We start from the raw sequence: 142,590 nt of genomic DNA on the forward strand, positions 1-142,590 counted from the left end.
ATCCTGCAGACACGCCGCCACCCTGGCCGCTAGGGGCGCCACCGGTCATTTAGGGTGTGAGAATGGGCAGGGCCCTCCAAGCCCCCAGCGACAATCCAAGGCCCCCCGTGCCAAAACGCCTGGGCCCACGCTCCATCTCGCCAGAGCCCTCACCTCGGCCCGCCCCTCTGATCGCCGCACAGCCGGCGGTTTGGGCCTGCCGGCCTCCTTTGGGCTAACCATAAACCTAGGTCGGCCCCAGAGGAGCCCCTCCCAAGGGGCCTGGCGCCTCCACGCTGGGGATTGGGGACACCCGAACCCCACCGCCGGATGCACTCTGCCGCTCCTCACCACCCGGCCCGCTAGGGGTGCCGTCCTCATTCAGGGCGTTAGAACGGGCAGGGCCCCCCGGGCCCCCGGCGACCTTCGAAGGTCCCCCGCGACAAAACGCTTGGGGCCATGCTCCCGCTCGCCAGCGCCCTCACCTCGGCTAGCCCCTCCGCATGTGGCAGAGCCGGCGGATCGGGCCTGCCAGCCTCCTGGGGGCTAACCCGAACCCTAGGTCGGCCCCCAAGGGGCCCCTCCCAAGGGGCCTATCGCTGCAATGCCTGGGATTGGTGACCCCCGAGTTCCAGCGCCGGACGCACTGTGCCGCGCCGCCGCCACCCGGGCCGGTAGGAGAGCTGTCGGTCATTCAGGGCAGAACAACGGACAGGGCCCTCGGAGCCCCCAGCGCCTTTTGAAGGCCCTCCGCGCCAAAACCCTTGGGCCCACGCTCCCGCTCGCCAGCACCATCAATTCAGCCCACCCTCCGCTCCCTGCACAACCGGCAGATTGGGCCTGACGGTCCCCTGGGGGCTAAACCTAACCCTAGCTCGATCCCTCGAGGGGCCCCTCCCAAGGGGCCTGGTGCCGCAATGCCCGGGATTCCGGACCCACAAGCCCCAGCGCCAGACTCACCCTCCCGCCCCGCTGCCACCCGGGCCTCTAGGGGCACCGCCGGTCATCCAGGGCGGGAGAACGGGCAGGGTCCTCCAAGCCCCTGGTGACCTTCAAAGGCCCCCGCACCAAAACGCTTGGGCCCACGCTCCTGCTCTTCAGCGCCCTCACCTCGGCCTGCCCCTCCGCTCGCCACACAGCTGGCAGATCGGGCCTGCCGGCCTCCTGGGGGCTAACCCTAACCCTAGCTCACCCTCGGAGGGGCTCATCCCAAGGTGCCTGGAGCGGCAATGCCGGGCATTGGAGACCCACGAGCCACAGTGCTGGACTCACCGTGCTGCCCCGCCGCCACACAGGCCGCTAGTGGCACCACCGGTCATTCAGGGCGGGAGAACGGGAAGGGCCCTTGGAGCCCCCGGCCTCTTTCGAAGGCCCCCCGCGCCAGAAAGCTTGCGCCCACTCTCCCGGTAGCCAGTGCCCTCACCTCGGCCCGCCCCTCCGCTCGCCGCACAGCCGGCGGATAGGGCCCGCCAGCCTCCTGGGGGCTAACCCTATCCCTTCGTCGGCCCCCGAGAGGCCCCTCCCAACGGGCCTGGCACCGCAACACCTGGGTTTGCGGACCGCTAGCCCCAGCATCCGACTCACCATGCTCCCCCGCTGGCAACTGAGCCGCTAGGGGCACCGCCGGACATTCAGTGCGGGAGAACGGGCAGGGCTTCTTGACCCCCGGCGACCTTCGAAGGCCCCCCGCGCCAAAACTCATGGGCCTACGTTACCGCTCGCCAGCGCCCTCACCTCGGCCCTCCCCTCTGCTCACCGCACAGCCGGTGGATTGGGCCTGCGGCCTCCTGGGGGCTAACCATAACCCTAGGTCAGCCTCCGAGGGGCCCCTGCAAAGGGGCCTGGTGCCGCAACACCGGGGATTGGGAACCCCCCAACCCCAGCGACGGACTCACCCTGTCGCCCTGCTGCCACCCGGGCCCCAGGGGCGCCGCAGGTCATTCAGGGCGGGAAAACGGGCAGGGTCCTCCGATCCCCCGGCGACCTTCGAAGGCTTCCCGCGCCAAAACGCTTCGGCCAAGCTCCCGCTCGCCCGCGCCCTCACCTCGGCCCTCCCCTCCGCTCGCCGCACAGCTGGCACATCGGGCCTGCCGGCCTCCTGGGGGCTAACTGTAACCTTAGGTCGGCCCCCGAGGGGCCACTACCAAGGGTCTGCCCCCGCAACGCCGGGAATTGGGGACCCCCAAGCCCCAGTGCCGGGCTCACCCTGCCGCCCCGCCCCCCCCGGGCCGCTAGTAGCGCCGCTGGTCATTCAGGGCAGGAGGACGGGTTGGGCCCTCCGAACCCCTGATGACCTTCGAAGGCCCCCCGTGCCAAAACGCTTGAGTCCACATTCTTGCTCTCAAGCGCCCTCACCTGGGTCCACCCCTCCGCTCGCCTCACAGCCGGCGGATCTGGCCTGCTGGCCCCCTGGGGGCTAACAATAACCCTTGGTCGGCCCCCTAGAGCCCTTCCAAAGGGGCCTGGCGCCCCAACGCCGAGAATTGGGGACCCCCAAGCCCCACCGCCCAAGTCACCCTAACACCCCTCCTCCACCCGGGCCGCTAGGGGAGCCGCCGGTCATTCAGGGCAGAAGAACGTACAGGGCCCTCCAAGCCTCCAGCGACTTTCGAAGGACCCCCGCCCCAAAACGCCTGAGCCCACGCTCCCGCTCGCCAGCGGCCTCACCTCCGCCCGCCTCTCCGCTTGCCGCAGAGCTGGCGGATCGGGCTTCCGGCCTCCTGGGGGCTAAATCTAACCATAGGTCGGTCCCCTAGGGGCCCCAGCAAGGGGCCTAGAGCCGCAACACCGGGGATTGGAGAACCCCGAGCTCCAGCGCTGGACACAACCGGCTGCCCCGCTGCCACATGGGCCACTAGGGGCGCTGCCGGTCATTCAGGGCGGGACAAGGGGCAGGGCCCTCAGAGCCTCTGGCGACATTCGAAGGCCCCCCGCGCCAAAACGCTTGGGCCCACGCTCCTGCTCACAAGCGCCCTCACCTCGGCCTGCCCCTCTGCTCACCACACAGCCGGCGGATCGAGCCTGCCGGCCTCCTCGGAGCTAACCCTAACCCTAGGTGAGTCCCCGAGGGGCCCCTCCCAAGGGGCATGGCGCCAAAACGCCGGGGATTGGGAACCCCTGAGTCCCAGCGCCCGACTCACCCTACCGCCCCTCCTCCACCAGGGCTTTTAGGGGAGCCGCCCGTCATTCAGGGCGGGAGAACGGGCAGGGCCGTCCGAACCCCTGGCGACATTCGAAGGATCCCCGTGCCAAAATGACTGGGCCCACTCTCCAGATTGCCAGCGGCCTCACCTCCGACCACCCCTCCACTCACCGCAGAGCTGGCGGATCGGGCCTGCGGGCCTCCTGGGTGCTAACCCTTACCATATGTCGGCCCCCGAGGGGCCCCTAGCAAGGGGCCTGCAGTCGTAACACCGGGGATTGGGGACCCCTGAACCCCAGTGCCGGACTCACCCGGCCGCCCCGCTGCCACCTGCACCACTAGGAGCGCCACCGGTTATTCAGTGCGGGAGAACGGGCAGGGTCCTCCGATCCCCCCACGACCTTCGAAGGGCCCCCCGCACCAAAACACTTGACCCACGCTCCCGCTAGCCAGCGCCCTCACCTCGGCCTGCCCCTCTGCTCGCCGCACAGCCGTAGGATCGGGCCTGTCAGCCCCCTGGGTGTAACCCTAACCCTAGGTCTGTCCCCACGGGGCCCCTCCCAAGGGGCCTGGCATCGCAATGCTGGGGATTGGGGACCCCCGAGCACCAGTGCTGGACTCTCCCTGCCACCCCACCACCACCCAGTCCGCTAGGGGCACCGCCGGTCATTCAGTGCTGGAGAACAGGCAGGGCCCTCTGAGCCCCCGCGACCTTCGTAGGCCCCTCGCGCCAAAATGCTTGGGCCCACGCTCCCACTCGCCAGCGCCCTCTTCTCGGCCCGCCCCTCCACTCGATGAACAGCTAGCGGATCAGGCCTGCCTGTTTCCTGGGGGCTAACACTAACCCTAGGTCAGACCCCAAGGGGCCACTTCCAAAGGCCTGGTGCCACAACGCCGGGGATTGGTGACCCCCAAGCCTCAGCGCCAGAGTCACCCTTCCGCCCCACAGCTACCGGGCCAGTAGGGACGCCACCAGTCATTCAGAGCGGGAGAATGGGCAGGGCCCTCCGAGCCCCTGGAGACCTTTGAGGCCCCCCACGCCAAAACGCTTGGGCCCACGCTCCCGCTAGCAAGCGCCCTCACCTCGGTCCGCCCCCCCTCTCGCCGCACAGACAGCGGATTGGGCCTGCCAGCCTCCTGGGAACTAACCCTAACTCTAGGTCTGCTCACGAGGGGCCCCTCCCAAGGGGCCTGGCGATGCCAAGCCGGGGATTGGGGACCCTCAAGCCCCAGCGCATTACTTACCCTGCCGCCCTGCCACCACCCGGGCTGCTAGGGGCGCCACCGGTTATTTAGGGTGGGAGAACGGGCAGGGCCTTCCGAGCCCCCAGTGACCTTTGAAGGCCCCCCGTGACAAAACGCTTGGGCCTAGGCTCCTGCTCGCCAGCACCCTCTCCTCAGCCCGCCCCTCCGCTCGCCGCACAGCCGGCAGATCGGGACTGCCGGCCTCCTGGGGCTAACTCTAACCCTAGGTCGGCTCCCGAGGGGCCCATCCCAAGGGGCCTGGCGCCGCCACGCGGGTGATTGGGGACCCCCGAGCACCAGGGCTGAACTCACCCTGTCGCCCCGCTGCGACCCGGATCGCTAGGGGCACCGTCCTCATTCGGGGCTGGGGAACGGGCAGGGCCCTCTGAGCCCCCGGTGACCTTCGAAGGCCCAACACGCCAAAACGCTTGGGCTCACGCTCCCGCTCACCAGCGCCCTCACCTCGCCCCGCCCCTCCGTTCTCTGCACAGCCGGCGGATCGGGCCCCGGCCTCCTTTGGGTTAACCTCAACCCTAGGTCGGCTCCCGAGGGACCCCTCCCAAGGGGCCAGGCGCCGCCACGCCGGGGCATTTGGACCCCTGAGCCCTACTCCAGACTCACCCTGCCGCCCCGCCGCCACCCAGGACGCTAGGGGCGCCACCGGTCATTCAGGGAGGGAGTACGGGCAGGGCCCTCCGAGCCCCCGATGAACTTCGAAGGCCCCCTGAACCAAAACGCTTGGGCCTAAGCTCCCGCTCGCCAGCGCCCTCACCTCGGCTCACCCCTCCCCTCACCGCACAGCCGGCCAATCGGGCCTGCCGGCCTCCTTTGGGCTAACGATAACCCTAGCTCGGCTCCCGAGGGACCCCTCCCAAGGGGCCTGGCAATGCCACGCCGGGTATTGGGGACCCCCGAGCCCGAGCTCCGGACTCACCCTGCCTCCCCGCCGCCACCCTGGCTGCTAGGGAGCCGCCGGGCATTCAGGGCGGGAGAACTTGCTGGGCCCTCCGAGCCCCCGGTGAGCTTCGAAGGCCCCCCATGCCAAAACGCTTGGGCCCACGCTCCCGCTTGCCAGCGCATTGACGTCGGCCCACCCCTCCGCTCGCTGCACAGCTGGCGGATTGGGCCCGCCGGCCTCCTTTGGGCTAACACTCACCATATGTCGGCCCCCGAGGGACCCCTCCCAAGTGCCTGGAGCCACCGCGCCGGGGATCGGGGACCACTGAGCCCCAGCTCCAGACTCATCCTGCAGACACGCCGCCACCCTGGCCGCTAGGGGCGCCACCGGTCATTTAGGGTGTGAGAATGGGCAGGGCCCTCCAAGCCCCCAGCGACAATCCAAGGCCCCCCGTGCCAAAACGCCTGGGCCCACGCTCCATCTCGCCAGAGCCCTCACCTCGGCCCGCCCCTCTGATCGCCGCACAGCCGGCGGTTTGGGCCTGCCGGCCTCCTTTGGGCTAACCATAAACCTAGGTCGGCCCCAGAGGAGCCCCTCCCAAGGGGCCTGGCGCCTCCACGCTGGGGATTGGGGACACCCGAACCCCACCGCCGGATGCACTCTGCCGCTCCTCACCACCCGGCCCGCTAGGGGTGCCGTCCTCATTCAGGGCGTTAGAACGGGCAGGGCCCCCCGGGCCCCCGGCGACCTTCGAAGGTCCCCCGCGACAAAACGCTTGGGGCCATGCTCCCGCTCGCCAGCGCCCTCACCTCGGCTAGCCCCTCCGCATGTGGCAGAGCCGGCGGATCGGGCCTGCCAGCCTCCTGGGGGCTAACCCGAACCCTAGGTCGGCCCCCAAGGGGCCCCTCCCAAGGGGCCTATCGCTGCAATGCCTGGGATTGGTGACCCCCGAGTTCCAGCGCCGGACGCACTGTGCCGCGCCGCCGCCACCCGGGCCGGTAGGAGAGCTGTCGGTCATTCAGGGCAGAACAACGGACAGGGCCCTCGGAGCCCCCAGCGCCGTTTGAAGGCCCTCCGCGCCAAAACCCTTGGGCCCACGCTCCCGCTCGCCAGCACCATCACTTCAGCCCACCCTCCGCTCCCTGCACAACCGGTGGATTGGGCCTGACGGTCCCCTGGGGGCTAAACCTAACCCTAGCTCGATCCCTCGAGGGGCCCCTCCCAAGGGGCCTGGTGCCGCAATGCCCGGGATTCCGGACCCACAAGCCCCAGCGCCAGACTCACCCTCCCGCCCCGCTGCCACCCGGGCCTCTAGGGGCACCGCCGGTCATCCAGGGCGGGAGAACGGGCAGGGTCCTCCAAGCCCCTGGTGACCTTCAAAGGCCCCCGCACCAAAACGCTTGGGCCCACGCTCCTGCTCTTCAGCGCCCTCACCTCGGCCTGCCCCTCCGCTCGCCACACAGCTGGCAGATCGGGCCTGCCGGCCTCCTGGGGGCTAACCCTAACCCTAGCTCACCCTCGGAGGGGCTCATCCCAAGGTGCCTGGAGCGGCAATGCCGGGCATTGGAGACCCACGAGCCACAGTGCTGGACTCACCGTGCTGCCCCGCCGCCACACAGGCCGCTAGTGGCACCACCGGTCATTCAGGGCGGGAGAACGGGAAGGGCCCTTGGAGCCCCCGGCCTCTTTCGAAGGCCCCCCGCGCCAGAAAGCTTGCGCCCACTCTCCCGGTAGCCAGTGCCCTCACCTCGGCCCGCCCCTCCGCTCGCCGCACAGCCGGCGGATAGGGCCCGCCAGCCTCCTGGGGGCTAACCCTATCCCTTCGTCGGCCCCCGAGAGGCCCCTCCCAACGGGCCTGGCACCGCAACACCTGGGTTTGCGGACCGCTAGCCCCAGCATCCGACTCACCATGCTCCCCCGCTGGCAACTGAGCCGCTAGGGGCACCGCCGGACATTCAGTGCGGGAGAACGGGCAGGGCTTCTTGACCCCCGGCGACCTTCGAAGGCCCCCCGCGCCAAAACTCATGGGCCTACGTTACCGCTCGCCAGCGCCCTCACCTCGGCCCTCCCCTCTGCTCACCGCACAGCCGGTGGATTGGGCCTGCGGCCTCCTGGGGGCTAACCATAACCCTAGGTCAGCCTCCGAGGGGCCCCTGCAAAGGGGCCTGGTGCCGCAACACCGGGGATTGGGAACCCCCCAACCCCAGCGACGGACTCACCCTGTCGCCCTGCCGCCACCCGGGCCCCAGGGGCGCCGCAGGTCATTCAGGGCGGGAAAACGGGCAGGGTCCTCCGATCCCCCGGCGACCTTCGAAGGCTTCCCGCGCCAAAACGCTTCGGCCAAGCTCCCGCTCGCCCGCGCCCTCACCTCGGCCCTCCCCTCCGCTCGCCGCACAGCTGGCACATCGGGCCTGCCGGCCTCCTGGGGGCTAACTGTAACCTTAGGTCGGCCCCCGAGGGGCCACTACCAAGGGTCTGCCCCCGCAACGCCGGGAATTGGGGACCCCCAAGCCCCAGTGCCGGGCTCACCCTGCCGCCCCGCCCCCCCCGGGCCGCTAGTAGCGCCGCTGGTCATTCAGGGCAGGAGGACGGGTTGGGCCCTCCGAACCCCTGATGACCTTCGAAGGCCCCCCGTGCCAAAACGCTTGAGTCCACATTCTTGCTCTCAAGCGCCCTCACCTGGGTCCACCCCTCCGCTCGCCTCACAGCCGGCGGATCTGGCCTGCTGGCCCCCTGGGGGCTAACAATAACCCTTGGTCGGCCCCCTAGAGCCCTTCCAAAGGGGCCTGGCGCCCCAACGCCGAGAATTGGGGACCCCCAAGCCCCACCGCCCAAGTCACCCTAACACCCCTCCTCCACCCGGGCCGCTAGGGGAGCCGCCGGTCATTCAGGGCAGAAGAACGTACAGGGCCCTCCAAGCCTCCAGCGACTTTCGAAGGACCCCCGCCCCAAAACGCCTGAGCCCACGCTCCCGCTCGCCAGCGGCCTCACCTCCGCCCGCCTCTCCGCTTGCCGCAGAGCTGGCGGATCGGGCTTCCGGCCTCCTGGGGGCTAAATCTAACCATAGGTCGGTCCCCTAGGGGCCCCAGCAAGGGGCCTAGAGCCGCAACACCGGGGATTGGAGAACCCCGAGCTCCAGCGCTGGACACAACCGGCTGCCCCGCTGCCACATGGGCCACTAGGGGCGCTGCCGGTCATTCAGGGCGGGACAAGGGGCAGGGCCCTCAGAGCCTCTGGCGACATTCGAAGGCCCCCCGCGCCAAAACGCTTGGGCCCACGCTCCTGCTCACAAGCGCCCTCACCTCGGCCTGCCCCTCTGCTCACCACACAGCCGGCGGATCGAGCCTGCCGGCCTCCTCGGAGCTAACCCTAACCCTAGGTGAGTCCCCGAGGGGCCCCTCCCAAGGGGCATGGCGCCAAAACGCCGGGGATTGGGAACCCCTGAGTCCCAGCGCCCGACTCACCCTACCGCCCCTCCTCCACCAGGGCTTTTAGGGGAGCCGCCCGTCATTCAGGGCGGGAGAACGGGCAGGGCCGTCCGAACCCCTGGCGACATTCGAAGGATCCCCGTGCCAAAATGACTGGGCCCACTCTCCAGATTGCCAGCGGCCTCACCTCCGACCACCCCTCCACTCACCGCAGAGCTGGCGGATCGGGCCTGCGGGCCTCCTGGGTGCTAACCCTTACCATATGTCGGCCCCCGAGGGGCCCCTAGCAAGGGGCCTGCAGTCGTAACACCGGGGATTGGGGACCCCTGAACCCCAGTGCCGGACTCACCCGGCCGCCCCGCTGCCACCTGCACCACTAGGAGCGCCACCGGTTATTCAGTGCGGGAGAACGGGCAGGGTCCTCCGATCCCCCCACGACCTTCGAAGGGCCCCCCGCACCAAAACACTTGACCCACGCTCCCGCTAGCCAGCGCCCTCACCTCGGCCCGCCCCTCCGCTCGCCGCACAGCCGTAGGATCGGGCCTGTCAGCCCCCTGGGTGTAACCCTAACCCTAGGTCTGTCCCCACGGGGCCCCTCCCAAGGGGCCTGGCATCGCAATGCTGGGGATTGGGGACCCCCGAGCACCAGTGCTGGACTCTCCCTGCCACCCCACCACCACCCAGTCCGCTAGGGGCACCGCCGGTCATTCAGTGCTGGAGAACAGGCAGGGCCCTCTGAGCCCCCGCGACCTTCGTAGGCCCCTCGCGCCAAAATGCTTGGGCCCACGCTCCCACTCGCCAGCGCCCTCTTCTCGGCCCGCCCCTCCACTCGATGAACAGCTAGCGGATCAGGCCTGCCTGTTTCCTGGGGGCTAACACTAACCCTAGGTCAGACCCCAAGGGGCCACTTCCAAAGGCCTGGTGCCACAACGCCGGGGATTGGTGACCCCCAAGCCTCAGCGCCAGAGTCACCCTTCCGCCCCACAGCTACCGGGCCAGTAGGGACGCCACCAGTCATTCAGAGCGGGAGAATGGGCAGGGCCCTCCGAGCCCCTGGAGACCTTTGAGGCCCCCCACGCCAAAACGCTTGGGCCCACGCTCCCGCTAGCAAGCGCCCTCACCTCGGTCCGCCCCCCCTCTCGCCGCACAGACAGCGGATTGGGCCTGCCAGCCTCCTGGGAACTAACCCTAACTCTAGGTCTGCTCACGAGGGGCCCCTCCCAAGGGGCCTGGCGATGCCAAGCCGGGGATTGGGGACCCTCAAGCCCCAGCGCATTACTTACCCTGCCGCCCTGCCACCACCCGGGCTGCTAGGGGCGCCACCGGTTATTTAGGGTGGGAGAACGGGCAGGGCCCTCCGAGCCCCCAGTGACCTTTGAAGGCCCCCCGTGACAAAACGCTTGGGCCTAGGCTCCTGCTCGCCAGCACCCTCTCCTCAGCCCGCCCCTCCACTCGCCGCACAGCCGGCAGATCGGGACTGCCGGCCTCCTGGGGCTAACTCTAACCCTAGGTCGGCTCCCGAGGGGCCCATCCCAAGGGGCCTGGCGCCGCCACGCGGGTGATTGGGGACCCCCGAGCACCAGGGCTGAACTCACCCTGTCGCCCCCGCTGCGACCCGGATCGCTAGGGGCACCGTCCTCATTCGGGGCTGGGGAACGGGCAGGGCCCTCTGAGCCCCCGGTGACCTTCGAAGGCCCAACACGCCAAAACGCTTGGGCTCACGCTCCCGCTCACCAGCGCCCTCACCTCGCCCCGCCCCTCCGTTCTCTGCACAGCCGGCGGATCGGGCCCCGGCCTCCTTTGGGTAAACCTCAACCCTAGGTCGGCTCCCGAGGGACCCCTCCCAAGGGGCCAGGCGCCGCCACGCCGGGGCATTTGGACCCCTGAGCCCTACTCCAGACTCACCCTGCCGCCCCGCCGCCACCCAGGACGCTAGGGGCGCCACCGGTCATTCAGGGAGGGAGTACGGGCAGGGCCCTCCGAGCCCCCGATGAACTTCGAAGGCCCCCTGAACCAAAACGCTTGGGCCTAAGCTCCCGCTCGCCAGCGCCCTCACCTCGGCTCACCCCTCCCCTCACCGCACAGCCGGCCAATCGGGCCTGCCGGCCTCCTTTGGGCTAACGATAACCCTAGCTCGGCTCCCGAGGGACCCCTCCCAAGGGGCCTGGCAATGCCACGCCGGGTATTGGGGACCCCCGAGCCCGAGCTCCGGACTCACCCTGCCTCCCCGCCGCCACCCTGGCTGCTAGGGAGCCGCCGGGCATTCAGGGCGGGAGAACTTGCTGGGCCCTCCGAGCCCCCAGTGAGCTTCGAAGGCCCCCCATGCCAAAACGCTTGGGCCCACGCTCCCGCTTGCCAGCGCATTGACGTCGGCCCACCCCTCCGCTCGCTGCACAGCTGGCGGATTGGGCCCGCCGGCCTCCTTTGGGCTAACACTCACCATATGTCAGCCCCCGAGGGACCCCTCCCAAGTGCCTGGAGCCACCGCGCCGGGGATCGGGGACCACTGAGCCCCAGCTCCAGACTCATCCTGCAGACACGCCGCCACCCTGGCCGCTAGGGGCGCCACCGGTCATTTAGGGTGTGAGAATGGGCAGGGCCCTCCAAGCCCCCAGCGACAATCCAAGGCCCCCCGTGCCAAAACGCCTGGGCCCACGCTCCATCTCGCCAGAGCCCTCACCTCGGCCCGCCCCTCTGATCGCCGCACAGCCGGCGGTTTGGGCCTGCCGGCCTCCTTTGGGCTAACCATAAACCTAGGTCGGCCCCAGAGGAGCCCCTCCCAAGGGGCCTGGCGCCGCCACGCTGGGGATTGGGGACACCCGAACCCCACCGCCGGATGCACTCTGCCGCTCCTCACCACCCGGCCCGCTAGGGGTGCCGTCCTCATTCAGGGCGTTAGAACGGGCAGGGCCCCCCGGGCCCCCGGCGACCTTCGAAGGTCCCCCGCGACAAAACGCTTGGGGCCATGCTCCCGCTCGCCAGCGCCCTCACCTCGGCTAGCCCCTCCGCATGTGGCAGAGCCGGCGGATCGGGCCTGCCAGCCTCCTGGGGGCTAACCCGAACCCTAGGTCGGCCCCCAAGGGGCCCCTCCCAAGGGGCCTATCGCTGCAATGCCTGGGATTGGTGACCCCCGAGTTCCAGCGCCGGACGCACTGTGCCGCGCCGCCGCCACCCGGGCCGGTAGGAGAGCTGTCGGTCATTCAGGGCAGAACAACGGACAGGGCCCTCGGAGCCCCCAGCGCCGTTTGAAGGCCCTCCGCGCCAAAACCCTTGGGCCCACGCTCCCGCTCGCCAGCACCATCACTTCAGCCCACCCTCCGCTCCCTGCACAACCGGTGGATTGGGCCTGACGGTCCCCTGGGGGCTAAACCTAACCCTAGCTCGATCCCTCGAGGGGCCCCTCCCAAGGGGCCTGGTGCCGCAATGCCCGGGATTCCGGACCCACAAGCCCCAGCGCCAGACTCACCCTCCCGCCCCGCTGCCACCCGGGCCTCTAGGGGCACCGCCGGTCATCCAGGGCGGGAGAACGGGCAGGGTCCTCCAAGCCCCTGGTGACCTTCAAAGGCCCCCGCACCAAAACGCTTGGGCCCACGCTCCTGCTCTTCAGCGCCCTCACCTCGGCCTGCCCCTCCGCTCGCCACACAGCTGGCAGATCGGGCCTGCCGGCCTCCTGGGGGCTAACCCTAACCCTAGCTCACCCTCGGAGGGGCTCATCCCAAGGTGCCTGGAGCGGCAATGCCGGGCATTGGAGACCCACGAGCCACAGTGCTGGACTCACCGTGCTGCCCCGCCGCCACACAGGCCGCTAGTGGCACCACCGGTCATTCAGGGCGGGAGAACGGGAAGGGCCCTTGGAGCCCCCGGCCTCTTTCGAAGGCCCCCCGCGCCAGAAAGCTTGCGCCCACTCTCCCGGTAGCCAGTGCCCTCACCTCGGCCCGCCCCTCCGCTCGCCGCACAGCCGGCGGATAGGGCCCGCCAGCCTCCTGGGGGCTAACCCTATCCCTTCGTCGGCCCCCGAGAGGCCCCTCCCAACGGGCCTGGCACCGCAACACCTGGGTTTGCGGACCGCTAGCCCCAGCATCCGACTCACCATGCTCCCCCGCTGGCAACTGAGCCGCTAGGGGCACCGCCGGACATTCAGTGCGGGAGAACGGGCAGGGCTTCTTGACCCCCGGCGACCTTCGAAGGCCCCCCGCGCCAAAACTCATGGGCCTACGTTACCGCTCGCCAGCGCCCTCACCTCGGCCCTCCCCTCTGCTCACCGCACAGCCGGTGGATTGGGCCTGCGGCCTCCTGGGGGCTAACCATAACCCTAGGTCAGCCTCCGAGGGGCCCCTGCAAAGGGGCCTGGTGCCGCAACACCGGGGATTGGGAACCCCCCAACCCCAGCGACGGACTCACCCTGTCGCCCTGCTGCCACCCGGGCCCCAGGGGCGCCGCAGGTCATTCAGGGCGGGAAAACGGGCAGGGTCCTCCGATCCCCCGGCGACCTTCGAAGGCTTCCCGCGCCAAAACGCTTCGGCCAAGCTCCCGCTCGCCCGCGCCCTCACCTCGGCCCTCCCCTCCGCTCGCCGCACAGCTGGCACATCGGGCCTGCCGGCCTCCTGGGGGCTAACTGTAACCTTAGGTCGGCCCCCGAGGGGCCACTACCAAGGGTCTGCCCCCGCAACGCCGGGAATTGGGGACCCCCAAGCCCCAGTGCCGGGCTCACCCTGCCGCCCCGCCCCCCCCGGGCCGCTAGTAGCGCCGCTGGTCATTCAGGGCAGGAGGACGGGTTGGGCCCTCCGAACCCCTGATGACCTTCGAAGGCCCCCCGTGCCAAAACGCTTGAGTCCACATTCTTGCTCTCAAGCGCCCTCACCTGGGTCCACCCCTCCGCTCGCCTCACAGCCGGCGGATCTGGCCTGCTGGCCCCCTGGGGGCTAACAATAACCCTTGGTCGGCCCCCTAGAGCCCTTCCAAAGGGGCCTGGCGCCCCAACGCCGAGAATTGGGGACCCCCAAGCCCCACCGCCCAAGTCACCCTAACACCCCTCCTCCACCCGGGCCGCTAGGGGAGCCGCCGGTCATTCAGGGCAGAAGAACGTACAGGGCCCTCCAAGCCTCCAGCGACTTTCGAAGGACCCCCGCCCCAAAACGCCTGAGCCCACGCTCCCGCTCGCCAGCGGCCTCACCTCCGCCCGCCTCTCCGCTTGCCGCAGAGCTGGCGGATCGGGCTTCCGGCCTCCTGGGGGCTAAATCTAACCATAGGTCGGTCCCCTAGGGGCCCCAGCAAGGGGCCTAGAGCCGCAACACCGGGGATTGGAGAACCCCGAGCTCCAGCGCTGGACACAACCGGCTGCCCCGCTGCCACATGGGCCACTAGGGGCGCTGCCGGTCATTCAGGGCGGGACAAGGGGCAGGGCCCTCAGAGCCTCTGGCGACATTCGAAGGCCCCCCGCGCCAAAACGCTTGGGCCCACGCTCCTGCTCACAAGCGCCCTCACCTCGGCCTGCCCCTCTGCTCACCACACAGCCGGCGGATCGAGCCTGCCGGCCTCCTCGGAGCTAACCCTAACCCTAGGTGAGTCCCCGAGGGGCCCCTCCCAAGGGGCATGGCGCCAAAACGCCGGGGATTGGGAACCCCTGAGTCCCAGCGCCCGACTCACCCTACCGCCCCTCCTCCACCAGGGCTTTTAGGGGAGCCGCCCGTCATTCAGGGCGGGAGAACGGGCAGGGCCGTCCGAACCCCTGGCGACATTCGAAGGATCCCCGTGCCAAAATGACTGGGCCCACTCTCCAGATTGCCAGCGGCCTCACCTCCGACCACCCCTCCACTCACCGCAGAGCTGGCGGATCGGGCCTGCGGGCCTCCTGGGTGCTAACCCTTACCATATGTCGGCCCCCGAGGGGCCCCTAGCAAGGGGCCTGCAGTCGTAACACCGGGGATTGGGGACCCCTGAACCCCAGTGCCGGACTCACCCGGCCGCCCCGCTGCCACCTGCACCACTAGGAGCGCCACCGGTTATTCAGTGCGGGAGAACGGGCAGGGTCCTCCGATCCCCCCACGACCTTCGAAGGGCCCCCCGCACCAAAACACTTGACCCACGCTCCCGCTAGCCAGCGCCCTCACCTCGGCCCGCCCCTCCGCTCGCCGCACAGCCGTAGGATCGGGCCTGTCAGCCCCCTGGGTGTAACCCTAACCCTAGGTCTGTCCCCACGGGGCCCCTCCCAAGGGGCCTGGCATCGCAATGCTGGGGATTGGGGACCCCCGAGCACCAGTGCTGGACTCTCCCTGCCACCCCACCACCACCCAGTCCGCTAGGGGCACCGCCGGTCATTCAGTGCTGGAGAACAGGCAGGGCCCTCTGAGCCCCCGCGACCTTCGTAGGCCCCTCGCGCCAAAATGCTTGGGCCCACGCTCCCACTCGCCAGCGCCCTCTTCTCGGCCCGCCCCTCCACTCGATGAACAGCTAGCGGATCAGGCCTGCCTGTTTCCTGGGGGCTAACACTAACCCTAGGTCAGACCCCAAGGGGCCACTTCCAAAGGCCTGGTGCCACAACGCCGGGGATTGGTGACCCCCAAGCCTCAGCGCCAGAGTCACCCTTCCGCCCCACAGCTACCGGGCCAGTAGGGACGCCACCAGTCATTCAGAGCGGGAGAATGGGCAGGGCCCTCCGAGCCCCTGGAGACCTTTGAGGCCCCCCACGCCAAAACGCTTGGGCCCACGCTCCCGCTAGCAAGCGCCCTCACCTCGGTCCGCCCCCCCTCTCGCCGCACAGACAGCGGATTGGGCCTGCCAGCCTCCTGGGAACTAACCCTAACTCTAGGTCTGCTCACGAGGGGCCCCTCCCAAGGGGCCTGGCGATGCCAAGCCGGGGATTGGGGACCCTCAAGCCCCAGCGCATTACTTACCCTGCCGCCCTGCCACCACCCGGGCTGCTAGGGGCGCCACCGGTTATTTAGGGTGGGAGAACGGGCAGGGCCCTCCGAGCCCCCAGTGACCTTTGAAGGCCCCCCGTGACAAAACGCTTGGGCCTAGGCTCCTGCTCGCCAGCACCCTCTCCTCAGCCCGCCCCTCCGCTCGCCGCACAGCCGGCAGATCGGGACTGCCGGCCTCCTGGGGCTAACTCTAACCCTAGGTCGGCTCCCGAGGGGCCCATCCCAAGGGGCCTGGCGCCGCCACGCGGGTGATTGGGGACCCCCGAGCACCAGGGCTGAACTCACCCTGTCGCCCCGCTGCGACCCGGATCGCTAGGGGCACCGTCCTCATTCGGGGCTGGGGAACGGGCAGGGCCCTCTGAGCCCCCGGTGACCTTCGAAGGCCCAACACGCCAAAACGCTTGGGCTCACGCTCCCGCTCACCAGCGCCCTCACCTCGCCCCGCCCCTCCGTTCTCTGCACAGCCGGCGGATCGGGCCCCGGCCTCCTTTGGGTAAACCTCAACCCTAGGTCGGCTCCCGAGGGACCCCTCCCAAGGGGCCAGGCGCCGCCACGCCGGGGCATTTGGACCCCTGAGCCCTACTCCAGACTCACCCTGCCGCCCCGCCGCCACCCAGGACGCTAGGGGCGCCACCGGTCATTCAGGGAGGGAGTACGGGCAGGGCCCTCCGAGCCCCCGATGAACTTCGAAGGCCCCCTGAACCAAAACGCTTGGGCCTAAGCTCCCGCTCGCCAGCGCCCTCACCTCGGCTCACCCCTCCCCTCACCGCACAGCCGGCCAATCGGGCCTGCCGGCCTCCTTTGGGCTAACGATAACCCTAGCTCGGCTCCCGAGGGACCCCTCCCAAGGGGCCTGGCAATGCCACGCCGGGTATTGGGGACCCCCGAGCCCGAGCTCCGGACTCACCCTGCCTCCCCGCCGCCACCCTGGCTGCTAGGGAGCCGCCGGGCATTCAGGGCGGGAGAACTTGCTGGGCCCTCCGAGCCCCCGGTGAGCTTCGAAGGCCCCCCATGCCAAAACGCTTGGGCCCACGCTCCCGCTTGCCAGCGCATTGACGTCGGCCCACCCCTCCGCTCGCTGCACAGCTGGCGGATTGGGCCCGCCGGCCTCCTTTGGGCTAACACTCACCATATGTCAGCCCCCGAGGGACCCCTCCCAAGTGCCTGGAGCCACCGCGCCGGGGATCGGGGACCACTGAGCCCCAGCTCCAGACTCATCCTGCAGACACGCCGCCACCCTGGCCGCTAGGGGCGCCACCGGTCATTTAGGGTGTGAGAATGGGCAGGGCCCTCCAAGCCCCCAGCGACAATCCAAGGCCCCCCGTGCCAAAACGCCTGGGCCCACGCTCCATCTCGCCAGAGCCCTCACCTCGGCCCGCCCCTCTGATCGCCGCACAGCCGGCGGTTTGGGCCTGCCGGCCTCCTTTGGGCTAACCATAAACCTAGGTCGGCCCCAGAGGAGCCCCTCCCAAGGGGCCTGGCGCCGCCACGCTGGGGATTGGGGACACCCGAACCCCACCGCCGGATGCACTCTGCCGCTCCTCACCACCCGGCCCGCTAGGGGTGCCGTCCTCATTCAGGGCGTTAGAACGGGCAGGGCCCCCCGGGCCCCCGGCGACCTTCGAAGGTCCCCCGCGACAAAACGCTTGGGGCCATGCTCCCGCTCGCCAGCGCCCTCACCTCGGCTAGCCCCTCCGCATGTGGCAGAGCCGGCGGATCGGGCCTGCCAGCCTCCTGGGGGCTAACCCGAACCCTAGGTCGGCCCCCAAGGGGCCCCTCCCAAGGGGCCTATCGCTGCAATGCCTGGGATTGGTGACCCCCGAGTTCCAGCGCCGGACGCACTGTGCCGCGCCGCCGCCACCCGGGCCGGTAGGAGAGCTGTCGGTCATTCAGGGCAGAACAACGGACAGGGCCCTCGGAGCCCCCAGCGCCGTTTGAAGGCCCTCCGCGCCAAAACCCTTGGGCCCACGCTCCCGCTCGCCAGCACCATCACTTCAGCCCACCCTCCGCTCCCTGCACAACCGGTGGATTGGGCCTGACGGTCCCCTGGGGGCTAAACCTAACCCTAGCTCGATCCCTCGAGGGGCCCCTCCCAAGGGGCCTGGTGCCGCAATGCCCGGGATTCCGGACCCACAAGCCCCAGCGCCAGACTCACCCTCCCGCCCCGCTGCCACCCGGGCCTCTAGGGGCACCGCCGGTCATCCAGGGCGGGAGAACGGGCAGGGTCCTCCAAGCCCCTGGTGACCTTCAAAGGCCCCCGCACCAAAACGCTTGGGCCCACGCTCCTGCTCTTCAGCGCCCTCACCTCGGCCTGCCCCTCCGCTCGCCACACAGCTGGCAGATCGGGCCTGCCGGCCTCCTGGGGGCTAACCCTAACCCTAGCTCACCCTCGGAGGGGCTCATCCCAAGGTGCCTGGAGCGGCAATGCCGGGCATTGGAGACCCACGAGCCACAGTGCTGGACTCACCGTGCTGCCCCGCCGCCACACAGGCCGCTAGTGGCACCACCGGTCATTCAGGGCGGGAGAACGGGAAGGGCCCTTGGAGCCCCCGGCCTCTTTCGAAGGCCCCCCGCGCCAGAAAGCTTGCGCCCACTCTCCCGGTAGCCAGTGCCCTCACCTCGGCCCGCCCCTCCGCTCGCCGCACAGCCGGCGGATAGGGCCCGCCAGCCTCCTGGGGGCTAACCCTATCCCTTCGTCGGCCCCCGAGAGGCCCCTCCCAACGGGCCTGGCACCGCAACACCTGGGTTTGCGGACCGCTAGCCCCAGCATCCGACTCACCATGCTCCCCCGCTGGCAACTGAGCCGCTAGGGGCACCGCCGGACATTCAGTGCGGGAGAACGGGCAGGGCTTCTTGACCCCCGGCGACCTTCGAAGGCCCCCCGCGCCAAAACTCATGGGCCTACGTTACCGCTCGCCAGCGCCCTCACCTCGGCCCTCCCCTCTGCTCACCGCACAGCCGGTGGATTGGGCCTGCGGCCTCCTGGGGGCTAACCATAACCCTAGGTCAGCCTCCGAGGGGCCCCTGCAAAGGGGCCTGGTGCCGCAACACCGGGGATTGGGAACCCCCCAACCCCAGCGACGGACTCACCCTGTCGCCCTGCCGCCACCCGGGCCCCAGGGGCGCCGCAGGTCATTCAGGGCGGGAAAACGGGCAGGGTCCTCCGATCCCCCGGCGACCTTCGAAGGCTTCCCGCGCCAAAACGCTTCGGCCAAGCTCCCGCTCGCCCGCGCCCTCACCTCGGCCCTCCCCTCCGCTCGCCGCACAGCTGGCACATCGGGCCTGCCGGCCTCCTGGGGGCTAACTGTAACCTTAGGTCGGCCCCCGAGGGGCCACTACCAAGGGTCTGCCCCCGCAACGCCGGGAATTGGGGACCCCCAAGCCCCAGTGCCGGGCTCACCCTGCCGCCCCGCCCCCCCCGGGCCGCTAGTAGCGCCGCTGGTCATTCAGGGCAGGAGGACGGGTTGGGCCCTCCGAACCCCTGATGACCTTCGAAGGCCCCCCGTGCCAAAACGCTTGAGTCCACATTCTTGCTCTCAAGCGCCCTCACCTGGGTCCACCCCTCCGCTCGCCTCACAGCCGGCGGATCTGGCCTGCTGGCCCCCTGGGGGCTAACAATAACCCTTGGTCGGCCCCCTAGAGCCCTTCCAAAGGGGCCTGGCGCCCCAACGCCGAGAATTGGGGACCCCCAAGCCCCACCGCCCAAGTCACCCTAACACCCCTCCTCCACCCGGGCCGCTAGGGGAGCCGCCGGTCATTCAGGGCAGAAGAACGTACAGGGCCCTCCAAGCCTCCAGCGACTTTCGAAGGACCCCCGCCCCAAAACGCCTGAGCCCACGCTCCCGCTCGCCAGCGGCCTCACCTCCGCCCGCCTCTCCGCTTGCCGCAGAGCTGGCGGATCGGGCTTCCGGCCTCCTGGGGGCTAAATCTAACCATAGGTCGGTCCCCTAGGGGCCCCAGCAAGGGGCCTAGAGCCGCAACACCGGGGATTGGAGAACCCCGAGCTCCAGCGCTGGACACAACAGGCTGCCCCGCTGCCACATGGGCCACTAGGGGCGCTGCCGGTCATTCAGGGCGGGACAAGGGGCAGGGCCCTCAGAGCCTCTGGCGACATTCGAAGGCCCCCCGCGCCAAAACGCTTGGGCCCACGCTCCTGCTCACAAGCGCCCTCACCTCGGCCTGCCCCTCTGCTCACCACACAGCCGGCGGATCGAGCCTGCCGGCCTCCTCGGAGCTAACCCTAACCCTAGGTGAGTCCCCGAGGGGCCCCTCCCAAGGGGCATGGCGCCAAAACGCCGGGGATTGGGAACCCCTGAGTCCCAGCGCCCGACTCACCCTACCGCCCCTCCTCCACCAGGGCTTTTAGGGGAGCCGCCCGTCATTCAGGGCGGGAGAACGGGCAGGGCCGTCCGAACCCCTGGCGACATTCGAAGGATCCCCGTGCCAAAATGACTGGGCCCACTCTCCAGATTGCCAGCGGCCTCACCTCCGACCACCCCTCCACTCACCGCAGAGCTGGCGGATCGGGCCTGCGGGCCTCCTGGGTGCTAACCCTTACCATATGTCGGCCCCCGAGGGGCCCCTAGCAAGGGGCCTGCAGTCGTAACACCGGGGATTGGGGACCCCTGAACCCCAGTGCCGGACTCACCCGGCCGCCCCGCTGCCACCTGCACCACTAGGAGCGCCACCGGTTATTCAGTGCGGGAGAACGGGCAGGGTCCTCCGATCCCCCCACGACCTTCGAAGGGCCCCCCGCACCAAAACACTTGACCCACGCTCCCGCTAGCCAGCGCCCTCACCTCGGCCCGCCCCTCCGCTCGCCGCACAGCCGTAGGATCGGGCCTGTCAGCCCCCTGGGTGTAACCCTAACCCTAGGTCTGTCCCCACGGGGCCCCTCCCAAGGGGCCTGGCATCGCAATGCTGGGGATTGGGGACCCCCGAGCACCAGTGCTGGACTCTCCCTGCCACCCCACCACCACCCAGTCCGCTAGGGGCACCGCCGGTCATTCAGTGCTGGAGAACAGGCAGGGCCCTCTGAGCCCCCGCGACCTTCGTAGGCCCCTCGCGCCAAAATGCTTGGGCCCACGCTCCCACTCGCCAGCGCCCTCTTCTCGGCCCGCCCCTCCACTCGATGAACAGCTAGCGGATCAGGCCTGCCTGTTTCCTGGGGGCTAACACTAACCCTAGGTCAGACCCCAAGGGGCCACTTCCAAAGGCCTGGTGCCACAACGCCGGGGATTGGTGACCCCCAAGCCTCAGCGCCAGAGTCACCCTTCCGCCCCACAGCTACCGGGCCAGTAGGGACGCCACCAGTCATTCAGAGCGGGAGAATGGGCAGGGCCCTCCGAGCCCCTGGCGACCTTTGAGGCCCCCCACGCCAAAACGCTTGGGCCCACGCTCCCGCTAGCAAGCGCCCTCACCTCGGTCCGCCCCCCCTCTCGCCGCACAGACAGCGGATTGGGCCTGCCAGCCTCCTGGGAACTAACCCTAACTCTAGGTCTGCTCACGAGGGGCCCCTCCCAAGGGGCCTGGCGATGCCAAGCCGGGGATTGGGGACCCTCAAGCCCCAGCGCATTACTTACCCTGCCGCCCTGCCACCACCCGGGCTGCTAGGGGCGCCACCGGTTATTTAGGGTGGGAGAACGGGCAGGGCCCTCCGAGCCCCCGGTGACCTTTGAAGGCCCCCCGTGACAAAACGCTTGGGCCTAGGCTCCTGCTCGCCAGCACCCTCTCCTCAGCCCGCCCCTCCGCTCGCCGCACAGCCGGCAGATCGGGACTGCCGGCCTCCTGGGGCTAACTCTAACCCTAGGTCGGCTCCCGAGGGGCCCATCCCAAGGGGCCTGGCGCCGCCACGCGGGTGATTGGGGACCCCCGAGCACCAGGGCTGAACTCACCCTGTCGCCCCGCTGCGACCCGGATCGCTAGGGGCACCGTCCTCATTCGGGGCTGGGGAACGGGCAGGGCCCTCTGAGCCCCCGGTGACCTTCGAAGGCCCAACACGCCAAAACGCTTGGGCTCACGCTCCCGCTCACCAGCGCCCTCACCTCGCCCCGCCCCTCCGTTCTCTGCACAGCCGGCGGATCGGGCCCCGGCCTCCTTTGGGTTAACCTCAACCCTAGGTCGGCTCCCGAGGGACCCCTCCCAAGGGGCCAGGCGCCGCCACGCCGGGGCATTTGGACCCCTGAGCCCTACTCCAGACTCACCCTGCCGCCCCGCCGCCACCCAGGACGCTAGGGGCGCCACCGGTCATTCAGGGAGGGAGTACGGGCAGGGCCCTCCGAGCCCCCGATGAACTTCGAAGGCCCCCTGAACCAAAACGCTTGGGCCTAAGCTCCCGCTCGCCAGCGCCCTCACCTCGGCTCACCCCTCCCCTCACCGCACAGCCGGCCAATCGGGCCTGCCGGCCTCCTTTGGGCTAACGATAACCCTAGCTCGGCTCCCGAGGGACCCCTCCCAAGGGGCCTGGCAATGCCACGCCGGGTATTGGGGACCCCCGAGCCCGAGCTCCGGACTCACCCTGCCTCCCCGCCGCCACCCTGGCTGCTAGGGAGCCGCCGGGCATTCAGGGCGGGAGAACTTGCTGGGCCCTCCGAGCCCCCGGTGAGCTTCGAAGGCCCCCCATGCCAAAACGCTTGGGCCCACGCTCCCGCTTGCCAGCGCATTAACGTCGGCCCACCCCTCCGCTCGCTGCACAGCTGGCGGATTGGGCCCGCCGGCCTCCTTTGGGCTAACACTCACCATATGTCGGCCCCCGAGGGACCCCTCCCAAGTGCCTGGAGCCACCGCGCCGGGGATCGGGGACCACTGAGCCCCAGCTCCAGACTCATCCTGCAGACACGCCGCCACCCTGGCCGCTAGGGGCGCCACCGGTCATTTAGGGTGTGAGAATGGGCAGGGCCCTCCAAGCCCCCAGCGACAATCCAAGGCCCCCCGTGCCAAAACGCCTGGGCCCACGCTCCATCTCGCCAGAGCCCTCACCTCGGCCCGCCCCTCTGATCGCCGCACAGCCGGCGGTTTGGGCCTGCCGGCCTCCTTTGGGCTAACCATAAACCTAGGTCGGCCCCAGAGGAGCCCCTCCCAAGGGGCCTGGCGCCTCCACGCTGGGGATTGGGGACACCCGAACCCCACCGCCGGATGCACTCTGCCGCTCCTCACCACCCGGCCCGCTAGGGGTGCCGTCCTCATTCAGGGCGTTAGAACGGGCAGGGCCCCCCGGGCCCCCGGCGACCTTCGAAGGTCCCCCGCGACAAAACGCTTGGGGCCATGCTCCCGCTCGCCAGCGCCCTCACCTCGGCTAGCCCCTCCGCATGTGGCAGAGCCGGCGGATCGGGCCTGCCAGCCTCCTGGGGGCTAACCCGAACCCTAGGTCGGCCCCCAAGGGGCCCCTCCCAAGGGGCCTATCGCTGCAATGCCTGGGATTGGTGACCCCCGAGTTCCAGCGCCGGACGCACTGTGCCGCGCCGCCGCCACCCGGGCCGGTAGGAGAGCTGTCGGTCATTCAGGGCAGAACAACGGACAGGGCCCTCGGAGCCCCCAGCGCCGTTTGAAGGCCCTCCGCGCCAAAACCCTTGGGCCCACGCTCCCGCTCGCCAGCACCATCACTTCAGCCCACCCTCCGCTCCCTGCACAACCGGTGGATTGGGCCTGACGGTCCCCTGGGGGCTAAACCTAACCCTAGCTCGATCCCTCGAGGGGCCCCTCCCAAGGGGCCTGGTGCCGCAATGCCCGGGATTCCGGACCCACAAGCCCCAGCGCCAGACTCACCCTCCCGCCCCGCTGCCACCCGGGCCTCTAGGGGCACCGCCGGTCATCCAGGGCGGGAGAACGGGCAGGGTCCTCCAAGCCCCTGGTGACCTTCAAAGGCCCCCGCACCAAAACGCTTGGGCCCACGCTCCTGCTCTTCAGCGCCCTCACCTCGGCCTGCCCCTCCGCTCGCCACACAGCTGGCAGATCGGGCCTGCCGGCCTCCTGGGGGCTAACCCTAACCCTAGCTCACCCTCGGAGGGGCTCATCCCAAGGTGCCTGGAGCGGCAATGCCGGGCATTGGAGACCCACGAGCCACAGTGCTGGACTCACCGTGCTGCCCCGCCGCCACACAGGCCGCTAGTGGCACCACCGGTCATTCAGGGCGGGAGAACGGGAAGGGCCCTTGGAGCCCCCGGCCTCTTTCGAAGGCCCCCCGCGCCAGAAAGCTTGCGCCCACTCTCCCGGTAGCCAGTGCCCTCACCTCGGCCCGCCCCTCCGCTCGCCGCACAGCCGGCGGATAGGGCCCGCCAGCCTCCTGGGGGCTAACCCTATCCCTTCGTCGGCCCCCGAGAGGCCCCTCCCAACGGGCCTGGCACCACAACACCTGGGTTTGCGGACCGCTAGCCCCAGCATCCGACTCACCATGCTCCCCCGCTGGCAACTGAGCCGCTAGGGGCACCGCCGGACATTCAGTGCGGGAGAACGGGCAGGGCTTCTTGACCCCCGGCGACCTTCGAAGGCCCCCCGCGCCAAAACTCATGGGCCTACGTTACCGCTCGCCAGCGCCCTCACCTCGGCCCTCCCCTCTGCTCACCGCACAGCCGGTGGATTGGGCCTGCGGCCTCCTGGGGGCTAACCATAACCCTAGGTCAGCCTCCGAGGGGCCCCTGCAAAGGGGCCTGGTGCCGCAACACCGGGGATTGGGAACCCCCCAACCCCAGCGACGGACTCACCCTGTCGCCCTGCCGCCACCCGGGCCCCAGGGGCGCCGCAGGTCATTCAGGGCGGGAAAACGGGCAGGGTCCTCCGATCCCCCGGCGACCTTCGAAGGCTTCCCGCGCCAAAACGCTTCGGCCAAGCTCCCGCTCGCCCGCGCCCTCACCTCGGCCCTCCCCTCCGCTCGCCGCACAGCTGGCACATCGGGCCTGCCGGCCTCCTGGGGGCTAACTGTAACCTTAGGTCGGCCCCCGAGGGGCCACTACCAAGGGTCTGCCCCCGCAACGCCGGGAATTGGGGACCCCCAAGCCCCAGTGCCGGGCTCACCCTGCCGCCCCGCCCCCCCCGGGCCGCTAGTAGCGCCGCTGGTCATTCAGGGCAGGAGGACGGGTTGGGCCCTCCGAACCCCTGATGACCTTCGAAGGCCCCCCGTGCCAAAACGCTTGAGTCCACATTCTTGCTCTCAAGCGCCCTCACCTGGGTCCACCCCTCCGCTCGCCTCACAGCCGGCGGATCTGGCCTGCTGGCCCCCTGGGGGCTAACAATAACCCTTGGTCGGCCCCCTAGAGCCCTTCCAAAGGGGCCTGGCGCCCCAACGCCGAGAATTGGGGACCCCCAAGCCCCACCGCCCAAGTCACCCTAACACCCCTCCTCCACCCGGGCCGCTAGGGGAGCCGCCGGTCATTCAGGGCAGAAGAACGTACAGGGCCCTCCAAGCCTCCAGCGACTTTCGAAGGACCCCCGCCCCAAAACGCCTGAGCCCACGCTCCCGCTCGCCAGCGGCCTCACCTCCGCCCGCCTCTCCGCTTGCCGCAGAGCTGGCGGATCGGGCTTCCGGCCTCCTGGGGGCTAAATCTAACCATAGGTCGGTCCCCTAGGGGCCCCAGCAAGGGGCCTAGAGCCGCAACACCGGGGATTGGAGAACCCCGAGCTCCAGCGCTGGACACAACCGGCTGCCCCGCTGCCACATGGGCCACTAGGGGCGCTGCCGGTCATTCAGGGCGGGACAAGGGGCAGGGCCCTCAGAGCCTCTGGCGACATTCGAAGGCCCCCCGCGCCAAAACGCTTGGGCCCACGCTCCTGCTCACAAGCGCCCTCACCTCGGCCTGCCCCTCTGCTCACCACACAGCCGGCGGATCGAGCCTGCCGGCCTCCTCGGAGCTAACCCTAACCCTAGGTGAGTCCCCGAGGGGCCCCTCCCAAGGGGCATGGCGCCAAAACGCCGGGGATTGGGAACCCCTGAGTCCCAGCGCCCGACTCACCCTACCGCCCCTCCTCCACCAGGGCTTTTAGGGGAGCCGCCCGTCATTCAGGGCGGGAGAACGGGCAGGGCCGTCCGAACCCCTGGCGACATTCGAAGGATCCCCGTGCCAAAATGACTGGGCCCACTCTCCAGATTGCCAGCGGCCTCACCTCCGACCACCCCTCCACTCACCGCAGAGCTGGCGGATCGGGCCTGCGGGCCTCCTGGGTGCTAACCCTTACCATATGTCGGCCCCCGAGGGGCCCCTAGCAAGGGGCCTGCAGTCGTAACACCGGGGATTGGGGACCCCTGAACCCCAGTGCCGGACTCACCCGGCCGCCCCGCTGCCACCTGCACCACTAGGAGCGCCACCGGTTATTCAGTGCGGGAGAACGGGCAGGGTCCTCCGATCCCCCCACGACCTTCGAAGGGCCCCCCGCACCAAAACACTTGACCCACGCTCCCGCTAGCCAGCGCCCTCACCTCGGCCCGCCCCTCCGCTCGCCGCACAGCCGTAGGATCGGGCCTGTCAGCCCCCTGGGTGTAACCCTAACCCTAGGTCTGTCCCCACGGGGCCCCTCCCAAGGGGCCTGGCATCGCAATGCTGGGGATTGGGGACCCCCGAGCACCAGTGCTGGACTCTCCCTGCCACCCCACCACCACCCAGTCCGCTAGGGGCACCGCCGGTCATTCAGTGCTGGAGAACAGGCAGGGCCCTCTGAGCCCCCGCGACCTTCGTAGGCCCCTCGCGCCAAAATGCTTGGGCCCACGCTCCCACTCGCCAGCGCCCTCTTCTCGGCCCGCCCCTCCACTCGATGAACAGCTAGCGGATCAGGCCTGCCTGTTTCCTGGGGGCTAACACTAACCCTAGGTCAGACCCCAAGGGGCCACTTCCAAAGGCCTGGTGCCACAACGCCGGGGATTGGTGACCCCCAAGCCTCAGCGCCAGAGTCACCCTTCCGCCCCACAGCTACCGGGCCAGTAGGGACGCCACCAGTCATTCAGAGCGGGAGAATGGGCAGGGCCCTCCGAGCCCCTGGCGACCTTTGAGGCCCCCCACGCCAAAACGCTTGGGCCCACGCTCCCGCTAGCAAGCGCCCTCACCTCGGTCCGCCCCCCCTCTCGCCGCACAGACAGCGGATTGGGCCTGCCAGCCTCCTGGGAACTAACCCTAACTCTAGGTCTGCTCACGAGGGGCCCCTCCCAAGGGGCCTGGCGATGCCAAGCCGGGGATTGGGGACCCTCAAGCCCCAGCGCATTACTTACCCTGCCGCCCTGCCACCACCCGGGCTGCTAGGGGCGCCACCGGTTATTTAGGGTGGGAGAACGGGCAGGGCCCTCCGAGCCCCCGGTGACCTTTGAAGGCCCCCCGTGACAAAACGCTTGGGCCTAGGCTCCTGCTCGCCAGCACCCTCTCCTCAGCCCGCCCCTCCGCTCGCCGCACAGCCGGCAGATCGGGACTGCCGGCCTCCTGGGGCTAACTCTAACCCTAGGTCGGCTCCCGAGGGGCCCATCCCAAGGGGCCTGGCGCCGCCACGCGGGTGATTGGGGACCCCCGAGCACCAGGGCTGAACTCACCCTGTCGCCCCGCTGCGACCCGGATCGCTAGGGGCACCGTCCTCATTCGGGGCTGGGGAACGGGCAGGGCCCTCTGAGCCCCCGGTGACCTTCGAAGGCCCAACACGCCAAAACGCTTGGGCTCACGCTCCCGCTCACCAGCGCCCTCACCTCGCCCCGCCCCTCCGTTCTCTGCACAGCCGGCGGATCGGGCCCCGGCCTCCTTTGGGTTAACCTCAACCCTAGGTCGGCTCCCGAGGGACCCCTCCCAAGGGGCCAGGCGCCGCCACGCCGGGGCATTTGGACCCCTGAGCCCTACTCCAGACTCACCCTGCCGCCCCGCCGCCACCCAGGACGCTAGGGGCGCCACCGGTCATTCAGGGAGGGAGTACGGGCAGGGCCCTCCGAGCCCCCGATGAACTTCGAAGGCCCCCTGAACCAAAACGCTTGGGCCTAAGCTCCCGCTCGCCAGCGCCCTCACCTCGGCTCACCCCTCCCCTCACCGCACAGCCGGCCAATCGGGCCTGCCGGCCTCCTTTGGGCTAACGATAACCCTAGCTCGGCTCCCGAGGGACCCCTCCCAAGGGGCCTGGCAATGCCACGCCGGGTATTGGGGACCCCCGAGCCCGAGCTCCGGACTCACCCTGCCTCCCCGCCGCCACCCTGGCTGCTAGGGAGCCGCCGGGCATTCAGGGCGGGAGAACTTGCTGGGCCCTCCGAGCCCCCGGTGAGCTTCGAAGGCCCCCCATGCCAAAACGCTTGGGCCCACGCTCCCGCTTGCCAGCGCATTGACGTCGGCCCACCCCTCCGCTCGCTGCACAGCTGGCGGATTGGGCCCGCCGGCCTCCTTTGGGCTAACACTCACCATATGTCGGCCCCCGAGGGACCCCTCCCAAGTGCCTGGAGCCACCGCGCCGGGGATCGGGGACCACTGAGCCCCAGCTCCAGACTCATCCTGCAGACACGCCGCCACCCTGGCCGCTAGGGGCGCCACCGGTCATTTAGGGTGTGAGAATGGGCAGGGCCCTCCAAGCCCCCAGCGACAATCCAAGGCCCCCCGTGCCAAAACGCCTGGGCCCACGCTCCATCTCGCCAGAGCCCTCACCTCGGCCCGCCCCTCTGATCGCCGCACAGCCGGCGGTTTGGGCCTGCCGGCCTCCTTTGGGCTAACCATAAACCTAGGTCGGCCCCAGAGGAGCCCCTCCCAAGGGGCCTGGCGCCTCCACGCTGGGGATTGGGGACACCCGAACCCCACCGCCGGATGCACTCTGCCGCTCCTCACCACCCGGCCCGCTAGGGGTGCCGTCCTCATTCAGGGCGTTAGAACGGGCAGGGCCCCCCGGGCCCCCGGCGACCTTCGAAGGTCCCCCGCGACAAAACGCTTGGGGCCATGCTCCCGCTCGCCAGCGCCCTCACCTCGGCTAGCCCCTCCGCATGTGGCAGAGCCGGCGGATCGGGCCTGCCAGCCTCCTGGGGGCTAACCCGAACCCTAGGTCGGCCCCCAAGGGGCCCCTCCCAAGGGGCCTATCGCTGCAATGCCTGGGATTGGTGACCCCCGAGTTCCAGCGCCGGACGCACTGTGCCGCGCCGCCGCCACCCGGGCCGGTAGGAGAGCTGTCGGTCATTCAGGGCAGAACAACGGACAGGGCCCTCGGAGCCCCCAGCGCCGTTTGAAGGCCCTCCGCGCCAAAACCCTTGGGCCCACGCTCCCGCTCGCCAGCACCATCACTTCAGCCCACCCTCCGCTCCCTGCACAACCGGTGGATTGGGCCTGACGGTCCCCTGGGGGCTAAACCTGACCCTAGCTCGATCCCTCGAGGGGCCCCTCCCAAGGGGCCTGGTGCCGCAATGCCCGGGATTCCGGACCCACAAGCCCCAGCGCCAGACTCACCCTCCCGCCCCGCTGCCACCCGGGCCTCTAGGGGCACCGCCGGTCATCCAGGGCGGGAGAACGGGCAGGGTCCTCCAAGCCCCTGGTGACCTTCAAAGGCCCCCGCACCAAAACGCTTGGGCCCACGCTCCTGCTCTTCAGCGCCCTCACCTCGGCCTGCCCCTCCGCTCGCCACACAGCTGGCAGATCGGGCCTGCCGGCCTCCTGGGGGCTAACCCTAACCCTAGCTCACCCTCGGAGGGGCTCATCCCAAGGTGCCTGGAGCGGCAATGCCGGGCATTGGAGACCCACGAGCCACAGTGCTGGACTCACCGTGCTGCCCCGCCGCCACACAGGCCGCTAGTGGCACCACCGGTCATTCAGGGCGGGAGAACGGGAAGGGCCCTTGGAGCCCCCGGCCTCTTTCGAAGGCCCCCCGCGCCAGAAAGCTTGCGCCCACTCTCCCGGTAGCCAGTGCCCTCACCTCGGCCCGCCCCTCCGCTCGCCGCACAGCCGGCGGATAGGGCCCGCCAGCCTCCTGGGGGCTAACCCTATCCCTTCGTCGGCCCCCGAGAGGCCCCTCCCAACGGGCCTGGCACCGCAACACCTGGGTTTGCGGACCGCTAGCCCCAGCATCCGACTCACCATGCTCCCCCGCTGGCAACTGAGCCGCTAGGGGCACCGCCGGACATTCAGTGCGGGAGAACGGGCAGGGCTTCTTGACCCCCGGCGACCTTCGAAGGCCCCCCGCGCCAAAACTCATGGGCCTACGTTACCGCTCGCCAGCGCCCTCACCTCGGCCCTCCCCTCTGCTCACCGCACAGCCGGTGGATTGGGCCTGCGGCCTCCTGGGGGCTAACCATAACCCTAGGTCAGCCTCCGAGGGGCCCCTGCAAAGGGGCCTGGTGCCGCAACACCGGGGATTGGGAACCCCCCAACCCCAGCGACGGACTCACCCTGTCGCCCTGCCGCCACCCGGGCCCCAGGGGCGCCGCAGGTCATTCAGGGCGGGAAAACGGGCAGGGTCCTCCGATCCCCCGGCGACCTTCGAAGGCTTCCCGCGCCAAAACGCTTCGGCCAAGCTCCCGCTCGCCCGCGCCCTCACCTCGGCCCTCCCCTCCGCTCGCCGCACAGCTGGCACATCGGGCCTGCCGGCCTCCTGGGGGCTAACTGTAACCTTAGGTCGGCCCCCGAGGGGCCACTACCAAGGGTCTGCCCCCGCAACGCCGGGAATTGGGGACCCCCAAGCCCCAGTGCCGGGCTCACCCTGCCGCCCCGCCCCCCCCGGGCCGCTAGTAGCGCCGCTGGTCATTCAGGGCAGGAGGACGGGTTGGGCCCTCCGAACCCCTGATGACCTTCGAAGGCCCCCCGTGCCAAAACGCTTGAGTCCACATTCTTGCTCTCAAGCGCCCTCACCTGGGTCCACCCCTCCGCTCGCCTCACAGCCGGCGGATCTGGCCTGCTGGCCCCCTGGGGGCTAACAATAACCCTTGGTCGGCCCCCTAGAGCCCTTCCAAAGGGGCCTGGCGCCCCAACGCCGAGAATTGGGGACCCCCAAGCCCCACCGCCCAAGTCACCCTAACACCCCTCCTCCACCCGGGCCGCTAGGGGAGCCGCCGGTCATTCAGGGCAGAAGAACGTACAGGGCCCTCCAAGCCTCCAGCGACTTTCGAAGGACCCCCGCCCCAAAACGCCTGAGCCCACGCTCCCGCTCGCCAGCGGCCTCACCTCCGCCCGCCTCTCCGCTTGCCGCAGAGCTGGCGGATCGGGCTTCCGGCCTCCTGGGGGCTAAATCTAACCATAGGTCGGTCCCCTAGGGGCCCCAGCAAGGGGCCTAGAGCCGCAACACCGGGGATTGGAGAACCCCGAGCTCCAGCGCTGGACACAACCGGCTGCCCCGCTGCCACATGGGCCACTAGGGGCGCTGCCGGTCATTCAGGGCGGGACAAGGGGCAGGGCCCTCAGAGCCTCTGGCGACATTCGAAGGCCCCCCGCGCCAAAACGCTTGGGCCCACGCTCCTGCTCACAAGCGCCCTCACCTCGGCCTGCCCCTCTGCTCACCACACAGCCGGCGGATCGAGCCTGCCGGCCTCCTCGGAGCTAACCCTAACCCTAGGTGAGTCCCCGAGGGGCCCCTCCCAAGGGGCATGGCGCCAAAACGCCGGGGATTGGGAACCCCTGAGTCCCAGCGCCCGACTCACCCTACCGCCCCTCCTCCACCAGGGCTTTTAGGGGAGCCGCCCGTCATTCAGGGCGGGAGAACGGGCAGGGCCGTCCGAACCCCTGGCGACATTCGAAGGATCCCCGTGCCAAAATGACTGGGCCCACTCTCCAGATTGCCAGCGGCCTCACCTCCGACCACCCCTCCACTCACCGCAGAGCTGGCGGATCGGGCCTGCGGGCCTCCTGGGTGCTAACCCTTACCATATGTCGGCCCCCGAGGGGCCCCTAGCAAGGGGCCTGCAGTCGTAACACCGGGGATTGGGGACCCCTGAACCCCAGTGCCGGACTCACCCGGCCGCCCCGCTGCCACCTGCACCACTAGGAGCGCCACCGGTTATTCAGTGCGGGAGAACGGGCAGGGTCCTCCGATCCCCCCACGACCTTCGAAGGGCCCCCCGCACCAAAACACTTGACCCACGCTCCCGCTAGCCAGCGCCCTCACCTCGGCCCGCCCCTCCGCTCGCCGCACAGCCGTAGGATCGGGCCTGTCAGCCCCCTGGGTGTAACCCTAACCCTAGGTCTGTCCCCACGGGGCCCCTCCCAAGGGGCCTGGCATCGCAATGCTGGGGATTGGGGACCCCCGAGCACCAGTGCTGGACTCTCCCTGCCACCCCACCACCACCCAGTCCGCTAGGGGCACCGCCGGTCATTCAGTGCTGGAGAACAGGCAGGGCCCTCTGAGCCCCCGCGACCTTCGTAGGCCCCTCGCGCCAAAATGCTTGGGCCCACGCTCCCACTCGCCAGCGCCCTCTTCTCAGCCCGCCCCTCCACTCGATGAACAGCTAGCGGATCAGGCCTGCCTGTTTCCTGGGGGCTAACACTAACCCTAGGTCAGACCCCAAGGGGCCACTTCCAAAGGCCTGGTGCCACAACGCCGGGGATTGGTGACCCCCAAGCCTCAGCGCCAGAGTCACCCTTCCGCCCCACAGCTACCGGGCCAGTAGGGACGCCACCAGTCATTCAGAGCGGGAGAATGGGCAGGGCCCTCCGAGCCCCTGGCGACCTTTGAGGCCCCCCACGCCAAAACGCTTGGGCCCACGCTCCCGCTAGCAAGCGCCCTCACCTCGGTCCGCCCCCCCTCTCGCCGCACAGACAGCGGATTGGGCCTGCCAGCCTCCTGGGAACTAACCCTAACTCTAGGTCTGCTCACGAGGGGCCCCTCCCAAGGGGCCTGGCGATGCCAAGCCGGGGATTGGGGACCCTCAAGCCCCAGCGCATTACTTACCCTGCCGCCCTGCCACCACCCGGGCTGCTAGGGGCGCCACCGGTTATTTAGGGTGGGAGAACGGGCAGGGCCCTCCGAGCCCCCGGTGACCTTTGAAGGCCCCCCGTGACAAAACGCTTGGGCCTAGGCTCCTGCTCGCCAGCACCCTCTCCTCAGCCCGCCCCTCCGCTCGCCGCACAGCCGGCAGATCGGGACTGCCGGCCTCCTGGGGCTAACTCTAACCCTAGGTCGGCTCCCGAGGGGCCCATCCCAAGGGGCCTGGCGCCGCCACGCGGGTGATTGGGGACCCCCGAGCACCAGGGCTGAACTCACCCTGTCGCCCCGCTGCGACCCGGATCGCTAGGGGCACCGTCCTCATTCGGGGCTGGGGAACGGGCAGGGCCCTCTGAGCCCCCGGTGACCTTCGAAGGCCCAACACGCCAAAACGCTTGGGCTCACGCTCCCGCTCACCAGCGCCCTCACCTCGCCCCGCCCCTCCGTTCTCTGCACAGCCGGCGGATCGGGCCCCGGCCTCCTTTGGGTTAACCTCAACCCTAGGTCGGCTCCCGAGGGACCCCTCCCAAGGGGCCAGGCGCCGCCACGCCGGGGCATTTGGACCCCTGAGCCCTACTCCAGACTCACCCTGCCGCCCCGCCGCCACCCGGGACGCTAGGGGCGCCACCGGTCATTCAGGGAGGGAGTACGGGCAGGGCCCTCCGAGCCCCCGATGAACTTCGAAGGCCCCCTGAACCAAAACGCTTGGGCCTAAGCTCCCGCTCGCCAGCGCCCTCACCTCGGCTCACCCCTCCCCTCACCGCACAGCCGGCCAATCGGGCCTGCCGGCCTCCTTTGGGCTAACGATAACCCTAGCTCGGCTCCCGAGGGACCCCTCCCAAGGGGCCTGGCAATGCCACGCCGGGTATTGGGGACCCCCGAGCCCGAGCTCCGGACTCACCCTGCCTCCCCGCCGCCACCCTGGCTGCTAGGGAGCCGCCGGGCATTCAGGGCGGGAGAACTTGCTGGGCCCTCCGAGCCCCCGGTGAGCTTCGAAGGCCCCCCATGCCAAAACGCTTGGGCCCACGCTCCCGCTTGCCAGCGCATTGACGTCGGCCCACCCCTCCGCTCGCTGCACAGCTGGCGGATTGGGCCCGCCGGCCTCCTTTGGGCTAACACTCACCATATGTCGGCCCCCGAGGGACCCCTCCCAAGTGCCTGGAGCCACCGCGCCGGGGATCGGGGACCACTGAGCCCCAGCTCCAGACTCATCCTGCAGACACGCCGCCACCCTGGCCGCTAGGGGCGCCACCGGTCATTTAGGGTGTGAGAATGGGCAGGGCCCTCCAAGCCCCCAGCGACAATCCAAGGCCCCCCGTGCCAAAACGCCTGGGCCCACGCTCCATCTCGCCAGAGCCCTCACCTCGGCCCGCCCCTCTGATCGCCGCACAGCCGGCGGTTTGGGCCTGCCGGCCTCCTTTGGGCTAACCATAAACCTAGGTCGGCCCCAGAGGAGCCCCTCCCAAGGGGCCTGGCGCCTCCACGCTGGGGATTGGGGACACCCGAACCCCACCGCCGGATGCACTCTGCCGCTCCTCACCACCCGGCCCGCTAGGGGTGCCGTCCTCATTCAGGGCGTTAGAACGGGCAGGGCCCCCCGGGCCCCCGGCGACCTTCGAAGGTCCCCCGCGACAAAACGCTTGGGGCCATGCTCCCGCTCGCCAGCGCCCTCACCTCGGCTAGCCCCTCCGCATGTGGCAGAGCCGGCGGATCGGGCCTGCCAGCCTCCTGGGGGCTAACCCGAACCCTAGGTCGGCCCCCAAGGGGCCCCTCCCAAGGGGCCTATCGCTGCAATGCCTGGGATTGGTGACCCCCGAGTTCCAGCGCCGGACGCACTGTGCCGCGCCGCCGCCACCCGGGCCGGTAGGAGAGCTGTCGGTCATTCAGGGCAGAACAACGGACAGGGCCCTCGGAGCCCCCAGCGCCGTTTGAAGGCCCTCCGCGCCGAAACCCTTGGGCCCACGCTCCCGCTCGCCAGCACCATCACTTCAGCCCACCCTCCGCTCCCTGCACAACCGGTGGATTGGGCCTGACGGTCCCCTGGGGGCTAAACCTAACCCTAGCTCGATCCCTCGAGGGGCCCCTCCCAAGGGGCCTGGTGCCGCAATGCCCGGGATTCCGGACCCACAAGCCCCAGCGCCAGACTCACCCTCCCGCCCCGCTGCCACCCGGGCCTCTAGGGGCACCGCCGGTCATCCAGGGCGGGAGAACGGGCAGGGTCCTCCAAGCCCCTGGTGACCTTCAAAGGCCCCCGCACCAAAACGCTTGGGCCCACGCTCCTGCTCTTCAGCGCCCTCACCTCGGCCTGCCCCTCCGCTCGCCACACAGCTGGCAGATCGGGCCTGCCGGCCTCCTGGGGGCTAACCCTAACCCTAGCTCACCCTCGGAGGGGCTCATCCCAAGGTGCCTGGAGCGGCAATGCCGGGCATTGGAGACCCACGAGCCACAGTGCTGGACTCACCGTGCTGCCCCGCCGCCACACAGGCCGCTAGTGGCACCACCGGTCATTCAGGGCGGGAGAACGGGAAGGGCCCTTGGAGCCCCCGGCCTCTTTCGAAGGCCCCCCGCGCCAGAAAGCTTGCGCCCACTCTCCCGGTAGCCAGTGCCCTCACCTCGGCCCGCCCCTCCGCTCGCCGCACAGCCGGCGGATAGGGCCCGCCAGCCTCCTGGGGGCTAACCCTATCCCTTCGTCGGCCCCCGAGAGGCCCCTCCCAACGGGCCTGGCACCGCAACACCTGGGTTTGCGGACCGCTAGCCCCAGCATCCGACTCACCATGCTCCCCCGCTGGCAACTGAGCCGCTAGGGGCACCGCCGGACATTCAGTGCGGGAGAACGGGCAGGGCTTCTTGACCCCCGGCGACCTTCGAAGGCCCCCCGCGCCAAAACTCATGGGCCTACGTTACCGCTCGCCAGCGCCCTCACCTCGGCCCTCCCCTCTGCTCACCGCACAGCCGGTGGATTGGGCCTGCGGCCTCCTGGGGGCTAACCATAACCCTAGGTCAGCCTCCGAGGGGCCCCTGCAAAGGGGCCTGGTGCCGCAACACCGGGGATTGGGAACCCCCCAACCCCAGCGACGGACTCACCCTGTCGCCCTGCCGCCACCCGGGCCCCAGGGGCGCCGCAGGTCATTCAGGGCGGGAAAACGGGCAGGGTCCTCCGATCCCCCGGCGACCTTCGAAGGCTTCCCGCGCCAAAACGCTTCGGCCAAGCTCCCGCTCGCCCGCGCCCTCACCTCGGCCCTCCCCTCCGCTCGCCGCACAGCTGGCACATCGGGCCTGCCGGCCTCCTGGGGGCTAACTGTAACCTTAGGTCGGCCCCCGAGGGGCCACTACCAAGGGTCTGCCCCCGCAACGCCGGGAATTGGGGACCCCCAAGCCCCAGTGCCGGGCTCACCCTGCCGCCCCGCCCCCCCCGGGCCGCTAGTAGCGCCGCTGGTCATTCAGGGCAGGAGGACGGGTTGGGCCCTCCGAACCCCTGATGACCTTCGAAGGCCCCCCGTGCCAAAACGCTTGAGTCCACATTCTTGCTCTCAAGCGCCCTCACCTGGGTCCACCCCTCCGCTCGCCTCACAGCCGGCGGATCTGGCCTGCTGGCCCCCTGGGGGCTAACAATAACCCTTGGTCGGCCCCCTAGAGCCCTTCCAAAGGGGCCTGGCGCCCCAACGCCGAGAATTGGGGACCCCCAAGCCCCACCGCCCAAGTCACCCTAACACCCCTCCTCCACCCGGGCCGCTAGGGGAGCCGCCGGTCATTCAGGGCAGAAGAACGTACAGGGCCCTCCAAGCCTCCAGCGACTTTCGAAGGACCCCCGCCCCAAAACGCCTGAGCCCACGCTCCCGCTCGCCAGCGGCCTCACCTCCGCCCGCCTCTCCGCTTGCCGCAGAGCTGGCGGATCGGGCTTCCGGCCTCCTGGGGGCTAAATCTAACCATAGGTCGGTCCCCTAGGGGCCCCAGCAAGGGGCCTAGAGCCGCAACACCGGGGATTGGAGAACCCCGAGCTCCAGCGCTGGACACAACCGGCTGCCCCGCTGCCACATGGGCCACTAGGGGCGCTGCCGGTCATTCAGGGCGGGACAAGGGGCAGGGCCCTCAGAGCCTCTGGCGACATTCGAAGGCCCCCCCGCGCCAAAACGCTTGGGCCCACGCTCCTGCTCACAAGCGCCCTCACCTCGGCCTGCCCCTCTGCTCACCACACAGCCGGCGGATCGAGCCTGCCGGCCTCCTCGGAGCTAACCCTAACCCTAGGTGAGTCCCCGAGGGGCCCCTCCCAAGGGGCATGGCGCCAAAACGCCGGGGATTGGGAACCCCTGAGTCCCAGCGCCCGACTCACCCTACCGCCCCTCCTCCACCAGGGCTTTTAGGGGAGCCGCCCGTCATTCAGGGCGGGAGAACGGGCAGGGCCGTCCGAACCCCTGGCGACATTCGAAGGATCCCCGTGCCAAAATGACTGGGCCCACTCTCCAGATTGCCAGCGGCCTCACCTCCGACCACCCCTCCACTCACCGCAGAGCTGGCGGATCGGGCCTGCGGGCCTCCTGGGTGCTAACCCTTACCATATGTCGGCCCCCGAGGGGCCCCTAGCAAGGGGCCTGCAGTCGTAACACCGGGGATTGGGGACCCCTGAACCCCAGTGCCGGACTCACCCGGCCGCCCCGCTGCCACCTGCACCACTAGGAGCGCCACCGGTTATTCAGTGCGGGAGAACGGGCAGGGTCCTCCGATCCCCCCACGACCTTCGAAGGGCCCCCCGCACCAAAACACTTGACCCACGCTCCCGCTAGCCAGCGCCCTCACCTCGGCCCGCCCCTCCGCTCGCCGCACAGCTGTAGGATCGGGCCTGTCAGCCCCCTGGGTGTAACCCTAACCCTAGGTCTGTCCCCACGGGGCCCCTCCCAAGGGGCCTGGCATCGCAATGCTGGGGATTGGGGACCCCCGAGCACCAGTGCTGGACTCTCCCTGCCACCCCACCACCACCCAGTCCGCTAGGGGCACCGCCGGTCATTCAGTGCTGGAGAACAGGCAGGGCCCTCTGAGCCCCCGCGACCTTCGTAGGCCCCTCGCGCCAAAATGCTTGGGCCCACGCTCCCACTCGCCAGCGCCCTCTTCTCGGCCCGCCCCTCCACTCGATGAACAGCTAGCGGATCAGGCCTGCCTGTTTCCTGGGGGCTAACACTAACCCTAGGTCAGACCCCAAGGGGCCACTTCCAAAGGCCTGGTGCCACAACGCCGGGGATTGGTGACCCCCAAGCCTCAGCGCCAGAGTCACCCTTCCGCCCCACAGCTACCGGGCCAGTAGGGACGCCACCAGTCATTCAGAGCGGGAGAATGGGCAGGGCCCTCCGAGCCCCTGGCGACCTTTGAGGCCCCCCACGCCAAAACGCTTGGGCCCACGCTCCCGCTAGCAAGCGCCCTCACCTCGGTCCGCCCCCCCTCTCGCCGCACAGACAGCGGATTGGGCCTGCCAGCCTCCTGGGAACTAACCCTAACTCTAGGTCTGCTCACGAGGGGCCCCTCCCAAGGGGCCTGGCGATGCCAAGCCGGGGATTGGGGACCCTCAAGCCCCAGCGCATTACTTACCCTGCCGCCCTGCCACCACCCGGGCTGCTAGGGGCGCCACCGGTTATTTAGGGTGGGAGAACGGGCAGGGCCCTCCGAGCCCCCAGTGACCTTTGAAGGCCCCCCGTGACAAAACGCTTGGGCCTAGGCTCCTGCTCGCCAGCACCCTCTCCTCAGCCCGCCCCTCCGCTCGCCGCACAGCCGGCAGATCGGGACTGCCGGCCTCCTGGGGCTAACTCTAACCCTAGGTCGGCTCCCGAGGGGCCCATCCCAAGGGGCCTGGCGCCGCCACGCGGGTGATTGGGGACCCCCGAGCACCAGGGCTGAACTCACCCTGTCGCCCCGCTGCGACCCGGATCGCTAGGGGCACCGTCCTCATTCGGGGCTGGGGAACGGGCAGGGCCCTCTGAGCCCCCGGTGACCTTCGAAGGCCCAACACGCCAAAACGCTTGGGCTCACGCTCCCGCTCACCAGCGCCCTCACCTCGCCCCGCCCCTCCGTTCTCTGCACAGCCGGCGGATCGGGCCCCGGCCTCCTTTGGGTTAACCTCAACCCTAGGTCGGCTCCCGAGGGACCCCTCCCAAGGGGCCAGGCGCCGCCACGCCGGGGCATTTGGACCCCTGAGCCCTACTCCAGACTCACACTGCCGCCCCGCCGCCACCCAGGACGCTAGGGGCGCCACCGGTCATTCAGGGAGGGAGTACGGGCAGGGCCCTCCGAGCCCCCGATGAACTTCGAAGGCCCCCTGAACCAAAACGCTTGGGCCTAAGCTCCCGCTCGCCAGCGCCCTCACCTCGGCTCACCCCTCCCCTCACCGCACAGCCGGCCAATCGGGCCTGCCGGCCTCCTTTGGGCTAACGATAACCCTAGCTCGGCTCCCGAGGGACCCCTCCCAAGGGGCCTGGCAATGCCACGCCGGGTATTGGGGACCCCCGAGCCCGAGCTCCGGACTCACCCTGCCTCCCCGCCGCCACCCTGGCTGCTAGGGAGCCGCCGGGCATTCAGGGCGGGAGAACTTGCTGGGCCCTCCGAGCCCCCGGTGAGCTTCGAAGGCCCCCCATGCCAAAACGCTTGGGCCCACGCTCCCGCTTGCCAGCGCATTAACGTCGGCCCACCCCTCCGCTCGCTGCACAGCTGGCGGATTGGGCCCGCCGGCCTCCTTTGGGCTAACACTCACCATATGTCGGCCCCCGAGGGACCCCTCCCAAGTGCCTGGAGCCACCGCGCCGGGGATCGGGGACCACTGAGCCCCAGCTCCAGACTCATCCTGCAGACACGCCGCCACCCTGGCCGCTAGGGGCGCCACCGGTCATTTAGGGTGTGAGAATGGGCAGGGCCCTCCAAGCCCCCAGCGACAATCCAAGGCCCCCCGTGCCAAAACGCCTGGGCCCACGCTCCATCTCGCCAGAGCCCTCACCTCGGCCCGCCCCTCTGATCGCCGCACAGCCGGCGGTTTGGGCCTGCCGGCCTCCTTTGGGCTAACCATAAACCTAGGTCGGCCCCAGAGGAGCCCCTCCCAAGGGGCCTGGCGCCTCCACGCTGGGGATTGGGGACACCCGAACCCCACCGCCGGATGCACTCTGCCGCTCCTCACCACCCGGCCCGCTAGGGGTGCCGTCCTCATTCAGGGCGTTAGAACGGGCAGGGCCCCCCGGGCCCCCGGCGACCTTCGAAGGTCCCCCGCGACAAAACGCTTGGGGCCATGCTCCCGCTCGCCAGCGCCCTCACCTCGGCTAGCCCCTCCGCATGTGGCAGAGCCGGCGGATCGGGCCTGCCAGCCTCCTGGGGGCTAACCCGAACCCTAGGTCGGCCCCCAAGGGGCCCCTCCCAAGGGGCCTATCGCTGCAATGCCTGGGATTGGTGACCCCCGAGTTCCAGCGCCGGACGCACTGTGCCGCGCCGCCGCCACCCGGGCCGGTAGGAGAGCTGTCGGTCATTCAGGGCAGAACAACGGACAGGGCCCTCGGAGCCCCCAGCGCCGTTTGAAGGCCCTCCGCGCCGAAACCCTTGGGCCCACGCTCCCGCTCGCCAGCACCATCACTTCAGCCCACCCTCCGCTCCCTGCACAACCGGTGGATTGGGCCTGACGGTCCCCTGGGGGCTAAACCTAACCCTAGCTCGATCCCTCGAGGGGCCCCTCCCAAGGGGCCTGGTGCCGCAATGCCCGGGATTCCGGACCCACAAGCCCCAGCGCCAGACTCACCCTCCCGCCCCGCTGCCACCCGGGCCTCTAGGGGCACCGCCGGTCATCCAGGGCGGGAGAACGGGCAGGGTCCTCCAAGCCCCTGGTGACCTTCAAAGGCCCCCGCACCAAAACGCTTGGGCCCACGCTCCTGCTCTTCAGCGCCCTCACCTCGGCCTGCCCCTCCGCTCGCCACACAGCTGGCAGATCGGGCCTGCCGGCCTCCTGGGGGCTAACCCTAACCCTAGCTCACCCTCGGAGGGGCTCATCCCAAGGTGCCTGGAGCGGCAATGCCGGGCATTGGAGACCCACGAGCCACAGTGCTGGACTCACCGTGCTGCCCCGCCGCCACACAGGCCGCTAGTGGCACCACCGGTCATTCAGGGCGGGAGAACGGGAAGGGCCCTTGGAGCCCCCGGCCTCTTTCGAAGGCCCCCCGCGCCAGAAAGCTTGCGCCCACTCTCCCGGTAGCCAGTGCCCTCACCTCGGCCCGCCCCTCCGCTCGCCGCACAGCCGGCGGATAGGGCCCGCCAGCCTCCTGGGGGCTAACCCTATCCCTTCGTCGGCCCCCGAGAGGCCCCTCCCAACGGGCCTGGCACCGCAACACCTGGGTTTGCGGACCGCTAGCCCCAGCATCCGACTCACCATGCTCCCCCGCTGGCAACTGAGCCGCTAGGGGCACCGCCGGACATTCAGTGCGGGAGAACGGGCAGGGCTTCTTGACCCCCGGCGACCTTCGAAGGCCCCCCGCGCCAAAACTCATGGGCCTACGTTACCGCTCGCCAGCGCCCTCACCTCGGCCCTCCCCTCTGCTCACCGCACAGCCGGTGGATTGGGCCTGCGGCCTCCTGGGGGCTAACCATAACCCTAGGTCAGCCTCCGAGGGGCCCCTGCAAAGGGGCCTGGTGCCGCAACACCGGGGATTGGGAACCCCCCAACCCCAGCGACGGACTCACCCTGTCGCCCTGCCGCCACCCGGGCCCCAGGGGCGCCGCAGGTCATTCAGGGCGGGAAAACGGGCAGGGTCCTCCGATCCCCCGGCGACCTTCGAAGGCTTCCCGCGCCAAAACGCTTCGGCCAAGCTCCCGCTCGCCCGCGCCCTCACCTCGGCCCTCCCCTCCGCTCGCCGCACAGCTGGCACATCGGGCCTGCCGGCCTCCTGGGGGCTAACTGTAACCTTAGGTCGGCCCCCGAGGGGCCACTACCAAGGGTCTGCCCCCGCAACGCCGGGAATTGGGGACCCCCAAGCCCCAGTGCCGGGCTCACCCTGCCGCCCCGCCCCCCCCGGGCCGCTAGTAGCGCCGCTGGTCATTCAGGGCAGGAGGACGGGTTGGGCCCTCCGAACCCCTGATGACCTTCGAAGGCCCCCCGTGCCAAAACGCTTGAGTCCACATTCTTGCTCTCAAGCGCCCTCACCTGGGTCCACCCCTCCGCTCGCCTCACAGCCGGCGGATCTGGCCTGCTGGCCCCCTGGGGGCTAACAATAACCCTTGGTAGGCCCCCTAGAGCCCTTCCAAAGGGGCCTGGCGCCCCAACGCCGAGAATTGGGGACCCCCAAGCCCCACCGCCCAAGTCACCCTAACACCCCTCCTCCACCCGGGCCGCTAGGGGAGCCGCCGGTCATTCAGGGCAGAAGAACGTACAGGGCCCTCCAAGCCTCCAGCGACTTTCGAAGGACCCCCGCCCCAAAACGCCTGAGCCCACGCTCCCGCTCGCCAGCGGCCTCACCTCCGCCCGCCTCTCCGCTTGCCGCAGAGCTGGCGGATCGGGCTTCCGGCCTCCTGGGGGCTAAATCTAACCATAGGTCGGTCCCCTAGGGGCCCCAGCAAGGGGCCTAGAGCCGCAACACCGGGGATTGGAGAACCCCGAGCTCCAGCGCTGGACACAACCGGCTGCCCCGCTGCCACATGGGCCACTAGGGGCGCTGCCGGTCATTCAGGGCGGGACAAGGGGCAGGGCCCTCAGAGCCTCTGGCGACATTCGAAGGCCCCCCGCGCCAAAACGCTTGGGCCCACGCTCCTGCTCACAAGCGCCCTCACCTCGGCCTGCCCCTCTGCTCACCACACAGCCGGCGGATCGAGCCTGCCGGCCTCCTCGGAGCTAACCCTAACCCTAGGTGAGTCCCCGAGGGGCCCCTCCCAAGGGGCATGGCGCCAAAACGCCGGGGATTGGGAACCCCTGAGTCCCAGCGCCCGACTCACCCTACCGCCCCTCCTCCACCAGGGCTTTTAGGGGAGCCGCCCGTCATTCAGGGCGGGAGAACGGGCAGGGCCGTCCGAACCCCTGGCGACATTCGAAGGATCCCCGTGCCAAAATGACTGGGCCCACTCTCCAGATTGCCAGCGGCCTCACCTCCGACCACCCCTCCACTCACCGCAGAGCTGGCGGATCGGGCCTGCGGGCCTCCTGGGTGCTAACCCTTACCATATGTCGGCCCCCGAGGGGCCCCTAGCAAGGGGCCTGCAGTCGTAACACCGGGGATTGGGGACCCCTGAACCCCAGTGCCGGACTCACCCGGCCGCCCCGCTGCCACCTGCACCACTAGGAGCGCCACCGGTTATTCAGTGCGGGAGAACGGGCAGGGTCCTCCGATCCCCCCACGACCTTCGAAGGGCCCCCCGCACCAAAACACTTGACCCACGCTCCCGCTAGCCAGCGCCCTCACCTCGGCCCGCCCCTCCGCTCGCCGCACAGCCGTAGGATCGGGCCTGTCAGCCCCCTGGGTGTAACCCTAACCCTAGGTCTGTCCCCACGGGGCCCCTCCCAAGGGGCCTGGCATCGCAATGCTGGGGATTGGGGACCCCCGAGCACCAGTGCTGGACTCTCCCTGCCACCCCACCACCACCCAGTCCGCTAGGGGCACCGCCGGTCATTCAGTGCTGGAGAACAGGCAGGGCCCTCTGAGCCCCCGCGACCTTCGTAGGCCCCTCGCGCCAAAATGCTTGGGCCCACGCTCCCACTCGCCAGCGCCCTCTTCTCGGCCCGCCCCTCCACTCGATGAACAGCTAGCGGATCAGGCCTGCCTGTTTCCTGGGGGCTAACACTAACCCTAGGTCAGACCCCAAGGGGCCACTTCCAAAGGCCTGGTGCCACAACACCGGGGATTGGTGACCCCCAAGCCTCAGCGCCAGAGTCACCCTTCCGCCCCACAGCTACCGGGCCAGTAGGGACGCCACCAGTCATTCAGAGCGGGAGAATGGGCAGGGCCCTCCGAGCCCCTGGCGACCTTTGAGGCCCCCCACGCCAAAACGCTTGGGCCCACGCTCCCGCTAGCAAGCGCCCTCACCTCGGTCCGCCCCCCCTCTCGCCGCACAGACAGCGGATTGGGCCTGCCAGCCTCCTGGGAACTAACCCTAACTCTAGGTCTGCTCACGAGGGGCCCCTCCCAAGGGGCCTGGCGATGCCAAGCCGGGGATTGGGGACCCTCAAGCCCCAGCGCATTACTTACCCTGCCGCCTTGCCACCACCCGGGCTGCTAGGGGCGCCACCGGTTATTTAGGGTGGGAGAACGGGCAGGGCCCTCCGAGCCCCCAGTGACCTTTGAAGGCCCCCCGTGACAAAACGCTTGGGCCTAGGCTCCTGCTCGCCAGCACCCTCTCCTCAGCCCGCCCCTCCGCTCGCCGCACAGCCGGCAGATCGGGACTGCCGGCCTCCTGGGGCTAACTCTAACCCTAGGTCGGCTCCCGAGGGGCCCATCCCAAGGGGCCTGGCGCCGCCACGCGGGTGATTGGGGACCCCCGAGCACCAGGGCTGAACTCACCCTGTCGCCCCGCTGCGACCCGGATCGCTAGGGGCACCGTCCTCATTCGGGGCTGGGGAACGGGCAGGGCCCTCTGAGCCCCCGGTGACCTTCGAAGGCCCAACACGCCAAAACGCTTGGGCTCACGCTCCCGCTCACCAGCGCCCTCACCTCGCCCCGCCCCTCCGTTCTCTGCACAGCCGGCGGATCGGGCCCCGGCCTCCTTTGGGTTAACCTCAACCCTAGGTCGGCTCCCGAGGGACCCCTCCCAAGGGGCCAGGCGCCGCCACGCCGGGGCATTTGGACCCCTGAGCCCTACTCCAGACTCACCCTGCCGCCCCGCCGCCACCCAGGACGCTAGGGGCGCCACCGGTCATTCAGGGAGGGAGTACGGGCAGGGCCCTCCGAGCCCCCGATGAACTTCGAAGGCCCCCTGAACCAAAACGCTTGGGCCTAAGCTCCCGCTCGCCAGCGCCCTCACCTCGGCTCACCCCTCCCCTCACCGCACAGCCGGCCAATCGGGCCTGCCGGCCTCCTTTGGGCTAACGATAACCCTAGCTCGGCTCCCGAGGGACCCCTCCCAAGGGGCCTGGCAATGCCACGCCGGGTATTGGGGACCCCCGAGCCCGAGCTCCGGACTCACCCTGCCTCCCCGCCGCCACCCTGGCTGCTAGGGAGCCGCCGGGCATTCAGGGCGGGAGAACTTGCTGGGCCCTCCGAGCCCCCGGTGAGCTTCGAAGGCCCCCCACGCCAAAACGCTTGGGCCCACGCTCCCGCTAGCAAGCGCCCTCACCTCGGTCCGCCCCCCCTCTCGCCGCACAGACAGCGGATTGGGCCTGCCAGCCTCCTGGGAACTAACCCTAACTCTAGGTCTGCTCACGAGGGGCCCCTCCCAAGGGGCCTGGCGATGCCAAGCCGGGGATTGGGGACCCTCAAGCCCCAGCGCATTACTTACCCTGCCGCCCTGCCACCACCCGGGCTGCTAGGGGCGCCACCGGTTATTTAGGGTGGGAGAACGGGCAGGGCCCTCCGAGCCCCCAGTGACCTTTGAAGGCCCCCCGTGACAAAACGCTTGGGCCTAGGCTCCTGCTCGCCAGCACCCTCTCCTCAGCCCGCCCCTCCGCTCGCCGCACAGCCGGCAGATCGGGACTGCCGGCCTCCTGGGGCTAACTCTAACCCTAGGTCGGCTCCCGAGGGGCCCATCCCAAGGGGCCTGGCGCCGCCACGCGGGTGATTGGGGACCCCCGAGCACCAGGGCTGAACTCACCCTGTCGCCCCGCTGCGACCCGGATCGCTAGGGGCACCGTCCTCATTCGGGGCTGGGGAACGGGCAGGGCCCTCTGAGCCCCCGGTGACCTTCGAAGGCCCAACACGCCAAAACGCTTGGGCTCACGCTCCCGCTCACCAGCGCCCTCACCTCGCCCCGCCCCTCCGTTCTCTGCACAGCCGGTGGATCGGGCCCCGGCCTCCTTTGGGTTAACCTCAACCCTAGGTCGGCTCCCGAGGGACCCCTCCCAAGGGGCCAGGCGCCGCCACGCCGGGGCATTTGGACCCCTGAGCCCTACTCCAGACTCACCCTGCCGCCCCGCCGCCACCCAGGACGCTAGGGGCGCCACCGGTCATTCAGGGAGGGAGTACGGGCAGGGCCCTCCGAGCCCCCGATGAACTTCGAAGGCCCCCTGAACCAAAACGCTTGGGCCTAAGCTCCCGCTCGCCAGCGCCCTCACCTCGGCTCACCCCTCCCCTCACCGCACAGCCGGCCAATCGGGCCTGCCGGCCTCCTTTGGGCTAACGATAACCCTAGCTCGGCTCCCGAGGGACCCCTCCCAAGGGGCCTGGCAATGCCACGCCGGGTATTGGGGACCCCCGAGCCCGAGCTCCGGACTCACCCTGCCTCCCCGCCGCCACCCTGGCTGCTAGGGAGCCGCCGGGCATTCAGGGCGGGAGAACTTGCTGGGCCCTCCGAGCCCCCGGTGAGCTTCGAAGGCCCCCCATGCCAAAACGCTTGGGCCCACGCTCCCGCTTGCCAGCGCATTAACGTCGGCCCACCCCTCCGCTCGCTGCACAGCTGGCGGATTGGGCCCGCCGGCCTCCTTTGGGCTAACACTCACCATATGTCGGCCCCCGAGGGACCCCTCCCAAGTGCCTGGAGCCACCGCGCCGGGGATCGGGGACCACTGAGCCCCAGCTCCAGACTCATCCTGCAGACACGCCGCCACCCTGGCCGCTAGGGGCGCCACCGGTCATTTAGGGTGTGAGAATGGGCAGGGCCCTCCAAGCCCCCAGCGACAATCCAAGGCCCCCCGTGCCAAAACGCCTGGGCCCACGCTCCATCTCGCCAGAGCCCTCACCTCGGCCCGCCCCTCTGATCGCCGCACAGCCGGCGGTTTGGGCCTGCCGGCCTCCTTTGGGCTAACCATAAACCTAGGTCGGCCCCAGAGGAGCCCCTCCCAAGGGGCCTGGCGCCTCCACGCTGGGGATTGGGGACACCCGAACCCCACCGCCGGATGCACTCTGCCGCTCCTCACCACCCGGCCCGCTAGGGGTGCCGTCCTCATTCAGGGCGTTAGAACGGGCAGGGCCCCCCGGGCCCCCGGCGACCTTCGAAGGTCCCCCGCGACAAAACGCTTGGGGCCATGCTCCCGCTCGCCAGCGCCCTCACCTCGGCTAGCCCCTCCGCATGTGGCAGAGCCGGCGGATCGGGCCTGCCAGCCTCCTGGGGGCTAACCCGAACCCTAGGTCGGCCCCCAAGGGGCCCCTCCCAAGGGGCCTATCGCTGCAATGCCTGGGATTGGTGACCCCCGAGTTCCAGCGCCGGACGCACTGTGCCGCGCCGCCGCCACCCGGGCCGGTAGGAGAGCTGTCGGTCATTCAGGGCAGAACAACGGACAGGGCCCTCGGAGCCCCCAGCGCCGTTTGAAGGCCCTCCGCGCCGAAACCCTTGGGCCCACGCTCCCGCTCGCCAGCACCATCACTTCAGCCCACCCTCCGCTCCCTGCACAACCGGTGGATTGGGCCTGACGGTCCCCTGGGGGCTAAACCTAACCCTAGCTCGATCCCTCGAGGGGCCCCTCCCAAGGGGCCTGGTGCCGCAATGCCCGGGATTCCGGACCCACAAGCCCCAGCGCCAGACTCACCCTCCCGCCCCGCTGCCACCCGGGCCTCTAGGGGCACCGCCGGTCATCCAGGGCGGGAGAACGGGCAGGGTCCTCCAAGCCCCTGGTGACCTTCAAAGGCCCCCGCACCAAAACGCTTGGGCCCACGCTCCTGCTCTTCAGCGCCCTCACCTCGGCCTGCCCCTCCGCTCGCCACACAGCTGGCAGATCGGGCCTGCCGGCCTCCTGGGGGCTAACCCTAACCCTAGCTCACCCTCGGAGGGGCTCATCCCAAGGTGCCTGGAGCGGCAATGCCGGGCATTGGAGACCCACGAGCCACAGTGCTGGACTCACCGTGCTGCCCCGCCGCCACACAGGCCGCTAGTGGCACCACCGGTCATTCAGGGCGGGAGAACGGGAAGGGCCCTTGGAGCCCCCGGCCTCTTTCGAAGGCCCCCCGCGCCAGAAAGCTTGCGCCCACTCTCCCGGTAGCCAGTGCCCTCACCTCGGCCCGCCCCTCCGCTCGCCGCACAGCCGGCGGATAGGGCCCGCCAGCCTCCTGGGGGCTAACCCTATCCCTTCGTCGGCCCCCGAGAGGCCCCTCCCAACGGGCCTGGCACCGCAACACCTGGGTTTGCGGACCGCTAGCCCCAGCATCCGACTCACCATGCTCCCCCGCTGGCAACTGAGCCGCTAGGGGCACCGCCGGACATTCAGTGCGGGAGAACGGGCAGGGCTTCTTGACCCCCGGCGACCTTCGAAGGCCCCCCGCGCCAAAACTCATGGGCCTACGTTACCGCTCGCCAGCGCCCTCACCTCGGCCCTCCCCTCTGCTCACCGCACAGCCGGTGGATTGGGCCTGCGGCCTCCTGGGGGCTAACCATAACCCTAGGTCAGCCTCCGAGGGGCCCCTGCAAAGGGGCCTGGTGCCGCAACACCGGGGATTGGGAACCCCCCAACCCCAGCGACGGACTCACCCTGTCGCCCTGCCGCCACCCGGGCCCCAGGGGCGCCGCAGGTCATTCAGGGCGGGAAAACGGGCAGGGTCCTCCAATCCCCCGGCGACCTTCGAAGGCTTCCCGCGCCAAAACGCTTCGGCCAAGCTCCCGCTCGCCCGCGCCCTCACCTCGGCCCTCCCCTCCGCTCGCCGCACAGCTGGCACATCGGGCCTGCCGGCCTCCTGGGGGCTAACTGTAACCTTAGGTCGGCCCCCGAGGGGCCACTACCAAGGGTCTGCCCCCGCAACGCCGGGAATTGGGGACCCCCAAGCCCCAGTGCCGGGCTCACCCTGCCGCCCCGCCCCCCCCGGGCCGCTAGTAGCGCCGCTGGTCATTCAGGGCAGGAGGACGGGTTGGGCCCTCCGAACCCCTGATGACCTTCGAAGGCCCCCCGTGCCAAAACGCTTGAGTCCACATTCTTGCTCTCAAGCGCCCTCACCTGGGTCCACCCCTCCGCTCGCCTCACAGCCGGCGGATCTGGCCTGCTGGCCCCCTGGGGGCTAACAATAACCCTTGGTCGGCCCCCTAGAGCCCTTCCAAAGGGGCCTGGCGCCCCAACGCCGAGAATTGGGGACCCCCAAGCCCCACCGCCCAAGTCACCCTAACACCCCTCCTCCACCCGGGCCGCTAGGGGAGCCGCCGGTCATTCAGGGCAGAAGAACGTACAGGGCCCTCCAAGCCTCCAGCGACTTTCGAAGGACCCCCGCCCCAAAACGCCTGAGCCCACGCTCCCGCTCGCCAGCGGCCTCACCTCCGCCCGCCTCTCCGCTTGCCGCAGAGCTGGCGGATCGGGCTTCCGGCCTCCTGGGGGCTAAATCTAACCATAGGTCGGTCCCCTAGGGGCCCCAGCAAGGGGCCTAGAGCCGCAACACCGGGGATTGGAGAACCCCGAGCTCCAGCGCTGGACACAACCGGCTGCCCCGCTGCCACATGGGCCACTAGGGGCGCTGCCGGTCATTCAGGGCGGGACAAGGGGCAGGGCCCTCAGAGCCTCTGGCGACATTCGAAGGCCCCCCGCGCCAAAACGCTTGGGCCCACGCTCCTGCTCACAAGCGCCCTCACCTCGGCCTGCCCCTCTGCTCACCACACAGCCGGCGGATCGAGCCTGCCGGCCTCCTCGGAGCTAACCCTAACCCTAGGTGAGTCCCCGAGGGGCCCCTCCCAAGGGGCATGGCGCCAAAACGCCGGGGATTGGGAACCCCTGAGTCCCAGCGCCCGACTCACCCTACCGCCCCTCCTCCACCAGGGCTTTTAGGGGAGCCGCCCGTCATTCAGGGCGGGAGAACGGGCAGGGCCGTCCGAACCCCTGGCGACATTCGAAGGATCCCCGTGCCAAAATGACTGGGCCCACTCTCCAGATTGCCAGCGGCCTCACCTCCGACCACCCCTCCACTCACCGCAGAGCTGGCGGATCGGGCCTGCGGGCCTCCTGGGTGCTAACCCTTACCATATGTCGGCCCCCGAGGGGCCCCTAGCAAGGGGCCTGCAGTCGTAACACTGGGGATTGGGGACCCCTGAACCCCAGTGCCGGACTCACCCGGCCGCCCCGCTGCCACCTGCACCACTAGGAGCGCCACCGGTTATTCAGTGCGGGAGAACGGGCAGGGTCCTCCGATCCCCCCACGACCTTCGAAGGGCCCCCCGCACCAAAACACTTGACCCACGCTCCCGCTAGCCAGCGCCCTCACCTCGGCCCGCCCCTCCGCTCGCCGCACAGCCGTAGGATCGGGCCTGTCAGCCCCCTGGGTGTAACCCTAACCCTAGGTCTGTCCCCACGGGGCCCCTCCCAAGGGGCCTGGCATCGCAATGCTGGGGATTGGGGACCCCCGAGCACCAGTGCTGGACTCTCCCTGCCACCCCACCACCACCCAGTCCGCTAGGGGCACCGCCGGTCATTCAGTGCTGGAGAACAGGCAGGGCCCTCTGAGCCCCCGCGACCTTCGTAGGCCCCTCGCGCCAAAATGCTTGGGCCCACGCTCCCACTCGCCAGCGCCCTCTTCTCGGCCCGCCCCTCCACTCGATGAACAGCTAGCGGATCAGGCCTGCCTGTTTCCTGGGGGCTAACACTAACCCTAGGTCAGACCCCAAGGGGCCACTTCCAAAGGCCTGGTGCCACAACACCGGGGATTGGTGACCCCCAAGCCTCAGCGCCAGAGTCACCCTTCCGCCCCACAGCTACCGGGCCAGTAGGGACGCCACCAGTCATTCAGAGCGGGAGAATGGGCAGGGCCCTCCGAGCCCCTGGCGACCTTTGAGGCCCCCCATGCCAAAACGCTTGGGCCCACGCTCCCGCTAGCAAGCGCCCTCACCTCGGTCCGCCCCCCCTCTCGCCGCACAGACAGCGGATTGGGCCTGCCAGCCTCCTGGGAACTAACCCTAACTCTAGGTCTGCTCACGAGGGGCCCCTCCCAAGGGGCCTGGCGATGCCAAGCCGGGGATTGGGGACCCTCAAGCCCCAGCGCATTACTTACCCTGCCGCCCTGCCACCACCCGGGCTGCTAGGGGCGCCACCGGTTATTTAGGGTGGGAGAACGGGCAGGGCCCTCCGAGCCCCCAGTGACCTTTGAAGGCCCCCCGTGACAAAACGCTTGGGCCTAGGCTCCTGCTCGCCAGCACCCTCTCCTCAGCCCGCCCCTCCGCTCGCCGCACAGCCGGCAGATCGGGACTGCCGGCCTCCTGGGGCTAACTCTAACCCTAGGTCGGCTCCCGAGGGGCCCATCCCAAGGGGCCTGGCGCCGCCACGCGGGTGATTGGGGACCCCCGAGCACCAGGGCTGAACTCACCCTGTCGCCCCGCTGCGACCCGGATCGCTAGGGGCACCGTCCTCATTCGGGGCTGGGGAACGGGCAGGGCCCTCTGAGCCCCCGGTGACCTTCGAAGTCCCAACACGCCAAAACGCTTGGGCTCACGCTCCCGCTCACCAGCGCCCTCACCTCGCCCCGCCCCTCCGTTCTCTGCACAGCCGGCGGATCGGGCCCCGGCCTCCTTTGGGTTAACCTCAACCCTAGGTCGGCTCCCGAGGGACCCCTCCCAAGGGGCCAGGCGCCGCCACGCCGGGGCATTTGGACCCCTGAGCCCTACTCCAGACTCACCCTGCCGCCCCGCCGCCACCCAGGACGCTAGGGGCGCCACCGGTCATTCAGGGAGGGAGTACGGGCAGGGCCCTCCGAGCCCCCGATGAACTTCGAAGGCCCCCTGAACCAAAACGCTTGGGCCTAAGCTCCCGCTCGCCAGCGCCCTCACCTCGGCTCACCCCTCCCCTCACCGCACAGCCGGCCAATCGGGCCTGCCGGCCTCCTTTGGGCTAACGATAACCCTAGCTCGGCTCCCGAGGGACCCCTCCCAAGGGGCCTGGCAATGCCACGCCGGGTATTGGGGACCCCCGAGCCCGAGCTCCGGACTCACCCTGCCTCCCCGCCGCCACCCTGGCTGCTAGGGAGCCGCCGGGCATTCAGGGCGGGAGAACTTGCTGGGCCCTCCGAGCCCCCGGTGAGCTTCGAAGGCCCCCCATGCCAAAACGCTTGGGCCCACGCTCCCGCTTGCCAGCGCATTAACGTCGGCCCACCCCTCCGCTCGCTGCACAGCTGGCGGATTGGGCCCGCCGGCCTCCTTTGGGCTAACACTCACCATATGTCGGCCCCCGAGGGACCCCTCCCAAGTGCCTGGAGCCACCGCGCCGGGGATCGGGGACCACTGAGCCCCAGCTCCAGACTCATCCTGCAGACACGCCGCCACCCTGGCCGCTAGGGGCGCCACCGGTCATTTAGGGTGTGAGAATGGGCAGGGCCCTCCAAGCCCCCAGCGACAATCCAAGGCCCCCCGTGCCAAAACGCCTGGGCCCACGCTCCATCTCGCCAGAGCCCTCACCTCGGCCCGCCCCTCTGATCGCCGCACAGCCGGCGGTTTGGGCCTGCCGGCCTCCTTTGGGCTAACCATAAACCTAGGTCGGCCCCAGAGGAGCCCCTCCCAAGGGGCCTGGCGCCTCCACGCTGGGGATTGGGGACACCCGAACCCCACCGCCGGATGCACTCTGCCGCTCCTCACCACCCGGCCCGCTAGGGGTGCCGTCCTCATTCAGGGCGTTAGAACGGGCAGGGCCCCCCGGGCCCCCGGCGACCTTCGAAGGTCCCCCGCGACAAAACGCTTGGGGCCATGCTCCCGCTCGCCAGCGCCCTCACCTCGGCTAGCCCCTCCGCATGTGGCAGAGCCGGCGGATCGGGCCTGCCAGCCTCCTGGGGGCTAACCCGAACCCTAGGTCGGCCCCCAAGGGGCCCCTCCCAAGGGGCCTATCGCTGCAATGCCTGGGATTGGTGACCCCCGAGTTCCAGCGCCGGACGCACTGTGCCGCGCCGCCGCCACCCGGGCCGGTAGGAGAGCTGTCGGTCATTCAGGGCAGAACAACGGACAGGGCCCTCGGAGCCCCCAGCGCCGTTTGAAGGCCCTCCGCGCCAAAACCCTTGGGCCCACGCTCCCGCTCGCCAGCACCATCACTTCAGCCCACCCTCCGCTCCCTGCACAACCGGTGGATTGGGCCTGACGGTCCCCTGGGGGCTAAACCTAACCCTAGCTCGATCCCTCGAGGGGCCCCTCCCAAGGGGCCTGGTGCCGCAATGCCCGGGATTCCGGACCCACAAGCCCCAGCGCCAGACTCACCCTCCCGCCCCGCTGCCACCCGGGCCTCTAGGGGCACCGCCGGTCATCCAGGGCGGGAGAACGGGCAGGGTCCTCCAAGCCCCTGGTGACCTTCAAAGGCCCCCGCACCAAAACGCTTGGGCCCACGCTCCTGCTCTTCAGCGCCCTCACCTCGGCCTGCCCCTCCGCTCGCCACACAGCTGGCAGATCGGGCCTGCCGGCCTCCTGGGGGCTAACCCTAACCCTAGCTCACCCTCGGAGGGGCTCATCCCAAGGTGCCTGGAGCGGCAATGCCGGGCATTGGAGACCCACGAGCCACAGTGCTGGACTCACCGTGCTGCCCCGCCGCCACACAGGCCGCTAGTGGCACCACCGGTCATTCAGGGCGGGAGAACGGGAAGGGCCCTTGGAGCCCCCGGCCTCTTTCGAAGGCCCCCCGCGCCAGAAAGCTTGCGCCCACTCTCCCGGTAGCCAGTGCCCTCACCTCGGCCCGCCCCTCCGCTCGCCGCACAGCCGGCGGATAGGGCCCGCCAGCCTCCTGGGGGCTAACCCTATCCCTTCGTCGGCCCCCGAGAGGCCCCTCCCAACGGGCCTGGCACCACAACACCTGGGTTTGCGGACCGCTAGCCCCAGCATCCGACTCACCATGCTCCCCCGCTGGCAACTGAGCCGCTAGGGGCACCGCCGGACATTCAGTGCGGGAGAACGGGCAGGGCTTCTTGACCCCCGGCGACCTTCGAAGGCCCCCCGCGCCAAAACTCATGGGCCTACGTTACCGCTCGCCAGCGCCCTCACCTCGGCCCTCCCCTCTGCTCACCGCACAGCCGGTGGATTGGGCCTGCGGCCTCCTGGGGGCTAACCATAACCCTAGGTCAGCCTCCGAGGGGCCCCTGCAAAGGGGCCTGGTGCCGCAACACCGGGGATTGGGAACCCCCCAACCCCAGCGACGGACTCACCCTGTCGCCCTGCCGCCACCCGGGCCCCAGGGGCGCCGCAGGTCATTCAGGGCGGGAAAACGGGCAGGGTCCTCCGATCCCCCGGCGACCTTCGAAGGCTTCCCGCGCCAAAACGCTTCGGCCAAGCTCCCGCTCGCCCGCGCCCTCACCTCGGCCCTCCCCTCCGCTCGCCGCACAGCTGGCACATCGGGCCTGCCGGCCTCCTGGGGGCTAACTGTAACCTTAGGTCGGCCCCCGAGGGGCCACTACCAAGGGTCTGCCCCCGCAACGCCGGGAATTGGGGACCCCCAAGCCCCAGTGCCGGGCTCACCCTGCCGCCCCGCCCCCCCCGGGCCGCTAGTAGCGCCGCTGGTCATTCAGGGCAGGAGGACGGGTTGGGCCCTCCGAACCCCTGATGACCTTCGAAGGCCCCCCGTGCCAAAACGCTTGAGTCCACATTCTTGCTCTCAAGCGCCCTCACCTGGGTCCACCCCTCCGCTCGCCTCACAGCCGGCGGATCTGGCCTGCTGGCCCCCTGGGGGCTAACAATAACCCTTGGTCGGCCCCCTAGAGCCCTTCCAAAGGGGCCTGGCGCCCCAACGCCGAGAATTGGGGACCCCCAAGCCCCACCGCCCAAGTCACCCTAACACCCCTCCTCCACCCGGGCCGCTAGGGGAGCCGCCGGTCATTCAGGGCAGAAGAACGTACAGGGCCCTCCAAGCCTCCAGCGACTTTCGAAGGACCCCCGCCCCAAAACGCCTGAGCCCACGCTCCCGCTCGCCAGCGGCCTCACCTCCGCCCGCCTCTCCGCTTGCCGCAGAGCTGGCGGATCGGGCTTCCGGCCTCCTGGGGGCTAAATCTAACCATAGGTCGGTCCCCTAGGGGCCCCAGCAAGGGGCCTAGAGCCGCAACACCGGGGATTGGAGAACCCCGAGCTCCAGCGCTGGACACAACCGGCTGCCCCGCTGCCACATGGGCCACTAGGGGCGCTGCCGGTCATTCAGGGCGGGACAAGGGGCAGGGCCCTCAGAGCCTCTGGCGACATTCGAAGGCCCCCCGCGCCAAAACGCTTGGGCCCACGCTCCTGCTCACAAGCGCCCTCACCTCGGCCTGCCCCTCTGCTCACCACACAGCCGGCGGATCGAGCCTGCCGGCCTCCTCGGAGCTAACCCTAACCCTAGGTGAGTCCCCGAGGGGCCCCTCCCAAGGGGCATGGCGCCAAAACGCCGGGGATTGGGAACCCCTGAGTCCCAGCGCCCGACTCACCCTACCGCCCCTCCTCCACCAGGGCTTTTAGGGGAGCCGCCCGTCATTCAGGGCGGGAGAACGGGCAGGGCCGTCCGAACCCCTGGCGACATTCGAAGGATCCCCGTGCCAAAATGACTGGGCCCACTCTCCAGATTGCCAGCGGCCTCACCTCCGACCACCCCTCCACTCACCGCAGAGCTGGCGGATCGGGCCTGCGGGCCTCCTGGGTGCTAACCCTTACCATATGTCGGCCCCCGAGGGGCCCCTAGCAAGGGGCCTGCAGTCGTAACACCGGGGATTGGGGACCCCTGAACCCCAGTGCCGGACTCACCCGGCCGCCCCGCTGCCACCTGCACCACTAGGAGCGCCACCGGTTATTCAGTGCGGGAGAACGGGCAGGGTCCTCCGATCCCCCCACGACCTTCGAAGGGCCCCCCGCACCAAAACACTTGACCCACGCTCCCGCTAGCCAGCGCCCTCACCTCGGCCCGCCCCTCCGCTCGCCGCACAGCCGTAGGATCGGGCCTGTCAGCCCCCTGGGTGTAACCCTAACCCTAGGTCTGTCCCCACGGGGCCCCTCCCAAGGGGCCTGGCATCGCAATGCTGGGGATTGGGGACCCCCGAGCACCAGTGCTGGACTCTCCCTGCCACCCCACCACCACCCAGTCCGCTAGGGGCACCGCCGGTCATTCAGTGCTGGAGAACAGGCAGGGCCCTCTGAGCCCCCGCGACCTTCGTAGGCCCCTCGCGCCAAAATGCTTGGGCCCACGCTCCCACTCGCCAGCGCCCTCTTCTCGGCCCGCCCCTCCACTCGATGAACAGCTAGCGGATCAGGCCTGCCTGTTTCCTGGGGGCTAACACTAACCCTAGGTCAGACCCCAAGGGGCCACTTCCAAAGGCCTGGTGCCACAACACCGGGGATTGGTGACCCCCAAGCCTCAGCGCCAGAGTCACCCTTCCGCCCCACAGCTACCGGGCCAGTAGGGACGCCACCAGTCATTCAGAGCGGGAGAATGGGCAGGGCCCTCCGAGCCCCTGGCGACCTTTGAGGCCCCCCACGCCAAAACGCTTGGGCCCACGCTCCCGCTAGCAAGCGCCCTCACCTCGGTCCGCCCCCCCTCTCGCCGCACAGACAGCGGATTGGGCCTGCCAGCCTCCTGGGAACTAACCCTAACTCTAGGTCTGCTCACGAGGGGCCCCTCCCAAGGGGCCTGGCGATGCCAAGCCGGGGATTGGGGACCCTCAAGCCCCAGCGCATTACTTACCCTGCCGCCCTGCCACCACCCGGGCTGCTAGGGGCGCCACCGGTTATTTAGGGTGGGAGAACGGGCAGGGCCCTCCGAGCCCCCAGTGACCTTTGAAGGCCCCCCGTGACAAAACGCTTGGGCCTAGGCTCCTGCTCGCCAGCACCCTCTCCTCAGCCCGCCCCTCAGCTCGCCGCACAGCCGGCAGATCGGGACTGCCGGCCTCCTGGGGCTAACTCTAACCCTAGGTCGGCTCCCGAGGGGCCCATCCCAAGGGGCCTGGCGCCGCCACGCGGGTGATTGGGGACCCCCGAGCACCAGGGCTGAACTCACCCTGTCGCCCCGCTGCGACCCGGATCACTAGGGGCACCGTCCTCATTCGGGGCTGGGGAACGGGCAGGGCCCTCTGAGCCCCCGGTGACCTTCGAAGGCCCAACACGCCAAAACGCTTGGGCTCACGCTCCCGCTCACCAGCGCCCTCACCTCGCCCCGCCCCTCCGTTCTCTGCACAGCCGGCGGATCGGGCCCCGGCCTCCTTTGGGTTAACCTCAACCCTAGGTCGGCTCCCGAGGGACCCCTCCCAAGGGGCCAGGCGCCACCACGCCGGGGCATTTGGACCCCTGAGCCCTACTCCAGACTCACCCTGCCACCCCGCCGCCACCCAGGACGCTAGGGGCGCCACCGGTCATTCAGGGAGGGAGTACGGGCAGGGCCCTCCGAGCCCCCGATGAACTTCGAAGGCCCCCTGAACCAAAACGCTTGGGCCTAAGCTCCCGCTCGCCAGCGCCCTCACCTCGGCTCACCCCTCCCCTCACCGCACAGCCGGCCAATCGGGCCTGCCGGCCTCCTTTGGGCTAACGATAACCCTAGCTCGGCTCCCGAGGGACCCCTCCCAAGGGGCCTGGCAATGCCACGCCGGGTATTGGGGACCCCCGAGCCCGAGCTCCGGACTCACCCTGCCTCCCCGCCGCCACCCTGGCTGCTAGGGAGCCGCCGGGCATTCAGGGCGGGAGAACTTGCTGGGCCCTCCGAGCCCCCGGTGAGCTTCGAAGGCCCCCCATGCCAAAACGCTTGGGCCCACGCTCCCGCTTGCCAGCGCATTAACGTCGGCCCACCCCTCCGCTCGCTGCACAGCTGGCGGATTGGGCCCGCCGGCCTCCTTTGGGCTAACACTCACCATATGTCGGCCCCCGAGGGACCCCTCCCAAGTGCCTGGAGCCACCGCGCCGGGGATCGGGGACCACTGAGCCCCAGCTCCAGACTCATCCTGCAGACACGCCGCCACCCTGGCCGCTAGGGGCGCCACCGGTCATTTAGGGTGTGAGAATGGGCAGGGCCCTCCAAGCCCCCAGCGACAATCCAAGGCCCCCCGTGCCAAAACGCCTGGGCCCACGCTCCATCTCGCCAGAGCCCTCACCTCGGCCCGCCCCTCTGATCGCCGCACAGCCGGCGGTTTGGGCCTGCCGGCCTCCTTTGGGCTAACCATAAACCTAGGTCGGCCCCAGAGGAGCCCCTCCCAAGGGGCCTGGCGCCTCCACGCTGGGGATTGGGGACACCCGAACCCCACCGCCGGATGCACTCTGCCGCTCCTCACCACCCGGCCCGCTAGGGGTGCCGTCCTCATTCAGGGCGTTAGAACGGGCAGGGCCCCCCGGGCCCCCGGCGACCTTCGAAGGTCCCCCGCGACAAAACGCTTGGGGCCATGCTCCCGCTCGCCAGCGCCCTCACCTCGGCTAGCCCCTCCGCATGTGGCAGAGCCGGCGGATCGGGCCTGCCAGCCTCCTGGGGGCTAACCCGAACCCTAGGTCGGCCCCCAAGGGGCCCCTCCCAAGGGGCCTATCGCTGCAATGCCTGGGATTGGTGACCCCCGAGTTCCAGCGCCGGACGCACTGTGCCGCGCCGCCGCCACCCGGGCCGGTAGGAGAGCTGTCGGTCATTCAGGGCAGAACAACGGACAGGGCCCTCGGAGCCCCCAGCGCCGTTTGAAGGCCCTCCGCGCCAAAACCCTTGGGCCCACGCTCCCGCTCGCCAGCACCATCACTTCAGCCCACCCTCCGCTCCCTGCACAACCGGTGGATTGGGCCTGACGGTCCCCTGGGGGCTAAACCTAACCCTAGCTCGATCCCTCGAGGGGCCCCTCCCAAGGGGCCTGGTGCCGCAATGCCCGGGATTCCGGACCCACAAGCCCCAGCGCCAGACTCACCCTCCCGCCCCGCTGCCACCCGGGCCTCTAGGGGCACCGCCGGTCATCCAGGGCGGGAGAACGGGCAGGGTCCTCCAAGCCCCTGGTGACCTTCAAAGGCCCCCGCACCAAAACGCTTGGGCCCACGCTCCTGCTCTTCAGCGCCCTCACCTCGGCCTGCCCCTCCGCTCGCCACACAGCTGGCAGATCGGGCCTGCCGGCCTCCTGGGGGCTAACCCTAACCCTAGCTCACCCTCGGAGGGGCTCATCCCAAGGTGCCTGGAGCGGCAATGCCGGGCATTGGAGACCCACGAGCCACAGTGCTGGACTCACCGTGCTGCCCCGCCGCCACACAGGCCGCTAGTGGCACCACCGGTCATTCAGGGCGGGAGAACGGGAAGGGCCCTTGGAGCCCCCGGCCTCTTTCGAAGGCCCCCCGCGCCAGAAAGCTTGCGCCCACTCTCCCGGTAGCCAGTGCCCTCACCTCGGCCCGCCCCTCCGCTCGCCGCACAGCCGGCGGATAGGGCCCGCCAGCCTCCTGGGGGCTAACCCTATCCCTTCGTCGGCCCCCGAGAGGCCCCTCCCAACGGGCCTGGCACCACAACACCTGGGTTTGCGGACCGCTAGCCCCAGCATCCGACTCACCATGCTCCCCCGCTGGCAACTGAGCCGCTAGGGGCACCGCCGGACATTCAGTGCGGGAGAACGGGCAGGGCTTCTTGACCCCCGGCGACCTTCGAAGGCCCCCCGCGCCAAAACTCATGGGCCTACGTTACCGCTCGCCAGCGCCCTCACCTCGGCCCTCCCCTCTGCTCACCGCACAGCCGGTGGATTGGGCCTGCGGCCTCCTGGGGGCTAACCATAACCCTAGGTCAGCCTCCGAGGGGCCCCTGCAAAGGGGCCTGGTGCCGCAACACCGGGGATTGGGAACCCCCCAACCCCAGCGACGGACTCACCCTGTCGCCCTGCCGCCACCCGGGCCCCAGGGGCGCCGCAGGTCATTCAGGGCGGGAAAACGGGCAGGGTCCTCCGATCCCCCGGCGACCTTCGAAGGCTTCCCGCGCCAAAACGCTTCGGCCAAGCTCCCGCTCGCCCGCGCCCTCACCTCGGCCCTCCCCTCCGCTCGCCGCACAGCTGGCACATCGGGCCTGCCGGCCTCCTGGGGGCTAACTGTAACCTTAGGTCGGCCCCCGAGGGGCCACTACCAAGGGTCTGCCCCCGCAACGCCGGGAATTGGGGACCCCCAAGCCCCAGTGCCGGGCTCACCCTGCCGCCCCGCCCCCCCCGGGCCGCTAGTAGCGCCGCTGGTCATTCAGGGCAGGAGGACGGGTTGGGCCCTCCGAACCCCTGATGACCTTCGAAGGCCCCCCGTGCCAAAACGCTTGAGTCCACATTCTTGCTCTCAAGCGCCCTCACCTGGGTCCACCCCTCCGCTCGCCTCACAGCCGGCGGATCTGGCCTGCTGGCCCCCTGGGGGCTAACAATAACCCTTGGTCGGCCCCCTAGAGCCCTTCCAAAGGGGCCTGGCGCCCCAACGCCGAGAATTGGGGACCCCCAAGCCCCACCGCCCAAGTCACCCTAACACCCCTCCTCCACCCGGGCCGCTAGGGGAGCCGCCGGTCATTCAGGGCAGAAGAACGTACAGGGCCCTCCAAGCCTCCAGCGACTTTCGAAGGACCCCCGCCCCAAAACGCCTGAGCCCACGCTCCCGCTCGCCAGCGGCCTCACCTCCGCCCGCCTCTCCGCTTGCCGCAGAGCTGGCGGATCGGGCTTCCGGCCTCCTGGGGGCTAAATCTAACCATAGGTCGGTCCCCTAGGGGCCCCAGCAAGGGGCCTAGAGCCGCAACACCGGGGATTGGAGAACCCCGAGCTCCAGCGCTGGACACAACCGGCTGCCCCGCTGCCACATGGGCCACTAGGGGCGCTGCCGGTCATTCAGGGCGGGACAAGGGGCAGGGCCCTCAGAGCCTCTGGCGACATTCGAAGGCCCCCCGCGCCAAAACGCTTGGGCCCACGCTCCTGCTCACAAGCGCCCTCACCTCGGCCTGCCCCTCTGCTCACCACACAGCCGGCGGATCGAGCCTGCCGGCCTCCTCGGAGCTAACCCTAACCCTAGGTGAGTCCCCGAGGGGCCCCTCCCAAGGGGCATGGCGCCAAAACGCCGGGGATTGGGAACCCCTGAGTCCCAGCGCCCGACTCACCCTACCGCCCCTCCTCCACCAGGGCTTTTAGGGGAGCCGCCCGTCATTCAGGGCGGGAGAACGGGCAGGGCCGTCCGAACCCCTGGCGACATTCGAAGGATCCCCGTGCCAAAATGACTGGGCCCACTCTCCAGATTGCCAGCGGCCTCACCTCCGACCACCCCTCCACTCACCGCAGAGCTGGCGGATCGGGCCTGCGGGCCTCCTGGGTGCTAACCCTTACCATATGTCGGCCCCCGAGGGGCCCCTAGCAAGGGGCCTGCAGTCGTAACACCGGGGATTGGGGACCCCTGAACCCCAGTGCCGGACTCACCCGGCCGCCCCGCTGCCACCTGCACCACTAGGAGCGCCACCGGTTATTCAGTGCGGGAGAACGGGCAGGGTCCTCCGATCCCCCCACGACCTTCGAAGGGCCCCCCGCACCAAAACACTTGACCCACGCTCCCGCTAGCCAGCGCCCTCACCTCGGCCTGCCCCTCCGCTCGCCGCACAGCCGTAGGATCGGGCCTGTCAGCCCCCTGGGTGTAACCCTAACCCTAGGTCTGTCCCCACGGGGCCCCTCCCAAGGGGCCTGGCATCGCAATGCTGGGGATTGGGGACCCCCGAGCACCAGTGCTGGACTCTCCCTGCCACCCCACCACCACCCAGTCCGCTAGGGGCACCGCCGGTCATTCAGTGCTGGAGAACAGGCAGGGCCCTCTGAGCCCCCGCGACCTTCGTAGGCCCCTCGCGCCAAAATGCTTGGGCCCACGCTCCCACTCGCCAGCGCCCTCTTCTCGGCCCGCCCCTCCACTCGATGAACAGCTAGCGGATCAGGCCTGCCTGTTTCCTGGGGGCTAACACTAACCCTAGGTCAGACCCCAAGGGGCCACTTCCAAAGGCCTGGTGCCACAACACCGGGGATTGGTGACCCCCAAGCCTCAGCGCCAGAGTCACCCTTCCGCCCCACAGCTACCGGGCCAGTAGGGACGCCACCAGTCATTCAGAGCGGGAGAATGGGCAGGGCCCTCCGAGCCCCTGGCGACCTTTGAGGCCCCCCACGCCAAAACGCTTGGGCCCACGCTCCCGCTAGCAAGCGCCCTCACCTCGGTCCGCCCCCCCTCTCGCCGCACAGACAGCGGATTGGGCCTGCCAGCCTCCTGGGAACTAACCCTAACTCTAGGTCTGCTCACGAGGGGCCCCTCCCAAGGGGCCTGGCGATGCCAAGCCGGGGATTGGGGACCCTCAAGCCCCAGCGCATTACTTACCCTGCCGCCCTGCCACCACCCGGGCTGCTAGGGGCGCCACCGGTTATTTAGGGTGGGAGAACGGGCAGGGCCCTCCGAGCCCCCAGTGACCTTTGAAGGCCCCCCGTGACAAAACGCTTGGGCCTAGGCTCCTGCTCGCCAGCACCCTCTCCTCAGCCCGCCCCTCAGCTCGCCGCACAGCCGGCAGATCGGGACTGCCGGCCTCCTGGGGCTAACTCTAACCCTAGGTCGGCTCCCGAGGGGCCCATCCCAAGGGGCCTGGCGCCGCCACGCGGGTGATTGGGGACCCCCGAGCACCAGGGCTGAACTCACCCTGTCGCCCCGCTGCGACCCGGATCGCTAGGGGCACCGTCCTCATTCGGGGCTGGGGAACGGGCAGGGCCCTCTGAGCCCCCGGTGACCTTCGAAGGCCCAACACGCCAAAACGCTTGGGCTCACGCTCCCGCTCACCAGCGCCCTCACCTCGCCCCGCCCCTCCGTTCTCTGCACAGCCGGCGGATCGGGCCCCGGCCTCCTTTGGGTTAACCTCAACCCTAGGTCGGCTCCCGAGGGACCCCTCCCAAGGGGCCAGGCGCCGCCACGCCGGGGCATTTGGACCCCTGAGCCCTACTCCAGACTCACCCTGCCGCCCCGCCGCCACCCAGGACGCTAGGGGCGCCACCGGTCATTCAGGGAGGGAGTACGGGCAGGGCCCTCCAAGCCCCCGATGAACTTCGAAGGCCCCCTGAACCAAAACGCTTGGGCCTAAGCTCCCGCTCGCCAGCGCCCTCACCTCGGCTCACCCCTCCCCTCACCGCACAGCCGGCCAATCGGGCCTGCCGGCCTCCTTTGGGCTAACGATAACCCTAGCTCGGCTCCCGAGGGACCCCTCCCAAGGGGCCTGGCAATGCCACGCCGGGTATTGGGGACCCCCGAGCCCGAGCTCCGGACTCACCCTGCCTCCCCGCCGCCACCCTGGCTGCTAGGGAGCCGCCGGGCATTCAGGGCGGGAGAACTTGCTGGGCCCTCCGAGCCCCCGGTGAGCTTCGAAGGCCCCCCACGCCAAAACGCTTGGGCCCACGCTCCCGCTAGCAAGCGCCCTCACCTCGGTCCGCCCCCCCTCTCGCCGCACAGACAGCGGATTGGGCCTGCCAGCCTCCTGGGAACTAACCCTAACTCTAGGTCTGCTCACGAGGGGCCCCTCCCAAGGGGCCTGGCGATGCCAAGCCGGGGATTGGGGACCCTCAAGCCCCAGCGCATTACTTACCCTGCCGCCCTGCCACCACCCGGGCTGCTAGGGGCGCCACCGGTTATTTAGGGTGGGAGAACGGGCAGGGCCCTCCGAGCCCCCAGTGACCTTTGAAGGCCCCCCGTGACAAAACGCTTGGGCCTAGGCTCCTGCTCGCCAGCACCCTCTCCTCAGCCCGCCCCTCCGCTCGCCGCACAGCCGGCAGATCGGGACTGCCGGCCTCCTGGGGCTAACTCTAACCCTAGGTCGGCTCCCGAGGGGCCCATCCCAAGGGGCCTGGCGCCGCCACGCGGGTGATTGGGGACCCCCGAGCACCAGGGCTGAACTCACCCTGTCGCCCCGCTGCGACCCGGATCGCTAGGGGCACCGTCCTCATTCGGGGCTGGGGAACGGGCAGGGCCCTCTGAGCCCCCGGTGACCTTCGAAGGCCCAACACGCCAAAACGCTTGGGCTCACGCTCCCGCTCACCAGCGCCCTCACCTCGCCCCGCCCCTCCGTTCTCTGCACAGCCGGCGGATCGGGCCCCGGCCTCCTTTGGGTTAACCTCAACCCTAGGTCGGCTCCCGAGGGACCCCTCCCAAGGGGCCAGGCGCCGCCACGCCGGGGCATTTGGACCCCTGAGCCCTACTCCAGACTCACCCTGCCGCCCCGCCGCCACCCAGGACGCTAGGGGCGCCACCGGTCATTCAGGGAGGGAGTACGGGCAGGGCCCTCCGAGCCCCCGATGAACTTCGAAGGCCCCCTGAACCAAAACGCTTGGGCCTAAGCTCCCGCTCACCAGCGCCCTCACCTCGGCTCACCCCTCCCCTCACCGCACAGCCGGCCAATCGGGCCTGCCGGCCTCCTTTGGGCTAACGATAACCCTAGCTCGGCTCCCGAGGGACCCCTCCCAAGGGGCCTGGCAATGCCACGCCGGGTATTGGGGACCCCCGAGCCCGAGCTCCGGACTCACCCTGCCTCCCCGCCACCACCCTGGCTGCTAGGGAGCCGCCGGGCATTCAGGGCGGGAGAACTTGCTGGGCCCTCCGAGCCCCCGATGAGCTTCAAAGGCCCCCCATGCCAAAACGCTTGGGCCCACGCTCCCGCTTGCCAGCGCATTAACGTCGGCCCACCCCTCCGCTCGCTGCACAGCTGGCGGATTGGGCCCGCCGGCCTCCTTTGGGCTAACACTCACCATATGTCGGCCCCCGAGGGACCCCTCCCAAGTGCCTGGAGCCACCGCGCCGGGGATCGGGGACCACTGAGCCCCAGCTCCAGACTCATCCTGCAGACACGCCGCCACCCTGGCCGCTAGGGGCGCCACCGGTCATTTAGGGTGTGAGAATGGGCAGGGCCCTCCAAGCCCCCAGCGACAATCCAAGGCCCCCCGTGCCAAAACGCCTGGGCCCACGCTCCATCTCGCCAGAGCCCTCACCTCGGCCCGCCCCTCTGATCGCCGCACAGCCGGCGGTTTGGGCCTGCCGGCCTCCTTTGGGCTAACCATAAACCTAGGTCGGCCCCAGAGGAGCCCCTCCCAAGGGGCCTGGCGCCTCCACGCTGGGGATTGGGGACACCCGAACCCCACCGCCGGATGCACTCTGCCGCTCCTCACCACCCGGCCCGCTAGGGGTGCCGTCCTCATTCAGGGCGTTAGAACGGGCAGGGCCCCCCGGGCCCCCGGCGACCTTCGAAGGTCCCCCGCGACAAAACGCTTGGGGCCATGCTCCCGCTCGCCAGCGCCCTCACCTCGGCTAGCCCCTCCGCATGTGGCAGAGCCGGCGGATCGGGCCTGCCAGCCTCCTGGGGGCTAACCCGAACCCTAGGTCGGCCCCCAAGGGGCCCCTCCCAAGGGGCCTATCGCTGCAATGCCTGGGATTGGTGACCCCCGAGTTCCAGCGCCGGACGCACTGTGCCGCGCCGCCGCCACCCGGGCCGGTAGGAGAGCTGTCGGTCATTCAGGGCAGAACAACGGACAGGGCCCTCGGAGCCCCCAGCGCCGTTTGAAGGCCCTCCGCGCCAAAACCCTTGGGCCCACGCTCCCGCTCGCCAGCACCATCACTTCAGCCCACCCTCCGCTCCCTGCACAACCGGTGGATTGGGCCTGACGGTCCCCTGGGGGCTAAACCTAACCCTAGCTCGATCCCTCGAGGGGCCCCTCCCAAGGGGCCTGGTGCCGCAATGCCCGGGATTCCGGACCCACAAGCCCCAGCGCCAGACTCACCCTCCCGCCCCGCTGCCACCCAGGCCTCTAGGGGCACCGCCGGTCATCCAGGGCGGGAGAACGGGCAGGGTCCTCCAAGCCCCTGGTGACCTTCAAAGGCCCCCGCACCAAAACGCTTGGGCCCACGCTCCTGCTCTTCAGCGCCCTCACCTCGGCCTGCCCCTCCGCTCGCCACACAGCTGGCAGATCGGGCCTGCCGGCCTCCTGGGGGCTAACCCTAACCCTAGCTCACCCTCGGAGGGGCTCATCCCAAGGTGCCTGGAGCGGCAATGCTGGGCATTGGAGACCCACGAGCCACAGTGCTGGACTCACCGTGCTGCCCCGCCGCCACACAGGCCGCTAGTGGCACCACCGGTCATTCAGGGCGGGAGAACGGGAAGGGCCCTTGGAGCCCCCGGCCTCTTTCGAAGGCCCCCCGCGCCAGAAAGCTTGCGCCCACTCTCCCGGTAGCCAGTGCCCTCACCTCGGCCCGCCCCTCCGCTCGCCGCACAGCCGGCGGATAGGGCCCGCCAGCCTCCTGGGGGCTAACCCTATCCCTTCGTCGGCCCCCGAGAGGCCCCTCCCAACGGGCCTGGCACCACAACACCTGGGTTTGCGGACCGCTAGCCCCAGCATCCGACTCACCATGCTCCCCCGCTGGCAACTGAGCCGCTAGGGGCACCGCCGGACATTCAGTGCGGGAGAACGGGCAGGGCTTCTTGACCCCCGGCGACCTTCGAAGGCCCCCCGCGCCAAAACTCATGGGCCTACGTTACCGCTCGCCAGCGCCCTCACCTCGGCCCTCCCCTCTGCTCACCGCACAGCCGGTGGATTGGGCCTGCGGCCTCCTGGGGGCTAACCATAACCCTAGGTCAGCCTCCGAGGGGCCCCTGCAAAGGGGCCTGGTGCCGCAACACCGGGGATTGGGAACCCCCCAACCCCAGCGACGGACTCACCCTGTCGCCCTGCCGCCACCCGGGCCCCAGGGGCGCCGCAGGTCATTCAGGGCGGGAAAACGGGCAGGGTCCTCCGATCCCCCGGCGACCTTCGAAGGCTTCCCGCGCCAAAACGCTTCGGCCAAGCTCCCGCTCGCCCGCGCCCTCACCTCGGCCCTCCCCTCCGCTCGCCGCACAGCTGGCACATCGGGCCTGCCGGCCTCCTGGGGGCTAACTGTAACCTTAGGTCGGCCCCCGAGGGGCCACTACCAAGGGTCTGCCCCCGCAACGCCGGGAATTGGGGACCCCCAAGCCCCAGTGCCGGGCTCACCCTGCCGCCCCGCCCCCCCCGGGCCGCTAGTAGCGCCGCTGGTCATTCAGGGCAGGAGGACGGGTTGGGCCCTCCGAACCCCTGATGACCTTCGAAGGCCCCCCGTGCCAAAACGCTTGAGTCCACATTCTTGCTCTCAAGCGCCCTCACCTGGGTCCACCCCTCCGCTCGCCTCACAGCCGGCGGATCTGGCCTGCTGGCCCCCTGGGGGCTAACAATAACCCTTGGTCGGCCCCCTAGAGCCCTTCCAAAGGGGCCTGGCGCCCCAACGCCGAGAATTGGGGACCCCCAAGCCCCACCGCCCAAGTCACCCTAACACCCCTCCTCCACCCGGGCCGCTAGGGGAGCCGCCGGTCATTCAGGGCAGAAGAACGTACAGGGCCCTCCAAGCCTCCAGCGACTTTCGAAGGACCCCCGCCCCAAAACGCCTGAGCCCACGCTCCCGCTCGCCAGCGGCCTCACCTCCGCCCGCCTCTCCGCTTGCCGCAGAGCTGGCGGATCGGGCTTCCGGCCTCCTGGGGGCTAAATCTAACCATAGGTCGGTCCCCTAGGGGCCCCAGCAAGGGGCCTAGAGCCGCAACACCGGGGATTGGAGAACCCCGAGCTCCAGCGCTGGACACAACCGGCTGCCCCGCTGCCACATGGGCCACTAGGGGCGCTGCCGGTCATTCAGGGCGGGACAAGGGGCAGGGCCCTCAGAGCCTCTGGCGACATTCGAAGGCCCCCCGCGCCAAAACGCTTGGGCCCACGCTCCTGCTCACAAGCGCCCTCACCTCGGCCTGCCCCTCTGCTCACCACACAGCCGGCGGATCGAGCCTGCCGGCCTCCTCGGAGCTAACCCTAACCCTAGGTGAGTCCCCGAGGGGCCCCTCCCAAGGGGCATGGCGCCAAAACGCCGGGGATTGGGAACCCCTGAGTCCCAGCGCCCGACTCACCCTACCGCCCCTCCTCCACCAGGGCTTTTAGGGGAGCCGCCCGTCATTCAGGGCGGGAGAACGGGCAGGGCCGTCCGAACCCCTGGCGACATTCGAAGGATCCCCGTGCCAAAATGACTGGGCCCACTCTCCAGATTGCCAGCGGCCTCACCTCCGACCACCCCTCCACTCACCGCAGAGCTGGCGGATCGGGCCTGCGGGCCTCCTGGGTGCTAACCCTTACCATATGTCGGCCCCCGAGGGGCCCCTAGCAAGGGGCCTGCAGTCGTAACACTGGGGATTGGGGACCCCTGAACCCCAGTGCCGGACTCACCCGGCCGCCCCGCTGCCACCTGCACCACTAGGAGCGCCACCGGTTATTCAGTGCGGGAGAACGGGCAGGGTCCTCCGATCCCCCCACGACCTTCGAAGGGCCCCCCGCACCAAAACACTTGACCCACGCTCCCGCTAGCCAGCGCCCTCACCTCGGCCCGCCCCTCCGCTCGCCGCACAGCCGTAGGATCGGGCCTGTCAGCCCCCTGGGTGTAACCCTAACCCTAGGTCTGTCCCCACGGGGCCCCTCCCAAGGGGCCTGGCATCGCAATGCTGGGGATTGGGGACCCCCGAGCACCAGTGCTGGACTCTCCCTGCCACCCCACCACCACCCAGTCCGCTAGGGGCACCGCCGGTCATTCAGTGCTGGAGAACAGGCAGGGCCCTCTGAGCCCCCGCGACCTTCGTAGGCCCCTCGCGCCAAAATGCTTGGGCCCACGCTCCCACTCGCCAGCGCCCTCTTCTCGGCCCGCCCCTCCACTCGATGAACAGCTAGCGGATCAGGCCTGCCTGTTTCCTGGGGGCTAACACTAACCCTAGGTCAGACCCCAAGGGGCCACTTCCAAAGGCCTGGTGCCACAACACCGGGGATTGGTGACCCCCAAGCCTCAGCGCCAGAGTCACCCTTCCGCCCCACAGCTACCGGGCCAGTAGGGACGCCACCAGTCATTCAGAGCGGGAGAATGGGCAGGGCCCTCCGAGCCCCTGGCGACCTTTGAGGCCCCCCATGCCAAAACGCTTGGGCCCACGCTCCCGCTAGCAAGCGCCCTCACCTCGGTCCGCCCCCCCTCTCGCCGCACAGACAGCGGATTGGGCCTGCCAGCCTCCTGGGAACTAACCCTAACTCTAGGTCTGCTCACGAGGGGCCCCTCCCAAGGGGCCTGGCGATGCCAAGCCGGGGATTGGGGACCCTCAAGCCCCAGCGCATTACTTACCCTGCCGCCCTGCCACCACCCGGGCTGCTAGGGGCGCCACCGGTTATTTAGGGTGGGAGAACGGGCAGGGCCCTCCGAGCCCCCAGTGACCTTTGAAGGCCCCCCGTGACAAAACGCTTGGGCCTAGGCTCCTGCTCGCCAGCACCCTCTCCTCAGCCCGCCCCTCCGCTCGCCGCACAGCCGGCAGATCGGGACTGCCGGCCTCCTGGGGCTAACTCTAACCCTAGGTCGGCTCCCGAGGGGCCCATCCCAAGGGGCCTGGCGCCGCCACGCGGGTGATTGGGGACCCCCGAGCACCAGGGCTGAACTCACCCTGTCGCCCCGCTGCGACCCGGATCGCTAGGGGCACCGTCCTCATTCGGGGCTGGGGAACGGGCAGGGCCCTCTGAGCCCCCGGTGACCTTCGAAGACCCAACACGCCAAAACGCTTGGGCTCACGCTCCCGCTCACCAGCGCCCTCACCTCGCCCCGCCCCTCCGTTCTCTGCACAGCCGGCGGATCGGGCCCCGGCCTCCTTTGGGTTAACCTCAACCCTAGGTCGGCTCCCGAGGGACCCCTCCCAAGGGGCCAGGCGCCGCCACGCCGGGGCATTTGGACCCCTGAGCCCTACTCCAGACTCACCCTGCCGCCCCGCCGCCACCCAGGACGCTAGGGGCGCCACCGGTCATTCAGGGAGGGAGTACGGGCAGGGCCCTCCGAGCCCCCGATGAACTTCGAAGGCCCCCTGAACCAAAACGCTTGGGCCTAAGCTCCCGCTCGCCAGCGCCCTCACCTCGGCTCACCCCTCCCCTCACCGCACAGCCGGCCAATCGGGCCTGCCGGCCTCCTTTGGGCTAACGATAACCCTAGCTCGGCTCCCGAGGGACCCCTCCCAAGGGGCCTGGCAATGCCACGCCGGGTATTGGGGACCCCCGAGCCCGAGCTCCGGACTCACCCTGCCTCCCCGCCGCCACCCTGGCTGCTAGGGAGCCGCCGGGCATTCAGGGCGGGAGAACTTGCTGGGCCCTCCGAGCCCCCGGTGAGCTTCGAAGGCCCCCCATGCCAAAACGCTTGGGCCCACGCTCCCGCTTGCCAGCGCATTAACGTCGGCCCACCCCTCCGCTCGCTGCACAGCTGGCGGATTGGGCCCGCCGGCCTCCTTTGGGCTAACACTCACCATATGTCGGCCCCCGAGGGACCCCTCCCAAGTGCCTGGAGCCACCGCGCCGGGGATCGGGGACCACTGAGCCCCAGCTCCAGACTCATCCTGCAGACACGCCGCCACCCTGGCCGCTAGGGGCGCCACCGGTCATTTAGGGTGTGAGAATGGGCAGGGCCCTCCAAGCCCCCAGCGACAATCCAAGGCCCCCCGTGCCAAAACGCCTGGGCCCACGCTCCATCTCACCAGAGCCCTCACCTCGGCCCGCCCCTCTGATCGCCGCACAGCCGGCGGTTTGGGCCTGCCGGCCTCCTTTGGGCTAACCATAAACCTAGGTCGGCCCCAGAGGAGCCCCTCCCAAGGGGCCTGGCGCCTCCACGCTGGGGATTGGGGACACCCGAACCCCACCGCCGGATGCACTCTGCCGCTCCTCACCACCCGGCCCGCTAGGGGTGCCGTCCTCATTCAGGGCGTTAGAACGGGCAGGGCCCCCCGGGCCCCCGGCGATCTTCGAAGGTCCCCCGCGACAAAACGCTTGGGGCCATGCTCCCGCTCGCCAGCGCCCTCACCTCGGCTAGCCCCTCCACATGTGGCAGAGCCGGCGGATCGGGCCTGCCAGCCTCCTGGGGGCTAACCCGAACCCTAGGTCGGCCCCCAAGGGGCCCCTCCCAAGGGGCCTATCGCTGCAATGCCTGGGATTGGTGACCCCCGAGTTCCAGCGCCGGACGCACTGTGCCGCGCCGCCGCCACCCGGGCCGGTAGGAGAGCTGTCGGTCATTCAGGGCAGAACAACGGACAGGGCCCTCGGAGCCCCCAGCGCCGTTTGAAGGCCCTCCGCGCCAAAACCCTTGGGCCCACGCTCCCGCTCGCCAGCACCATCACTTCAGCCCACCCTCCGCTCCCTGCACAACCGGTGGATTGGGCCTGACGGTCCCCTGGGGGCTAAACCTAACCCTAGCTCGATCCCTCGAGGGGCCCCTCCCAAGGGGCCTGGTGCCGCAATGCCCGGGATTCCGGACCCACAAGCCCCAGCGCCAGACTCACCCTCCCGCCCCGCTGCCACCCGGGCCTCTAGGGGCACCGCCGGTCATCCAGGGCGGGAGAACGGGCAGGGTCCTCCAAGCCCCTGGTGACCTTCAAAGGCCCCCGCACCAAAACGCTTGGGCCCACGCTCCTGCTCTTCAGCGCCCTCACCTCGGCCTGCCCCTCCGCTCGCCACACAGCTGGCAGATCGGGCCTGCCGGCCTCCTGGGGGCTAACCCTAACCCTAGCTCACCCTCGGAGGGGCTCATCCCAAGGTGCCTGGAGCGGCAATGCCGGGCATTGGAGACCCACGAGCCACAGTGCTGGACTCACCGTGCTGCCCCGCCGCCACACAGGCCGCTAGTGGCACCACCGGTCATTCAGGGCGGGAGAACGGGAAGGGCCCTTGGAGCCCCCGGCCTCTTTCGAAGGCCCCCCGCGCCAGAAAGCTTGCGCCCACTCTCCCGGTAGCCAGTGCCCTCACCTCGGCCCGCCCCTCCGCTCGCCGCACAGCCGGCGGATAGGGCCCGCCAGCCTCCTGGGGGCTAACCCTATCCCTTCGTCGGCCCCCGAGAGGCCCCTCCCAACGGGCCTGGCACCACAACACCTGGGTTTGCGGACCGCTAGCCCCAGCATCCGACTCACCATGCTCCCCCGCTGGCAACTGAGCCGCTAGGGGCACCGCCGGACATTCAGTGCGGGAGAACGGGCAGGGCTTCTTGACCCCCGGCGACCTTCGAAGGCCCCCCGCGCCAAAACTCATGGGCCTACGTTACCGCTCGCCAGCGCCCTCACCTCGGCCCTCCCCTCTGCTCACCGCACAGCCGGTGGATTGGGCCTGCGGCCTCCTGGGGGCTAACCATAACCCTAGGTCAGCCTCCGAGGGGCCCCTGCAAAGGGGCCTGGTGCCGCAACACCGGGGATTGGGAACCCCCCAACCCCAGCGACGGACTCACCCTGTCGCCCTGCCGCCACCCGGGCCCCAGGGGCGCCGCAGGTCATTCAGGGCGGGAAAACGGGCAGGGTCCTCCGATCCCCCGGCGACCTTCGAAGGCTTCCCGCGCCAAAACGCTTCGGCCAAGCTCCCGCTCGCCCGCGCCCTCACCTCGGCCCTCCCCTCCGCTCGCCGCACAGCTGGCACATCGGGCCTGCCGGCCTCCTGGGGGCTAACTGTAACCTTAGGTCGGCCCCCGAGGGGCCACTACCAAGGGTCTGCCCCCGCAACGCCGGGAATTGGGGACCCCCAAGCCCCAGTGCCGGGCTCACCCTGCCGCCCCGCCCCCCCCGGGCCGCTAGTAGCGCCGCTGGTCATTCAGGGCAGGAGGACGGGTTGGGCCCTCCGAACCCCTGATGACCTTCGAAGGCCCCCCGTGCCAAAACGCTTGAGTCCACATTCTTGCTCTCAAGCGCCCTCACCTGGGTCCACCCCTCCGCTCGCCTCACAGCCGGCGGATCTGGCCTGCTGGCCCCCTGGGGGCTAACAATAACCCTTGGTCGGCCCCCTAGAGCCCTTCCAAAGGGGCCTGGCGCCCCAACGCCGAGAATTGGGGACCCCCAAGCCCCACCGCCCAAGTCACCCTAACACCCCTCCTCCACCCGGGCCGCTAGGGGAGCCGCCGGTCATTCAGGGCAGAAGAACGTACAGGGCCCTCCAAGCCTCCAGCGACTTTCGAAGGACCCCCGCCCCAAAACGCCTGAGCCCACGCTCCCGCTCGCCAGCGGCCTCACCTCCGCCCGCCTCTCCGCTTGCCGCAGAGCTGGCGGATCGGGCTTCCGGCCTCCTGGGGGCTAAATCTAACCATAGGTCGGTCCCCTAGGGGCCCCAGCAAGGGGCCTAGAGCCGCAACACCGGGGATTGGAGAACCCCGAGCTCCAGCGCTGGACACAACCGGCTGCCCCGCTGCCACATGGGCCACTAGGGGCGCTGCCGGTCATTCAGGGCGGGACAAGGGGCAGGGCCCTCAGAGCCTCTGGCGACATTCGAAGGCCCCCCGCGCCAAAACGCTTGGGCCCACGCTCCTGCTCACAAGCGCCCTCACCTCGGCCTGCCCCTCTGCTCACCACACAGCCGGCGGATCGAGCCTGCCGGCCTCCTCGGAGCTAACCCTAACCCTAGGTGAGTCCCCGAGGGGCCCCTCCCAAGGGGCATGGCGCCAAAACGCCGGGGATTGGGAACCCCTGAGTCCCAGCGCCCGACTCACCCTACCGCCCCTCCTCCACCAGGGCTTTTAGGGGAGCCGCCCGTCATTCAGGGCGGGAGAACGGGCAGGGCCGTCCGAACCCCTGGCGACATTCGAAGGATCCCCGTGCCAAAATGACTGGGCCCACTCTCCAGATTGCCAGCGGCCTCACCTCCGACCACCCCTCCACTCACCGCAGAGCTGGCGGATCGGGCCTGCGGGCCTCCTGGGTGCTAACCCTTACCATATGTCGGCCCCCGAGGGGCCCCTAGCAAGGGGCCTGCAGTCGTAACACCGGGGATTGGGGACCCCTGAACCCCAGTGCCGGACTCACCCGGCCGCCCCGCTGCCACCTGCACCACTAGGAGCGCCACCGGTTATTCAGTGCGGGAGAACGGGCAGGGTCCTCCGATCCCCCCACGACCTTCGAAGGGCCCCCCGCACCAAAACACTTGACCCACGCTCCCGCTAGCCAGCGCCCTCACCTCGGCCTGCCCCTCTGCTCGCCGCACAGCCGTAGGATCGGGCCTGTCAGCCCCCTGGGTGTAACCCTAACCCTAGGTCTGTCCCCACGGGGCCCCTCCCAAGGGGCCTGCCATCGCAATGCTGGGGATTGGGGACCCCCGAGCACCAGTGCTGGACTCTCCCTGCCACCCCACCACCACCCAGTCCGCTAGGGGCACCGCCGGTCATTCAGTGCTGGAGAACAGGCAGGGCCCTCTGAGCCCCCGCGACCTTCGTAGGCCCCTCGCGCCAAAATGCTTGGGCCCACGCTCCCACTCGCCAGCGCCCTCTTCTCGGCCCGCCCCTCCACTCGATGAACAGCTAGCGGATCAGGCCTGCCTGTTTCCTGGGGGCTAACACTAACCCTAGGTCAGACCCCAAGGGGCCACTTCCAAAGGCCTGGTGCCACAACACCGGGGATTGGTGACCCCCAAGCCTCAGCGCCAGAGTCACCCTTCCGCCCCACAGCTACCGGGCCAGTAGGGACGCCACCAGTCATTCAGAGCGGGAGAATGGGCAGGGCCCTCCGAGCCCCTGGCGACCTTTGAGGCCCCCCACGCCAAAACGCTTGGGCCCACGCTCCCGCTAGCAAGCGCCCTCACCTCGGTCCGCCCCCCCTCTCGCCGCACAGACAGCGGATTGGGCCTGCCAGCCTCCTGGGAACTAACCCTAACTCTAGGTCTGCTCACGAGGGGCCCCTCCCAAGGGGCCTGGCGATGCCAAGCCGGGGATTGGGGACCCTCAAGCCCCAGCGCATTACTTACCCTGCCGCCCTGCCACCACCCGGGCTGCTAGGGGCGCCACCGGTTATTTAGGGTGGGAGAACGGGCAGGGCCCTCCGAGCCCCCAGTGACCTTTGAAGGCCCCCCGTGACAAAACGCTTGGGCCTAGGCTCCTGCTCGCCAGCACCCTCTCCTCAGCCCGCCCCTCCGCTCGCCGCACAGCCGGCAGATCGGGACTGCCGGCCTCCTGGGGCTAACTCTAACCCTAGGTCGGCTCCCGAGGGGCCCATCCCAAGGGGCCTGGCGCCGCCACGCGGGTGATTGGGGACCCCCGAGCACCAGGGCTGAACTCACCCTGTCGCCCCGCTGCGACCCGGATCGCTAGGGGCACCGTCCTCATTCGGGGCTGGGGAACGGGCAGGGCCCTCTGAGCCCCCGGTGACCTTCGAAGGCCCAACACGCCAAAACGCTTGGGCTCACGCTCCCGCTCACCAGCGCCCTCACCTCGCCCCGCCCCTCCGTTCTCTGCACAGCCGGCGGATCGGGCCCCGGCCTCCTTTGGGTTAACCTCAACCCTAGGTCGGCTCCCGAGGGACCCCTCCCAAGGGGCCAGGCGCCGCCACGCCGGGGCATTTGGACCCCTGAGCCCTACTCCAGACTCACCCTGCCGCCCCGCCGCCACCCAGGACGCTAGGGGCGCCACCGGTCATTCAGGGAGGGAGTACGGGCAGGGCCCTCCGAGCCCCCGATGAACTTCGAAGGCCCCCTGAACCAAAACGCTTGGGCCTAAGCTCCCGCTCGCCAGCGCCCTCACCTCGGCTCACCCCTCCCCTCACCGCACAGCCGGCCAATCGGGCCTGCCGGCCTCCTTTGGGCTAACGATAACCCTAGCTCGGCTCCCGAGGGACCCCTCCCAAGGGGCCTGGCAATGCCACGCCGGGTATTGGGGACCCCCGAGCCCGAGCTCCGGACTCACCCTGCCTCCCCGCCGCCACCCTGGCTGCTAGGGAGCCGCCGGGCATTCAGGGCGGGAGAACTTGCTGGGCCCTCCGAGCCCCCGGTGAGCTTCGAAGGCCCCCCACGCCAAAACGCTTGGGCCCACGCTCCCGCTAGCAAGCGCCCTCACCTCGGTCCGCCCCCCCTCTCGCCGCACAGACAGCGGATTGGGCCTGCCAGCCTCCTGGGAACTAACCCTAACTCTAGGTCTGCTCACGAGGGGCCCCTCCCAAGGGGCCTGGCGATGCCAAGCCGGGGATTGGGGACCCTCAAGCCCCAGCGCATTACTTACCCTGCCGCCCTGCCACCACCCGGGCTGCTAGGGGCGCCACCGGTTATTTAGGGTGGGAGAACGGGCAGGGCCCTCCGAGCCCCCAGTGACCTTTGAAGGCCCCCCGTGACAAAACGCTTGGGCCTAGGCTCCTGCTCGCCAGCACCCTCTCCTCAGCCCGCCCCTCCGCTCGCCGCACAGCCGGCAGATCGGGACTGCCGGCCTCCTGGGGCTAACTCTAACCCTAGGTCGGCTCCCGAGGGGCCCATCCCAAGGGGCCTGGCGCCGCCACGCGGGTGATTGGGGACCCCCGAGCACCAGGGCTGAACTCACCCTGTCGCCCCGCTGCGACCCGGATCGCTAGGGGCACCGTCCTCATTCGGGGCTGGGGAACGGGCAGGGCCCTCTGAGCCCCCGGTGACCTTCGAAGGCCCAACACGCCAAAACGCTTGGGCTCACGCTCCCGCTCACCAGCGCCCTCACCTCGCCCCGCCCCTCCGTTCTCTGCACAGCCGGCGGATCGGGCCCCGGCCTCCTTTGGGTTAACCTCAACCCTAGGTCGGCTCCCGAGGGACCCCTCCCAAGGGGCCAGGCGCCGCCACGCCGGGGCATTTGGACCCCTGAGCCCTACTCCAGACTCACCCTGCCGCCCCGCCGCCACCCAGGACGCTAGGGGCGCCACCGGTCATTCAGGGAGGGAGTACGGGCAGGGCCCTCCGAGCCCCCGATGAACTTCGAAGGCCCCCTGAACCAAAACGCTTGGGCCTAAGCTCCCGCTCGCCAGCGCCCTGACCTCGGCTCACCCCTCCCCTCACCGCACAGCCGGCCAATCGGGCCTGCCGGCCTCCTTTGGGCTAACGATAACCCTAGCTCGGCTCCCGAGGGACCCCTCCCAAGGGGCCTGGCAATGCCACGCCGGGTATTGGGGACCCCCGAGCCCGAGCTCCGGACTCACCCTGCCTCCCCGCCGCCACCCTGGCTGCTAGGGAGCCGCCGGGCATTCAGGGCGGGAGAACTTGCTGGGCCCTCCGAGCCCCCGGTGAGCTTCGAAGGCCCCCCATGCCAAAACGCTTGGGCCCACGCTCCCGCTTGCCAGCGCATTAACGTCGGCCCACCCCTCCGCTCGCTGCACAGCTGGCGGATTGGGCCCGCCGGCCTCCTTTGGGCTAACACTCACCATATGTCGGCCCCCGAGGGACCCCTCCCAAGTGCCTGGAGCCACCGCGCCGGGGATCGGGGACCACTGAGCCCCAGCTCCAGACTCATCCTGCAGACACGCCGCCACCCTGGCCGCTAGGGGCGCCACCGGTCATTTAGGGTGTGAGAATGGGCAGGGCCCTCCAAGCCCCCAGCGACAATCCAAGGCCCCCCGTGCCAAAACGCCTGGGCCCACGCTCCATCTCGCCAGAGCCCTCACCTCGGCCCGCCCCTCTGATCGCCGCACAGCCGGCGGTTTGGGCCTGCCGGCCTCCTTTGGGCTAACCATAAACCTAGGTCGGCCCCAGAGGAGCCCCTCCCAAGGGGCCTGGCGCCTCCACGCTGGGGATTGGGGACACCCGAACCCCACCGCCGGATGCACTCTGCCGCTCCTCACCACCCGGCCCGCTAGGGGTGCCGTCCTCATTCAGGGCGTTAGAACGGGCAGGGCCCCCCGGGCCCCCGGCGACCTTCGAAGGTCCCCCGCGACAAAACGCTTGGGGCCATGCTCCCGCTCGCCAGCGCCCTCACCTCGGCTAGCCCCTCCGCATGTGGCAGAGCCGGCGGATCGGGCCTGCCAGCCTCCTGGGGGCTAACCCGAACCCTAGGTCGGCCCCCAAGGGGCCCCTCCCAAGGGGCCTATCGCTGCAATGCCTGGGATTGGTGACCCCCGAGTTCCAGCGCCGGACGCACTGTGCCGTGCCGCCGCCACCCGGGCCGGTAGGAGAGCTGTCGGTCATTCAGGGCAGAACAACGGACAGGGCCCTCGGAGCCCCCAGCGCCGTTTGAAGGCCCTCCGCGCCAAAACCCTTGGGCCCACGCTCCCGCTCGCCAGCACCATCACTTCAGCCCACCCTCCGCTCCCTGCACAACCGGTGGATTGGGCCTGACGGTCCCCTGGGGGCTAAACCTAACCCTAGCTCGATCCCTCGAGGGGCCCCTCCCAAGGGGCCTGGTGCCGCAATGCCCGGGATTCCGGACCCACAAGCCCCAGCGCCAGACTCACCCTCCCGCCCCGCTGCCACCCGGGCCTCTAGGGGCACCGCCGGTCATCCAGGGCGGGAGAACGGGCAGGGTCCTCCAAGCCCCTGGTGACCTTCAAAGGCCCCCGCACCAAAACGCTTGGGCCCACGCTCCTGCTCTTCAGCGCCCTCACCTCGGCCTGCCCCTCCGCTCGCCACACAGCTGGCAGATCGGGCCTGCCGGCCTCCTGGGGGCTAACCCTAACCCTAGCTCACCCTCGGAGGGGCTCATCCCAAGGTGCCTGGAGCGGCAATGCCGGGCATTGGAGACCCACGAGCCACAGTGCTGGACTCACCGTGCTGCCCCGCCGCCACACAGGCCGCTAGTGGCACCACCGGTCATTCAGGGCGGGAGAACGGGAAGGGCCCTTGGAGCCCCCGGCCTCTTTCGAAGGCCCCCCGCGCCAGAAAGCTTGCGCCCACTCTCCCGGTAGCCAGTGCCCTCACCTCGGCCCGCCCCTCCGCTCGCCGCACAGCCGGCGGATAGGGCCCGCCAGCCTCCTGGGGGCTAACCCTATCCCTTCGTCGGCCCCCGAGAGGCCCCTCCCAACGGGCCTGGCACCACAACACCTGGGTTTGCGGACCGCTAGCCCCAGCATCCGACTCACCATGCTCCCCCGCTGGCAACTGAGCCGCTAGGGGCACCGCCGGACATTCAGTGCGGGAGAACGGGCAGGGCTTCTTGACCCCCGGCGACCTTCGAAGGCCCCCCGCGCCAAAACTCATGGGCCTACGTTACCGCTCGCCAGCGCCCTCACCTCGGCCCTCCCCTCTGCTCACCGCACAGCCGGTGGATTGGGCCTGCGGCCTCCTGGGGGCTAACCATAACCCTAGGTCAGCCTCCGAGGGGCCCCTGCAAAGGGGCCTGGTGCCGCAACACCGGGGATTGGGAACCCCCCAACCCCAGCGACGGACTCACCCTGTCGCCCTGCCGCCACCCGGGCCCCAGGGGCGCCGCAGGTCATTCAGGGCGGGAAAACGGGCAGGGTCCTCCGATCCCCCGGCGACCTTCGAAGGCTTCCCGCGCCAAAACGCTTCGGCCAAGCTCCCGCTCGCCCGCGCCCTCACCTCGGCCCTCCCCTCCGCTCGCCGCACAGCTGGCACATCGGGCCTGCCGGCCTCCTGGGGGCTAACTGTAACCTTAGGTCGGCCCCCGAGGGGCCACTACCAAGGGTCTGCCCCCGCAACGCCGGGAATTGGGGACCCCCAAGCCCCAGTGCCGGGCTCACCCTGCCGCCCCGCCCCCCCTGGGCCGCTAGTAGCGCCGCTGGTCATTCAGGGCAGGAGGACGGGTTGGGCCCTCCGAACCCCTGATGACCTTCGAAGGCCCCCCGTGCCAAAACGCTTGAGTCCACATTCTTGCTCTCAAGCGCCCTCACCTGGGTCCACCCCTCCGCTCGCCTCACAGCCGGCGGATCTGGCCTGCTGGCCCCCTGGGGGCTAACAATAACCCTTGGTCGGCCCCCTAGAGCCCTTCCAAAGGGGCCTGGCGCCCCAACGCCGAGAATTGGGGACCCCCAAGCCCCACCGCCCAAGTCACCCTAACACCCCTCCTCCACCCGGGCCGCTAGGGGAGCCGCCGGTCATTCAGGGCAGAAGAACGTACAGGGCCCTCCAAGCCTCCAGCGACTTTCGAAGGACCCCCGCCCCAAAACGCCTGAGCCCACGCTCCCGCTCGCCAGCGGCCTCACCTCCGCCCGCCTCTCCGCTTGCCGCAGAGCTGGCGGATCGGGCTTCCGGCCTCCTGGGGGCTAAATCTAACCATAGGTCGGTCCCCTAGGGGCCCCAGCAAGGGGCCTAGAGCCGCAACACCGGGGATTGGAGAACCCCGAGCTCCAGCGCTGGACACAACCGGCTGCCCCGCTGCCACATGGGCCACTAGGGGCGCTGCCGGTCATTCAGGGCGGGACAAGGGGCAGGGCCCTCAGAGCCTCTGGCGACATTCGAAGGCCCCCCGCGCCAAAACGCTTGGGCCCACGCTCCTGCTCACAAGCGCCCTCACCTCGGCCTGCCCCTCTGCTCACCACACAGCCGGCGGATCGAGCCTGCCGGCCTCCTCGGAGCTAACCCTAACCCTAGGTGAGTCCCCGAGGGGCCCCTCCCAAGGGGCATGGCGCCAAAACGCCGGGGATTGGGAACCCCTGAGTCCCAGCGCCCGACTCACCCTACCGCCCCTCCTCCACCAGGGCTTTTAGGGGAGCCGCCCGTCATTCAGGGCGGGAGAACGGGCAGGGCCGTCCGAACCCCTGGCGACATTCGAAGGATCCCCGTGCCAAAATGACTGGGCCCACTCTCCAGATTGCCAGCGGCCTCACCTCCGACCACCCCTCCACTCACCGCAGAGCTGGCGGATCGGGCCTGCGGGCCTCCTGGGTGCTAACCCTTACCATATGTCGGCCCCCGAGGGGCCCCTAGCAAGGGGCCTGCAGTCGTAACACCGGGGATTGGGGACCCCTGAACCCCAGTGCCGGACTCACCCGGCCGCCCCGCTGCCACCTGCACCACTAGGAGCGCCACCGGTTATTCAGTGCGGGAGAACGGGCAGGGTCCTCCGATCCCCCCACGACCTTCGAAGGGCCCCCCGCACCAAAACACTTGACCCACGCTCCCGCTAGCCAGCGCCCTCACCTCGGCCTGCCCCTCTGCTCGCCGCACAGCCGTAGGATCGGGCCTGTCAGCCCCCTGGGTGTAACCCTAACCCTAGGTCTGTCCCCACGGGGCCCCTCCCAAGGGGCCTGCCATCGCAATGCTGGGGATTGGGGACCCCCGAGCACCAGTGCTGGACTCTCCCTGCCACCCCACCACCACCCAGTCCGCTAGGGGCACCGCCGGTCATTCAGTGCTGGAGAACAGGCAGGGCCCTCTGAGCCCCCGCGACCTTCGTAGGCCCCTCGCGCCAAAATGCTTGGGCCCACGCTCCCACTCGCCAGCGCCCTCTTCTCGGCCCGCCCCTCCACTCGATGAACAGCTAGCGGATCAGGCCTGCCTGTTTCCTGGGGGCTAACACTAACCCTAGGTCAGACCCCAAGGGGCCACTTCCAAAGGCCTGGTGCCACAACACCGGGGATTGGTGACCCCCAAGCCTCAGCGCCAGAGTCACCCTTCCGCCCCACAGCTACCGGGCCAGTAGGGACGCCACCAGTCATTCAGAGCGGGAGAATGGGCAGGGCCCTCCGAGCCCCTGGCGACCTTTGAGGCCCCCCACGCCAAAACGCTTGGGCCCACGCTCCCGCTAGCAAGCGCCCTCACCTCGGTCCGCCCCCCCTCTCGCCGCACAGACAGCGGATTGGGCCTGCCAGCCTCCTGGGAACTAACCCTAACTCTAGGTCTGCTCACGAGGGGCCCCTCCCAAGGGGCCTGGCGATGCCAAGCCGGGGATTGGGGACCCTCAAGCCCCAGCGCATTACTTACCCTGCCGCCCTGCCACCACCCGGGCTGCTAGGGGCGCCACCGGTTATTTAGGGTGGGAGAACGGGCAGGGCCCTCCGAGCCCCCAGTGACCTTTGAAGGCCCCCCGTGACAAAACGCTTGGGCCTAGGCTCCTGCTCGCCAGCACCCTCTCCTCAGCCCGCCCCTCCGCTCGCCGCACAGCCGGCAGATCGGGACTGCCGGCCTCCTGGGGCTAACTCTAACCCTAGGTCGGCTCCCGAGGGGCCCATCCCAAGGGGCCTGGCGCCGCCACGCGGGTGATTGGGGACCCCCGAGCACCAGGGCTGAACTCACCCTGTCGCCCCGCTGCGACCCGGATCGCTAGGGGCACCGTCCTCATTCGGGGCTGGGGAACGGGCAGGGCCCTCTGAGCCCCCGGTGACCTTCGAAGGCCCAACACGCCAAAACGCTTGGGCTCACGCTCCCGCTCACCAGCGCCCTCACCTCGCCCCGCCCCTCCGTTCTCTGCACAGCCGGCGGATCGGGCCCCGGCCTCCTTTGGGTTAACCTCAACCCTAGGTCGGCTCCCGAGGGACCCCTCCCAAGGGGCCAGGCGCCGCCACGCCGGGGCATTTGGACCCCTGAGCCCTACTCCAGACTCACCCTGCCGCCCCGCCGCCACCCAGGACGCTAGGGGCGCCACCGGTCATTCAGGGAGGGAGTACGGGCAGGGCCCTCCGAGCCCCCGATGAACTTCGAAGGCCCCCTGAACCAAAACGCTTGGGCCTAAGCTCCCGCTCGCCAGCGCCCTCACCTCGGCTCACCCCTCCCCTCACCGCACAGCCGGCCAATCGGGCCTGCCGGCCTCCTTTGGGCTAACGATAACCCTAGCTCGGCTCCCGAGGGACCCCTCCCAAGGGGCCTGGCAATGCCACGCCGGGTATTGGGGACCCCCGAGCCCGAGCTCCGGACTCACCCTGCCTCCCCGCCGCCACCCTGGCTGCTAGGGAGCCGCCGGGCATTCAGGGCGGGAGAACTTGCTGGGCCCTCCGAGCCCCCGGTGAGCTTCGAAGGCCCCCCATGCCAAAACGCTTGGGCCCACGCTCCCGCTTGCCAGCGCATTAACGTCGGCCCACCCCTCCGCTCGCTGCACAGCTGGCGGATTGGGCCCGCCGGCCTCCTTTGGGCTAACACTCACCATATGTCGGCCCCCGAGGGACCCCTCCCAAGTGCCTGGAGCCACCGCGCCGGGGATCGGGGACCACTGAGCCCCAGCTCCAGACTCATCCTGCAGACACGCCGCCACCCTGGCCGCTAGGGGCGCCACCGGTCATTTAGGGTGTGAGAATGGGCAGGGCCCTCCAAGCCCCCAGCGACAATCCAAGGCCCCCCGTGCCAAAACGCCTGGGCCCACGCTCCATCTCGCCAGAGCCCTCACCTCGGCCCGCCCCTCTGATCGCCGCACAGCCGGCGGTTTGGGCCTGCCGGCCTCCTTTGGGCTAACCATAAACCTAGGTCGGCCCCAGAGGAGCCCCTCCCAAGGGGCCTGGCGCCTCCACGCTGGGGATTGGGGACACCCGAACCCCACCGCCGGATGCACTCTGCCGCTCCTCACCACCCGGCCCGCTAGGGGTGCCGTCCTCATTCAGGGCGTTAGAACGGGCAGGGCCCCCCGGGCCCCCGGCGACCTTCGAAGGTCCCCCGCGACAAAACGCTTGGGGCCATGCTCCCGCTCGCCAGCGCCCTCACCTCGGCTAGCCCCTCCGCATGTGGCAGAGCCGGCGGATCGGGCCTGCCAGCCTCCTGGGGGCTAACCCGAACCCTAGGTCGGCCCCCAAGGGGCCCCTCCCAAGGGGCCTATCGCTGCAATGCCTGGGATTGGTGACCCCCGAGTTCCAGCGCCGGACGCACTGTGCCGCGCCGCCGCCACCCGGGCCGGTAGGAGAGCTGTCGGTCATTCAGGGCAGAACAACGGACAGGGCCCTCGGAGCCCCCAGCGCCGTTTGAAGGCCCTCCGCGCCAAAACCCTTGGGCCCACGCTCCCGCTCGCCAGCACCATCACTTCAGCCCACCCTCCGCTCCCTGCACAACCGGTGGATTGGGCCTGACGGTCCCCTGGGGGCTAAACCTAACCCTAGCTCGATCCCTCGAGGGGCCCCTCCCAAGGGGCCTGGTGCCGCAATGCCCGGGATTCCGGACCCACAAGCCCCAGCGCCAGACTCACCCTCCCGCCCCGCTGCCACCCGGGCCTCTAGGGGCACCGCCGGTCATCCAGGGCGGGAGAACGGGCAGGGTCCTCCAAGCCCCTGGTGACCTTCAAAGGCCCCCGCACCAAAACGCTTGGGCCCACGCTCCTGCTCTTCAGCGCCCTCACCTCGGCCTGCCCCTCCGCTCGCCACACAGCTGGCAGATCGGGCCTGCCGGCCTCCTGGGGGCTAACCCTAACCCTAGCTCACCCTCGGAGGGGCTCATCCCAAGGTGCCTGGAGCGGCAATGCCGGGCATTGGAGACCCACGAGCCACAGTGCTGGACTCACCGTGCTGCCCCGCCGCCACACAGGCCGCTAGTGGCACCACCGGTCATTCAGGGCGGGAGAACGGGAAGGGCCCTTGGAGCCCCCGGCCTCTTTCGAAGGCCCCCCGCGCCAGAAAGCTTGCGCCCACTCTCCCGGTAGCCAGTGCCCTCACCTCGGCCCGCCCCTCCGCTCGCCGCACAGCCGGCGGATAGGGCCCGCCAGCCTCCTGGGGGCTAACCCTATCCCTTCGTCGGCCCCCGAGAGGCCCCTCCCAACGGGCCTGGCACCACAACACCTGGGTTTGCGGACCGCTAGCCCCAGCATCCGACTCACCATGCTCCCCCGCTGGCAACTGAGCCGCTAGGGGCACCGCCGGACATTCAGTGCGGGAGAACGGGCAGGGCTTCTTGACCCCCGGCGACCTTCGAAGGCCCCCCGCGCCAAAACTCATGGGCCTACGTTACCGCTCGCCAGCGCCCTCACCTCGGCCCTCCCCTCTGCTCACCGCACAGCCGGTGGATTGGGCCTGCGGCCTCCTGGGGGCTAACCATAACCCTAGGTCAGCCTCCGAGGGGCCCCTGCAAAGGGGCCTGGTGCCGCAACACCGGGGATTGGGAACCCCCCAACCCCAGCGACGGACTCACCCTGTCGCCCTGCCGCCACCCGGGCCCCAGGGGCGCCGCAGGTCATTCAGGGCGGGAAAACGGGCAGGGTCCTCCGATCCCCCGGCGACCTTCGAAGGCTTCCCGCGCCAAAACGCTTCGGCCAAGCTCCCGCTCGCCCGCGCCCTCACCTCGGCCCTCCCCTCCGCTCGCCGCACAGCTGGCACATCGGGCCTGCCGGCCTCCTGGGGGCTAACTGTAACCTTAGGTCGGCCCCCGAGGGGCCACTACCAAGGGTCTGCCCCCGCAACGCCGGGAATTGGGGACCCCCAAGCCCCAGTGCCGGGCTCACCCTGCCGCCCCGCCCCCCCTGGGCCGCTAGTAGCGCCGCTGGTCATTCAGGGCAGGAGGACGGGTTGGGCCCTCCGAACCCCTGATGACCTTCGAAGGCCCCCCGTGCCAAAACGCTTGAGTCCACATTCTTGCTCTCAAGCGCCCTCACCTGGGTCCACCCCTCCGCTCGCCTCACAGCCGGCGGATCTGGCCTGCTGGCCCCCTGGGGGCTAACAATAACCCTTGGTCGGCCCCCTAGAGCCCTTCCAAAGGGGCCTGGCGCCCCAACGCCGAGAATTGGGGACCCCCAAGCCCCACCGCCCAAGTCACCCTAACACCCCTCCTCCACCCGGGCCGCTAGGGGAGCCGCCGGTCATTCAGGGCAGAAGAACGTACAGGGCCCTCCAAGCCTCCAGCGACTTTCGAAGGACCCCCGCCCCAAAACGCCTGAGCCCACGCTCCCGCTCGCCAGCGGCCTCACCTCCGCCCGCCTCTCCGCTTGCCGCAGAGCTGGCGGATCGGGCTTCCGGCCTCCTGGGGGCTAAATCTAACCATAGGTCGGTCCCCTAGGGGCCCCAGCAAGGGGCCTAGAGCCGCAACACCGGGGATTGGAGAACCCCGAGCTCCAGCGCTGGACACAACCGGCTGCCCCGCTGCCACATGGGCCACTAGGGGCGCTGCCGGTCATTCAGGGCGGGACAAGGGGCAGGGCCCTCAGAGCCTCTGGCGACATTCGAAGGCCCCCCGCGCCAAAACGCTTGGGCCCACGCTCCTGCTCACAAGCGCCCTCACCTCGGCCTGCCCCTCTGCTCACCACACAGCCGGCGGATCGAGCCTGCCGGCCTCCTCGGAGCTAACCCTAACCCTAGGTGAGTCCCCGAGGGGCCCCTCCCAAGGGGCATGGCGCCAAAACGCCGGGGATTGGGAACCCCTGAGTCCCAGCGCCCGACTCACCCTACCGCCCCTCCTCCACCAGGGCTTTTAGGGGAGCCGCCCGTCATTCAGGGCGGGAGAACGGGCAGGGCCGTCCGAACCCCTGGCGACATTCGAAGGATCCCCGTGCCAAAATGACTGGGCCCACTCTCCAGATTGCCAGCGGCCTCACCTCCGACCACCCCTCCACTCACCGCAGAGCTGGCGGATCGGGCCTGCGGGCCTCCTGGGTGCTAACCCTTACCATATGTCGGCCCCCGAGGGGCCCCTAGCAAGGGGCCTGCAGTCGTAACACCGGGGATTGGGGACCCCTGAACCCCAGTGCCGGACTCACCCGGCCGCCCCGCTGCCACCTGCACCACTAGGAGCGCCACCGGTTATTCAGTGCGGGAGAACGGGCAGGGTCCTCCGATCCCCCCACGACCTTCGAAGGGCCCCCCGCACCAAAACACTTGACCCACGCTCCCGCTAGCCAGCGCCCTCACCTCGGCCTGCCCCTCTGCTCGCCGCACAGCCGTAGGATCGGGCCTGTCAGCCCCCTGGGTGTAACCCTAACCCTAGGTCTGTCCCCACGGGGCCCCTCCCAAGGGGCCTGCCATCGCAATGCTGGGGATTGGGGACCCCCGAGCACCAGTGCTGGACTCTCCCTGCCACCCCACCACCACCCAGTCCGCTAGGGGCACCGCCGGTCATTCAGTGCTGGAGAACAGGCAGGGCCCTCTGAGCCCCCGCGACCTTCGTAGGCCCCTCGCGCCAAAATGCTTGGGCCCACGCTCCCACTCGCCAGCGCCCTCTTCTCGGCCCGCCCCTCCACTCGATGAACAGCTAGCGGATCAGGCCTGCCTGTTTCCTGGGGGCTAACACTAACCCTAGGTCAGACCCCAAGGGGCCACTTCCAAAGGCCTGGTGCCACAACACCGGGGATTGGTGACCCCCAAGCCTCAGCGCCAGAGTCACCCTTCCACCCCACAGCTACCGGGCCAGTAGGGACGCCACCAGTCATTCAGAGCGGGAGAATGGGCAGGGCCCTCCGAGCCCCTGGCGACCTTTGAGGCCCCCCACGCCAAAACGCTTGGGCCCACGCTCCCGCTAGCAAGCGCCCTCACCTCGGTCCGCCCCCCCTCTCGCCGCACAGACAGCGGATTGGGCCTGCCAGCCTCCTGGGAACTAACCCTAACTCTAGGTCTGCTCACGAGGGGCCCCTCCCAAGGGGCCTGGCGATGCCAAGCCGGGGATTGGGGACCCTCAAGCCCCAGCGCATTACTTACCCTGCCGCCCTGCCACCACCCGGGCTGCTAGGGGCGCCACCGGTTATTTAGGGTGGGAGAACGGGCAGGGCCCTCCGAGCCCCCAGTGACCTTTGAAGGCCCCCCGTGACAAAACGCTTGGGCCTAGGCTCCTGCTCGCCAGCACCCTCTCCTCAGCCCGCCCCTCCGCTCGCCGCACAGCCGGCAGATCGGGACTGCCGGCCTCCTGGGGCTAACTCTAACCCTAGGTCGGCTCCCGAGGGGCCCATCCCAAGGGGCCTGGCGCCGCCACGCGGGTGATTGGGGACCCCCGAGCACCAGGGCTGAACTCACCCTGTCGCCCCGCTGCGACCCGGATCGCTAGGGGCACCGTCCTCATTCGGGGCTGGGGAACGGGCAGGGCCCTCTGAGCCCCCGGTGACCTTCGAAGACCCAACACGCCAAAACGCTTGGGCTCACGCTCCCGCTCACCAGCGCCCTCACCTCGCCCCGCCCCTCCGTTCTCTGCACAGCCGGCGGATCGGGCCCCGGCCTCCTTTGGGTTAACCTCAACCCTAGGTCGGCTCCCGAGGGACCCCTCCCAAGGGGCCAGGCGCCGCCACGCCGGGGCATTTGGACCCCTGAGCCCTACTCCAGACTCACCCTGCCGCCCCGCCGCCACCCAGGACGCTAGGGGCGCCACCGGTCATTCAGGGAGGGAGTACGGGCAGGGCCCTCCGAGCCCCCGATGAACTTCGAAGGCCCCCTGAACCAAAACGCTTGGGCCTAAGCTCCGGCTCGCCAGCGCCCTCACCTCGGCTCACCCCTCCCCTCACCGCACAGCCGGCCAATCGGGCCTGCCGGCCTCCTTTGGGCTAACGATAACCCTAGCTCGGCTCCCGAGGGACCCCTCCCAAGGGGCCTGGCAATGCCACGCCGGGTATTGGGGACCCCCGAGCCCGAGCTCCGGACTCACCCTGCCTCCCCGCCGCCACCCTGGCTGCTAGGGAGCCGCCGGGCATTCAGGGCGGGAGAACTTGCTGGGCCCTCCGAGCCCCCGGTGAGCTTCGAAGGCCCCCCATGCCAAAACGCTTGGGCCCACGCTCCCGCTTGCCAGCGCATTAACGTCGGCCCACCCCTCCGCTTGCTGCACAGCTGGCGGATTGGGCCCGCCGGCCTCCTTTGGGCTAACACTCACCATATGTCGGCCCCCGAGGGACCCCTCCCAAGTGCCTGGAGCCACCGCGCCGGGGATCGGGGACCACTGAGCCCCAGCTCCAGACTCATCCTGCAGACACGCCGCCACCCTGGCCGCTAGGGGCGCCACCGGTCATTTAGGGTGTGAGAATGGGCAGGGCCCTCCAAGCCCCCAGCGACAATCCAAGGCCCCCCGTGCCAAAACGCCTGGGCCCACGCTCCATCTCGCCAGAGCCCTCACCTCGGCCCGCCCCTCTGATCGCCGCACAGCCGGCGGTTTGGGCCTGCCGGCCTCCTTTGGGCTAACCATAAACCTAGGTCGGCCCCAGAGGAGCCCCTCCCAAGGGGCCTGGCGCCTCCACGCTGGGGATTGGGGACACCCGAACCCCACCGCCGGATGCACTCTGCCGCTCCTCACCACCCGGCCCGCTAGGGGTGCCGTCCTCATTCAGGGCGTTAGAACGGGCAGGGCCCCCCGGGCCCCCGGCGACCTTCGAAGGTCCCCCGCGACAAAACGCTTGGGGCCATGCTCCCGCTCGCCAGCGCCCTCACCTCGGCTAGCCCCTCCGCATGTGGCAGAGCCGGCGGATCGGGCCTGCCAGCCTCCTGGGGGCTAACCCGAACCCTAGGTCGGCCCCCAAGGGGCCCCTCCCAAGGGGCCTATCGCTGCAATGCCTGGGATTGGTGACCCCCGAGTTCCAGCGCCGGACGCACTGTGCCGCGCCGCCGCCACCCGGGCCGGTAGGAGAGCTGTCGGTCATTCAGGGCAGAACAACGGACAGGGCCCTCGGAGCCCCCAGCGCCTTTTGAAGGCCCTCCGCGCCAAAACCCTTGGGCCCACGCTCCCGCTCGCCAGCACCATCAATTCAGCCCACCCTCCGCTCCCTGCACAACCGGCAGATTGGGCCTGACGGTCCCCTGGGGGCTAAACCTAACCCTAGCTCGATCCCTCGAGGGGCCCCTCCCAAGGGGCCTGGTGCCGCAATGCCCGGGATTCCGGACCCACAAGCCCCAGCGCCAGACTCACCCTCCCGCCCCGCTGCCACCCAGGCCTCTAGGGGCACCGCCGGTCATCCAGGGCGGGAGAACGGGCAGGGTCCTCCAAGCCCCTGGTGACCTTCAAAGGCCCCCGCACCAAAACGCTTGGGCCCACGCTCCTGCTCTTCAGCGCCCTCACCTCGGCCTGCCCCTCCGCTCGCCACACAGCTGGCAGATCGGGCCTGCCGGCCTCCTGGGGGCTAACCCTAAACCTAGCTCACCCTCGGAGGGGCTCATCCCAAGGTGCCTGGAGCGGCAATGCCGGGCATTGGAGACCCACGAGCCACAGTGCTGGACTCACCGTGCTGCCCCGCCGCCACACAGGCCGCTAGTGGCACCACCGGTCATTCAGGGCGGGAGAACGGGAAGGGCCCTTGGAGCCCCCGGCCTCTTTCGAAGGCCCCCCGCGCCAGAAAGCTTGCGCCCACTCTCCCGGTAGCCAGTGCCCTCACCTCGGCCCGCCCCTCTGCTCGCCGCACAGCCGGCGGATAGGGCCCGCCAGCCTCCTGGGGGCTAACCCTATCCCTTCGTCGGCCCCCGAGAGGCCCCTCCCAACGGGCCTGGCACCGCAACACCTGGGTTTGCGGACCGCTAGCCCCAGCATCCGACTCACCATGCTCCCCCGCCGGCAACTGAGCCGCTAGGGGCACCGCCGGACATTCAGTGCGGGAGAACGGGCAGGGCTTCTTGAGCCCCGGCGACCTTCGAAGGCCCCCCGCGCCAAAACTCATGGGCCTACGCTACCACTCGCCAGCGCCCTCACCTCGGCCCTCCCCTCTGCTCACCGCACAGCCGGTGGATTGGGCCTGCGGCCTCCTGGGGGCTAACCATAACCCTAGGTCAGCCTCCGAGGGGCCCCTGCAAAGGGGCCTGGTGCCGCAACACCGGGGATTGGGAACCCCCCAACCCCAGCGACGGACTCACCCTGTCGCCCTGCCGCCACCCGGGCCCCAGGGGCGCCGCAGGTCATTCAGGGCGGGAAAACGGGCAGGGTCCTCCGATCCCCCGGCGACCTTCGAAGGCTTCCCGCGCCAAAACGCTTGGGCCCACGCTCCTGCTCTTCAGTGCCCTCACATCGGCCTGCCCCTCCGCTCGCCACACAGCTGGCAGATCGGGCCTGCCGGCCTCCTCGGAGCTAACCCTAACCCTAGGTTGGCCCCCCAGGGGCCCCTCCCAAGGGGACTGTCGACGCAACACTGGGGATTGATGACCCCCAGCCCCAGTGCCGGGCTCACCCTGCTGCCCCGCCGGCACCTAGGCAGCTAGGGCACCGCCGGTCATTCAGGGTGGGAGAATGGACAGGGCCCTCCCAGTCCCAGTGAACTTCTAAGGCCCCAGGCGCCAGAATGCTTGGGCCCATGCTTCCGCTCACCAGCGCCCTCACCTCAGCCAGCCCCTCTGCTGGCCGCACAGCCAGCGGATCAGGCCTGCGGGCCTCCTGGGGGCTAACCCTAACCCTAGGTTGGCCCCCGAGGGGAACCTCCCAAGGAGCCTGGCGCAGCAATGCCAGGGATTGGGGACCCCTGAGCTCCAGCGCCAGACTCACCCTGCCGCCCCGACGCCACCCGAGCCGCTATGGGCGCTGCCGGTCATTCAGTGCGGGAGAACAGGCAGGGCCCTTCGAGCCCCTGGAGACCTTCGAAGGTCCAACTTGCGAATACGCTTGGGCCCACACTCCTGCTCGCTAGCACCCACATCTCGGCCCGCCCTTCCGCTTGCCGCACACCCGGCAGATCAGGCCTGCCCGCATCCTGGGGGCTAACTCTAACATTTGGTCGGCCCAGGAGGGGCCCCTCCCAAGGGGCCTTGCACCGCAACACCGGGGATTGGGGACACCCGAGCCCCAGCACCAGACTCTACCTGCCACCCTGTCGCCAACTGGGCCAGTAAGGGCGCCGCCGATCATTCAAGGAGGGAGAAGGGGCAGGGCCCTCTGAGCCCCTTGCGACCTTCGAAGACCTCCTGCGCTAAAACGCTTGGGCCCACTTTCCTGCTCCCCAGCGCCCTCACCTCGGCCCGCATCTCCACTCGCCGCACAGTGTGCGGATTGGGCCTGACGGTCTTTTTGGGGCTAACCTTAACCCTAGGTCGTCGCCCCAGGGGCCCCTCCCAAGGGTCCTGGTGCCACTACGCCGGGGATCTGGTACCCCAAGCCCCAGAGCCAGACTCAACCTCCCACATCGCTGCCACCTGGGCCGCTAGGGGCGCCGCCGGTCATTCAGGGTGGGAGAACAGACAGGGCCCTGGAGAAACTGGCGACATTGGAAGCCTCCCGCGCCAAAATGCAGGGGCCCACCATCCCGCTCCCCAGCACCTTTACCTCGGCCCACCCACCTCTAGCCGCCTAGCCAGAGGATCATGCCTGCCGGCCTAATGGGGTCTAAATCTAACCCTAGGTCGGCTCACGAGGAGCCCTTCCCAAGGGGCCTGGCACTGCAACACCGGGGATTGGGATTACCCGAGCCGCAGCGTGGGACTCACTCTGCTGCCCCACCGCCAACGGAGCCGCTAGGGGCACACCGGTTATTCAGGGTGTTAGAACGGGCAGGGCCTTCTGAGCCTCTAGCGACGTTCAAAGGCCCCTGCGCCAAAACGCTGGATACCATACTCCCGCTAGCCAGCGTCCTCACCTCGGCCCACTCCTCTGCTCGCCGCACAGCCGGCACATTGGTCCTGCTGGCCTACTGAGGTCTAACCCTAACTCTAAACCCTAACCCCTAACCTTAAACCCTAAACCTTAACCCCTAACCCTACCCAAAATCTAACCATAACCCCTAATCCTTAAACCCTAAACCCTAACATTAACACTAAACCCTAAACCCTAACCCTAATCCCGAAGCCCTAAACAATAAACCCTAACCTTAACCACTAACCCCAAACCCTAACCCTACCCTTAACGCTACCCCTTTAGCTAACCCTACCCCTAACCCGTAAACTAACCCTAAACCTAAACCTAACCTGTACCCTAACCTGTACCCTAACCTTAACCCTAAACCCTAAACCCTGACCCTAACCCATACCCTAAATCGTACCATAACCTGTACCCTAACCCAACCCATAACCTAACCCTAACCCGTACCCTAACTGTAACCCTAAACCCTAAACCGTAACCCGTACCCTACCCTAACCAGTACCCTACCTTAACCTTAACCCATACCCTAACCCGTACACTAACCCATACCCTAACCCGTACACTATCCCAAACCCGGACCCTAACCCATACCCTAACCCATACCTAACCCTAACCTGTACCCTAACCTGTACCCTAACCCATACCCTAACCCTAAACCGTACCCTATACCTATCCCTAACCCGTTCCCTAACCCGTACCCTAACCCTAACCCTAAACCGTAACCTAACCTGTACCATAACCCTAAACTGTAACCAAACCCTAACCCGTACCCTAACCCTAACCCATACCCTAAACCGTACCCAAATCCGTACGACAACACTTACCCTAAACCGTACCCTAACACGTACCCTAAACTATACCCTAATGCGTACCCTAACTCGTACCCTAACCCTAACCCATACCCTAAACCTAACCCGTACTCCAACCCTAACCCCAACCCTAACCCCAAACCCTAAACCCTAACCCGTACCCTAAACCCTAATCTGTACCCTAACCCATAACCTCTAACCTGTAACCCCTAAACCCAACCCTAACCCGTACCCTCTCCTTCCCCTAACTCTAACCTCTACCCTCACCCATACCCTAACCTGAACCCATACCCTAACCTGAACCCATACCCTAATCCATACCCTAACCCCGGGGATTGGGTACACCTGAGCACCACCACGGGACTCAACCTGCCAGCCCTCAGGAAACCATGCCCCTTGGGGCGCCACAGAGCATCCCATGCAGGAGAACTGGTAGTGCCCCCCTGAGCCCCCAGCGATCCTCGGCGGCCCCATACACCCCAACCCTGAGGCCCACGCTCATCCCACCCCACGCCTTCCCTTCAGCTTGCCACCGAGCTCATCGCAGAGCCGGCAGATCAGGCCTGCCGGGTTCCTGGGGCCTACACCTGACCCTAGGTCAGCTGGGTAGGGCCCCTCCCCTGGGGCCCGGTGCCGTAGCCCCAGGGACTGGGGACACCTGAGCCCCACTGCAGGACAAAGCCTGCCAGCCCACAGGAAACCGTGCCCCTTGGGAGGCTATAGAGCATTCAGGGCGGGAGAACCAGGAGGGCCCCCAGAGCCCCCGGCGAACTTTGGTGATCCCTAAACCCAACCTTGAAGTCCATGCTCACCCCAGCCCACACCCTCACCTCAGCCCATGGCAGAGATCGCCACATAGTGGGCAGATCTGGCCTGCGGGGTTCCTGGGCGCCAACCCTAACCCTAGTTCATCTGTGGAGGGGCCCCTCCCCAGGAGCCTGGAGCCGCAGCCACGGGGATTCGGGACACCTGAGCCCCACAGCAGGACTCAGTCTGCCACCCCACAGGAAACCATGCGCCTTGGGAGGCCATAGAGCATTCAGGGCGGGAGAACCAGGAGGGCACTCCTGAGCCACCAGCGAACTTTGGCGGCCTCCCACACCCCAACCCTGAGTCCCACGCTCACCCTCCCCACACCCTCACCTCAGCCCGTGTAGCTAGCCATACAGCCAGCAGATCGGGCCTGCGGGGCTCCTGGGGCCTAACCCTAGCCCTAGGTCGGCCGCAGGTGTGGGGGCCTCCCCAGGAGCCTTACACCGCAGCCCCGGGGAATTGGGATACCTGTACCCCACCAGAGGACTCAGCTTGCCACCTGACAGGAAACATTGCCCCTTGGGGCTCTATGGAGCCTACAGGGCATGAGAACTTGGGGAGGCCCTCAGAGCCCGTCCCCACATTTGGCAGCCCCCCGTGCCCCAACCTTGAGGCCCATGCTCACCCTCCCCCATGGCCTCCTCTCAGCCCTCCACAAAGCTCACCTCACAGCCTGCAGATTGTCCCTGCCGGGCTCCGGGACCCTAACCCTTACCCTAGGTTGGCCACAGAGGGGCCCCTCCCCAGGGTCCTGGCACCACAGTCCGGGGGATTGGGGACACCCAAGCCCCACCGTAGGACTCAGCCTGCAGCCCACAGTAAACTGTACCATTTTGGTGCACAACAGAGCAGTCAGGGCAAGAGAATTGGGGCACCCCCTGAGAGCCCCTTCTGGTGAACCCCGACCTTTGTGGGCCCTTCCGGATGAAACCCCAAGGCTCACACTCACCCGCCCTTGTGCCCTCATCTCACTCGGCCTGGGAGCTCTCTGAGCACTGGGCAGTTCAGACCTGCTGTCCTTGAGGCCTAACCTAACCCTGGGTCTTCTGCTGAGGGTCCCTCCCAGTTTGCCTGCCTCCAAGGCACCAGGCATTGGGCTCACCTCTGCACGACTAGAAGACTCAGCCTGCCCCACAGCAGGAAACTGTCCATTTGGGGCTGCAGCAAGGATTCATAGGAAAATCAGAGGGTCCCCCTCAGCCCATCCCAGGCAACCCCACTTTCAGAGATGTCCCCGGATCCAATTAGTAGCTTCACACTGAACTTGCTCTCCACGGAGATCTTTTGAAATTCTCCACAATTCCAACTGATGGCATTATCCAGCTTCAGTGCCTTACCCAGCTTTAGCTCTTGAGATGGATTAAAATGGGAAGTCACTTCACTGATGACGACGTACTGGTGACCAAAAGATACATGCATAAATGCTTCATATCACTTGGCTTCAGGGAAATGCAAATCTAAACCCCTATACATGCCATATCACACGAGGCCAAATATCTAAAAATAAGAAGACATGAAACTATACATGTTGGAGAGGATGTGGAGAAACGGGAAACCTCTTACACTCCTATACGAATGCAGTCCGGTACAGCCACTCCTGAAAATGGTACGGAGTTTCCTCAAGAAGTTATAAATAAAGCTACCCTATGTCCCAGCAATTGCACTACTGGGTATTTACCCCAAAGCGACAGGTACTGAAGACGGGACACATGCACCACAGTGTTCATAGCAGCAATATCCATAATAGACAAGCTGTGGAAGGAGTGCAGATGACCATGGATAGATGAATGGATAAAGAAGATGTGGATCATATATATAATGGAATATTACTCAGCCATCAGAAAGCATGAACACTTACCATCACACCGACCTGGGTGGAGCTGGAGGGTATTATAGTGAGTGGAATAAGCCAATGAAAGAAAGGCAATGATCATATGCTTTCACTCCTATGTGGAATATCAGAAAAAGGGAAGAAGACCATAGGGGAAGGAAGGGAAAATAGAATGGGAAGTCATCAGAGAGGGGGATAACCCATGATGGACTCTTAACTATCACAAGAAACTGATGATTGTTGGAGGAGAAGTTGGGGGGGGGTAACAGGGTGAGTAGCATTAAGGAGGTCACACGATACAATGAGCACTGGGTGTTACACACAACTGAAAATTGATTGAAGACTGCATCTGAAACTAATGATGTACTGTAAGTTGGCTAATTGAATTTAAATTAAAGAACAAAAGACCTTGAATAAACAATCCTACACATTTGTATGGAACCACTAAAGATTCTGAACAGCCAGTGCAATGTGGAAAAGAAAAACAAAGCTGGAGGACTCACAATTTCAGATTTCAGGTTATACTACAAAGCTGCAGTCATCCTAACAAGACAGTATGGCACAAAAATAGACACAGCGACCAAAGGAACAGGATACAAGTTCAGACAGAAACCCACAATTATGTGGTCCATGAATCTTCCACAAAGCAAGCAACGATATCAAAAGGGAAAAGGACAGTCTCTACAACAAATGGTGTTGGGAAAACTAGACAGCTACGCACAAAAGAATGAAATTAGACTGCTTTCTTACACAATACAGACAAACACAAAACAGTTTCAAGACCTCAATATGAGACCTGAATCCATAAAAATCCTACAGGAGGGAAGACAGTAACTTCTTGACATGGACCATACCAACGTTTTTCTGGACTGTGTCCTGACAAAGGAAATGAAAGCAAAAATAAACTATTGGGAATACAGTAAAATAAAAAGTTTCCACACGGCAGAAGAACAATGAAAACGTAAAAATCATAAGACAACCTACTCAAAGGGAGAAGATATTTGCAAAGATCATATGCAATGAAGGGATAGTGTCCAAAACATATAGAACTGATCCTACTCGACCCCCCAAAAAACAAATAATCCAGTTAAAAAATAGGCAGAAGACATGGACAGACATTTCTCCAAAGAAGAAATACAAATGGCCAACAGTCCCGTGAAAAGATGTTCACCATCACCCATCATCAGGAAAATGTAAATCCAAAGGACAATGAGGTAATACCTCAAACCTGTCAGAATGGCTAACATCAAAAGCACAACAAAGAGCAGGTGTTGGGAGGATGTGGATAAAGGGGAATCCTCGCGAACTGTGGGTGGGAATGCAAACTGTGGTGGCCACCATGGAAAACAGTACGAAGGTTCCTCAAAAAATTAAATATAGAACTACCCTATGATCCAACAATCACACTACTCCTATTTACACAAAAATAGGAAAACAGTAACGTAAAAGGATACGTGCACCCCTATGTTTCTTGCACCATTATTTACAATATCACAATATGGAAGCAACCCAAGTGTCTGTAGAAAAATTGACAAATGAGATGATAGATGTGTGTATTCACACACACACACACACACACGGACACACACACACACACACACACACACACACACACACACACATACACACACACAATGGAGTATTACTCGGCTTGAAAAAGAATGAAACCTTGCCATTTGCAGACACATGGATGGAGCTAGAGAGTATTATCCTAACTAAAATCAGGCAGAGAAAGAAAAATCCCATACGATGTCACTCTAATGGGGAACTTAAGAAACAAACAAAAATAAATAACTAAAAGAGAAAAAGGAGATACACCAAAATACAAACTCTTAACAATAGAGAACAAACGGATGGTTACCAGAGAGGAGGTGGATAGAGGGATGAGTGAAATAGATGAAGGGGATTAAGAGGACGCTTTTCTTGATGACCACTAGTAATATATAATTACTGAATCATTCTATTGTACACCTGAAACAAATGTAACACTGTATGTTAGCTCTACTGGAATTAAAATAAATTTTTTAAAAGATTTTTCTTTCAGTAACCTCTTTGAAAAATCTTTTCCTGTGCAATGTGCATAAGCCCTACTTGGGAGGATTCACTCTACAATAATTATTCACTTCATGCCTCAAATTCAGATTTCACTGAGTTCTTATCGTGGATCCCAGCCCGCGGGAGCCATGGTCCTTTTCAGTCCAGGCTCAGCACCTATGCATTCAAGATTGGAAGTAGAGACACATGTCACTTCACAGTCCAGAAAGCTATTATTGTTTCTGTTTCAGTGTGAGAGAGTCACAGACTTTGGGACAGGTTTCAGAGCAGGTTTATTATGGATCCTGGATCTCTACTTCAATGTTCATTGCCTGGATCCCTTTGGCTAATAGGTTTCCTGTGGATGGGCTTGCTTCCAAGCACATACATGGAAGATGCAAAGGTGGGTGGGCTTGGTGCGGGACAGGAAGAAGACCAAAATCAGACAAGGGTCAGACCCCTTCCCTGATCCAGGAACTGCTACGGGAAAGGGTACAGGTGGGAGAATTCATGCGAAACTCCAAGGTCACCAGCTGAACACAGGAGGCACAGGTCAAGGGATCTGGAGATGCAGCGGTTGAAGGCTGCTCTGAGCTACCTCTGGGAGGAAGGGAGGGATGGAATGAGAAGGAGACACTGCCTGCTCCTGGCCCATGCCAGCTGCCCACCGCTCCGACACGCATCAGTCTACACAGCTGACACAGCTTGGGCTCAGGATGGGCTGTCTCGGGTCCCTCAATCCTCAGTGGGACAGCTGGCCCCAGGGCTCAGAGACATGCTGAGGGAGATGAGAGGGAAAGCTGCCCCACCCAGGTCATCCCCTCCTTGAGCAGACTGCCCTTCAGAACTGCTAAAAAAAAACCCACTGACGGGGTTGAAAGACATGCCATGGATGAACTAAGGCATAGAGATATGTAAAATAACATTCATTTTTAAGTTCAGAGCTGTCATCTCAGGAAGTGGGGAGAGTTTCCCTGAAGAAGACTGAGGGGAGGGGAGGCCATGCTGAAAAGGGAGACATGGCTCTCCTGATTGGGGACCTGCAGCCCCCTTCCAGGGCAGGGTATCAACCTCGCATCACACGAGATCCATGGAAGTGTTCCATCAGGGCCAGATGTTTGTCTCGAGAAGGCTACCCTGTCATCGGACTGCACAGGGCACCAGGGACGAGGGCCAGATGGAGGACGGACAATACTCCAGAGGCCATGGGGCAAGAACAGAGGCACATGACCTTGAAGATGATGATGAAAAGCAGGAGGTGGCAGCACGGAGCCAGCCTGAAAGTAACATGGGAGCAGTGCCCACAGCTACACTAACTGGGTGCCTTCTGTGTCAGGTGTGGCTGACTTCAGTGGGCTCCAGACTAGTCCTGAGCACAAGTCTAGGAAGTGTGCACCACCCCGGCCTCCTCTCCCCTTGCAGCTGCTAGGAATCACGGTCACAGACCCTGGTCAGCTTTCATGGAAACCAAGCAGTGGCTCCCCCGCACGCTGCACCTCTGGTGGCGGTCCAGTGCGACCCTCATGCCAGGCCAGACACTGATGTCTACCTGTTTCCACACAAATCCACAGACAGGAGGGTGTCCCTGAATTCCACAGCACCTGATGAGACAGATCCACAGAACCCAACACCCAGTGGGTCACTCGGGACCTCACCTATGGTCATGGAGCTCACCATACCCCATTTCGGTCACTTCCCACAGAAAGTCTGGTTCTGATCCCCCACAATACCATACATCCTGGTTGCTGACCTGGGGTCATGCCATGAACCCACATGGTACCTTTCTTTTAGAGAAGGCTATGCCTACACCTCCTAGAAAATATTTCTAATGAAGTACAAGTCCATCAGGACTATGGTGTGAACAGTAGCATACAGCCTGCATGGTAGTAGTCAGTAATTCTAACAAGGGTTAACCCCAACCCCCGTCTCACAAAACCTTCCTCCATCCCCACTGAACTCATGGTATGCTTCAAAAAACCCTCCAGGAAACAAACCTTTCATCTGAATGCTCTCTTCACCTTCTGCTTCAAATCTTGTCCAACCACAATGATATGAAACTAGAAATCAGTCTCAAGAAAAAAATGGGACAGTCAAAAATAGGTGGAGATTGGGGGGCCTGGGTGGCTCAGTCGTTAAGGATCTGCTTTCAGCTCAGGTCGTGATCCCAGGATCCTGGGATCTAGCCCCGAATCAGGCTCCTTGCTCAGTGGGAAGCCCGCTTCTCCCTCTCCCACCCCCCTGCTTGTGTTCCCTCTCTCGCAGTCTCACTCTCTGTCAGATACTCAAATAATCTTAAAAAAATATGTGGAGACTTAACAACATGCTACTGAACAACCAACAGTCAAAGAAGAAAACAAAAAATTTTTAGAAGTACCTTGACACTGATGCAAAAGACAACCTACAAAAACTTATGGGATGCAGCAAAAGTAGCTTTATGGGGGACATTCGTAGAAATTCAAGTCTTCATCAATCCATGAGAATGCTCTCCAATAAACAACCTGATTTATGTGGTAAAGAAGTAGAAAAAAAAACAACAAACAAAGCCCCAAATTAGTAGAAATAAGGAAATAACAAAAAGGAATGCATAAATAAATCCAAAGGAGACTAAAAAGACAAAAAAAAAAAAAAAACGAAAATGAGAGCTTCCTTTTTTGGAAAGATAAACAAAACTGACAAACTTAGCTAGACTCACCAAGAAAGACAGAGGACTCCAATACAATCAGGAAAGGAAGATAATGGATTCCTGTCTCATATCAAAATCAAAAGAACTCTTCAACCTTGGACACAACAACTTCTTGCAAGCCACGTCTCTAAAGGCAAAGGAAATAAAAGCAAAAATGAACTATTGGCACTTCATCAGGATAAAAAGCTTCTGCTCGGCAAAGCAAACGATCAACAAAACAAAAAGGCAATCTATGGAATCGAAGAAGATATCTGCAAATGATATTATAGATAAAGGGCTGGTATTCAAGATCTATAAAGAACTCCTCTAACTCGACACCCAAAAAATGGGCAGAAGACACAAAGAGATACTTCTCCAGAGGGGAAACACAAATGGCCAACAGACACATGAAAAAATGCTCCACATCACTTGCCATCAGGCAAATACAAATCAAAACGACAATGAGATACCACCTTACACCAGATAGAACGGTTAAAATTAACAAGGCAGGGGGCACCTGGGTGGCACAGCAGTTAAGTGTCTGCCTTCGGCTAGGGGCGTGATCCTGGCATTATGGAATCGAGCCCCACATCAGGCCCTCCGTTATGAGCCTGCTTCTTCCTTTCCCACTCCCCCTGCTTGTGTTCCCTCTCTCGCTGGCTGTCTCTATCTCTGTGGAATAAATAAATAAAATCTTGAAAAAAATTAACAAGACAGGAAATAAAAAAAAGTCAGAGAGGATGTGGAGAAAGGGGAACCCTCTTACACTACTCGTGAGAATTCAAGCTGGTACAGCCACTTTTGAAAACAATATGGAGGCTCCTCAAGACGTTAAACACAGAGATATCCTACGACCCACCAATTGTACTACTGGGTATTTACCCCATAGACACAGAGTAATGAAAAGAAGGGGCACCAGTATCCCAATGTTCATAGCAGCAATGTCCATAACAGCCAAACTGTGGAAGGAGCCATGATGTCCTTCAGCAGATGAATGGACAAAGATGATGTGGTCATCTGTACAATGGAATATTACTCAGTCATCAGAAAGGATGAATACACACCATTTGCACCAACGTGGATGGACCAGGAGGGGATTATGCTAAGTGAAATTAAGTCAAGCAGAGAAAGACAATTATCATATGGTTTCACTCCTATGTGGAATGGAAGGAATAGCATGGAGGACATTAGGAGAAGGAAGGGAAAAGTGAAGGGGGGGAATGAGAGGGGGAGATGAACCATGAGAGACTATTGACACTGGGAAACAAACTGAAGGTTGCAGAAAGGGAGAGGTAGGGGAATGGGTTATCCTGGTGATGGGTATTAAGGAGGGCACGTGTCATAATGAGCACTAGGTGTTATATGCAAACAATGAATCATGGAACACTACATCAAAAACAAATGAAGTACTGTAGGGTGACTAACATCATTTTAAAAAAAGAGAAAGATATGAAATCCATACAGGAAAACTGTCACTATTTGCAAATGACATGAAATCCCGAAAGATTCCACAAAAAAAAAAAAAAAACTGTTAGAATAAAAAAATTCAAGAAAGCTGCAGGATATAATATCAATATACAGAGACCTGTTGTCTTTATTTTTTTTCAGATTTTATTTATTTATTTGACAGGAAGAGAAAAACCACGAGCAGGGGGAGTGTCAGAAAGAGGGAGAAGCAGACCCTTGCTAAGCGGGGGCCCAGCACGGGGCTCAATCCCAGAACTCTGGGATCATGACCTGAGCTGAAGGCAGATGCTTCACCTATGGGGCCACCCAGATGACCCAACTTCTTGCATTTCTGTATACTGATGACACATATCGTAAAGAGAAATTAAAAAAGCAATGCCCTTTACAATTGCATCAAAAAAATCTAGGAATAAAAGTAACCAAAAATGAGAAAGACATAGTACACTCAACACATGGCAGAAAAGAAATGAAAAACATATCTGTCGAGGGGGGCGGAATGTATGGGTCAAAGATTTGGAAGGCAACACAAACAAATGGAAGCATACGCCATGCTCCTTAACTGGAAGAGTTAATTATGTGAACATGTCCATCGTACCCAAAGCAATCGACAGATGTGATGAAATCCCTATCTGAATTCCAGTGGCATTATTCGAGGAAATAGAAAACAGTCCTCAAACTTGGATGGAGTCACTAAAGACCCCAAATACCCAAAGGAACCTGGAGAAAGAAAGGTGCAGTCAACACACTCCTGGATTTCAAGGTAGATTACAAAGCTGTTGTCATCAAAACAGGATGGTACTGGCAGAAACACAGACACCAGGTCAGTGGAACAGAACAGAAAGCTCAGAAACTTACCCACACGTAGATGATCCTAACTTATGACACAGCAGCAGAAGATATGCCATGAGGGAAGGACTGTTTCTTCAGTGAGCGGTAACAGGCAAACTGGACACTAAATGCAGAAGAATATAGCTGGGTCACTTTCTTACACCACACACAAAATTTTTAATGGATGAATGATTTGAACATAAGATCTGAATCCATAAACCTCCAAGAAGACACAGGTACTAAGTCTCTCGACATTGGTTTTGGCAAAGAGTCTTCAGATCGGACACCAAATGCAAAGACAACAAAAGCAAAAATAAACCAGTGGAACAACATCAAACTGAAATCTTCCACACGGCAAAAGAAACCAGCAAAAACTTAAAAGGCCACTGACCCAATAAGAAAAAAATATCTGTGAATCATATGTGTGAGAAGAGGCTAATATCCAAAATACACACAACACTCATACAAATCAAAACAAACAAACAAAAAAAGGTATAAAAATGGGGGGTATATGTGAATACATACTTTCCAAAGATGGCACACAGGTGCCAACAGACAGAAAAAGTTGTTCGACATCACTAATCATCGTCAGGGAAACATCAGTCAAACCCACAATCGGCTATCCCCTCACAACTGTTGGAACAGCAATTGTCCCAGAGACAGACAAAAAGTGGGGTCATGGGTGTGCAGACGAGGAGACACTGTGCACTGTTGGTGGGAATGGAAATTGGTGCAGCCACTGTGACAAACGGTATGGAGGTTCCTGAAAAAATAAATACAACTACCCCATGACCCACTAATGGCTCTAATGAGTATTGATTCAGAGAACACAAAAATACTGCCTCAAAAAGACAGATGCACTCCCACATTCACTGCAGCATTATTCACAAGAACGAGACATGGAAACACAGAACTTGGGGGCCTTATGCCAAGTAACTCAGACACAGGAAGACCAATACCAGATGCTCTCATGTACATTCCACGTGGAATAAACAAATACTGAACGCATAGATACTGAGAGCAGATTGGTAGGTGCCAGATTCGGGGATGGGGTGGTAGAAACGGGTGAAGGTGGTCCAAGTCTCAATGTTTGAGTGAGAAAATCCGAAAGTCATGAAATGTTCTGTCCAGCATGGAGACTAAAACTAACCCCACAGCATGGGGTATAGGTTTCCCTGCTCTTCAAAAGTACAGGACTTCTGAGAAACCTTGCACAGCAGAAATGGTGTCAAGAAGGAATGGCCATTAATTTACACGGAACATTTAGTGTGCTCAGACTCCAAAATTCCTTCTCTTTGATTTTTCTTAGGCCTCAGGACACAAGTTTCTAACGGAGGCCCAGCATAAATGAAGATAAAGCACAGCAGAGGCTCACAGACACCATTCAAAGTGCTGGTGGCTGGATGCGGAGAGCGGTTCCCAGCAGAAGGAGCTGGTTAGGGTGCATGCCACCTCTGTTGTTTTTCCCCAAAACAGATGCTGAACGCGATTCTCACTGTTCACCTTTTTTCATAAGAGGAAAATCCTCTTCAGGTATCTTCCTCTTACTGAAGCTGGGTAATAAACGTAGTTCTTTCAAGAATGCCCAGTGTCTTACTGTGAACGTTCAAAAAGTGGGGGATAATTGTACTTAAGCAATGCTGAGGGAGGAGATGTGAAAGGTTCTTCCAGACACAAACCTCAGCAGATCCACTGGGAAAGGCACCTTCCTCAGCATGCAGAACACGGACTACCTCCTACCCCCAGAAACCCTCTCCTTCCCCTCAATCAGGACAACCCACAACAGCTGGGAGTTACCCCAATTCCTCCATTCTCCTGCTTCTAATAGCTAACCCATCAGCAAATCCTGTGAGCTCCATCTTCAAAATAGACCCAGAATAGGTCTAACCACTCCATCCAAGGACACTTGTCTGGTCCACAGTGGCTGAGTAACTGGAAAAGCTTCGTCATTGACCTGCCTTGTCATCTTCAACCCTCTGTCATCTGTTCTCAACACTGTAGCCAGGATGGCCCAGTGAAACAGGGTCTCATGGGGTTATAGCCCTGGAATGGCTTTCTGTCACCCTCTGTCACCTCTCTGAGCTCATGTCCTAAGCTGTCTCCTGTGGCCACAGGGCCTTCTTGCTGCTCCTGGACATACCTGGAATTCTCCTGCCCCAGAGCCATTGCACATGCTTTCCCTTTTGTTCAGAATGCTCTTGATGTGTTCTCACTCACCTTCGGAGAAGTCTGAATTGGAGTGACAGGGACAGAAGATGAGGCTGTGTGTGTTGGGTGAGGCTGGTGGCCCAGAAGAAGGTTCTCTGCCAGCTCTCTGCCTGTGCCTCCCTTGTCCTCAGCCAGGAACTTGCACAGAGCCCTCACCTGTCACAACTCTCACCCAGGAGACCCACAGCCACCCCTGGAGCCCACCCTGAACACACCCTGCTGCAGAATGCATTCATCTCTCCTCTGGGACCCCTGTCAGCTTTACCCAGACCTGCAACTCCCCCATCTCCTGCAAAGCTCCCGGATTACCTCTCTGCTTCCAAAATCACACTGGCGCAAGGCTTTCATGAGAAAGCTATAACGCTAACTAATGAAAGGTTCACACCTACTTTCCCCTTCTGTTGCCTTTCTCTCCACCTTCTTTCCTACCTGTGCAAACTGTAACATATCAGTGGAACATGAACATGCTCTGAGACCTGAATCTTTCATTGCAGCTTTCTGAGGACTCCTTATGTGATAAGCAACTAGTGTATCCTACAACAGGGTGTTTTACAAATATCATCTATAGAAGACTACAGCTCAAATCACTACAATTTTACCTCACTCTTCATGAAGCAGAACACTTTTTCCTTTCTTCTTTTATTAAATTCCAGTTAGTTCACATGCCATGGAATATTCGCTTCAGGGGTAGGATTTAGTGATTCCTCACCTGCAAGGAGTACCCGGTGCTCATCACAAGTGCCCTCCTTAATACCCCTCACCGATTTAACTCTTCCCCCCACACCCCTGTCCTGCAGCAACACTCAGTTTGTTCTCCAAGGTTGAGTCTATTTCCTTGTTTGCCACTCTCACCACCCCTCAACTCTGTTCCTCTGTTTTCTTTCTGAAATTCCACAAGCGTGAGAGCATAGGATATTTGTCTTTCCTCACTGATTTTGCTTAGCTTAATACACTCTAGGTCCATCCACATCCTTGCAAATGGTAAGATTTCATTCTTTTTGAAGCTGGGTCATATTCCGTTATATATATGTATCCCACATCTGCTTTATCCATTCATCAGTGCATGGACTTTGGGATTCTCTCCATAGTTTGTCTACTCTGGACAATGCTGCTATAAACATCATGGTGCATGTTCCCCCTTCGAATCCGCATTTTTGTATCCTTTGGGTAAATACCGAGGAGAGCAATTGCTGGATCATGGGGTTGTTCAATGTTTAACTTTTTGAGGAACCCCCACACTGGTTCCCAGACTGGTTGCACCACTTTGCATTCCCACCAACAGGATGGGAGAGTTCCCCTTCAAGCAGAACATTATCTGCGGGCAATTTCATAAGAGGAAACAAAACCTCTGGGAGATGCACCCAGGTTTAGGCAAGCAGTTGCAGACTTCACCACAAGGCTCCTGACGCCAAGCCCCTTGAAGCCACCGCATGCCACTATCCAAAAGAATTCCCAGACTCTCCTTCTGACTCCACCACCAAAGAAACTACAGAGAGAATATGGCACCTCAAAATATCGAGATAATACATTTAGTAAAACTAGAAAGTCAAGCTCAACTTTTAAACAGGAACAGGCCGCTTTGGATAATTTTGAATTTTCCCTCCACCCTAATTTTAACTCTTCTGATGAATAAACTAATCAATGATGAAACATCACCTTTGTCAAATGACATCACCCAAGTCTGTATCAGATGAATAAAGCCACCTAACTCTAGATGCTGGCCACTCAACCATATCGTAGGCCCAATTGAATAAACACTGTTAGATGAAGGAACAAATTAGATGTTACAAACAGGCACAGAGTGAATCTCACCTTCCCTTTCTAATAAAAGAGGGTTCCTAGGAAACAGATGGTCAAAATACATTTGTCAGCAATAAATGGACAGAGAAATTGTGATCCCCTGCAAAGTTCTACCTGCAGGGAAACTAAGTAATTCTTGCACCAAACCCAGAATGGTGACAGCTACTTCAATTTTACTTTGTGGCTCAACTAGAGAAAAGAGAAAAGCCCAGGAGGTTTTGGGATAATGAGAGGTTTTACCTCCAGCCCTGACATAGATAGGACATTTTGCCAAACATACCTGTGCTTTCTCTGAACATTGGCGTCCTGTGACAAGCTTCCTCGCTGACTCAGATGCTGACCTTCAAAACCTCGGGTGTCTTGGAGCCAGAGCAGAGAAGTGCTGTCAGCTGGGGAGAAGAAGGCACCTCTAACCTAAAGCCTGCACATCTGCTTCGGTTTCTGGGTGAAGGGGCAACACATACTTGTTGTTTAGCAGTAATTATCTTCATTCTCAATAGACCAATGTCCTTGCCTTTTCTGGAAAGCAGACTTACTCTTCTAAAGAAACCCTCAATTCATCTATTCCCAATGCAACTAGAGTGGAACATTTATTTCTCACTTAAATAGAAAACACTGTTATTGTCTACATTGCATGAATGAACTTTTAAAAACATTTTAGAGAGAAAGGAAGAGACCTTTATTCAAACCCAAGTCAGGACAGCTGCCTGGGAGACACAATCTTCACCAAGAAGGGAGTGCTCCGGGGAAGGAACTTTTGGGGCAGGCTTATGTATTTTTTTCTGTTTTGTTTTACATACAGACTTACACACCACAATGAGGATCTTCTTAGATTCCAGAAAGTGACAGACTCTTTCTTATGTTTTCAGTATGTACATGTCAGTATGACTTTAATCTTATGGGAGCCAAAGAGGTTCTTTATTTTTTCTTATCTTTATGTTGGCATTTTTGGTTATTGTTTTCTTCTCAAAGCAGATGTACAACATGCTTGGGGCAGAAACAAGGCCCATGCTTTGAGGTTTTGCCTAGTCATTTTGAGCCGGGTAAAATGTAAAGGGATAACTTCCCTGGGAGCCCAGGATCAGCGCCCACAGATGATATAAGATAAAATTACTTTCATCATTATAATTACTTCTAAAATGGAGGAATTTGAGACAAAAGCACCTTTCACAAGAGTACCAAGAAATCAAAATGATGCCCACAGAAGGCTACCTGCTCCATGGTCAGCACAGGTAACAGAAGTGTTCACAGTCTCTGGGCTCCTGCCCTTCTCCTGCCCAAATCTCTGAAGCACACAGACCACTTAAAATCAGAATTGTAGAACTGCTAGACACCTTAGAGATGTCTGGCACTATTCATTTGTACTGCAGAATAAAACACAGTAGCTCGTTGTCACAAACTAATTTCAACATGAAGTGCCCACTGGATGCACTAAGTTCTTTCTCTGCAAATGTTGACTAATGTAAGTCACAGTCATACCATATAAACACTACGATGGCTGGGAAGTCATCGTAGGTAAGGGAATATTTTAGCCATGTTTATAAGCATTGGCTCACTTTGTAGAAGAGGCTGAGCTGAGTGTTTTTAAATACTATTTCAGACCTGTTTTACAGCACCCTATGAACATACCAGAGCCTGAATGGACTAAAAATGATAGTTGGTTTCAGTAACTTTAATACCAGAAAAATATTATACTGTCTCTGTTCCTAAGGATCTTTGAGTATCTTACCCAGAGGTCCTCCACTGAGATAATGATCTTAATAATCACCATGGGCAGAGGTGAAAGGCCCGCTGAATTCGTTCCAGTTGTCCACATGACACGAAAATCCTGATACTTGATAGGTTTCCAGATCGAGAAGACCAGAGATAAGAGGGAAATAGTACCCTGTATGGAACAACAAGGGATTTGGAGTCAATTTGGGGATCCCACTTAGGTTTCTGACACTAAAATCCGCTGTGACTCATATCATCCGAGTCCCTGTCTAACCACCTGAAAATGTGCCTACAAATATCTACACCCTAGTTGAGAAGTTTAAGAGGCAGAATGCTACAAAGAGCCAGTATGATGTCTCTCAAGTACAGGTGCTCAGGAAGCCCTAATTGCTATTGGTTCTATTTCTTTTCCAGAAGAAAGAACACATGTTGAATCCATATTTCTAATAGATGACTCACCAGATGATTTTCAAACCTGAAGGAAGGCCAAGAAGTCACGCTTGTGTCATAGTTCACTCAGAAATCATGTTGTTGGACTGGTGAGGACGATACGATAGCAACGTCATCAATAAGAGTGGGGAGCTTCTAATTTCCATACGGCCATGTTGACCCCCTTAGCTCAGAGCCACCAGAAAGGTTAGCTGGGGAGGGGGAACCGCCATCACTATGAGTGGGGAGCTTCCCATTTCCATATGGCCATGTTGACCCCCTTAGCTCAGGGCCACCAGAAAGGTTAGCTGGGGAGGGGGAACCGCCATCACTATGAGTGGGGAGCTTCCCATTTCCATATGGCCATGTTGACCCCCTTAGCTCAGGGCCACCAGAAAGCACAGCTGAGGCGGACCACAGGCCAAGGCTGCCAGGTGTGGCTGGGGCAGGCAGAACTCTGACTTAAGGCTCAACTCCTGGCTAGGTTATTATTATGCTCTTCACAAAGAAAGTGCCATTGTGTGTGAGCCCTCACGTAGAAAAGGTTCAGAATTTCCATTGAGATTCCCTCTCTCACCTTTAGGATATGTAGCAAAGTTCCATTTAATTTTTAAACATTGAAGGACTTCCTGGTTTTCTTTTCGCTATGACTGTGGCTCAATTCGCCTGTGGTCTAAGAATAGAATCTAGTTAATTTCAGGGTTTAACATTTGTAGACTTCATTCGTGGCCCCACCTATCATCTATTTGGGTAAAGAGTCTATGACCACTTGAAAATAATGTATTCTGCACTTATTATGGAATGTTCCCTATATGTCAATTAGGTCACATTTGTTACCAATGTTTTGTCTGCTTTTTCTGTCAGATATTGAGAAAGGTATATTAAAATCTTCATCAATGCTTCTCTATTCAACGTGGCATCGGAGAGTCTAACAGTGTTAGAAGGCAAGAGAAACAAAAAGTATAAGAATTGAGGGGATAATTGTGACTATTCACAGATAATACGATTGTGTACATAGAAAATCCAAAACAGTCTATAAATACCCTTAGAATTAAAAATGCAATTTATAAATTTGAGATGGATTGTAGCTTCCCATTGGACAGTTTCTGAAAGAAACCATAGAACCTGTCAATCTCGGGGTAGGACATAGGGTGCACTAACCATTTAAAAGAATTCAGTGGGACTTCATAAAAATGTGACATTTCTCCTTATCTTATGACCATATGAAAATGAAAAAGTGAACCGCAGGCTGGGAAGTACAGATTTGCAATACACACACTGACAAAGACTTGTCAATAAAGAATTCCTGCTCATCAACCATTAAAAGTCTATTTATAAACGAATACTTCACAAAAGATTGACTGATGGCCAATAAGAACAGGAAAGGGTGCTCTACAGTATTATTTTCAGGAGCAGCAAGGCCTTTCCTAAAATGAAAACATACACACAAACCAGTATTCCCTAGATGGATGACGTCCTTATTTCTGAGGAAAGCTTGAAGAACAGACTAGCATCAAAGTAAAGTGATGGAATTCCTGACACTCAGAGGATGGACAATTGACCTCAAACTACAGTACAATTTCTAGGCAGCATTCGGTCCTCTGAAGGCAGACAACTACCACACACCTTCCTACACCACACAGGTTGCTTCCCAACCCCTACCATAAAAGAAGAAGATGAGAATCAGATAGGACTAGTAGGAAATAGCAAAAATCACATGTGGGGATTATCCTGAAACACACTGAACACATAACTAGTGTAAGGAAGTGTAGGGAACTGACAAGGACAGAGACTCAAGAGGTACTTCTTTGGGAAATGTTGTCTGAAATCGTCACACGTTGGCACCAGCTAATGAGGGCTCTGAGCATACCTAGGGTTTGCTCACAAGGGTCTGCAACACCATCTCTGAGGACTGAAACTCTTCAGGACCTCAAAGCTTGCCTGATTGACTATTGGACTAAGAGATTCCCATGTTCTGAAAACAGATACCAACTCATTGAAAGGTTCACCTGGGCTCTCTCGGAGGCCCTACAAGAAGGTGAACCATTCACTGAAAATCAATTACACACACACACACACACACACACACACACACACACACACACACACCTGTCATTTCAGCAATTACTTAAACATTCAAGGTTCTTCCTACCTTTTCTTTTTCACATTGATATTTATACTCACATGAAATGTCATCATTTCTAATGAACACTGATGTCAAAATAGAGATCCATTGACACAATATTCACAAAATGGAACTTCCCTGCTGTCATTTTCAATATAGCGTTTTTTAAAGTTCATACATATTTTAGGTTTTTGGTAACTTATACAGGAGAAGATCAGCATTGAAAAACTCTGAATACTGACAATGAGTTTTAAGCCTAGAGAACAAAAATTGTCCAATTTCATAGATAATAAGGAACCAAAGGCAAAGCATGGAAGCTGCAGTCGAATAATTTTACACATGTGCATCCTCTACTATTTTACTACTGAGGGGCGTGTTTTATTACCACTAAACATGCATCAGTTATCTTCCACATGCACCTGCACAGGTATAAATAATTACTACAGTAGAATGAAATGTCTGGGAACTACTTGGCAGCATCTATAATGAACAATGAAATTTCGATCTTATATTCGGTGAACTTCCACTGTCTGTCCCTTTAGACAATGGACCCTAAACAGAAGGGGGAATGAACCACGAGAGACTATGGACTCTGGGAAACAAACTGAGGGCTTCAGAGGGGAGAGGGGTGGGGGATTGGGATGGGCCAGTGATGGGTATTAAGGAAGGTACATATTGCATGGAGCACTGGGTGTTATATGCAAATAATGAATCACGGAACACTACATCAAAATCTAAGGAAATACTGTATAGTGACTAACATATCATAATAAAAAATTGTTATTAGAAAAAAAGGTAAAAAAAAACAATACAGCTTTTCTGTTTCAAGAACAATCACAATTGAGAAAAAACTAACTTCCAATCCCTAAAGCAAAACACAGACCAAGTTCCATTTCACTCCCCTTTATTCACATACTCTGTGGGTTCTAAGCTATTTCCCTACCTCCTTTCCAGCTGAGCAGGGAGCCCGGGCTCGATCCCAGAACCCTGGGATCATAACCTGAACCAAAGGCACATGCTTAACTGGCTGAGCCAGCCAGGAGCCCCAGCCATGTTTTTCTTAAGCAAAAGGACACTTTCTCACAATGCCTTCACATGACTTCACATGGTACCAGACACCTGCATTTGCCTCTAGGATGTTGTAGATGAAGGCAATTGCAAACTCTCACAGTGGTTTATCAAATACAATGACCTGCCTGGTGACAGTGAAACTCTTATGAGCCCACGAGAGGGTGCTGTGACACTCAGCTGTGGCTGGGCTGGCACAGAGAACCAAATCCATTTCCCTGCCTGATGTCTGTGAGGAACAGATGCCCCCATTGTGAATGAGACGCTGCCACTGAGCTGTCCAGAGATGGCCATCCTCACGGAGGATGAGGATAAAGGACAATGCCTGAGGAGACCTCATCTGTCTCTTTTATCTTTTCATATTTTTGACAGTGGACAAATCACTGCCTAGGAGTCCCCAACTACCTTAGTCTCATCTGTGAATGGCCAAGAGGTTTTACAAAACACTCAAGATTTTGACCTTACAAATGCCCACAACCACTTACCATAGGGATTCAATATTAAGCAAAGATACTGTTCCTTGGAAGAGAAGTCCTGCCCACTGTTGTTTCTCACTTATATGCTCATCTTCCTTACCTCATGGTAACATAACCACCTTGATTCCTGCTTCCGTCTTCAGGAAGGCTGAGGTGACTTGAAGGGCATTACCCTGACATCGTTCTTTCTTAGCAATAAGATGTGGACATTTCCCTAGTCCTACACACCCAAAGTTGAATCGGAATCAGGATTGAGGAGGCTGATGAGAGTTGAAGGTGTTTTCCTGTACACGGTGGTTTATTACCAATAAGGATGGGTCAGAGTCCTCGAAATTCTAGAACCTTTTCATTAATGCTTCCTACTCGTGAAAGATGATGTACATTGGTCTTTCCCTGTATAGTGTGGTGACTCAGAGAAAAGTGCTTAGCCTTTTCGTCAGACTTCCACGACCACTTTGGGGCTGGCTTCCATATTCACAAAGGATGATGTTAGGGCTAAGAGGGTTCCTGTACACTGTTATTTCTTACAGATAAGTGTATGGCATTTTTGTTACATTGCCAGAGCCACTTAGCGCTGGGCTTGCCGGCCTCCTGGGGACGAACCCTAACCCTAGGTCAGCCCCCGAGGGGCCCCTCCCAAGGGGCCTGGCACCACAACGCCGGGGATTGTGGACACCCAAGCCCAGCGCCGGAGTCACCCTGCCACCCCCCAGCAACCCGGGCTGCTAGGGGCGCCGCCAGTCTTTCAGGGCGAGAGAACAGGCAGGGCCCTCCAAGCCCCCGGCGACCTTTGAAGCCCCCCGCGCCAAAACGCTTGGGCCTACACTCCCTCTCGCTAGTGCGCTCACCTCGGCCTGCCCCTCTGCCTGCCGCAGAGCTGGCGGAAGGGGCCTGCTGGAATCCTGGAGGCTAACACTTACCCTAGGTCGGCCCCCGAGAGGCCCCTCCCAAGGAGCCTGGCACCGCAATGCCAGGGGTTTGGGACCCCCGAGCCCCAGTGCTGGACTCACTCTGCCACCCCGCAATCACCCAGGGCGCTAGGGGCGTGGGCAGTCATTCAGGAAGGGAGAACGGGCAGGGCCCTCTGATCCCCCTGCGAACTTCGAAGGCCCCCCGCACAAAAACTCTGGCTTCCACGCTCCTGCTCGCCAGCGCCCTAACCTCGGCTCACCCCTCCGCTCGCTGCAGAGCTGGCGGATCGGGCCTGCTGGCTTCCTGGGGACTAACCCTATCCCTAGGTCACCCCCAAGGGGCCCCTCCCAAGTGGCCTGGCGCCACATGCCAGGGATTGGGGACCCCAAGTCCCAGCGCCGGACGCACCCTGCCGCCCCGCTGCCACATGGGGTGCTAGGGGCGTCGCCAGTCCTTCAGGGCGACAGAACGGGCAGCACCCTCTGAGCCACCTACGACCTTCGAAGGCACCCCGAGCCAAAGCCAAATGCTCTGGCCCATGCTCCCGCTTGCCAGCTACCTCACCTGGACCCACACCTCCATTCTCTGCACATGGGTGGAACGAGCCTTCCAGTCTCCTGGGGGCTAACCCTAACCCTAGGTCAGCCCCCGAGGGGCCCGTCCCAAGGGGCCTGGCGCCGCAACGCCGGGTATTAGGGACCCCCGAGCCCCAGCGCTGGAATCACCGTGCTGCCCCGCCGCCACCTGGGCCGCTAGGGGTGCCGCTGGTCATTCAGTGCAGGAGAATGGGCAGGGCCCTCCGAGCCCACGGCGACCTTCGAAGGACCCCCGCACCAAAACGCTTGGGCCCACGCTCCGGCTCGCCAGCGCCCTTACCTCGGCCCTCCCCCCCGCTCGCCACACAGCTGGCGGATCAGGCCTGGGGGCCTTCTGGGGGCTAACCCAAACCCTAGGTCTGCCCCCTAGTGGCCCCTCCCAAGGGGCCTGGCGCTGCAACGAGGGGGATTGGGGACTCCTGAGCCCCAGCGCCGGACTCACCATGCCCCCCACCACCACCCGGGCCACAAGGGGCACCCCCGGTCATTCAGGGCAGGAGAACGGGCAGGACCCTCTGAGCCCCTGGTGACCTTCGAAGGCCCCTCGCTCCAAAACTTTGGGCCCACATTCCCGCTCGCCAACGCCGTCATCTCAACCCGCCCCTCTGCTCACTGCACAGCTGGCAGATCGGGCCTACTGGCCTCCTGGGGTAACCCTAACCCTAGGTCGGCACCCAAGGGGGCCCTCTCAAGGGGTCTGGGGCCACAACGCTGGTAATTGGGGACCCCAGAGCCCTAGCGTCGGACTCAACCTGCCGCTCCGCCACCATCTGGGCTTCTAGGGGCGCCGCCGGTCATACAGGGTATGAGAACGGGCAGGGCCCTCCTAGCCCACGGTGACATTTGAAGGCGCCCTGCGCCAAAACGCTTGGGCCCATGCTCCCGCTCGCCAGCGCCCTCACCTAGGCCTGCCCCTTCGCTCGCCCGACAGAGGGCGGATCAGGCCTGCCCGACTCCTGGGGGCTAACTCAAACCCTAGGTCGGCCCCCCAGGGACCCGTCCGATGGGTCCTGGCGCCTCAACGCCTGGGACTGCTGAACCATGAGCTCCAGCGCCGGACTGACAGTGCTGCCCCGCTGACACCCGGGCCTCTAGAGGCGCGGCTGGTCATTCAGGGCGTGAGCACGGGCAGGGGCCTCCGAGCCCCCCTTGTCCTTCGAAGGCCCACCGCACCAAAACGCTTGGGTCCAGGCTCGCACTCGTCAGCACCCTCACTTCATCCCGCCCCTCCGCTCGCCACCCAATGGGTGGATCAGGACTGCCGGCCTCCTGAGGGTTAACCCTAACCCTAGGTCGACCACCGAGGGGCCCTTCCCAAGGGGCCTGGCACCGCAATGCGGGGATTGGGGACCCCCGAACCCCAGCACCAGACTAACCTTACCACTCTGCCAGCAGCCGAGCTGCTAGGGGCGCCGCCGGTCATTCAGGGCGGGAGAACGTGTAGGGCCCTCCGAGCCCCCGGCGACCTACGAAGGCCCCCCGCGCCAAAACGGTTGGGCCCACCCTCCTGTTCGCCAGCATCCTCATCTCGGCCCCCACCTCCGCTCGTAGTACAGCCCGCGGATCAGGCCTGCCTGCCTCCTGGGGGCAAATTCTAACCCTAGGTCGACCACCGAGGGGCCCTTCCCAAGCGGTGTGGCGCTGCAACGCCGGGGATTGGGGATACCTGAGCTGCAGCACGGGAATCACCCTGCCACCCCACCGCCAACGGAGCCACAAAGCGCGCCACTGGTTATTCAGGGCAGGAGAACAGGCAGGGCCCTTCGAGACATGGCAACATTCGAAGGCCCAGGGCGCCAAAACGCTGGGGATCACGCTCCCGCTCTGCATCACCCTCAACTCGGCCCACACCTCCACTCTTCGCAGAGCCAGCGACACGGGCCTGCCGGCCTCCTGGGCACTAACACTAACCCTAGGACAGCCCCTGAAGGTCCCTTCCTAAGGGGCCTGACGCCGCAACGCCAGGGATTGGGGACCCCCAAGCCCCAGCGCCGGATTCACGCTGCCGCCCCACCCCACATGGGCCGCTAGGGGCGCCGCCATTCATTCAGGGTGGGAGAACTGGAGGGCCCTCCGAACCCCTGCCGACATTCGAAGGCACACCGAACCAAAACGCTTGGGCCCAGGCTCATGTTCACCAGGACCCTCACCTCGGCCCAACTCTCCGCTCGACCCACAGGTGGTGTATCGGGCCTGCAGCGCTCCTGGAGGCTAACCCTAACCATAGGTCGGCCCCCGAGGGGCCCTTCCCAAGGGGCCTGGCGTCGCAACGCTGGGGATGGGGACCCCGAGCCCATGTGCCGGACTCACCCTGCTGCCCTTCAGTCACCCGAGCCACTAGAGGCCCCGCCGGTCAATCAGGGCAGGAGATCGGGCAGGGCCCTCCGAGCCCACGCTGACCATTGAAGGCTCCCCGTGCAAAACCGTTGGCTCCCAGGATCCTGCTCGCCAGTGCCCTCACCTCGGCCCGCCCCTCCGCTTGCTTCAGAGCTGGTGGATAGGGCCTGCCGGGCTCCTGGCAGCTAACCAAAACCTAGGTCGGCCCTGTGGGGACATCCCAAGAAGCCTGGCTCTGCAATGCTGGGGATTGGTGACTCAGAGCCCCAGAGCCAGACTCACCCTGCCGCACTGTACCCACCTGGGCCGCTAGGGGCGCAGCCGGTCATAGAGAGCGAGAGAAGGGCAGGGCCTTCTGAGCCACCGGTGACCTTCAAAGGCTCCCCACGCCAAAACGCTGGTTCCCACGCTCCTGCTCCCCAGCGCCCTCACCTGGGCCCGCACCTCCGCTCGCCGCACAGTGTGCGGATTGGGCCTGACGATCTCCTTGGGGCTAACCCTAACCCTAGGGCCCCTCCCAAGGGTCCTGGTGCCACTAAGCCTGGGATCTGGGACTCCAAGCCCCAGAGCCAGACTCACCCTTCCACAACACTGCCACACGGGCCGCTAGGGGCGCCGCTGGTCATTCAGGGCGGTAGAAGGGACAGGGCCCTGGAGAAACAAGCGTCATTTGAAGCCTCCAGCGCCAAAATGCAGGGGCCCACAATCCCGCTCCCCAGCACCCTCACCTCGGCCCACCCCTCCGCTCGCCCCACAGCCATCGTATCCGGACTGCCGGCCTCCTGGGGGCTAACCCTAACCCTAGGTCGGCCCCCGAAGGGCACTCCCAAAGGGCCTGGCACTGCGACGCCGGACATTGGGGACCCACAAGCCCCAGCGATGTACTCAACCTGCCCCTCTGCCGCCACCCGGGGCACTTGGGGCACCGCCGGTCAATCAGGGTGGGGGAACGGGCACGGCCCTCCGAGCCCCCGGCGACATTCGTAGGTCCCCCATGCCAAAACGCTGAGGCCCATGCTCCCGCTCTACAGCGCCCTCACCTCGGCCTGCCCCCCCTCTAGCCACACAGCTGGCAGATCCTGCCTCCCGGGCTCCTCGGGGCTAACCGTAACCCTAGTTGGGCCCCAGAGTGGCCCCTCCCAAGAGGCTTGGTGCCGCAACGGCAGGGATTGGGGACCTGCAAGCCCCAGCGCCGGGCTCACCCTGCCGCCCCGCCGCCACGTGGGCCGCTAGGGGTGCCGCCGGGCATTCAGGGCGGGATAACCGGCAGGGCCCTCCGAGCCTCCGGTAAAATAAGAAGGCCCCCACGCCAAAACGCTGGGTACCACGCTACCGCTCGACTGCGCCCTACCACAGTCAATCCCTCCGCTCACTGCACAGCCGGCGGATCTGGACTGCGGCCTCCTGGGGGTTAACCTAACCCTAGGACAGTCCCAGAGGGGCCCCTCCCAAGGGGCCTGGCGCCGCAACGCTGGGGATTGGGGAAACCCAAGCACCAGTGCAGGACTGACCCTGCCACCCCCGCTGCCACCCAGGGAGCTAAGGGCGTCGCTGGTCCTTCATGGCGGGAGAACGAGCAGGGCCCTCCGAGCCCCCTGCGACATTCGAAGGCCCACCGAGCCAAAATGTTGGGGCCCACGCTTCCGCTCGCCAGCGACCTCACCTTGGCCCACCCCTCCATTTGCCACGGAGCCGGTGGATCGAGCCTGCCAGCCTCCTGGGGGCTAACCCTAACCCTAGGTCGGCCTCCAAGGGGCCCCTCCCAAAGGGGCTGCCGCCGAACGCCAGGGATTGGGGACCCCTGAGTCACAACGCTGGACTCACCGTTCCGCCCCGCCCACACCCGGGCCACTAGGGTACCGCCGATCATTCAGGGCTGGAGGATGGGCAGGGCCCTCCCTGCCCCGGTGACCTTCGAAGGCCCGCAGCGCCAAAAGGCTGGGGCCCACTCTCCTGCTCGCCAGCGCCCTGATCTTCGACCGCGTCTCCATTCGCCCCAGACTGCGGATTGTGCCTACGGCCTCCAGGAGCTAACCTTTACCCTAGGTCGGCCCCCAAGGGGCCTCTCCCAAGGGGCCTCGTGCTGCAACGTCTGGCATTGGAGACCCCCGAGCCTCAGCGCCAGACCCACCCTGCCGCCCCGCCACCACTCGGGCTGCTAGTGGAGCCGCCACTCATTCGGGGCAGGAGAATGGGCAGGGCCCTCTGAGTCCCTGGCGACATTCGAGGGCCCCCGGCTCCAAAACTTTGGGTACCACCTTCCAGCTCGCCAGTCCCTCACCATGGCCCGCCCCTCCGCGCACCGCACAGCTGGCATATGGGGCCTGCTGGCCTCCTGGGGGCTAACCCTAACACTAGATTGGCCCCAGAGGGGGCCCTCACAAGGGGACTGGTGACAAAAGCCGGGGATTGGGGACACCCGAGCTGCAGTGCCGGACTCACCCTGCCGCCCCGTCGACATCGGCCCGCTGGGGCGTCACTAGTCATTTAGGGCGGGAGAACGGGCAGGGCCCTCCGAGCCTCTAGCAATGTTCAAAGGCCTCCTGCGCCAAAACGCTGGATACCATACTCCTGCTCGCCAGCGCCCTCACCTCGTCCCACTCCTCCGCTCCCCGCACAGCAGGCGCATCGGTCCTGCTGGCCTACTGGGGTCTAACCCTAAGCCTAAACCCTAACACCTAACCTTAAACCCTAAAACTTAACCCCTAACCCTAACCCCTAACCCTACCCCTTCAGCTAACCCTACCCATAACCCGTAACCTAACCCTAAACCTAACCCTAACCCGTACCCTAACCCTAACCCTACCCGTACCCTAACCCTAAACCTAACCTGTACCCTAACCCTAACCGTAACCCTAAAACGTACTCTAACCCATACCCTAACCCTAACCCTAAACTGTACCCTAACCCGTAACTTAAACCGTACCCTAAACCTAACCGTAACCCTAACAAGTACCCTAACCCATACCCTAACTTTAACCCTAAACCTTAAAACCTGACACTAACCCATGTCCTAACTCATACCATAACCCGTACCCTAACCCTACCCATAACCTAACCCTAACCCATACCCTAACCGTAACCCTAAACACTAAACTGTAACCCTTACCCTAACCCTAACCAGTACCCTTACCTTAACTTTAACCCATACCCTAACCCGTACCCTAACCCATAAACTAACCCGTACCCTATCACTAACCTGGACCCTAACCCATACCCTAACCCATACCTAACCCTAATCTGTACCATAACCCGTACCCTAACCCATACCCTAACCCTAAACCGTACCCAATCCCAATCCCTAACGTGTTTCCTAACCCGTACCCTAACCCTAATCCGTACCCTATGCCGTACCCAAATCCGTACGCCAACACTTACTCTAAACCGTCCCCTAACCTGTACCCTAAACCGTACCCTAATGCGTACCCTAACCCATACCCTAAACCTAACCCATACCCTAAACCTAACCCGTACTCCAACCCTAACCCTAACCCTAAACCCGAACCCTAAACCCTAACCCGTACCCTAAACCCTAATCTGTACCCTAACCCATAACCTCTAACCTGTAACCCCAAAACCCAACCCTAACCCGTACCCTCTCCTTACCCTAACCCTAACCCCTACCCTCACCCATACCCTAACCGTAACCCATACCCTAACCTTAACCCATACCCTAACCTCAACCCATACCCTAATCTGTACCCTAACCCCAGGGATTGGGTACACCTGAGCCCCACCACGGGACTCATCCTGCCACCCCTCAGGAAACCATGCCCATTGGGGCGCCACAGAACATCCCATGCAAGAGAACTGGTAGGGCCCCCCTGAGCCCCCAGGGATCCTCGGTGGCCCCTACACCCCAACCCTGAGGCCCACACTCATCCCGCCCCACGCCTTCCCTTCAGGTTGCCACCGAACTCATCGCAGAGCCGGCAGATCAGGCCTGCCGGGTTCCTGGGGCCTACACCTGACCCTAGGTCGGCTGGGTAGGGCCCCTCCCCTGGGGCCCGGTGCCGCAGCCCCAGGGACTGGGGACACTTGAGCCCCACTGAAGGATAAAGCCTGCCAGCCCGCGGGAAACTGTGCCCCTTGGGAGGCTGTAGAGCATTCAGGGCGGAAGAACCAGGAGGACCCCCAGAGCCCCCGGCGAACTTCGGCGATCCCTGAACTCAACCATGAAGCCCATGCTCATCCCACCCCGCACCTTCAACTCAGCCCAGGGCGGAGCTTGCCACATAGTGGGCAGATCTGGCCTGCGGGATTCCTGGTCCCCAACCCTAACCCTAGTTCATCTGTGGAGGGGCCCCTCCCCAGGAGCCTGGAGCCGCAGCCGCGGGGATTCGGGACACCTGAGCCCCACAGCAGGACTCAGTTTGCCACCCTGCAGGAAACCGTGTGCCTTGGGAGGCCATAGAGCATTCAGGGCGGGAGAACCAGGAGGGCCCTCCTGAGCCACCAGCGAACTTCGGTGGCCTCCCGCACCCCAACCCTGAGGCCCATGCTCACTCTCCCCACATCCTCACCTCAGCCCGTGTAGCTCGCCATACAGCCAACAGATCGGGCCTGCAGGGCTCCTGGGCCTATCCCTAGCCCTAGGTCTGCCGTGGGTTTGGGGGCCTCCCCAGGAGCCTTACACCACAGACCCGGGTAATTGGGATACCTGTGCCCCACCGCAGGACTCAGCTTGCCACCCGACAGGAAACCGTGCCCCTTGGGGCTCTATAGAGCCTACAGGGCACGAGAACTTGGGGAGGCCCCCGGAGCCCATCCCCATCCTTTGGCAGCCCCCCGTGCCCCAACCCTGAGGCCCATGCTCACCCTCCCCAATGGCCTCCTCTCAGCCCTCCACAGAGCTCGCCGCACAGCCTGCAGATTGTCCCTGCCGGGCTCCTGAACACTAACCCTTACCCAAGGTTGGCCACAGAGGGGCCCCTCCCCGGGGTCCTGGCACCCCACTCCAGCGGATTGGGGACACCCAAGACCCACCGTAGGACTCAGCCTGCAACCCACAGTAAACTGTACCATTTTGGGGCACAACAGAGCATTCAGGGCAAGAGAATTGGGGCACCCCCTGAGAGCTCCTTCTGCTGAACCCCGACCTTTGTGGGCCCTTCCGGATGGAACCTCAGGCTCACACTCACCCGCCCTTGTGCCCTCATCTCACTCGGCCTGGGAGTTCTCTGAGCACTGGGCAGTTCGGACCTGCTGTCTCTTGAGGCCTAACCTAACTCTGGGTCTTCTGCTGAGGGTCCCTCCCCGTTTGCCTGCCTCCAAGGCACCAGGCATTGGGCTCACCTCTGTACGACTAGAGGACTCACCCTGCCCCACAGGAGGAAACTGTCCATTTGGGGCTGAAGCAAGGATTCATAGGAAAATCGGAGGGCCCCCCTCAGCCCATCCCAGGCAACCCCCACTTTCAGAGATCTCCCCAGATCCAATTAGTAGTTCACACTGACCTTTAAACTTGCTCTCCACGGAGATCTTTTGAAATTCTCCACACTTCCAACCGATGGCATCATCCAGCTTCAGTGCCTTACCCAGCTTTAGGTCTTGAGATGGATTAAAATGGGAAGTCATTTCAATGATGACGACATACTGGTGACCAAAAGATACATGCATAAATGCTTCATATCACTTGGCTTCAGGGAAATGGAAATCTAAACCCCTATAGATGCCCTACCACACGAGGCCGAATATCTAAAAATAAGAAGACATGAAACTACACATCTTGGAGAGGATGTGGAGAAACGGGAACCCTCTTACACCCCTGTAAGAATGCAGTGCGGTACAGCCACTCTTGAAAATGGTACAGAGTTTCCTCAAGAAGTTATAAATAAAGCTACCCTATGTTCCAGCAATTGCACTACGGGGTATCGACCCCAAAGAGACAGATGTAGTGAAGACGGGACACATGCACCCCAGTGTTCATAGCAGCAATGTCCATAATAGACAAACTGTGGAAGGAGTGCAGATGATCATGGACAGATGAATGGATAAAGAAGATGTGGATCATATATATATATAATGGAATATTACTCAGCCATCAGAAAGGATGAATACTTACCATCACACCGACATGGGTGGAGCTGGAGGGTATTATGCTGAGTGGAATAAGTCAATGAAAGAAAGGCAATGATCATATGCTTTCACTCCTATGTGGAATATCAGAAACAAGGAAGAAGACCATAGGGGAAGGAAGGGAAAATAGAATGGGAAGTCATCAGAGAGGGAGAAAACCCATGATGGACTCTTAACTATCGCAAGAAACTGATGATTGTTGGAGAAGTTGGGGGGGGGTAACTGGGTGAGTAGCATTAAGGAGGCCACATGATACAATGAGCACTGGGTGTTACACACGACTGAAAATTTATTTAAGACTACATCTGAAACTAATGGTGTACTGTAAGTTGGCTAATTGAATTTAAATTAAAGAACAAAAGACCTCGAATAAACAATCCTAAACATTTGTATGGATCCACTAAAGATTTCGAACAGACAGTGCAATGTGGAAAAGAAAAACAAAGCTGGAGGACTCACTATTTCAGATTTCAGGTTATACTACAAAGCTGCAGTCATCCTAACAAGAGAGTACAGCAGAAAAATAGACACAGCGACCAAAGGAACACGATACAAGTTCAGACAGAAACCCACAATTATGTGGTCCATGAATCTTCCACAAAGCAAGCAACGATATCAAAAGGGAAAAGGACAGTCTCTACAGCAAATGGTGTTGGGAAAACTAGACAGCTACGCACAAAAGAATGAAATTAGACTGCTTTCTTACACAATACAGACAAACACAAAACAGTTTCAAGACCTCAATATGAGACCTGAATCCATAAAAATCCTACAGGAGGGAAGACAGTAACTTCTTGACATGGACCATACCAACGTTTTTCTAGACTGTGTCCTGAGGCAAAGGAAATGAAAGCAAAAATAAACTATTGGGAATACAGCAAAATAAAAAGTTTCCACACAGCAGAAGAACAATGAAAACGTAAAAATCATAAGACAACCTACTCAAAGGGAGATGATATTTGCAAAGATCATATGCAATAAAGGAATAGTGTCCAAAACATATACAACTGATACTACTCGACCCCCCAAAAAACAAATAATCCAGTTAAAAAATAGGCAGAAGACATGGACAGACATTTCTCCAAAGAAGAAATACAAATGGCCAACAGTCCCGTGAAAAGATGTTCACCATCACCCATCATCAGGAAAATGTAAATCCAAAGGACAATGAGGTATTACATCAAACCTGTCAAAATGGCTAACATCAAAAGCACAACAAAGAGCAGGTGTTGGGAGGATGTGGATGAAGGGGAATCCTCGTGAACTGTGGGTGGGAATGCAAACTGTGGTGGCCACCGTGGAAAACAGTATGAAGGTTCCTCAAAAAATTAAATATAGAACTACCCTACGATCCAACAATCACACTACTCGTATTTACCCAAAGAATAGGAAAACAGTAAGTAAAAAGGATACGTGCACCCCTATGTTTCTTGCACTATTATTTACAATATCACAATATGGAAGCAACCCAAGTGTCTGTAGAAAAATTGACAAATGAGATGATAGATGTGTGTATTCACACACACACACACACACACACACACACACACACACACACACACACAATGGAGTATTACTCGGCTTGAAAAAGAATGAAACCTTGCCATTTGCAGCCACATGGATGGAGCTAGAGAGTATTATCCAAACTAAAATCTGTCAGTCAGAGAAAGACAAATCCCATATGATGTCACTCTAATGGGGAATTTAAAAAACAAACAAAAATAAATAACTAAAAGAGAAAAAGGAGACACACCAAAATACAAACTCTTTTCAATAGAGAACGGATGGTTACCAGAGAGGAGGTGGATAGAGGGATGAGTGAAATAGATGAAGGGGATTAAGAGGACACTTTTCTTGATGACCACTTTGTAATATATAGAATTACTGAATCACTCTACTGTACACCTGAAACGAATGTAACACTGTATGTTAGCTCTAATGGAATTAAAATAAATTTTAAAAAAAGATTTTTCTTTCAGAAACCTCTTTGAAAAAGCTTTTCCTGTGCAATGTGCAAAAGCCCTACTTGGGATTCACTCTACAATAATTATTCACTTAATGCCTAAAATTCAGATTTCACTGCGTTCTTACTGTGGATCCCAGCCCACGGGAGCCATGGTCCCTTTCTGTCCAGGTTCAGCACCTATGCATTCAAGATTGGAAGTAGAGACACATATCACTTCACAGTCCAGAAAGCTATTATTGTTTCTGTTTCAGTGTGAGAGAGTCACAGACTTTGGGACAGGTTTCAGAGCAGGTTTATTATGGATTCTGGATCTCTACTTCAATGTTCATTGCCTGGATCCATTTGGCTAATAGGTTCCCTGTGGATGGGCTTGCTTCCAAGCACATACATGGAAGATGAAACGGTCGGTGGGCTCGGTGCGGGACAGGAAGAAGACCAAAAGCAGACAAGGGTCCGACCCCTCCCCTGATCCAGGAACTGCTATGGGAGAGGGTACGGGAGGTAGAATCCATGCGAAACTCCAAGGTCACCAGCTGAACACAGGAGGCACAGGTCAAGGGATCTGGAGATGCAGGGGTTGAAGGCTGCTCTGAGCTACTTCTGGGAGGAAGGGAGGGAAGGAATGAGAAGGAGACACTGCCTGCCCCTGGCCCATGCCATCTGCCCACCGCTCCGACACGCATCAGTCTATGAGCTGACACAGCCTGGGCTCAGGATGGGCTGGCTCGGGTCCCTCAATCCTCAGTGGGACAGCTGTCCCCAGGGCTCAGAGACATGCTGAGGGAGATGAGAGGGAAAGCTGCCCTGCCCAGGTCATCCCCTCCTTGAGCAGACAGCCCTTCAGAACTGCTAAAAAAAAAAAACCCACTAACGGGGTTGAAAGACATGCCATGGATGAACTAAAGCATAGAGATATGTAAAATAACATTCATTTTTAAGTTCAGAGCTGTCAGCTCAGGAAGTGGGGAGAGCTTCCCTGAAGAAGACTGAGGGGAGTGCAGGCCATGCTGAAAAGGGAGACATGGCTCTCCTGATTTTGGACCTGCAGCCCCCTTCCAGGGCAGGGCATCATCCTCGCATCACAAGAGATCCATGGAAGTTTTCCATCAGGGCCAGATGTTTGTCTCGAGAAGGCTACCCTGTCATCGGACTGCACAGGGCACCAGGGACGAGGGCCAGATGGAGGACGGACAATACCCCGGAGGCCATGGGGCAAGAGCAGAGGCACATGACCTTGAAGATGATGATGAAAAGCAGGAGGCGGCAGCATGGAGCCGGCCCAAAAGTGCCATGGGAGCAGTGCCCACAGCTACACTGACTGGGTGCCTTCTGTGCCAGGTGTGGCTGACTTCAGTGGGCTCCAGACTAGTCCTGAGCACAAGTCTAGGAAGTGTGCACCACCCCGGCCTCCTCTTCCCTTGCAGCTGCTAGGAATCACGGTCACAGACCCTGGTCAGCTTTCGGGGAAACCAAGCAGTGGCTCCCCCGCACGCTGCACCTCTGGTGGTGGTCCATTGCGACCCTCGTGCCTGGCCAGACACTGATGTCTACCTGTTTCCACACAAATCCACAGACAGGAGGGTGTCCCTGAATTCCACAGCACCTGATGAGACAGATCCACAGAACCCAACACCCAGTGGGTCACTAGGGACCTCACCTATGGTCATGGAGCTCACCATACCCTATTTCTGTCGCTTCCCACAGAAAGCCTGCTTCTGATCCCCCACAATACCATACATCCTGGTTGCTGACCTGGGGTCATGCCATGAACCCACATGGCACCTTTCTTTGAGTAAAGGCTATGCCTACACCTCCTAGAAAATATTTAATGAAGTACAAGTCCATCAGGACTATGGTGTGAACGGTAGCATACAGCCTGCATGGTAGTAGTCAGTAATTCTAACGAGGGTTAACCCCACCCCCCGTCTCACAAAACCTTCCTCCATCCCCACTGAACTCATGGTCTGCCCTCAGAAAACCCTCCAGGAAACAAACCTTTCATCTGAATGCTCTCTTCACCTTCTGCTTCAAATCTTGTCCAACCACAATGATATGAAATTAGAAATCAGTCTCAAGAAAAAAATGGGACAGTCAAAAATAGGTGGAGATTTTTGGGGCCTGGGTGGCTCAATCGTTAAGGATGTGCTTTCAGCTCAGGTCTTGACCCCGGATCCTGGGATCTAGCTCCAAATCAGGCTCCTTGCTCAGTGGGAAGCCTGCTTCTCCCTCTCCCACCCCCCTGCTTGCGTTCCCTCTCTCGCTGTCTCACTCTCTGTCAGATACTAAAATAATCTTAAAAAAATATGTGGAGATTTAACAACATGCTACTGAACATCCAACAGTCAAAGAAGAAATCAAAAAACTTTTAGAAGTACCTGGTCACTGATGAAAAAGACAACCTACAAAAACTTATGGGATGCAGCAAAAGTAGCTTTATGGGGGACATTCATAGAAATTAAAGTCTTCATCAATCCATGAAAATGCTCTCCAATAAACAACCTGCTTTATGTGGTAAATAAGTAGAAAAAAAAAACAACAAACAAAGCCCCAAATTAGTAGAAATAAGGAAATAACAAAAAGGAATGCATTAATAAATCCAACGGAGACTAAAAAGACAAAAAAAAAAAAACAATGAAAATGAGAGCAGCCTTTTTTGGAAAGATAAACAAAACTGACAAACTTAGCTAGACTCACCAAGAAAGACAGAGGACTCGAATACAATCAGGAAAATAAGATAATGGATTCCTGTCTCATATCAAAATCAAAAGAACTCTTCAACCTTGGACACAACAACTTCTTGCAAGCCACGTCTCTAAAGGCACAGGAAATAAAAGCAAAAAATGAACTATTGGCACTTCATCAGGATAAAAGGCTTCTGCTTGGCAAAGCAAATGATCAAAAAACAAAAAGGCAACCTATGGAATTGAAGAAGATATCTGCAAATGATATTACAGATAAAGGGTTGGTATCCAAGATCTATAAAGAACTCCTCAAACTCGACATCAAAAAAATGGGCAGAAGACACAAAGAGATACTTCTCCAGAGAAGACATACAAATGGCCAACAGACACATGAAAAAATGCTCCACATCACTTGCCATCAGGCAAATACAAATCAAAATGACAATGAGATACCACCTTACACCAGTTAGAAATGTTAAAATTAACAAGGCAGGGGGCACCTGGGTGGCACAGAGGTTAAGCCTCTGCCTTCGGCTAAGGGCGTGATCCTGGCATTATGGGATCAAACCCCACATCAGGCTCCTCCGTTATGAGCCTGCTTCTTCCTCTCCCACTCCCCTGTTTGTGTTCCCTCTCTCGCTGGATGTCTCTATCTCTGTGGAATGAATAAATAAAATCTTGAAAAAAAATTAACAAGACAGAAATAAAAAAAAGTCAGAGAGTATGTGAAGAAAGGGGAGCCCTCTTACACTACTCGTGAGAATTCAAGCTGGTACAGCCACTTTTGAAAACAATATGGAGGTTCCTCAAGACGTTAAAAACAGAGCTATCCTAAGACCCACCAATTGAACTACTGGGTATTTACCCCATAGACACAGAGTAATGAAAAGAAGGGGCACCTGTATCCCAATGTACATAGCAGCAATGTCCATAATAGCCTAACTGTGGAAGGAGCCAAGATGTCCTTCAGCAGATGATTGGACAAAGAAGATGTGGTTCATCTATACAATGGAATATTACTCAGTCATCAGAAAGGATGAATACCCCCCATTTGCACCAACGTTGATGGACCAGGAGGGGATTATGCTAAGTGAAATTAAGTCAAGCAGAGAAAGACAATTATCATATGGTTTCACTCCTATGTGGAACGGAAGGAGTAGCATGGAGGACATTAGAAGAAGGAAGGGAAAAGTGAAGGGGGGGAATGAGAGGGGGAGATGAACCATGAGAGAATATTGACACTGGGAAACAAACTGAAGGTTGCAGAAAGGGAGGGGTAGGGTAATGGGTTAACCTGGTGATGGGTATTAAGGAGGGCACCTGTTGGGGCCCCTGGGTGGCACAGCGGTTAAGCGTCTGACTTTGGCTCAGGGCGTGATCCCGGCATTATGGGATCGAGCCCCACAACAGGCTCCTCCGCTGTGAGCCTGCTTCTTCCTCTCCCACTCCCCCTGCTTGTGTTCCCTCTCTTGCTGGCAGTCTCTATATCTGTTGAATAAATAAATAAATTCTTTTTTTAAAAAAGGAGGGCATGTGTCATAATGAGCACTTGGTGTTATATGCAAACAATGAATCATGGAACACTACATCAAAAACAAATGAAGTACTGTAGGGTGACATCATTTTAAAAAAAGAAAGATATGAAATCCATACAGGAAAACTGTCACTATTTGCAAATGACATGAAATCCCGAATGAATCCACAAAAAAAAAAAAAACTGTTAGAATAAACAAATTCAAGAAAGCTGCAGGATATAAAGTCAATATACAGAGACCTGTTGTCTTTATGTATTTTCAAATTTTATTTATTTATTTGACAGGAAGAGAAAAAGCACGAGCAGGGGGAGTGTGAGAAAGAGGGAGAAACAGACCCTCTGTAAGCGGGGAGCCCAACACGGGGATCGAACCCAGAACTCTGGGTTCATGACCTGAGCTGAAGGCAGATGCTTCACCTATGGGGCCACCCAGATGACCCAACTTCTTGCATTTCTGTATACTGATGACACACTTTCGCAAAGAGAAATTAAAAAACAATGCCATTTACAATTGCATCAAAAAAAATTTAGGAATAAAAGCAACCAAGAATGAGAAAGACATAGTACACTCAACACATGGCAGAAAAGAAATGAAAAACATGTGTGTCGAGGGGGGCAGGATGTATGGGTCAAAGATTTGGAAGGCAACACAAACAAATGGAAGCATACGCCATGCTCCTTAACTGGAAGAGTTAATTATGTGAACATGTCCATCGTACCCAAAGCAATTGACACATGTGATGAAATCCCTATCTGAATTCCAGTGGCATTATTCGAGCAAATAGAAAACAGTCCTCAAACTTGTATGGAATCATAAAACACCCCAAATACCCAAAGCAACGTGAAGAAAGAAAGGTGCAGACAACACACTGTTGGATTTCAAGCTAGATTACAAAGCTGTTGTCATCAAAACAGGATGGTACTGGCATAAACACAGACACCAGGTCAGTGGAACAGAACAGAAAGCTCAGAAACTTACCCACACGTAGATGATCCTAACTTACGACACAGCAGCAGAAGACATGCCATGAGGGAAGGACTGTGTCTTCAGTGAGCGGTAACAGGCAAACTGGACACTAAATGCAGAAGAATATAACTGGGTCACTTTCTTACACCACACACAAAATTTTTAATGGATGAATGATATGAACGTAAGACCTGAATCCATAAACCTCCAAGAAGACACAGGTACTAAGTCTCTCGACATTGGTTTTGGCAAAGAGTCTTCAGATTGGACACCAAATGCAAAGGCAACCAAAGCAAAAATAAACAGGTGGAACAACTTCAACTGAAATCTTCCACACGGAAAAAGAAACCAGCAAAAACTTACAAGGCCACAGACCCAATAAGAAAAAAAATATCTGCGAATCATATGTGTGAGAAGAGGCTAACATCCAAAATACACACAACACTCATACAAATCAAAACAAACAAACAAAAAAAACTGTATAAAAAATGTGGGGAATATGTGAATAGATACTTTCCAAAGACAGCTCACAGGTGCCAACAGACAGAAAAAGTTGTTCGACATCACTAAATATCGTCAGGGAAACATCAGTCAAACCCACAACTGGCTATTCCCTCACAAGTGTTGGAACACCTATTGTCCCAGAGACAGACACCAGGTGGGGTCAAGGGTGTGAAGACGAGAGGACTCTGAGCATTGTTGGTGGGAATGGAAATTGGTGCAGCCACTGTGACAAACGGTATGGAGGTTCCTGAAAAAATTAATGCAACTACCCCATGACCCAGTAATGGCTCTACTGAGTATTGATTCGGAGAACACAAAAATACTGCCTCAAAAAGACAGATGCACTCCCACGTTCACTGCAGCATTATTCACAAGAACCAAACATGGAAACACAGACCTTGGGGGCCTTATGCCAAGTAACTCCGACACAGAAAGACCAATACCAGATGCTCTCATGTACATTCCACGAGGAATAAACAAATACTGAACACATAGACACTGAGAGCAGATTGGTAGGTGCCAGATTCGGGGATGGGGTGGTAGAAACGGGTGAAGGTGGTCAAAGTCTCAATGTTGAAGTGAGAAAATCCGACAGTCATGAAATGTTCTGTCCAGCATGGAGACTAAAACTAACCCTGAAGCATCGGGTATAGGTTTCCCTGCTCTTTGAAAGTACAGGGCTTCTGAGAAACCTTGCACAGCAGAAATGGTGTCAAGAAGGAATGGCCATTAATTTACACGGAACAATTAGACAGTGTGCTCAGACTCCAAAATTCCTTCTCTTTGGCTTTTCTTAGGCCTCAGGACACAAGTTTCTAACGGAGGCCCAGCATAAATGAAGATAAAGCACAGCAGAGGCTCACAGACACCATTCAAAGTGCTGGTGGCTGGATGTGGATAGCTGTTCCCAGCGGAAGGAGCTGGTTGGGGTGCACGCTGCCTCTGTTGTGCTTCTCCCCAAAACAGATGCTGAGCGCGATTCTCACTGTTCACATTTTTGCATAAGAGGGAAAGCCTCTTCAGGTCTCTTCCTCTTACTGAAGCTGGGTAATAACATAGTTCTTTCAAGAAAGCCCAGTGTCTTACTGTGAACGCTTAAAAAGTGGGGGATACTTGTACTTGAGCATTTCTGAGGGAGGAGATGTGAAAGGTTCTCCCAGACACAAATATCAGCAGTCCCACCGGGAAAGGCACCTTCCTCAGGATGCGGAACACAGACTACCTCCTATCCCCAGAAACACTCTCCTTCCCCTCGATCATGACAACCCACAACAGCTGGGAGTTACCCCAACGCCTCCGTTCTCCTGCTCCTAATAGCTAACCCATCAGCAAATCCTGTGAGCTCCATCTTCAAAATGGACCCAGAATAGGTCTAACCACTCCATCCAAGGCCACCTGTCTGGTCCACAGTGCCTGAGTTCCTGGAAAAGCCTCGTCATTGACCTGCCTTGCCGTCTTCAACCCTCTGTCATCTGTTCTCAACACTGTAGCCAGGATGGCCCAGTGAAACAGGGTCTCATGGGGTTATAGCCCTGGAATGGCTTTCTGTCACCTCTCTGAGCTCATGTCCTAAGCTGTCTCCTGTGGCCACAGGGCCTTCTTGCTGCTCCTGGACATACCTGGAAATCTCCTGCCCCAGAGCCATTGCACATGCTTTCCCTTTTGTTCAGAATGCTCTTGATGTGTTCTCACTCACCTTCGGAGAAGTCTGAATTGGAGTGACATGGACAGAAGATGAGGCTGTGTGTGTTGGGTGAGGCTGGTGGCCCAGAAGAAGGTTCTCTGCCAGCTCTCCGCCTGTGCCTCACTTGTCCTCAGCCAGGAACTTGCACACAGCCCTCACCTGTCACAACTCTCACCCAGGAGACCCACAGCCACCCCTGGAGCCCACCCTGCCCACACCCTGCTGCAGAATGCATTCAGCTCTCATCTGGGACCCCTGTCAGCTTTACCCAGACCTGGAACTCCCCTGTCTCCTCCAATGCTCCCGGATTCCCCCTCTTCTTCCAAAATCACACTGGCGCAAGGCTTTCATGAGAAAGATATAATGCTAACTAATGAAAGGTTCACACCTACTTTCCCCTTCTGTTGCCTTTCTCTCCACCTTCTTTCCTACCTGTGCAAACTGTAACATATCAGTGGAACATGAACATGCTCTGAGATCTGAATCTTTCATTGCAGCTCTCTGAGGACTCCTTATGTGATAAGAAACTAGTGTATCCTACAACAGGGTGTTTTACATCTATCCTCTATAGAATAGTACAGCCCAAATCACTACAATTTTACCTCACTCTTCATGAAGCAGAACACTTTTTCCTTTCTTCTTTTACTTAAATTCCAGTTAGTTCACATGCCATGGAATATTCGCTTCAGGGGTAGGATTTAGTGATTCCTCACCTGCATACAGTACCTGGTGCTCATCACAAGTACCCTCCTTAATACCCCTCACCCATTTAACTCTTCCCCCCACACCCCTGTCCTGCAGCAACGCTCAGTTTGTTCTCCAAGGTTGAGTCTATTTCCTTGTTTGCCTCTCTCATCACCCCAACACTCTGTTCATCTGTTTTCTTTCTGAAATTCCACAAGTGTGAGAGGATAGGATATTAGTCTTTCCTCACTGATTTTGCTTAGCTTAATACACTCTATGTCCATCCACATCCTTGCAAGTGGTAAGATTTCATTCTTTTTGAAGCTGGGTCATATTCCGTTATATATAGGTATCCCACATCTGCTTGATCCATTCATCAGTGCATGGACTTTGGGATTCTCTCCATAATTTGGCTACTGTGGACATTGCTGCTCTAAACATCATGGTGCATGGACCCCCTTTGAATCCACATTTTTGTATCCTTTGGGTAAATACATAGGAGAGCAATAGCTGGATCATGGGGTTGTTCAATGTTTAACTTTTTGAGGAACCCCCACACTGTTTCCTAGACTGGCTGCACCACTTTGCATTCCCACCAACAGGATGGGAGGGTTCCCCTTCAAGCAGAACATTATCTGCCGGCAATTTCATAAGAGGAAACAAAACCTCTGGGAGATGCACCCAGGGTCAGACAAGCAGTTGCAGAATTCACCCCAAGGCTCCTGATGCCAAGCCCCTTGAAGCCACCAGCATGCCACTCTCCGAAAGAATTCCCAGACTCTCCTTCTGACTCCACCACCAAAGAAACTACAGAGAGAATATGGCACCTCAAAATATCGAGATAATACTTTTAGTAAAACTAGAAAGTCAAGCTCAACTTTTAAACAGGAACAGGCCGCTTTGGATAATTTTGAATTTTCCCTCCACCCTAATTTTAACTCTTCTGATGAATAAACTAATCAATGATGGAACATCACCTTTGTCAAATGACATCATCCAAGTCTGTATCAGATGATAAAAGCCACCTAACTCTAGATGCTGACCACTCAACCATATCTAAGGCATAATTGAATAAACAGTGTTACAGGAAGGAACAAATTAGATGTTACAAACAGGCACAGAGTGAATCTCACCTTCCCTTTCTAATAAAAGAGGGTTCCTAGGAAACAGATGGTCAAAATACATTTGTAAGCAATAAATGGACAGAGAAATTGTGATCCCCTGCAAAGTTCTATCTGCAGGGAAACTAAGTAATTCTTGTACCAAACCCAGAATGCTGACAGCTACTTCAATTTTACTTTGTGGCTCAACTAGAGAAAAGACAAAAGCCCAGGAGGTTTGGTATAATGAGAGGTTTTACCTCCAGCCCTGACATAGATAGGACATTTTGCCAAACATACCTGTGCTTTCTCCGAACACTGGCGTCCTGTGACAATCTGCCTCGCTGACTCTGATGCTGACGTTCAAAACCTCGGGTGTCTTGGAGCCAGAGCAGAGAAGTGTTCTCAGCTGTGGAGAAGAAGGCACCTCTGACCTAAAGCCTGCACACCTGCTTCGGTTTCTGGGCGAAGGGGCAACACATACTTGTTGTTTAGCAGTAATTATCTTCATTCTCAACAGACCAATGACCTTGCCTTTTCTGGAAAGCAGACTTACTCTTCTAAAGAAACCCTCAATTCGTCTATTCACAATGCAACTAGAGTGGGGTCTGGTTTACGCCCGCCTCCAGGCCCCCACCTGGAGGATTTTCCTGCATGCTTCTAATAGCCAATTACCACTAACCTGGGGGCACAGGGGGCATAATGCTAAGTTGGGGGATGGCTCTGGGGCTTGCTACTGCCACACCTGTGCCTGGGGGACCAGGGCACACCCTGCTGAATTCGGGTTAATGCCCAAGAGGCATCACCTGCACTGTGTCAGAGAACTGAAGGTGGGGATTGTGTGAGGTCCTTTCCCGCACTCTTCCAGGGGAACAGGGGAAACCCTGAAATTCTGCAACCCATCCCACAAAAGCTCAGGTGAGCGGGCGCCCTATAGTTCACGGGGATGGAGAATAAGGCCAGTTGAGGACATGGGGCAGAAGAGACTTTAAAAGGAAAAGGAAAACTCACCTGAGTCCACACAATGAACCCTCTCCAGGTGCCCTTCCAGAACCCTGCCTCCCACCTGGGGCGCACCGTGACCCGGACCCCCACCCCAGTGCCTGCTGCTCACTCACCAGCAGGGATCTCCACAGGGCAACTCTCTCTCTCTCAGTGCCCCTTCTGCCCCAGGTCTGCAACCCACTGCAAATCTGGGACCGCCCACAGTGATGTAGCTCCACCCCCAAGTGGTGAATTGTCTGGGAGGGCTGTGCCTGAGCTCCTTGGATGCTGGGCAACCGGCCCTCAAGCCCCTGGAACCCTGAAAGTGCAGGGGGCCCAAGAGGAGCCTCCTCTACCCAACACCAGGCACAGGCATGGGTGGGCTCGTGGGCTGGGGCCTCCACACACACCTGGCCCCTTCCAGGGACCCCTCTAGCTGCAGACCACCCTCAGAGTCCTGCCCCTTCCCTTTCTGCACCAGCCCTCCCTGCTGGGGTGTGCCTGGTTCTGGGCAAGGTCAGTGACTCTCAGACCCTCCAAGACTTGGGCTTTAGGAAATGCAATGATTTCATGCATTTTCAGTATATACATGTCAGTATGACTTTAATATTATGGGAGCCAAAGAGGTTCTTTATTTTGTCTTATCTTTATGTTGGCATTTTTGGTTATTGTTTTCTTCTCGAAGCAGATGTACAACATGTGCTTGGGGCAGAAATAGGGCCCATGCTTTGAGGTGTTGCCCAGTCATTTTGAGCCGGGTAAAATGTTAAAGGATAGCTTCCCTGGGAGCCCAGGATCAGGGCCCACAGGTGATATAAGATAAAAATTACTTTCATCATTATAATTACTCCTAAATGGAGGAATGTGAGACAAAAGCACCTTTCACAAGAGTACCAAGAAATCAAAATGTTGTCCACAGAAGGCTGCCTGCTCCATGGTCAGCACAGGTGACAGAGTGTTCACAGTCTCTGGACTCCTGCCCTTCTCCTGCCCAAATCTCTGAAGCACACAGACCACTTAAAATCAGAATTGTAGAACTGCTAGACACCTTAGAGATGTCTGGCACCATTCCCTTGGACTGCAGAATAAAACACAGTAGCTCATTGTCACAAACTAATTTCAACATGATGTGCCCCCTGGATGCACTAAGTTCTTTCTCTGCAAATGTTGACTAATGTAAGTCACAGTCATACCATATAAACACTACGATGGCTGGGAAGTCATCGTAGGTAAGGGAATATTTTAGCCATGTTTATAAGCATTGGCTCACTTTGTAGAAGAGGCTGAGCTGAGTGTTTTTAAATACTATTTCAGACCAGTTTTACAGCACGGTTTGAACATACCAGAGCCTGAATCGACTAAAAATGATAGTTGGTTTCTGTAACTTTAATACCAGGAAAATATTATACTGTCTGTATTCCTAAGGATCTTTGAGTATCTTACCCAGATGTCCTCCACTGAGATAATGATCTTAATGATCACCATGGGCAGACGTGAAAAGGCCCGCTGAATTCGTTCCAGTTTTCCACATGACAAGAAAATCCTGATACTTGATAGGTTTCCAGATCGAGAAGACCAGAGATAAGAGGGAAATAGTACCCTGTATGGAACAACAAGGGATTTGGAGTCAATTTGGGGATCCCACTTAGGTTTCTGACACTAAAATCCGCTGTGACTCATATCATCTGAGTCCCTGTCTAACCACCTGAAAATGTGCCTACAAATATCTACACCCTAGTTGAGAATTTTAAGAGGCAGAATGCTACAAAGAGCCAGTATGATGTCTCTCAGGAACAGGTGCTCAGGAAGCCATAATTGCTATTGGGTCTATTTCTTTTCCAGAGGAAAGAACACATGTTGAATCCATATTCCTAATAGATGACTCCCCAGATGATTTTCAAACCTGAAGGAAGGCCAAGAAGTCGCTTTTGTGTCATATTTCACTCAAAAATCATGTTGTTGGACTGGTGAGGACGATACGATAGCAACGTCATCACTAAGAGTGGGGAGCTTCTAATTTCCATAAGGCCATGTTGACCCCCTTAGCTCAGAGCCACCAGAAAGGGCAGCTGGGGAGGGGGCACCGCCATCACTATGAGTGGGGAGCTTCCCATTTCTATATGGCAATGTTGACCCCTTAGCTCAGGGCCACCAGAAAGGACAGCTGAGGGGGACCACAGGCCAAGGCTGCCAGGTGTGGCTGGGGCAGGCAGAACTCTGACTTAAGGCTCAACTCCTGTCTAGGTTATTATAATGCTCTTCACAAAGAAAGTGCCATTGTGTGTGAGCCCTCATGTAGAAAAGGTTCAGAATTTCCATTGAGATTCCCTCTCTCACCATTAGGATATGTAGCAAAGTTCCATTTAATTTTTAAACATTGAAGGACTTCCTGGTTTTCTTTTTCCTATGACTGTGGCTCAATTCCCCTGTGGTCTAAGAATAGAATCTAGTTAATTTCAGGGTTTAACATTTGTAGACTTGATTCATGGCCCCACCTATCATCTATTTGGGTAAAGAGACTATGACCACTTGAAAATAATGTATTCTGCACTTATTATGGAATGTTCCCTATATGTCCATTAGGTCACATTTTACCAATGTTTTGTCTGCTTTTTCTGTCAGATATTGAGAAAGGTATATTAAAATCTTCAAACAATGCTGCTCTACTCAACGTTGCATTGGAGAATTTACCAGTGTTAGAAGGCAAGAGAAACAAAAAGTATAAGAATTGAGGGGATAATTGTGACTATTCAAAGATAATACGATTGTGTACATAGAAAATCCAAAACAGTGTATAAATACCCTATTATAATTAAAAATGCAATTTATAAATTTGAGATGGATTGTGTTTCCCATTGGACAGTTTCTGAAAGAAAACGTAGAACCTGTCAATCTTGGGGCAGGACATAGGGTGCACTAACCATTTAAAAGAATTCAGTGGGACTTCATAAAAATGTGACATTTCTCCTTATCTTATGACCATAAGAAAATGAAAAAGTGAACCACAGGCTGGGAAGTAAGATTTGCAATACACACACTGACAAAGACTTGTCAATAAAGAATTCCTGCTCATCAACCATAGAAAGTCTATTTATAAACGAATACTTCACAAAAGATTGACTGATGGCCAATAAGAACAGGAAAGGGTGCTCTACAGTATTATTTTCAGGAGCAGCAAGGCCTTTCCTAAAATGAAAACATACACACAAATCAGTATTCCCTAGATGGATGACGTCCTTATTTCTGAGGACAGCTTGAAGAACAGACTAGCATCAATGTAAAGTGATGGAATTCCTGACACTCAGAGGATGGACAATTGACCTCAAACTACAGTACAATTTCTAGGCATCATTCTGTCCTCTGAAGGCAGACAACTACCACACCCCTTCCTACACCACACAGGTTGCTTCCCAACACCTACCATAAAAGAAGAACATGAGAAACAGATAGGACTAGTAGGAAATAGCAAAAATCCCATGTGGGGATTATCCTGAAACACATTGAACACATAACTAGTGTAAGGAAGTGTAGGGAACTAATAAGGACAGAGACTCAAGAGGTACTTCTTTGGGAAATGCCGTCTGAAATCGTCACACCTTGCTACCAGCAAATGAGGGCTCTGAGCATACCCTAGGGTTTGCTCACAAGGGTCTGCAACACCATCGCTGAGGACTGAAACTCTTCAAGACCTCAAAGCTTGCCTGATTGACTATTGGACTAAGAGATTCCCATGTTCTGAAAACAGATACCAACTCATTGAAAGGTTCATCTGGGCTCTCTCGGAGGCCCTACAAGAAGGTGAACCATTCACTGAAAATCAATTACACACACACACAAACACACACACACACACACACACACACACACACACACACACACACACACTCCTGTCATTTCAGCAATTACTTAAACATTCAAGGTTCTTCCTACCTTTCCTTTTTCACATTGATATTTATACTCACATGAAATGTCATCATTTCTAATGAACACTGATGTCAAAATAGAGATCCATTGACACAATATTCACAAAATGGAACTTCCCTGCTGTCATTTTCAATATAGCGTTTTTTAAATTTCATACATATTTTAGGTTTTTGGTAACTTATACAGGAGAAGATCAGCATTGAAAAACTCTGAATACTGACAATGAGTTTTAAGCCTAGAGAACAAAAATTGTCCAATTTCATAGATAATAAGGAACCAAAGGGAAAGCATGGAAGCTGTAGTCGAATAATTTTACACATATGCATCCTCTATTATTCTACTACTGAGGGGCGTGTTTTATTACCACTAAACATGCATCAATTGTCTTCCACGTGCACCTGCACAGGTATAATGAATTACTACAGTAGAATGAAATGACTGGGAACTACTTAGCGGCATCTATAATGAACAACGAAATTTCGATCTTATATTCGGTGAACTTCCACTGTCTGTCCCTTTAGACAATGGACCCTAAACAGAAGGGGGAATGAACCACGAGAGACTATGGACTCTGGGAAACAAACTGAGGGCTTCAGAGGGGAGAGGGGTGGGGGATTGGGATGGGCCAGTGATGGGTATTAAGGAAGGTACATATTGCATGGAGCACTGGGTGTTATATGCAAATAATGAATCATGGAACACTACATCAAAAACTAAGGAAATACTGTATAGTGACTACCATATCATAATAAAAAATTATTATTAGAAAAAAATTAAAGGTAAAAAAAAAAACCACTACAGCTTCTCTGTTTCAAGAACCATCACAATTGAGAAAAAACTAACTTCCAATCCCTAAAGCAAAACACAGACCAAATTCCATTTCACTCCCCTTTATTCACATTCTCTGTGGGTTCTAAGCTATTTCCCTAACTCCTTTCCTGCTGAACAGGGAGCCTCGCCTCGATCCCAGAACCCTGGGATCATAACCTGAGCCAAAGGCACATGCTTAACTGGCTGAGCCAGCCAGGAGCCCCAGCCATGTTTTTCTTAAGCAAAAGGACAATTTCTCACAATGCCTTCACATGACTTCACATGGTACCAGACACCTGCATTTGCCTCTAGGAGGTTGCAGATGAAGGCGATTGCAAACTCTCACAGTGGTTTATCAAATACAATGACCTGCCTGGTGACAGTGAAACTCTTATGAGCCCACGAGAGGGTGCTGTGACACTCAGCTGTGGCTGGGCTGGCACAGAGAACCAAATCCATTTCCCTGCCTGATGTCTGTGAGGAACAGATGCCCCCACTGTGAATGAGACCCTGCCACTGAGCTGTCCAGAGATGGCCATCCTCACGGAGGATGAGGATAAAGGACAATGCCTGAGGAGACCTCATCTGTCTCTTTTATCTTTTCATATTTTGACAGTGGACAAATCACTGCCTAGGAGTCCCCAACTACCTTAGTCTCATCTGTGAATGGCCAAGAGGTTTTACAAAACACTTCAGATTTTGACCTCACAAATGCCCACAACCACTTACCATAGGGATTCAACATTAAGCAAAGATACTGTTCGTTGGAAGAGAGGTCCTGCCCACTGTTGTTTCTCACTTATATGCTCATCTTCCTTACCTCATGGTAACATAACCACCTTGATTCCTGCTTCCGTCTTCAGGAAGGCTGAGGTGACTTGAAGGGCATTACCCTGACATCGTTTTTCTTAGCAATAAGATGTGGACATTTCCCTAGTCCTACACACCCAAAGTTGAATCGGAATCAGGATTGAGGAGGCTGATGAGAGTTGAAGGTGTTTTCCTGTACACGGTGGTTTATTACCAATAAGGATGGGTCAGAGTCCTCGAAATTCCAGAACCTTTTCATTAATGCTTCCTACTCGTGAAAGATGATGTACATTGGTCTTTCCCTGTATAGTGTGGTGACTCAGAGAAAAGTGCTTAGCCCTTTCGTCAGACTTCCACGACCACTTTGGGGCTGGCTTCCATATTCAGAAAGGATGATGTTAGGGCTAAGAGGGTTCCTGTACACTGTTATTTCTTACAGATAAGTGTATGGCATTTTTGTTACATTGCCAGAGCCACTTATCGCAGTGCTTGCCGGCCTCCTGGGGATGAACCCTAAGCCTAGGTCGGCCCCCGAGGGGCCCTTCCCAAGGGGCCTGGTGCCACAACGCCGGGGATTGGGGCCCCCGAGCCCAGCGCCGGAGTCACCCTGCCGCCCCACAGCAACCCGGGCTGCTAGGGGCACCGACAGTCTTTCAGGGCGAGAGAACGGGCAGGGCCCTCCAAGCCCCCGGCGACTTTTGAAGGCCCCCCACGCCAAAACGCTTGGGCCCACACTCCCTCTCGCCAGTGCCCTCACCTCGGCCTGCCCCTCCGCCTGCTGCAGAGCTGGCGGAAAGGGCCTGCTGGAGTCCTGGGGGCTAACACTTACCCTAGGTCGGCCCCCAAGGGGCCCCTCCCAAGGAGCCTGGCACCGCAATGCTGGGGATTTGGGACCCCCGAGCCCCAGGGCTGGAATCACTCTGCCAACCCGCAAGCACCCAGGGCGCTAGGGGCATTGCCAGTCATTCAGGAAGAGAGAACGGGCAGGGCCCTCTGATCCCCCTGCGAACTTCGAAGGCCCCCCGCGCAAAACTCTGGCTCCCATGCTCCTGCTCGCCTGCTCCCTAATCTCGGCCCACCCCTCCGCTCGCTGCAGAGTTGGCAGATCCGGCCTGCTGGCTTCCTGGGGGCTAACCCTATCCCTAGGTCACCCCCAAGGGGCCCCTCCCAAGTGGCCTGGCGCCACATGCCAGGGATTGGGGAACCCCAAGTCCCAGCGCCGGACGCACCCTGCTGCCCCGCTGCCACATGGGGAGCTAGGGGTGTCGCCAGTCCTTCAGGGCTACAGAACGGGCAGGACCCTCCGAGCCACGTGCGACCTTCGAAGGCACCCCGAGCCAAAGCCAAATGCTCTGGCCCACGCTCCCGATCGCCAGCTACCTCACCTCGACCCAAACCTCCATTCACTGCACATGGGCGGAATGAGCGTGCCAGTCTCCTGGGGGCTAACCCAAACCCTAGATCAGCCCCCGAGGGGCACGTCCCAAGGGGCCTGGCGCCACAACGCCAGGTATTAGGGACCCCCGAGCCCCAGCGCCGGACTCACCCTGCTGCCCCGCTGCCACCCGGGATGCTTGGGGTGCCCCTGGTCATTCAGTGCGGGAGAACGGGCAGGGCCCTCCGAGCCCACGGCGACCTTCGAAGGCCCCCCCATGAAAAACGCTTGAGCCCACGCTCCCGCTCCTCAGCGCCCTCACCTTGGCTCGCTCCTCCACTCGCTGCAGAGCCAGTGGATGAGGCCTGCCCTCCTCCTGGGGCTACCCATAACCCTAAGTTGGTCCCTGAGGGGCCCCTCCGAAGGGGCCTGGCACCGCAATGCCTGGGATTTGGGACCCCCGAGCCCCAGCGCTGGACTCACTGTGTTGCCCCGCCACCACCCGGGCCACTAGGAACACCGTTGGTCATTCTGGGAGGGAGAACTGGCAGATCCCTCCGATCCCCTGGCGACCTTCGAAGGCCCCCCGCGCCAAAACGCTTGGTCCCATGCTCCCGCTCGCCTGCGCCCTCACCTCGGTCCGCCCCTCCGCTCGCTGCACAGCCTGTGGATCTGGACTGCCAGCCTCCTGGGTGTTACCCTAACCTTTGGTGGGCGCCGGAGGGGCCCATCCCAGGTTCCTATTGCCGCAACACCGGGGATTCGGGACTCCCGAGCTCCAGCGCCCAAATCACCCTCCCGCCCTACAGCCACCTGGGCCCCTAGGGGCGCCGCCATTCATTCAGGGAGGGAGAATGGCAAGGGCCCTCCAAGTCACCAGCCACCTTCGAAGGCCCCCCGCACCAAAACGCTTGGGCCAACGCTCCCTCTGGCCAGCGCCCTTACCTCGGCCCTCGCCTCCGCTCCGCACACAGCTGGTGGATCGGGCCTGCGGGCCTTCTGGGGGCTAAGCCAAACCCTAGGTCAGCCCCCTATTGGCCCCTCCCTAGGGGCCTGGCGCCACAACGATGGGGATTGGGGACTCCTGAGCCCCAGCGCCGGACTCACCATGCCCCCCACTGCCACCCGGGCCACAAGGGGCACCCCCGGTCATTCAGGGCGGGAGAACGGGCAGGACCCTCTGAGCCCCTGGTGACCTTCGAAGGCCTCTCGCTCCAAAATTTTGGGCCCACGTTCCCACACGCCAACGCCCTCATCTCAACCTGCCCCTCCGCTCACTGCACAGCCAGCAGATTGGGCCTACTGGCCTCCTGGGGGTAACCCTAACCCTAGGTCGGCACCCGAGGGGGCCCTCTCAAGGGGCCTGGGGCCGCAACGCTGGGGATTGGTGACCCCCGAGCCGCAGCGCCAGACTCACTTTGCTGCTCCACTGCCACCGGGGCAACAAGGGGCCCCTATGGTCATTTAAGGCGGGAGAACGGGCAGGGCCCTCCGAGCCGCGGCAACTTTCGAAGGGTTCCCTCGCCAAAACGCTTGGGCCCACGCTTCCACTCTCCAGTGCCCTCACCTCGGCCCGCCCTTCCGCACGCTGCACAGCCAGCAGATCGGGCCTCCCAGCCTCCTGGGGGCTAACACTAACCCTAGGTAGGTCTCCTAGGGCCCCATCCCAAGTGGCCTGGCGCCGCAACGCTGGGTGTTGGAAACCCCCGAGGAGCAGCGCTGGACTTACCCTGCCGCCCCGCCGCCACATGGGCCGCTAGGGGCGCCGCTGGGCATTCAGGGCGGGATAACCGGCAGGGCCCTCCGAGCCTCCGGTGAAATAAGAAGGCCCCCCACACCAAAACGCTAGGTACCACGCTACCGCTCAACTGCGCCCTACCACGGTCAATCCCTCTGCTCACTGCACAGTCGGCGGATCGGGACT

Source organism: Ursus americanus, chromosome 24 (assembly GCF_024610735.1).
Source record: "Ursus americanus isolate L20-20 chromosome 24, mUrsAme1.1.p, whole genome shotgun sequence".
Taxonomy (NCBI): Eukaryota; Metazoa; Chordata; class Mammalia; order Carnivora; family Ursidae; genus Ursus; species Ursus americanus.